This window comes from Hydra vulgaris, chromosome 06 (genome assembly GCF_038396675.1).
Source record: "Hydra vulgaris chromosome 06, alternate assembly HydraT2T_AEP".
NCBI classification, from domain to species: Eukaryota; Metazoa; Cnidaria; class Hydrozoa; order Anthoathecata; family Hydridae; genus Hydra; species Hydra vulgaris.
The window spans coordinates 49,215,001-49,330,000 of record NC_088925.1 but is presented as its reverse complement, the minus strand read 5'-3'; the positions used below and the strand labels follow the sequence as shown (position 1 = coordinate 49,330,000).

The 115,000-nt window shown below is 27.7% G+C and overlaps 2 protein-coding genes and 2 long non-coding RNA genes across 7 annotated transcripts; 1 reads left to right on the top strand and 3 right to left on the bottom strand.

The window, feature by feature from the left end:
- Positions 1-14,726: 14,726 nt before the first annotated feature.
- LOC136081937 (polyubiquitin-B-like) lies at positions 14,727-88,890 on the top strand. Of its 4 annotated transcripts, XM_065800376.1 has the most exons (6): positions 14,771-14,871; positions 27,134-27,167; positions 30,401-30,421; positions 44,649-44,876; positions 84,357-85,150; positions 88,274-88,890. In XM_065800376.1, the coding sequence occupies exons 4-6, from the start codon at positions 44,657-44,659 to the stop codon at positions 88,322-88,324; spliced, it is 1,065 nt and encodes a 354-aa protein (XP_065656448.1). In that variant the 5' UTR covers positions 14,771-14,871; positions 27,134-27,167; positions 30,401-30,421; positions 44,649-44,656; the 3' UTR covers positions 88,325-88,890. The 4 variants fall into 4 exon arrangements, with proteins under 4 accessions (XP_065656449.1, XP_065656450.1, XP_065656447.1 ...); XM_065800377.1 differs by lacking the exon at positions 27,134-27,167 and having other exon boundaries at positions 14,727-14,785; XM_065800378.1 differs by lacking the exon at positions 27,134-27,167 and having other exon boundaries at positions 14,758-14,871; positions 84,390-85,150.
- Positions 19,734-20,431, bottom strand: LOC136081060 (uncharacterized). The gene is made up of 3 exons (XR_010638852.1): positions 20,317-20,431; positions 20,163-20,242; positions 19,734-20,061 (listed from the first exon to the last, which is right to left on the bottom strand). It is a non-coding gene; the product is annotated as an uncharacterized LOC136081060 (long non-coding RNA).
- LOC136081061 (uncharacterized) lies at positions 20,522-21,933 on the bottom strand. The gene is made up of 4 exons (XR_010638853.1): positions 21,751-21,933; positions 21,337-21,420; positions 20,992-21,147; positions 20,522-20,795 (listed from the first exon to the last, which is right to left on the bottom strand). It is a non-coding gene; the product is annotated as an uncharacterized LOC136081061 (long non-coding RNA).
- On the bottom strand, positions 23,591-24,745 carry LOC136081466 (uncharacterized). The gene has a single exon (XM_065798780.1). The coding sequence runs from the start codon at positions 24,743-24,745 to the stop codon at positions 23,591-23,593; it is 1,155 nt and encodes a 384-aa protein (XP_065654852.1).
- Positions 88,891-115,000: the final 26,110 nt, after the last annotated feature.

Genomic DNA, 115,000 nt, shown 5'->3' with positions numbered 1-115,000 from the left:
GGAGAATAGTGATGTTAGTAGTACATATTTGAGCCATGCAAAAAAACTCTTGGAGTACTTTGTGTCAAACGCTCATGAACATTTTGGTGACACATTTTGTGTCTACAATGTTCACCGTCTTCTGCAAATAACAGACGATGTTGAACATTTTAAAAGTAGTTTAGGCGAGATTTCTTGCTTCCAGTTTGAGAATTTTTTGCAACAATTAAAAAGATTAGTACGAGGTAAACAAAACCCTTTAGTATAACTTGCAAAACGCTTAAGTGAGCATAAATCAGATGATCCACGTAAAGCAAAATTAGTAACTAAACTTGGTGTTTCCAAGAATGCTTGTTTCATGACGAAATATTTTGTTGTTTTTGTTGAAAAACATTTGACCAAATGATCAATTAGTTTGTGACATCTATTAAAAAAAGCATTTAAACAGTTTATTTGACAACTTTGTAGAATCTAAGATACTCAATATATACTATATCAAAAACCATAATTGTAGTCCAGTAATGCAAAAAATTGACATGCATGACTTATTTAGAAAATGTGTGTGTATTCCATTTAAAAATAACAAAGTTGTAATATCTTTATTAAATAATGTGATTTTTTAAAATTGCGTATTTTTTGTTGCTATATATGTATTTATTGAAGCTTTTTCCATTTTTTAACTACGAAGCTTATTCCTAGGATCATATATGTTTTTTAAAAACAATTCAATATATACAAGAGTTACAATTCTGCTTTGATACATTGTACTGAATAAATAGTAAGTTTAATTGTTATGACTTAAGTGCTATTTAATTTATAATTATCTAAAATTGTAGGTTGTACAGTACCATTGCAATTAAAAAAGATGGTGTTGCCACAAAGACAGTAGTACCTACTCACTGGATTAATGCAAACAAAGGTATAGTATGCTATCCCCCTCGAGGAAAAAAAACTGTGGGTGTTTACTTATCTGAGTGGGCTAGTCCAGAACCTGGCTGGCAAGAGTTTATATTATTAGAATATATTTTGGAGTGTGGAAGTTATGAAACATGTCAAGCAATGTTAAACTTTCAAACTGAAGATGAAAATGATGATTGCCCTGGTATGTATACATATCAATTCATTTGTATTGATTTCTTTAAAAACTGTTTACATTATATTTTGTCAGATGTTATACTGTTATATAATTTGTGAAAAGTTAATATTTTCAGAAACTTGCTTATGTAGTTTCTTTATGTAATTTCTTTGTTCAGCAAGGTTATTTTTTCACAGTTGTAGGCTTGTGATAAGGTTTTAAAAAAAATAATTAGTAGTTGCTCCTGGACCTTGAAGAAATTAGTATAGTAAAAAGAAAAAAGTTATAAAATGAGACCAATATAATTTATGATATTAATGTGTATAGAGCTTTAATATGTTTGGTATTCAATTCGTGCGTTCTGGGATTATTTTGTTTTTGATTAACAACAAAAGCATTATAAAGGTTATCAGTTCAAAACGTAGCTTTATAAACTTAATAGACTTAATAAACTCAAATAATCGCTTAACCACAAATTCGTTCAACAATTTTACAGTTTATCTTTTAGTTTGTTGTCAAGACTTCTTGCGTTAAAAAGATAAACTGTAAAATTGTTGAACGATCTTTTTTGATTTTATAGTTTCAAATATGCTTAACTCAAAGGAATGAGTTCCTAGTCCAAATTTACATGCTTTAAAGTGCACACCATCTGGTTCTTCATCACCAATTCAATTGGATGTGCCACTTATATTTCCATAGAAAAAAAGTAAAGTGGACTGTGTAATACAGCCAAGATTAAATTAAGATTTCCAACAATCATTGGATTTAGATTCGTACCACTTTAACAAAAATCCAATATCTTTCAAGATAAGTGATGGTAGTGTTTCATTTAAGGAAATGACAAATAAACGTAAGTTTTTGCATGATGTTAAGGTCTGTGATGATCTTTATTTCTCTTATCAAATAATCTTTGTCTGATTTTAAAATTTTATCTCTAGTTATATAAATGTTTTTTCCTGTTGGATGCAATACAAATAAAGAATTTGTATTTAGAGTTTCAGTATGCCATGCTATTGAAACTAGATTTGTTGCAGCAAAATCAGCTTAAAATTATGGAGCGATTGGACAACATGGAAACACAGCCAAAAAATGGTGCTAATGATGTGGGTGCCATAATTATAATCCCACACAGAGATATTAGGTGTTTTAATGAAGAAGAGGAAATTCTCAGAGCAAGTTCTAGTGCTATGAAAAACAAGGTAAAAACATTAAACTTTTCAGGAGTATATTCTATATACTATTAAAACAGGTGATGACCACAAATAACATACAACGTAATTGTATGTTATTTGTGGTCAACTCTAATAAAGAAGGAATCTATTATGCTCCTTCTGATGATTTAAGTAATGTTTCTTGTAACGTTAGAATATTGTGTTTGTGAAAATATAAAGTTGCAGTATAATTTTTTACGGTATTAGATTTTTGAACTTATTAGATTTAAACAATTTTTTAGATCACTCAAATCAAAGCCATTGGTGGTGCAACAGCATGCAAAATTGTCAAAAATGTTTTAAACCAGTTAATGGTGCCACAAGTCCAAAACTTATTTAGTTAACATGGATTAAAAAGCAAGCTTAAATTTACAGCTACGCAAAATTACAAGTGTATTAGAGGTTAGGCAATTATTGTGTTGTGCATTCCTAAGTTGAATAAAAAAAAAAGTTTATTTTATATTTACATAAAAAAATAAAAAATTGTTTATATGAAAACCATTTCTGTCTTCAGAAGACTAACAATTGCAATTTACTTTTTTGCTTGTTTAGAAGGCTTAGTATCCGAAAGAACCGGGTATGATGCCGCAATTATCGAAGCTCTTGTTGGCGATTTATTGAAGCGGGCGTTGCCGAAAGTAAAAATAGTAAACAATGTTGACGTTCATGAAGAGGAAGCAACAAAAAATTGCTGCTTTGTATATCCATGGATGTCTATAGACGTCCAAAATGGACGGACGAATGCCGTTTCATTTAGTCGTCTATTGAACGTCTTATGGACGTCCAAAACGGATTTCCGTTCGTCTACTTTTAGTCGTCCGTGGACGTCTATAGACGTCCAAAACGGACGGACGAGTGCCGTTTCATTTAGTCGTCCATAGGACGTCTCATGGACGTTGAAAATGGACGTCTGTTTGTCCAATTTTTGACGTCCATCGACGTCATATGGACGTCCGCGTGCCCGCTGGGGAAGGACATGAAGCAGATTGTACTGTGTTACATGTTGCCAGTAGCAGGATAACCTGACTGAGTTATGGTCGCTTGTACTAAATGGACACTCAACAGAAATATTACTTAATAGAGAATTGATATTTGAAAGAACAGGATCAAGAATACTATTTTCTCCAGTAAATATTGGTGCATACTAAAACTATTTACTAAAGTTAAAAAAAGATGATGGCATTTCTCATTTGGCGAAACGTAGTTAACCCAATCAATTTTCAATCTCCATCCAATCAAGTTGAAATCTCCAACAATGACAAATTGAGGAACAGATTCACAAAGAATGCTAACTATCAAAATCATTGATTCAAGACAGATATAATCATTAAGAGAATAGGACGGTGGATGGTAACAAGTAATTAAGCGGAGTTTACTAGCCCCAAAAATTAAATCAACACAAATGATGTCAATATCTAGGTCAGTTTGAGTAATACTTACTATTGCAGGTTTAACGCCATTTCTGCAGTATATAGCTACACCACCGTCAATTTGTATCCTTACAATAAATGGAGTAATTTTTTGGACAGACCATGGAGTTCGGGAGTTTATCATTGAAAAAAGTTTCACTAACACAAAATAAGGCAAGTTTATTTGACTCAAAGTGTACAAAAATATCGTTAAGTTTGTTGTCAAGACTTCTTGCGTTAAAAAGATAAACTGTAAAATTGTTGAACGAATTTGTGGTTAAGCGATTATTTGAGTTTATTAAGTCTATTAAGTTTATAAAGCTACGTTTTGAACTGATAACCTTTATAATGCTTTTGTTGTTAACAGCAATAATACGTTGTTTACTAATGCTTGAGGCATGATTTTTTTGCAATCACTTCGGAATAACTAAAGAAGTTAATGAGCTGTGACTGAAATCTTTTTGGTTTTTGTAATTATAAAATGATTGCTATTTGTTAATTTTTATGGCTTTTTTGTTTCGTATGCCATAATAAAAAAGTAGGGGTTCCGAATTATCTGAATTTTTTTGTTTGCACTCCTTCGTAATAACTTTGCTTTATATTGTTCAGCAATAGTTATATAGAGATTGATTAACGCTTTATTAAACTCGGTTGAATTGTTTAATTTTTTTGCAGCTTTTAGAATAGAATTTCTATCATTTCGGTTGTTTAGAACAATAACAAAAGATGATTCCTTGTCGGATTTTGATTTAAATTTTATTATTTGTTTAACTTCGATCTTTGCATTAATAGAGTTCATCGTACGGAGAATAGAACTTTTATCTTCTTCTCTAGCGCTTGATAAATCGGCTTCTTTAGAGGATTCGATACCAAACACTGCAACGTTACTTTCCCGTTTTTCTCTTTCTTTTGCCTCGGCAACAACAGCATTCATTAAATGAAGTTGTTCAGTTGACCTTTTCGGTAGGATATTTCTACTAACAACACTAGCCCACGATATAGACGTGGAAACTTTTGCTTTCTCTAGAACATTTAGTCTCTCGGTGAACAGTAACTTGCAATTTTTCAATTCGTCGATTGTTTTGATTAGTGATTTTATTAATTTATCTTGATCAGCTTTATATAGATTAAACTCAATTGATTGGACATTTACCACGTTTGTAATTAATATTTAAATAAATTTTATTTTTACTCGAACTTTTAATAAACTTCTTATTTGTAATAAAGCACGTCCGTTCACCACGCGTTTGAGTGTGATTTTAAAACACGTCCGCTCACCCTGGGAAACACCAAAGGTTATATTTAATAGATTGGATGGGTCAGTTAAATTACTATAAACAAACTGTTTACGGTTGCTTAAATAACTTTTAAGTAACAGTAAAACATTTCCTTTAATTCCATAATTATATATAATTTTAATTCTGATGTAACAGAGGATCATTTATTTTGTAGCTATTTCAATATAAAATATTCGTTCTTCATCTTTAATGAAAGTATTATAAATTATAAAAATTTAATTATACACAACCAAAAGTTTCTTTAAATTCGCAACCACCTCATAAGATCCAACGAATTGAACCGGTTCCAGTGGTATCTTCTTAGGATAGCTCTGATTCAGAATCTGATGCATATAATGAATTAGGTTTTGAAGTAAGCAATAGTGACAAAGATAATATTGAACAAAAAGAAGTTGATTTTTGAATGAAATGTGAAATTTCTACAATTTAGAATTTTTATCTTATAAACTCTTGCGTGCTATACAAGGGGTGTCGGAGTGGGGTTGTAGTGTTGGGTGGAGAGGAGAGGTAATTTAAGTTCAAATTCAATAAACTTGGGGTTGGGGGAGATGTCCTAATAAAAGGGTTAGTGGGAATTTTTTGCAGAACTCGAATCAAGCAATTTAATTTTAGTGTGGCATTATGCAAATGCAATCAAAAAAAATTTAATGGCTCCGGAATAGAGTGCAGGGCTTTGCTAAAATTTGATTTTTAATAAACACTTTACCTAACTATTCTAACTAGGTTGTAACGGCTGGCATTTGACCTTTGTAAAAGATCAAATACTGTAACCTAGGGCCTTATTTGCTGGTTTTGCATCAAAGCATCTAAATTTTTTTATTTATTGTCTTATGATGAGGAAAATACAAGAGAACTTGGATGGCCACACCGTAATATACAAACATTCTGTTTCACCTACATGTTTTTTTTAAGGAACTACTAATTTAAAATAATAATAAAGATTTTTTTTAGTGTATGTATTGATGTGAAAGTGCAGTTAAAAACGGCTGATTAATTAAATGCGCTAGTGGTGTAGCGGTAGAGCGATCGCATCATCAACAATTTGTTCTGAGTTCAATGACGCTACGGCTTCATTTGGCTTGTGTTTAGAGTTAAAGAGTTGAGGAGGGTTGTATAAAAACTAAATTAAGAACTAATAAATAAAAGTAAGTAGACTGCTTGAATGTGGTAGCACCCTTATTGTAGGGAAGATGAATATATAAACAACAAAAACACAGGCTGTATATATCGTTTTCAACCCCCGAAATTATTTAGACAACATTTATGTGCTTGAAGCTGATTAGCTTTATTGGTCAGGTTGGAAACGGGGAGGAATCAACTCAAGAAATACATATTTCTATGTGGATGTATGCTTTGATAAGACATAATGGTTTCTTAGATGTTAGTATGTTTTTAAAAAAAAATTTTATCTTTGAAAAAAAAATTTTTAACGGAAAATTTACCCATTCCTATTGAAAATTTACCGCTAAATTTTCCCGGTAAATTTTAAATCAAAATTTTCAGAAAAACTAACATCATTTAAGTTAGAATGGACGACATTAAATAATGCTAACCGTCGCACAGTGGCTCAAAATCCTTAAAAGTGGCAAAAAAGGAAAAAAAATTTCAGTCTTTAGTTTCTAAATACAAATAACTTTTAATGATGGTAAGGCCAGATGCATAACAATTTAAAACTTTTTTTGAAGCCATTGCAAGGTTGTCTATTAATTTGAAGCACTTTATTAATGCTTTTTTTATAACGAAAAAAAACCGGAAATGTTCGATAAAATAGTCAGTTTTACAAATTTATTCTATGGAGACATGGTAGTTACAATGTTAGTATTTTTTATTAATTTACTTAAATTGTGTCAATTCACAATGTAAATAAAAGATTTTTTTCTAAAGATTATTAGGTGTAAGCTATTACTCAGCATAAAGAAAAATATTAGTAAAAAAATTTTACTAATATTTAGTAACACATTATTTGTGGTACAAGAACAAAAATGTTTCACATAACTCCACACTGATTTTAGTGTTTTAAAGTACTGTCTGCAGTATATTATTTAATAGAATAAAATTTACCTGCTCCAAATTGCTCCAATCCAAAACAGAGTTTTTATCATTTACTTCTACCACGAAATAGTTTTAAAGACCTTTTTTTATTTAAGTCATTTCTTCAGTCAGTTTCTTCAAAATTATTTATTTGAAAATGTATTGGGGGAGGAGGGGGGGGAAGACAAATGCACCTGCTGCCCTCCAGGTTGCTACAGGCCTGTATGCATATATATATATATATATATATATATATATATATATATATATATATATATGTATATATATATATATATATATATATATATATATATATATATATATATATATATATATATATATACATATATATATATATAGTGCGGTAGTGGTGTAGTGGTAAAGCGCTCGCTTCATAAGCGAGAGGTTCCGAGTTCGATTCCCACCACGTCCCTGGTAGTACCGCGCTCAACTTGTTTCTCCGCGCAGCGGCCTTGTTCGTTAAGGCTCGTGTTTCGGAGCTATAGAGTTGAGAAAGGGTTATAACCACTAAACATGTAGCCTCCATATCTGTAGTGGCCTTCTCGGCCTTGAGGAGGTGGATAACAATATATATATATACATATATATATATATATATATATATATATATATATATATATATATATATATATATATATATATATATGTACAAATATATATACATATAGTACAAATAGTTCATAAATAAAATAGTTTATATATATAGTACAAATAGCTTCAATTGTGTTCTACAAAATAGAGTGCTCAATGTTCTTAAAAAAACAAGGCTAATATAAGTTAATAAAAAATCACTTATCAAATTTTTTTTATTCATGATGATTAAAATATGAGATAAAAAATTTGATAAGTAATTTTTTACTAATTCATATATATATATATATATATATATATATATATATATATATATATATATATATATATATATATATATATATATATATATATATATATGTATATATATATATATATATATATATATATATTTATATATATATATATATATATATATATATATATATATATATATATATATATATATATATATATATATATATATATATATATATATATATATATATATATATATAAACACTTATCTAACTCTTATCTTCGACTTGAAGTTTCACCATTGCTGGATCATCAGGAAGAGTTACTAAATTTCAAAAAAAATTCAATTTATTGAAAAAAATATTTTACTGGAAGTTATAAACTATTATAAAAAATTTTTAATTACTATATTTTTTTGTTAACGGGAAGTTACAGAAAGTAATTATGAAATAATTTTATTTGGAATGGGGATAGTTTAATTTGGTCATTTGTTTTTATAATTTATTTTCGTGCCTACATTTAGAAATTAATTCAGATTTTTTATTTAATAAATTTTCTTGATTTAAATGAGTAATTATTTCAAATTTTTCTTGCAAACATAGCATACATTTTTTGGAAATGTTATTATAGGCAGGGGCAGATTTTAGAATATTATTTATTTCATTTACACTTTGCCGATAAAAAAAATTTACAGTCGTAACTAATAAAAAAATAATTACATGACCGGGGCTAGAAGAAAACAAATTTTGTCTTATCATTAAGCCCCAAAAAATGCGTCATTACTGGACAAAATATAGTTTGACAATAAAATATAGTTTCAATGTATCTATCTCTGATATATATTATAAAAGAAAATTTAAATATATCGCATATCGTTAAAAATTTATAGTTTTTAAAAAAATAAGATATAACAATTGCTTTGTAAAATAAAAGAAACAAAGTTTATTAAAATATTAAATGACAAAAATAACATTTAAGAATTGGTTTGAAAAATAAGAAGATATGATTTTATATAAAAAACATTTTATTGGTAGAGCATTTTATAGTTTAACTTATTTAATTATATTTATAATACTTTTCATTGCCAATTAAGTAAAAGCAAATAAACAGTATAAAAAAAAAAAAAGTAAAAGATTAATAAATAACGCAAAAATAAAAAATAAATTTCTCAAAAAGAAGGTTAACATTTAAAACTATATATAAAACTATATATAAAAATAGACCATTGTAAATTTAACCTCTCACATTTAACCTCTCAGAAAGTTCCTATAAGCCCTACAAAAAACCTAATGACGAATTATTGTATATTAATGTAAATTCGAACCATCCCCCTCAAATTCTAAAACAAATTCCAATTTCAATTAACAATAGGCTAAACCAAAACTCTTCTAATGAAAATATTTTTAACTCCTCTAAACGCGTTTATGAAGATGCCCTTAAAAAAAGTGGCTTTCAAAATTTCGAGCTAAAATTTGAAAAGAAAATTGCAAAAAAGCGTAATAGAAATAGAAACATAATTTGGTTCAACCCCCCGAACAGCAAAAATGTTTCAACAAATATTGGTAAAATTTTTCTAAATTTAGTAGACAAACATTTTCCTCCCTCTAATAAATTACATAAGATTTTTAACAGAAATACCATTAAAGTAAGTTATAGTTGTACAAAAAATTTAGAAAGAATTATAAAAGGCCACAACTACGCGTTAATTAATAAAAATGAACATATAAAAGAAAAAAACACTGATTATTGTAATTGTAAACAAAAAATAGATTGCCCTCTAAATGAAAAATGCCTTTCAAAAATTGTAATTTACAAGTGCGTTGTTTCCTCACAAAACAACCCTGATAAACAATATATTGGCTTAACCGAGGGGGAATGGAAAAAATGTTATGCCAAACACAAACAATCGTTTAAACACAAAAAATATTCAAAAGAGACTATGCTGTCAAAATATATTTGGGATTTAAAAGAAAAAAATAAAAATTTTAATTTACAATGGTCTATTCTAAAATCTGCCCCTGCCTATAATTACATGTCCAAAAAATGTATGCTATGTTTGCAAGAAATTTTAATAAGCACAATACCTTTAATAATGGATGAACAGTTAATAGAAGAAGTAAAAAATGCAGCAAATGAACATGATGCTGATGACGAGGAAGATAATAACGATGATGATAATGCAATTGATCCAGTTTGTCCAAATGTTACTAATATATGGGAAGCATTGCTTGTTTTTTATGAATCTGTGCTCGTCAGTCTTAGTGGTCAAGATTTTTAAAAAAAAGCTCAATGCAATCACTTATATTCGATAGATGAGTAAAGCTACATTTTTAGAAGTGTTCCAAGGCTAAAAAGTTTCAAAAAAACGGTTAGTAGTTGTTTTTATAAAAAAGGAAGGCTAATATTATTTTGTATAAACATTTCAAATCTTCAAAATTTAGCTTTAGAAAGTTTTCTAAACCTAGCCTATAGAATGTGTTCAAGAAAAAAATAGCAAAAAATTAAATTTGTTTATACATACCTGTATCAAAAATTGTTTTTGATGCTCATTTTTTGTCATTTTTTCATTGTATTCCTCAATCAACTTCACTCTTTCTGCAATATCATTTGTACATTTTAAGGTTGAAATGATATTTTTTCCTGTGCGATAATCCTCTCTGTTTTCCCAATTTCAGCGGATCGTCCTGAAGAAATTCAACACAAATACCGAATCGTTTAAATAACTGAAGTGAATTGGCGGACAATAATTCAGTTGGTAGATCTTTTTGAACAAAATTTTGGACATCTCGGATTTGCAACGATAGTTTTTTCTCAATGACTTCTGTCTCTCCATTTTCTTCTTCTTTTTCATTCACAGTCTCTATGTTTTTACTTGCACATTCCATAATTTTTTGAGCCATTCTAATTTTTTCAACTCTCTCAATTCTATCGTCAAATATTGCCATGGCAGCACACTCTTCACTTAGATACCATAAATGGTTTAAAAATTTTGGTTATTGCAATGGTTGCAATGTTTTCATTAATATTTTTAAGATTAACCAATTTTCTCAAAAAATATATATCATTTAGGGGAGCTACTGTAGTATTCGTTGCTGAAAACCAGGCCTCTACATAACAGTATACAACAAAAACGCAAATTTCTGCATTCAGTTTTGAATTATCCTTTCTCATTTTTATTTGATCGCGAAATAAAAAAAGTTTTAAACAATAATTCGCTTTAGACATCCATCTCGCTAAATGATATGCACTGGGGGCCCTACAACTTACATTTGTTTTATCTCCCAAAAAAATGAGCGTCAATTGCAAAAACTCTTTGTAGTCATCACGTGGTTGCTCTTCTGCAAGTTTTTGTTTCACAAAATAAATAATTTTGGGCGCTACATCTTTCAGTGCATTATAAACGGCTTCATCGTTGGTAAAATCTAAAAATTTCATTTTATCAATATACTTCCAGTTTTCTTTCAGTGCTTTGAATTGAGTAATTTCAGGGCCGGATGCTACAATTGCTTTTGTCCTCGTGAATACACCAGCCAAAACGACCTCAAATATATGGTGTCGGCATGGAAGCCACAAAATATCTCGCCCTAACCTTTGTTGAAGCAGAACTGCAGCTCCTTTTATACGTCCAGTGTTTGATGCTGTAGTATCAAAACAAAATGCTTGAATTTTTTCGGTTAAATTCATCAGTGATATGGAACACAGCAGAGCAAACTTCCGATCCTCCTGATGATGCAATTCCAGGTACTCCTAATAATTGTTCAAAATCTAAACCAACCGCGATCACAGGAAGCCGATCAATTTTCTCATTTTTTGTGATATCAGGCAATAATTTGGAATCCCAATGCACTTCAATAAAATTTGAATCATTTCCTACCGATTTTATTGATGAATATTTTATTTTCCGCAAAATCTCTCTATTTCTTTTGATAGACGATCTATTGAGAACAAACTCGGTGATATCTATATTAAGAGCTTCAAGGACGGCAGAAATAATAAGCATTGCATCCCTGTCACTCACTTTACATTTGTCCAAGGCAGCGGCCAGGCGAGGTGTCATTAACGTCTTTCATCCTCTCTTGTTTGAAGACGGACCCTGTTCAGATTCCGATATTAAATATGTGTCATCTTCACTGTTGTCTTGATTTATCACTTTTTTTTGTGAATCTTCGTTTTCTTTATCTTCCATTTCAAAATATGCAATCGAGCAACTAGAATTTTACAACAAATCTTCTTTTCTTTTCAACTCTGCAGCTGTGCGTTCTTCTTTCCGCTTTTCCTTACGTAATAATTTGATATCTACTCCCAACATACAACCTACTCTACCTTTCTCTCTTTGCCTAATTAAAAATTCTCTATCTTCGGCGATTTTAATCTCATTTAACGCATTTAAGGTGGCAATATCGAAAAGGTTGTCTAAATCTTCTTTAAAATCATTTTCTTTTTCTCTTTGCCGTTCAGTATCTCTATTTATAGATTTTTTTAAATTTCTGACATTATCGTACAAAGATTTTAATTTCAAAATACAGTTTGAACGGTTTTGAGCTGGGACTCTTGCTTTTTTCCAAAAAACGACCACTTCATCAATAACTAAAGCACTGCTGTCATTAAGATTTAAATTTACAACCCTCATGTTATAAAAAAGTACACTCAAAACATCTCGTTTACATGGTAATTTACTACCGCAGATTTAATTTTTCATCACTCCAAATAGATAAATATTTTTCAGAAAAGTGGACATTTTAGCACTTTTATCAATTTCTTATATAGCACGTCTTTTCTTATGCACTTCATGTACGAAACTAAAACGAGTGTAGCATTGAACAAATAATATGTAAAAACAAAATTGACTCGTAGAGACTTGTAGTTGCGCTTGCAGCGAATTCAGAATGCATTTGGTGGTTAGTTGCGCATAGCATCGTCATAGCATGATAGACAGTCAGATGCATGAAACTTTAAGGCCAATGCGGCACGTGTTAATATTATCGGATTGAGCTGAAATTTTGTATTTTTAATGTTTTGGTGTAACTGAACAAAATTACAAATAATTTTGAAAAAATATGAACTTTCGAAAATAAGGACGACCCTAATATATATATATATATATATATATATATATATATATATATATATATATATATATATATATATATATATATATATATATATATATGGATTTTCAAAATACTTTTAGCTATTAAGCTATAATGAAAATGGCAATAAGATTGTTAAACTATTGATAATTTTTGTGTGTTATGTTATAGATAAAATATAAAACATGAAAAGAATTGAACTTCTTCAAAAAGTTAAAGAGTCATTTATGGTGACAGCAATTATAAAGTATAAATTGGATTTGACTATGTTTGATGGAAAGGTTGTTAATGCACTGACAAGTACTACTTCTTCTCAAAGCTGTAATGTATGTTCAGCAAAGCCAACAGAGATGAATGACATGAAATTGATCAGATTTAAATCTGTCGATATAGATTTTTTGGCCTTTCACCTCTTCACTGTTGGATAAGATGCTTTGAGTACATTCTTCACCTTGGATGTTAGGTCATTCTATGCTAAAACCTCTGAGCAGAAAGAATCAGTTAAAGAAAGAAAAGCATTTATCCAAAAGAAGTTTAGGGAAGAACTAAGTCATATTGTTGACATGCCAAAACAAGGTTTTGGAAACACTAATGATGGTAATACTGCTAGAAGAGCCTTTGGGGAATCGAATACCTTCTCTGAGATAACTGGTGTAGTTGTTGACATCATTTAGACTTGATACAATTTTGAAAGCAGTTTGTTCAGGATATGATTTAGATCCAAGCTCTTTTCAAAGTTATTGTAATGATACAACAGATAAAATTTTTTCTGATTATAATTGGTATGTTATTCCTCCAAGCGTTCACAAACTTTTGGAACATGGTTTACAGATTTCCAATGCATTAGAACTTCCCATTGGAGTTTATTCAGAAGAATTACTAAAGGCTCTTAACAAAGAGATTCAAAATGCAAAATTAAACCATTCATGCAAAATTTCATAAATATAAAGATAAATGTTATAAAAAACCAATTTAACTATCTTGTGATTAGGGGTGATCCAGTTATATCGAGCATTCAATTCACTCACTACAGATGTGAAAATGGGAAATTGCTTCCAATAGAGGTTCTTTCTCTTCTTAAACAGTCGTGATTCTTTTGTGAAATTTTTTATTTAAAGTTAAATTTGCCATCAAAAATTAAACTTTTCTATGAATTAAAATTTAAAATATTTATAATAGTAATGCTCAGAGTATAACTATTATATACTCTTTGTTGGTGTCTGAATTTTTTGCTTTTTAATGCTAATTCTTTTAATCATTGTTTTTATCAAAAAAAGCGGGCAACAATTGATTACATAAATTTGAAAAAATTAAGTTTTCTAAAATTAAAATTTTAAATAGTTATTATAACAATGCTTGAGCATTCTATTATATACTCTTTGTTGATGACTGAACTATTATTATTACTTTATTTATTGAAAATTTTTTTGTTGATGACTGAATTATTATTAGTATTTTTTTTATTGAAAACTTTTTCAATCGTTATTTTTAGCAAAAGGGGTCCGGTAATAATTATGACTTAAATTTGGATGGTAGTGTACCAAGTGATCACGCCTGATTACAAGTTGGAGTGAGTTAAAAATAAATTATGCATTATGCGAACTATTACTTGATACGAGAAGTAAAACTGAAAAAAAAATGTGCTTGCGCGTGTAAAATTTCTAACGCACGTGTTTTTTAGATATGCGCACGTTTGCTGGTTGTTGTGCGTAAAAATAACTTAAAATCACATAATTGACTTATAAACTAACAAAAAAAACAATAAAGATTTATTTAATACGTATTAAAATGCGATGGTTATATATTTTGAGTCACTGTGCGTTGACGACATACCTTAGAAAAAGTACGTATTTGTTTAAGTTGCTTAATTTTTTAAATAATTAAATATTCGCTTTACATTACTAGATGGATTTCTACTTCAATTAAAATGTGAGATTACTTATTTAAATCTTTTTTTATTTATAATACCTTAATAAGTTTTGTTTGAACAAACAATAAATAATAATAAATTAATAAATTTTGGCATTTGAAAATTGGCAAATCATTATAATGCAGGAATAAAAACTTTTTTCCTAATATTATTATGTTTATACTTTGTGATAATAATATTATATCTCTAAATATTTTTAAGCATATCTTAAAAGGCCTTACATTTTGCTGATCCTCTTGTTTTTATCACTGCACGATGGTCATTTGCATACTATAAATCAGTTCATTATAGTTTATGTTCATTATATTATGAAATAAGTCAACCAAAAAATTTATGCCTTAAAACGCCTAATGTTTCAAAAGGATTTTTAGTTAAAAATTCCATTAGGACTTTTGTATTGTATATGTAACTGTTGTAGTTTTTCTGAATTACTCATGGAGTGTGTAATTCAGAAAAAGTCAAGCATCTTCCTTAAGTCACATTTGGTTGGTTATCAGTTAAAAAGTTAACTGCAGATTATAGATAAAATAATGAAGCAAGACTAATATAAATTTTTTTAAAGGTAGGAGTTATTTCTAGACATCAAGAGGAACATATCTATCCCAGATGATACACCACAGTAAAAATTTCGTTTAAAAATTATTGTCTACTTACAAAAAATCCGCTTTTGGGTTGGCAAAGAAGTTCCCAAAATTTAAACCCTATTAGTCGTTAAAAAATAATTTACACCATAAAATGTCAAAAACAAGATCAATTTAATAAAAAAAAATTATTTTACTATAATCCACATTTAAAAGAAACAACATTAAATTATATTCAATTTTGTTTTTTATTATATAGTATGCAAATTATCTTTGTGCATTATTAATAGAAAAAAGAAAAAATTAACAAAATTTTTTTTTTCTGAAATTAGCAATAAGAACATCTCTAACCACTTAAACATACATGATAAGCAACACAATAATGAAAAACAGTAAAATCTATGGAAAAAAATTTAACAGAAGAAAAAATTGTTTTTGTAAAAATTAAAGTTTTAAACAGATTTACCTGTTAGTTTCAAAGCTTAGGTTTTTGATATACATTTTTACTTTAACAACATTAGTTTTTTTGTCAGAAAACCAGGAAGTCCCCAATGGGCTTCAGCTTTAAATCTTTTTTTTCTGGTTTGGAATCCAAGAGCTCTGTCAGTAGTGTTAAGTGTTGTATAATCAGCAATGATAAAGATATTTATGAGATTTTATGATTTGGAACCTAAAAGTCATAATTTTGTTTCCAAAAGTAGCCTGTTTATGTTTTTGGAGCTCCTGGATACCTGGATTAAATTTTGACCAATCACAGATTGTATAAAAAAATCACAATCCTGAAAATTTCAGCTTGATTGACTGAACTGCTTTAAAGTTATGATTAAATCATTACTGGCCAAAGTTGAAAAAGGTTGAATATCTGGAGCTTACAGAAGATTGTTTTGATTTTTGACAGACCAAAACTTTTTAAATAAATTATTTGATTACTATAAAAATTGAAATTTTAATAGTAAAAGTTTTTTAACCAAATAATCAATTTTTGCTGACATTTTTGAATGATTGAATTAAACAGTTTTGAGTAATTTTTTTTTATAGCCACTAAAAAATGCAATATTAGAAAATTTTTTGGAAACTTTAATGTGATGTTACCTAAAGAAAGGCAGTACTAATTTTGTGTTACTATAATGTACTTAAGGTAACCAGTGGTAAAAAGCAAAATTATGCGTTAAAAGTTATATTAACACAAAGCCTGGTAAAATATCACTTTTTTTGAAAAGTTTGATAAATTATCTATTAATTATGAAACTTTTTACAGTGGAGATTCTATATATAGTGTATCACTATAAAAAAAAACTTTAAAAACCTATTTTCTATCTTACGACATGACTGTAGCCCAATGAGTAAGGTGTATATTTTTAATTTTTCCCTGAATAAATCAGTTTTTCCTTAAGTGATATAATCAGCGTCTTAATTCAATTTATTTAATATTATTTTGGAATATGTATTTAGTTTTGTGCATATAATAATATTAGAATGATATAATTTACACATGGTTATAATTTAAGTGTAAAACACTTCAATTGCATTAAAAGCATATATTAAACTCTAAATCTAAAGTTATACCTGTAAAAAAAACTCTTTATTGGAAATATCTCTACTCAAATATGTAAGTAAATGCGACAAATTAGAATGTGTAAGTAAAAAGGTAAAAAACTTGATACAATTATGACAAAATTAGTAGCATCAGCATTGAATGTAGACCTAAAATATATAGCATCAGAAAAAATAAAAAAAGTGTATAAGCTGTAATGATTTAGACAAACTTTTTGATGCAAAAAATAAAAAATAAAAAAAGAAAGAAAAAGTTACTTTCATAAATTCCTGATAGTTACTCAATTAAAAAAACTTCCAAAAGTTTTTAGTTGAAGAACATCTTGTTAAGAAAGCCCGAAAGTGGACAGCAGGAGAAGTGACTCAGTTTTTGTATGTTCTTATCATCAAAATGCTAATTTGATGTGCGCTGCTATACTTAAAAGCCTTTCATCTGATCTGTTCAAAGTTCATTTGATATATTACAAAGATTTGATGAAAGTGTGTGTTTATAATATAGATATTTGAGACTGCATGTTTCATATATTTATTGACTGCTCTGGTAAAGTATGTTTGAAAACTTACTTGGAAAACGTGTTTGAAAAGAATGATTTTGATTTTAACAATCAGATTACATACAAACAAAGGTTATTAACTGACCAAAATACTACCAAACTGCAATAGTCTTAGACTAAGCAAGCACTATTAAGTTTACCCAAACTCTAAGTGAAACTTTGTATAATCTTTGTCACATCTACTTAATCAAAGAAGCACAATCTTCCTACTTATCAGAGGCAAAAATATTAACACACCTGTTTTATTCTTATGGATTTTGCAGAGAGCTTTTGTTTTCTTGTGCAAGATGCTGTACAAAAGTACTTTACTGAAAAGCCAATTGAGCTACCTAACATCCATTTGCTGTTTATTACTTTATCAAAGAAGCACAATCTTTCTACTTATCAGAGGCAAAAAGATCAACACACCTGTTTTATTCTTATGGATTAAAGAACCTTCCTACTTCAGAGGCAAAAGATCAACTTAAATATGAATGCGAATTGACCATCTTCGCCAAAAAAAAAAAGTGTTCATTGTTTTGTCACAAAGTTACTCTGTATGTTAAAAATAAAATAGTTGAGTGATTCTGCTGTGTTACTTTACAAAAATTACAAATATCTATTAAACTTAATGTACCACCTTGAAGGTCACAATATAAATGCTAGGCATCACTTGTTTACTATGTCTCATGGCAAAAGTCCATGTAATGGAAAAGGAGCAACTATATGAAAAGCAGCAAAAGTGAGTCTGCAAGCAGCAATTTTAAATCAGATTCTCACACCTCACAAACTGTTTACATTGATGTTAGAAGGTGATAACATTTTTTATCAAGTAATGATATTATTAACCAGGAAACTTATTTTACTTTATTTATTAGTGCGGTAGTGGTGTAATGGTAAAGCGCTCGCTTTATAAGCGAGAGGTTCCGAGTTCGATCCCCACCACGTCCCTGGTAGTACCGCGCTCAACTTGTTCTCCGTGCAGCGGCCTTGTTCTTCTAGGTTCGTGTTTCGGAGTTATAGAGTTGAGAGAGGGTTATAACCACTATTAGGCAGCCTTCTCATCTGTAGTGGCCGTCTTGGCCTTGAGGAAGTCAATAACAAAAACAAAAAAAAACAAAAAAATATTTTAACCTCCAGAAACAATATGAAGAAATGAGTACAGTCCCAAGTAGCTCAGTTATATACCAGTTAGAGAAGAATTTTTCTAATGAAGAATCTCTAGCAATACTGTCTATGATAACCTGTTTGCTAAAAAATATCAACATCGTACCAAAAGTTCTTTCAAATTTTAATCCCAGTAAATACATTACATGCTTTTACAATGATAAATTATATAAAAAGTAAACATAGGGTGTGTGCTTGAGATTTGTAATGAAAACCAAGATTTTAATATGAAGTTCATGCATAGAATCAAATTGAATTTGAAATGGACTAATGATATCAGTTTTTGTCCTAATACACTAAATTTGAAATGGACAAATAATGTCAGTTAATGAAGCCAGGTTTTGTCCTTTTGACAAGGTAGTATGTCGAAATATTTCATAACTTCAACTGTTTACGCTATTTTCTATACCTGCAATGTAAATGTAATTTATTACATTTTTCAAAAAAAGTATTATTTTAACAGGCTGATGTTAGTGGTTAAGAAAATTTTAACACATAATTTTCATTTTTACTACAAGTTGTTAATCTTAATACACACTAAAGAAATAAAAAAGATGGTGAAAATTTGAATCAAATCTGAGGTGCACACTAAAAAAAAAAGGTAGAATTTTCTACCCGTAGAGGTACTTCGTATATCCGACCCTATGGGTAGAAAAATATACCATAACTTTTCGGGTTTTAAAATCTACCCTTAACAAGGGTATAATAATCCACCCAAGATTTAAAATCTACCCTAGATTTAGGGTAGAATTTTCTACCCGTAGAGGTACTTCGTATATCCGACCCTATGGGTAGAAAAGTATACCTTAACTTTTTGGGTGTTAAAATATACCCTTAAAATATACAAGGGTATAATAATCCACCCAAGATTTAAAAATCTACCCAATTAGGGCAGAAATATAAATATTTATCACGCGAATTTACATTGCAGCTTTAGTTTAATTGTGGAACCTGTCAAAGTATGTCTAGTTTAAAGTATTATATGGAAATTTTAATTAATTTACTCGTGTTTATTGAGATACAAATTATTTTTTTTAAGTTATATTTTTATAGAAATTATCTATTATTACAAAAGTTTGTTCAAAATTCTTTGACTAAATGGTGTTGTAATGTAGCTAGAAACGCCACAAAAATGGCTTGCAACAAAATCTAATGTTTTTTTAAGTTTTGCGTCAAATGCAATTTCGTACACCCAGTAGGCTGCAACTAAACTTGTAAGCGCACTAAATACTGTCTTGGATTTTGCTATTACTATGCCGTCGAGCATTACGTTTATTTCGGCATCTTCAACGTTAAAAACATTTGCTTCGCCTGCACATCTGATGGTTATTGATGGAGTGGAAACTTGTGGATTCTGTAATTACAAAAATGTATAAATTATTAAAGTAATAATTTAATGAATAATTATTCATAATAAAATCGTTAGTAATAAAGACTACAAACTTGATATACAACCTTATTTAAAGAAAAGAAGCGATCGATGTCTTCACCAAATACAACTGGTAAAAGAAGCAAAGAAGCCGATATTCTCTGACCTGATATTATATATGTATACGATAACATGTGCAAAAAAATAGTCTATACTACAAAGAATATATTTATTATATACCTTCAATATCAACATTTGATGATGCACCAATACCATTTATCAAAATATTGACGGTTTGCAAAAACAATGTTTTTTTTATTATATATATATATATATATATATATATATATATATATATATATATATATATATATATATATATATATATATATATAATGATAATAACATTAATTGCAATAATTATAATAATTAGGAATTATGCAAAAGGAATGTCAAAAATGAAGAAGTAAACAATAAATGTTTATAGTTTGTTTATTGAAAAACACAAAAACAACCTCAATTTCCATTGTTAAACAAGGAAACCTTTGCAATATGACTTGTGTAGTATTGGTTTTGATAAAAATTCTTCTTGATACATAGGTACGGCTCATTCTATCAGATATAATAGTCGTGACAGGATAATGTTTACTGTGCTCCTTTAACATTAATATTACATGTTGCTCTACACTTGAAGAATCTTCTAAAGAGTCATTTGAAACCTGCAACATAAATCCGAATATGAAAATTTTTACAAAAAAATAATTACAAATTTTATCAAAATAGTACTTGGATATTACCTTCCATTAAAAATTAGCTATTAAAGTTATTTATTGCAATAAATAAAGATATATAAAATAAAGTCAGTCAAATTTGAGTTGGCACAATGCTGGTTTAAAATTAAATAAATTGCAGTACCTCTAGTCATGTTATCTTTACTGGTTGATTATCATTAATCAGCTGGCTGTGTATCCTTTTGGATGCAAACTTGTTATGAGCTATAACAGACTCATCATTAGAATATTTTGCACGCTCCGATTTAAATTTAGTTCTTAGACTATCCAACCATGTTACCTAAAATAGAGAACTTATATACATATAAATCTTTATATGTATATAAATTTATGAATTTATATTCATATAAATCATAAAGTTTGCATAGAAAGTAAATATTATACAGTTTTACACCATACATATATGTAAACATTTTTAGAGATAACCTAACAAGATTTAGATTTTATAAGAATTTATTTAAATACTCACATATAACTTCAATGATTTGCCTTTCATAACTATGACACTGTCACATAGATTTGGATATGTTCGTACATCACAGATGATGGGTAGCTAAATAATAAATATATTATTTATTGGTAATTTAATCCCTTCAAAACTTTGTATTTTAAATATATTGTTAAATCTCTAATTATATGCCTCAGTAACTATAAATAAATTGAATATATGTGTTAACAGTTTCAAAACAGTTCAATTCATTCATTCTGTACAGAAGGAATTTACTTCTGTTAACACAATTACACACTATTCTGTGAGATGCGTTCTTGAAAAAACTAACGCCTGTAAAAGTTCTACCTGGGCCAACAAAGAACAATGATGTTAAAATAATGACAATAATGACGATGATTTAACTACATAATAAAAGAAAATTTAAAAACTTACAGATCATATTGTATAAGATCTTCAAATAATATTCTCACAAGAGAATGCTCTGCAAATGGCTCTAATGAAGCCTTGTCCTTTGCTTTTTGTAGGGCTACAGAAATATGTTGGGGAAGAACGGGCATGCTATACACAAAAGGAAACACACGCAATGTTTTCTCGTTCGTTGTTGATTTAATATCAAGCAATTATTAGACATAACTGCACAAGGTTGGGGCGCAAATTCAGAATTAGTAAAAAAATCTAAAACAATTTACTAAATATAATATGCTTAATTTAAAAATAGTAATAATTACCAACTATAATGAAGAAATGACTAAATAACTTAGAACATAGGTATACAATGAAATGTTTAAAATTCATAGCAAGCTCATAAAATTATCAACCTATTGAATTTGAACTCCCTTGTTGCTCAGACCTTGAAGTGACAGGTATTTCATGTGTCCAAAGTTGTTCAGTCCCTGAACAATTAAAATTTCATTTACACAATGCAATAGCACCTCATCGTCGTCTATTTCTGTGCCATCAGAATTTAAAACTATCACAAGAGGGTTGATCAAGTTGAACTTTCTTTGTGCTGTAAAGAAAAAACAATATTTATATTATTACATAAATCAATAAAATTGCATAATCTTTATTAAATATAACGGTATAGTAAATATAAAAACAACCTTTTGTCTTTAAACTCAACAAATTATCAGCAACAAAATTTTTTTCTGAACTATGTCGCTTGTCCAAACTTTGAAGTTATACATTTTTAAGAAATAACTAAAATAAATAAAAAGTAAATAACTTTAATCTAAATTATTAATATGTATGATTTAAAGACTGATGAAATTAATACTCTCCGTATAACAACAACATCAACAACAGATAATCATTTTCATTTACAATCATTACAATAAATAAGATATTTAAAATATATATAAGATATTTTTGCAAATGTTAAAAAAACATAAACACCCAAACAAAAATTAACATAGTAATAGTCTTGGGAGTTAGTGGGGTAGGTTGGGAATGAATGTTGAATTAAATAGTTGGGTTGAATTTTAAATATGTATTTATATTTAATATTGTAAAGTATTTTAACTTTTAACCACACTGTTGCGCAAAAATATCATATTTTCACCATTTACGTTATATGAACTAAGTGGCTGATAATTAATAGTAGCTCCTGGTGTATAAACAATCCATTCATCAATCTTTTCAGTAATGTAAGCATCAAGATGTGGATTATAAGTCAAAGAATAATGGAGAATACAACATATAACCCTTAGGCCATGCAAATATAAAATGAATTCAATTTCGGCAAACAGTGGAACGCATTCTTCATCAATTACATTATAGACAACAAAGGTTTTTATACGTGATAACGTTCCATTACATTGCAAGCGATTGACAGACAGTATATTCTTTTGATTACTACTTATCTCAATTTCATACATTTGTTTAATTTTTATGCAAAGACTGGTTGGAAAAATTGAATAGGGAAGAAATTGCTGTAAACCGAGAATAACTGGAGAGCTCTGAATCCATTCATTTGCTGGTGACAAAAGAGCACACTTAGCCATCTGGTGTCTCTCAGCAAGAGTTTTAATAATGTTTCTAAAATTTTTCACACGATGAGCAATTTGTTTAAAATATTGATGTTTTGCTTCAAATCTTAGGCACCAAAGTAATCTAAGAGGACCAAATTGGGAAATCATTCGTGGATAATGAACAAGAAAATGTATCTTGGGTGTAAATGATTTTGGGTTTAATCGTGCTAATAACTCATGGTGCCTAGCAATAAGGTGGGTGAGTACAGGAATCCACTCTATATCAATAACTGGTTAAAGAATTATTTGGCATATTTTTCTGCATAACAAATGTAGCAATCAATATTCGTTTTCATAAGGTCCAATTTTCCGATATATAACGAAAGATGATAAAATAATGACCACCTCTCCACAGCCTTTCCACTGATATGCTTGTTACTTGATACTAAATTAAGTGGAACTTTTGAAGGCAATGGTTTATTACAGCGTTCAGTAATCCCATATTTAAAATTTTTTAGTATATTTCTGAGCTCACAGATTGTCAAAAACTTATCTTTAACAAGGCCTTTTATAACAACTTTAAAATTAACACTCATCAGTCCTTCCAATATGTCATGTAATATGTCCTGGGGCATGGAATCAATTGGGTGAAAATAATTTAAGATAGAAAATGGGCATTCTTTTTTAACTCCATACACAGGCATCAGAGTTGGATCAATTAACACAGAGTTAACATGATAATCATGACTGGTTTTAGTTCTTAAAATACATTGACTTTCAGTTTTAATATTACGAATGTTAATATGTGGTACCATGCAATTTTGACAAATACGGCCAGACGAGAAACATGCAGAGAACCCACCAATTGTATGTGCAGACAAATTATCACCAGATAATGTAACAATGGAGCCTTTAAGATTGTGTGTTATACCTTCAACATTAATGTTAATACCTTCGATTTGAAGTATCATTAAATCATTCAACAAAGGTTGTAGAATTAGTGCGTAGCCGTGTTCTTTAATTATACTATACTTTGAAATCAGTGCTAAATGAATGTGGTTCAATGATGACCAATATTTACTCTCAATATTGCCAACAATAAAGTAAAAAACACTTATTTTATGAGTTCTTTCTCGACTTCCTAGCGGGTTGCATATTTCAAGTTCATCACTATAGAAATGTAGTCTGATGAAAGAGTCACAGCAAAAATGTTTTATTCGTGACTGCCATAGCAAACCATCGGGATAGTCATGTCGATAATCACTAACCTGTTTTTTATGCTGAAAACTACTCCAAACATCTTCACGTTTTAGATAACTTTTCAAAGTTGCCAATAAAGGAACATAGTGAAATTTAGTATTAGCTTGATTTTTATTTTCTAACGTAACAATAAATCTATTGTCAATTGGTGAGATATTATATTCAATTGGAGGAACATAGTCAAGGTTTAACTTCATATATGATTCCATTAGATGGTCGGTGGATGTTGATTTTGAAATACGTTCATAGAAAGAATCTTCTTCAAGAATTTGTCTATACACATAATCTAGTTTCCGATCAATTCCACAATGTTTAAGTTAACCCGATTTATTGAAGAAATACTGCTTTGATACAAGTCAAACAATGTTTGAACTTGCTCGAAAATTTGCTTTGTTACTGATTTTGGAAGCATAAATTTTTCTCTACAATATAGTTTAGTGTGACACAATTGTCTAGAGAAGCATTCACTAAAATCCATAAAATCACGCATTAAGGACACGTCAATATTTAAAAACAGATTTTCTTCACACTCCCTGGCATCATATTCCTCTGTTTTCTGACTGTCCAATATTTCGGAGTCTGTATTTTTGAGTGAAGATTCATCAACAGCTATTTTATGGCACTTATTAATGTGCCATTTAAAAGTATTAGCTGTTTTATACAAGTACTTACATTCACCAATGCCACACTCTAAATTCATGAATTTATCTTCAGAATGCGAAAGAAGCATATGATTAACTAGATCACGACATGAGAAAAAGTGTTTTCGACAATAAATGACTTTACACATATATATAGACATCTGAATTATTTTTTGACTAAAATTACAAAATAATTAAAGTATGTATATATATATATATATATATATATATATATATATATATATATATATATATATATATATATATATATATATATTGAACCCAGTTTTAAGCCAAAACGTCAGTTAAAAAAATGTACATTTTCTGTTTATGTAAACACATTGAGTTTAATATCAAAACTATAGCGGTTATAATATTACATACATCAAAACATTATAGTGATAACATGCCAAATAAAAAAGTTTTTTCATAAAATGTTTAAAAAAAAGAATATTTAGTGGTTTAAATAAAAAAGAGAGATACAATAAAAATATTACTTGAAAAAGAGTATAATAATTTAAAAAAGAGTACGTATGGTCACCCTAATATATATAATATATAGCATACTAAGAATATCCTCATCCACATATCCTCGCCACCTAAGAATCCTACCATTTTGTCGTGCTTTTTTGCTTTGCAAGGGTAGAAAATGTTAAGGTAGATATTTTCTCTAGCCGAGGTAGAATTTTCTACCTTAGTTTGCTAATAAAAGGTTTGCCGTTTATTTTTAGATTTGCGTTTAGGGTGTTTTTTCAAAACCCTATTACAAAGTAGCGAAATTCATACCCTAGGGCAAAAAAATCTACCTCAATTTCAATATTAGGATTAAGCAGCGGTAAATATACCTTAGGGTATATAAAAACACCCCGTTTTACCTTTATTTCTTAGTGTGTGGTACTCTGGGGCTCTTTTTAAAAACTAGGTAATTTCATAACCAAGTAGGTTATAAGAAAATAGCACTATAAGCCAAAGTCTTATGAATCTCTTAGTACTAAATTGCTTTTCAATTAGAAACTTATTTTATTAGAAGTTCGAAGAATATTTCCTAGTTCTTCACCAACATATAACATTAACAAGACAGAAAATAAAAATGAACCATTAATTATGATCGAGAACAGGTTTAAATGAGTGTTTAATTTGAACTGCAATCAAATGAAGTTCCATTTGAATGACAATAGAATTTCTCTCAAAATTTCCTTTAGCAAAAAGTTTTAATCTCAAAACCAATCGAATAGAAACAATAAAAATATGACTGATTTGGTAACTATTTGTTTTAACCTATTGCTCTTAAGTCCATAATACAAGGTGGGGTGGGGGGGGAGGGCAAGGGTTTGAATAGAAAGTGTGGAGGCAAAAACTTAGTCCAGATCTAATAAATAGGGCGGGAGGGGGAAGGGAGGTTAATAAATGGGTTTGTGGTAATTTTTTTATGTAACAATGTAAGTATTTTTTATAATAAATTTTAGTTAATAAATCCAAACTCATCTTTTTTACAAAACACGCATAAAATATTTAAATCTAGCATGGCTTGCGGTCAAATGCGCATTTTCTAACAGCTGTTTTATAATAATTTTAATAGGATTTAATATGCTCATATAAGTTTTTTACTTTGGCAAGTAATAAATTAAAAGCTCATTTCCGACAAATCGATATTTACTTGGTTGACTATTTTAAAGCTTGCTTGCACTGAAAGTTTTTGTTTTTTCAGTAATTTTCATTGATTTTTTAATTTTTATTTTTGATAACTAGTAAAAATTGATAAACGGGAGAGTCATAATAAGCTTGGGGTGCAGAAAAAATTTTTCCAAAAATTATTAAATGTCCCGCCCTTTTATTAAAGACTCGCGAGTAATTCTGTTGTTTTATAGTTTCAACATTTTAGTTTTAATTATTTTTTTAACAGTTTTAGTAACATTTTTATAACTCTATTTTCATTTTTTTTAGATATACATACATGATTTAACTACCTCAAATGTCAGTAAGTTGTTATAAATGTAACGCACTAAAAAGAACAAAACAGATCTAAAAAACAGCATTAAATAAATTTTTTTTAATGAGGCAAAATTTTGTCATTTTAAACTCAACTTGAATCAAAATATGCAATTAAAATGGTAAGTCCCAATGTGAAAATAATGTTGAAAAAAATATGAATGAGCCACAACTTCAAAACATCAATAACTAGAAGGAGAATGTAGATGGTGCAACAAGCTTCGTAGCGTAAATGTTAAGGATATTATATCTAGCAATGTTTCGGGTATTAATAATAATTTACAAATAAAGAGTGGTATGGGAAAGTAAGGAGCACTAAGCCGCTTAACATATTTTTGCATATAAAACTTTTTCAAGTTCAGAAGTAATAATTTTTTTTAGTAATATTTACTTTTTAGATCAGTTAGCTAAGTAATGACAGTCATTGAAGGAGCTTTAAATTTGGTTACAATATCTTATTTTTTAATTTCACTTATGTCGTTAATATCTGGAAAAAAAAAAAGTAGTTAAAAGACGGGGTTGTATTTTCTGACATTAAAATTTCGCTAACAAAATTTATCAATTTAGTTTTACTTTTAAATCAAATTAAAACAAAATCCCTATTATTCAGATCCTCCTTACAGACCTCTTCAATATCTTCCAAATTATCACTCAAATCGTTATCAGAATCGTCATGAAGGGATGAAACGACACTTTCGCTGTTGTAGTGTATTGAATTTAATAGTCTATAATTAGTTCTAAGCCAACATAGAAGGTTTATTCTTCATATAATAATATCTAAACTAAAAATATGCAAACAGGTTAGTTTTAGCATACACATAATAAAACACAACAAGGATAATAATACTAACTAGCAGAAAGCAACCCGTAATACGGGTTACGGTCGGTCTGCTTCTTAATTTATCGTGGCTGTTTTCCACAATTTAAAATTGCGAAACCTTAAGTAATACCCTGTAAGAAAAACGCCTTCAAATTAAAAAATTAAACCATCTGTAAAATTAAAATAAATTAATTTACCAATTATTTAACGTTATTTAAGTAATTTACAACTGACATAGGTAATATCAGTGTATGGCAGAACCATTTTCCTAGACATTACTAAGTTCAATACAATACGTTTTTAGTTACTGACACAAAATATTAACACTTCATCATACCTTAAATTGACGAAAGATTAAAGCTAAATTCTTGTTATATTTTTTATAACATGAACTTTAATTAATAAGATTAATATGAAGAGAACGTAAATTATTTATGAGTTATTATTTTTTTGGTATCCCCTTGATACATGTTTCTTTAAAAAAGGAAATTGTCTTTAAAACCATAAATGCACACAACTAAATAAATTTATTATAAATAATTAAGCAATTGAGTACAAATACGTTTCAAACAAAAAAAAGTCGATTTACAATCAACCATGTGTATAACAAATTGTAAAAAATATATAAACTTTGATCTTTTATATTGCATTAATGCGTCATATGACAAACCTAAAATAAAAATTTTAACAGATAAGTAGACATAAAAGAAAAACAAAACAAAAAAACAACAACTGGAATACAATTTACCTGCTTTTCGGTAGCCTGTTGTCATACTTAAACTGCTGTCATAATGCAACTTGTCGATGTTGTTTTATGACGTTATTTCACGTTGGCTTTTAGTAAACTTTAGTTAAATTTAAAAGACATTACAATAGATTTAAATAATTTTAACTAAAAAGCAAAAAAACAAATGCTTCAAAAAGCCAAACTAAAAACATTAAAGATAAAAAATCAAAAAGATATAAATAAATTGCATTTATATAGCTAAACAGTCTTGGTTTATGGTAAATTTTAAAAGCAGTGTTTTCAATAAATTAAACTACCAATTAATTATTTTTAACAAATAGAATGTAGCATCATATTATGATGATTGGGTAGTGAATCAATTTAACTATATTTAAGTTTAATTGGTGAAAAATAAATAAAATTTCAATTAAAAAAGACAAAAACAAACCAAATATACAACAGTATATTATAAAAAATTACAAATTAAAAAAAAAAATACAAAATTAAAAAAAAAAAAATAAGTCACCGAAGAAAAAACCTGGTATGGATGAGCCCTCCATTTGAAGGATGGCTCATCCATACCGCTATTACTTTGCCACTTATTGAAGAACCTCTCCGAGGGAGGCCCTGGGTGTTGGGAGCGATATCTTTGATATTCCTCAAATGTTAACAACTCTAAAATTACAAATAGAAGGATATAATAAAATTTAAAAATATTTACAATTTTTTTTAATCAAAATATAAAGCATAACCTCACCAGTTTCACAGGATGAAGAGGATGCTAAAAATAAAGCTTAAGTACTTGAAGTTTTAAAATTCCAGTTACAGTACAAATAAACAAATTCCTATTAACAATTATCTAATAGCAAAAACACTGACTTATTTCAGTCTTCAATTCTGTGTCAAAACAATAAAAGCACTTAAATGTATAGACGTTAAAATATCTACTTAACTTTTTAAAAATAAATTCACTAAACTAATGTAACTAATACCTTTACTAGCTCTCTCTTGATCAACTAAAGAAAATAAATTTTAGTTAAACTAACTTGATGTAAAATATTAAGCTGTCTTACTGAGAATTTTAAATTTCTTCTCTATTATTGACAATATAATTTTAAGTTTTACCTAAGTTTTTGGGCTAATTGTTTAAAATTATAAAAACCTACTGTTTTACTTTTAAGTCAACAACAATATTTTAAAAAACATTTTAGTTACTTTATAAAAAAATAAAAATCCTTTTAAACATACTACTTCTCTCTTCATTGTTGTCAACTAAACAGAAAAAGAAACAAAACAACTGACAGTAAATTTTTACTTTCTTAGTAGGTTATTAAATAGATCAAGGATCTATAATCTGCTCTAACAGTCTACAACCTTATCATTAAACTATAACTATTTTCTACAACCAGGCGTAATTTAACATAGATATATTTTCTAAGTAATTGTTAAAAATATTAAAAAATTAGATAAGTGTTTATACTAATATATATATATATATATATAAATATAAATATATATATATATATATATATATATATATATATATATATATATATATATATATATATATATATATATATATATATATATACATATATATATATATATATACATATATGTATAAATTGTTGGTTAAGTTTCTTTTTTAATTTTTACTTTTTTTTTTTTTTTTTAGTTCTCCTTCAAACGCGATTTGGTAAGTTAGGCATACTGTTTTTAATTTAGTTTGTAATTTAGTATAAACCATAAATACTTTAATAAAATCAAACTTACTTATTACTTCATTACTATCTACAAAAATTAGGACGCTGTTATAATGTTTTGAAAGTGTTTTACCTAAAAAAAACTACCAAAAGAAAGTTATTCAGTTTCAGGATAATGAGGTCGATGAAGCTAAATGAAAATGATATTTATTGCTTGTTTTTTTATTAAATAAAAAACAAACCCCAAAATGACAAAAGTTATTAAAGTACATTATATAAACATAGAACAAATGTAGTGATAGTGGATTTAATCCAAAAATAGAAAGAACCTTTAGAAAAAAGCTTACTGCTTTTAAATCTACAAAAATTTCCAACTTACATTTTTTTATCTACATTTATCTATAATAAAACATGAATTAATGAGTTACCATTATTTAAAGTTGATCCAAAAGCAACTAAAATAAATTATCAAATAAAAAGTTTATTTATATAATCTTGACGATAATGTTGAAATAAACAATATTTATTGCTTGAAAACTTAAGTAACAAATGTAATTCAAGTATATTAAAACAAATGTACTAAGTTACCTGTTGTGGCTGGTGCAATTGAAGTTGTAACTAAATAAAAAAATATTAAATAAAAAAGCTATTTTATCTATCTTATCTTTTTTATCCTGATGATTATGTTTAAATAAACAATATTTACTGATTCTTTTTAAAATAAAATAAAAGACATTGCTATTTGCTGTAAAATAAAATAAAAGACATTACTATTTGCACCAACTGATGATGCTACCACACCTAAATGACAAAATTTATTAAGACATATAAAACATATTCAATGCTTTAAAAGAATATTCAAAAGAAGTTTTTAAATCTACAAAATCTAAGTCCTTATTGAGTTCTACCTGTCTGTCTAAAAATAAAAAAATTGAGATAAAATTATATACAATAAAATCGCTAATGCTACATTCGTACTCAAATAAAATCCAAATGATAAAACTTACTTTTAGTCGCTGTCAGCATGCCTGTCTAAAAAATTATTTTTATTCTCATTAATCCTAATCTATAATCTATAAATAAACTTACTAATATAAACCATAAATAAACTTGAACTAATATAAACTATAAATAAACTTACTAATATAAACTATAAATAAACTACTATATACTATATAAACTAATATAAACAATAAATAAACTAATATAATTATGTTACTAATATAAACTATAAGTAAACTACAATACACTATATACTTACTAAAAAGGCTTTCAGCTCCTTTTAACTGCTCTGAAAAATGAAAAATACTTGCTTAAAATGATTTAAAAAGACTGAAGACAAAACTGAAACACTTTACGAAAAAAGAAACATTGTACTAAAAAAAATTTTTTTACCAGTCATTATAGTTTTAACTTCTTCTAAAAAAAAAGTGGAGTAAAGAGACGCTTTTAGAAAAGTCTAGAAAGAGCTATTAAAAAAGAAAGTGAAACGACACTAACTCTATTAAATTACATATTTAGAAGATTAGATAAATTACAGTATTCCTGTTTAGATAGTACTAAAAAAACTATTTTACCAGACATTTTATTTCTAACTTCTTCTAAAAAATGAAAACAGGCTATAAAAATTAGAAAAATAAAAATAACCAACAACAAACAAACGATTATTTAAATTTTTGTTTTAAACAATGAACAACATCAACTCTTCTTGAGAATAAAAGTACATCATCTCTAGTTCGCTAGCTGACTTTACTCGAAAGACCGCATGGAAAATGTAACCGCGCATAACAAAAGTCTAGAAACTACTAAAAAACTAAGAAATAGTGTATTTTACAGAATGCAGAACCGTAAGTAACAATACAAACAATAGGCAAAATGGGTAACTCTGCGCACTAATATTCATTAGCGTACTCATATTTAGATAAGAATCAGCTCATTCTACCATACTAAATAAAACAAAATAAATAAGTTCAAATATTTTTAATATAGTCATTTAAATATTTAGGAGGATTCTGAGATCTTACTGAACAACGAGGGACTGATTCTTAAATGGAAATTCCATTAGGACTTGTTGGAGAGAGAATAGAAAAGTTTTGAGATCTTTTAGGATTGAGAGGCTCAGGTGAAGGAATTGTATCAGGTTCATTAGAGTTATCTTTGTAGTTAGTATTTCCGTCATTATCACTGATTATATCAGCCATTTGTGCAAGATGTCTTGTGACAACAGTGGTCTTACATCCATCAGGCATTCTTGCATGAGAATATTTACTATTAGCCTCTAAAAGCTTAACCTCTTCAACCGGAGGTTCTTATTTGCTGTGTTAAATATGCCTTTATAGCAATACAGGACCCAAATTAATTAACCATGTAAAGACGGACATCAAGTAAAATATGTTCACAGTTCATGGTAGGTAATTTTTTTTGATTTGAGGGCAAGCAAAATTCCTTTCCAAATTATGCGATTGCATCATTCACACTGACCATAACCTTGAGGATTATAAGGAGTAGTTTTACTCAGTTTGGCACCTCCAGAATTAAGAAAATTGTGGAGCTCTAATGAAATTTAGCAAGTGCCTCGATCCTAATGTATATAAGCTGCGATGTCAAATAAAGTGAAAAGTTGAATTAAACATCTAATTACGGTTGAAGTAGTGATATCATGACAAAGAATTACAAATGGAAATCTTGAAAACTCATCAACAACTATTAAAAAATATTTGTTGCTAGATGAAGATAGAATAGGTTTTTTAAAACCTATGCTTAGTTGCTCAAAAAGGTTGAGTAGATTTTATTAAGATGTGGTTAAAATTGCTTACATAGTATTTACGTTCTAATTCAGCACAAATTTGACACAAAAAAAATGTTTTTTTTTTTTGCATCATCAATTGAAAAAGGCAGATTTTATGATTTTATAAAATGATAAATTTTGGTGAATCCGGGGTGGCAAAGAGATTTATGTAGTTCCTTAACAGAGGGTCTGTTTATATTCATAGAGCAACAAAATTTAGAGAGGTCATCAGCAACAAAATTGTAACGTCCAGGGCAATAGACTATATTGCAGCTGTGCAAAAAAGTTCATCCTCCATCTAAGAATCGTGTCATTCCTAATTTTTCCACTTTTGATATTGTCAAATATGAAAGAGACAGAGCACTGGTTGATGACTAGAGTAAAATGCTGACCAACAAGGCAGTGTTTCCATTTTACAAAGTGGTCTGACAATAGCATAAGCTTTCTTCTCAACAAAAGAATTTTTTTCTTCAGTTGGTGAAAGTTTAGGAGAAAAGTATGCAACTGGTCTTCCAGCCTGATTAAGGGAAGCAGCTATAGCAAAATCCGAGGCATCTGTTTCCACCTCAAATGGTATACTTTCATCAATAGCTTGTAGAGCTGCTCAGAGAATAACTTTTTCATTTAATTGAAACGTTTAATAGCTTCAGCTCACAGTGGAAAGGTTGAAGTTAGGTATAAAGGATGAATTTTATCAGAAAAATGTTTGATATATTAGGAATAATATGAAAACATACCAAAGACTTGACGGAAAGAAGCACTATCAGTGGGATCAGGCATTTTAATTAATGGCTTTAAGCAATCTGGATCAGGTGAAAAAGAGCCACTTTATTTATTAAAACATAGGAAGGTTATAAACGTAGTAGACAATATAGACTTTTCTTCATTAAATGTAAACATTGCTTTAAGAAATTTTCTAAATAAATCATATTTATTTTTAAATGTACGTCATACAAGCAAGTAATCATGTCTTCTAATTTTTTTTCTTGAATAGCATTTAGCGTTAGTGAAGCCAAAAGGAATTCTTTCAAATTGAAAAGGATGTCTATTCGACTCAAAGGCAGTATCATACTTGTCACTTTGTAGGAGAGGTATTTGGTGACAATCACTTCTTAAATCAAATGTGCTAAATAATGAATATTTTGCAACAGAGTTAACTAATTCACTGACATTAGGTAAAGGGTAAGCATCAAGTATTGTAAACCGATTTATTGTTTGTGAGTAATCAATAACCATGCGTTTATGTCTTTCATTCCTGGTAACATCTATTTGTGAACGCCAAGCAGAGTTACTTGGTTCAATTATTTCTAGTTCCAAATGTTTTTGGAACTAGAAATAATTGAACCAAGATTGTCCTCTGAGTTATATTGTCTAGAAGGTGAAGCGATCGGTCTACATTCTTGAAAGGAAAAAGAGTGCTAGCTTTTATTGTAATATTATTTAGAGAACAAGTTTTTGAATAATCTTTTTTACCACGGCAAATGATATGAAGACTAGTGTAATTGTAGCAAATCTCTACTAAGTATGATTTTTTCGCAAGAGCTGGGTATTACCAAAAAGTAAATATTAGAGAATTTCATCGCAAATAAAGTGAAGTTAGTTAAATCTTTACCTATAGCTTGAAAAGATAAGGAAGGATTAGCGATAGAGACTATTTTATTAGAAGGGAGTATATTATGTTTTAAAGTGTCACATAATAATTTGCTTATAAATGTTTCAGAGTTTTCAGTGTCAAGAAGCGCTCTTACCTTGGCCTTAGTAATAAATATATAAACATTTGAATTGAGTGAGTTGATAGAAGAGCAAGTAATCCAGGCTAAACTTAATGCATGGAAGTTAGCAGCAGCACACATTACAGAGTTCTTTGATGATTTGCATACTTTCTTGAAATGTCCTTTTGTGCGACAATTGTTACATTCTGCGTCTCTGGCAGGACATACTTTTTGAGGGTGATGTTTACGTCCAGAGAAACAACAAAGTCCACTAGGCTTAGTTGAAACTAATAAACATTCCGTATGTTTATTAGTTATAGCAACATTACTATACTCTGTATGTGAGTTTTTTTAGTTATTTCTTTGAGCGTTTTCCAATATACAAGCTTGATTATAGGCCTCAGTAAGTTTAAGAGTAGAGTTTTTTAGTAGTCGTTGCGTTTTGTGTTTTGCAAATATGAAAGTACTTAGACCACTAATAAATGAATCACGAATGTATTCTTCACAATGTTCTGAATCAGAAACCTGTTTAAAGTTGCAATTTTTACTGATTGTACGTAAGGCCTACAAAAATTGATCAATAAATTCTCTGGATGACAGTTTACGTAAAGCTAACTTATGTCAGGAAATCAATTCAATTTTAGATTTTACAAATAAGTTTTCTAGGGTTTCTATAGCGCCATCAAATGATTCAATATCAGCAATATAATTGAATACGAAAGTAGATAATTAGTTAATGAGGACATCTATTTTATCTTCTGCTTACATAGTTTTCATAAAGTTTATAAAAGTTCTAAACCAGTGATACTATTCTTTAGAAACGGATGCAGAGTTGGGATTGCTGTCAAATTGTTCCAGTCTTAGATATTTATCTATTTAAATATGAAGAATGGAATTGTAGTGTAGGGATGTTTATAGCCTATAATTAATTCTGAGCCAACATAGAAGGCTTTATTCTTTATAGAATAATATATAAACTAAAATATACAAACAGGTTAGTTATAACACACACTTAATAAAACTCAACCAGGATAAGAAGAATAAGAATGTTATTTTGGTTTGATGCTTAGAATTATTTTGTTTTTGATAACGACTGCGGGATGGTGTGATTGGCAAAATTTCATCATTTTCAGCTAGACGAGTTTTACTTTCTTGTACAGTTTCGTTAGGTAAGGGTGAGTCAGTAATTGCATTTGAAGCAAAACCTGCATCAGTAAAAACCAAGCGGTTTAATAACCAATTGTCAGTGTTTTTGAAACTACTTAAAATTTTTTACTTGTAAAAGCTTTTATATAAGCACAATGTGTTAGTTCAGGAATATTTCTGACAGATTTTGTTTTCCCAGGACTAGACACCATCTAGTCATTACATGCAATTGTACAAAATCTTTTAAAATGCCCATATATTCGAATATTTAATGGCTGGATTCGATGAGTTGTATGGGGAGCGAGACTTAGTAGCACAATTCCACTTTCTCTGCAGCATTTAATACTAGTAAGGCTAACATGTGACTCGTGACTGTCAAGTAATAACAAAATTGAATCGTGAGGAGAGCAGCGCGTATGTTTAACTATATGTTTTAATACAGAAGGAAATAACTCGGCAGTCATCCAGCCAGATTTGTTTCCCAGAGCTAATCTTAATACTAGAGCACTAGAGCATCAGCTCTAAAGTCCTTTACATTTCTAATCCTGGAGAAGACATAAACAGGAGGCAGACTTTGTCCAGATGCACTAATAATTCCCACAAAGGTGACTAATTTTCCTCTTTAAGCTGAGGCAGCTTGTGAGATTTTTTTCCAGTAGTGGAAACAAATTTCAGTAGTTTTGCTACGGTTGTCACGCCAGTCTCATCAAGATTAAATTTTTTATCTGGTGCAAGTGTGTATTGTTCCAGTACCTTACTAAGGTTTTTGAAAAAATGATCCACTTTAAATTTATTAAAACTGGTGCTTCTACTCAAGCTTGTACTTTTTGGCTTTCTAAGATAACATGTTGGGTAACTTGCCATAAACTCTTGTCGCCTCTTTGTCGCATACTCATAGGTCAACTTTTCAATATTAACATATTTAACTCCAAAAATTAATTCAGAGCATCTTTTAATATAAGCTTCTAGCTTATTTTTCTGTTCTGTAATTAATACTTGTCTATTGGTATACTTGTTTGCATATCTTGGCGATATCTTGACATATTAGATTCGGCAACTTGGCCTGTTTAAATTGAAAATTTAAATTGAAAAGAGTAGATGTTGTTGGTTAGAGCAATCAACTAAAACTAATAAAGATTTTTATTATAAAAGAAATTCTCAATGAAGACGTTTCAGTGACACATTTTTTTTCTATTAAAATGAAAAATGGTACTTTTATATTATAACTCATCATTTAAAATATTCTGCTTGTGTTGTAATATTTTTTCATCAATGAAGATAAGCTTAACATCAAGTGGATTTTCTGATTATGCTAACAGTAATATGATTATCTGAACTGGATATAATTCGGACCCACTTACAATATTCAATATACTTACTAATAGCAATGGGTTCTATCTAGTAGCTATAATAATAGTCAGGTTATCTACCCATTTCTAACGCAAAGAGAAAACTGTTCAATTAACATGAACCTAAATAATAAACCAAATCTAAGTTCTATGAAAACAACCGTTCTAAATTTTGATCATTTTAAGTTTTGAAAACAATCAGTAACATGTTACTTGAGTAAGAGGAATTGTTTAAAAAACATGTATACTTCAAATAATTCATTATACTCTAAAGAAAACATGTTGAATTCATAAATAAGATTTGTTATGCATAATAAACGTCAGTTACGTTTTTTTTTACACTTTTTATTATTGTTTTCCTGAGAGTATTCAAAATCTTTAAAGTCTGAATCTTTTTACAAATTGCTTTGGTTTTGAATATTAGAGGCCATAATTTCATAAAAAATACTAATTGTTTTCCTAATTTACGTTTATCGATAAGAGGTAAAAGTTCACAACTTTTATCAATAGCTTCAAACGCATTCCATTTTTTGCAATTTCTTTAAACCTTCTTGGATCAAATAGTTCAAGTTCACAATAAAGTTCTTTATTGCCTGAAAAACTACATTCTAAGCAAGCAATAAAATTATCCATGACGGTGTGAAATGTTTTATTTTTATAAAAAATTTCGGGATTATATTCATCTCCTATGTTTTGGTTAGTACTTGAATTTTCTCCATAATGTTTGGAATAGCTTTTCTTCTCTTTTCAGGAAGTTCTAATTCTGAATCAATGTCTTGATTCTAGATCGATAAAGTATCTGAATACTGGATTGTTAAACAATGCATCGAAAGAATGTAAATAAAATTAAAACAGCTAAATTCAAAACTTAAATTTTGTTTGGTTATTGTTATTTGCTATTGTGCAACAATAACAATAATCACCCAGCTAGCATTTGACCCAAAAAAAATGTTTTTTGAATGTCTTTTGAATGTTCGGAAAGTCTTTTTAACGTTCAAAAGATGTTTACGATTAATGATTAATATTTCATTATACAGCCTATTAACTTTTTCTCATGTAAAATTTAAAGGCAACTTAAGGAACATAATCGTAAAGTAAATAACTTTGTAAATAGTTTTATGCTATTTTATATATTACTTTTTATATAACAAATTGTAAATCGTTAATTTTAAATTGTAAATCGTTAATTTTTGTTCTATTAATCGTGTTCGATGCATTGAACAGCTAATTGCATTAGATGTATCGAACACGATGAGTTGTTTAATCCATCGAACATGATTGATCGACTCATTGTTAAACGATACATCGTCCCTCCCTAGTAAAAATCTCTTGTTTTCTTTTAAAGACTTTATTGTTCCATTAATTTTTCTTCATGCTTAAATATAATCCAGATCAGATGTTTTTAGGTAATCAGATAGATCAGTAGTAAACTTAAATGTTTGCAAAAACATCATTGCTGTTAATACTGTTTCATAACAGGTAAGTTGACCTAGTAAATTTTGAGCCGTACTTCTTACGCTGTTTGAAAAGTCATTAGTAACAAAAATATCACAAAGTGCAAGTACAATTTGCACATATACAAATTGTTTTCAGTCATCATTCTTAGTTCTTTCATTCCACTTATCTGTAAGACCAAATATCTTAATAACAGCATGATTTTTAGACCGCCATCGAGTTTTACAAATATTTATCAAATGTGACGGACAACTGGGATTATTCTGATTTTCAAAAACAATGAGTCTTTTATAAGATTCTTTGAAAAAATCAAATAATTCTTGAAGAAGTCCAAGTAAAGAAATAACTGTAACTGAACAAGAAATAGTTTGTTGTAAGACTAGAATTAACACATGAATGTAGCACCAAGTATGAATATGCCTTGGGAGCACTTCCTTAAGCTTTTCTTGAACTTCTTTTTATTGGCCATTCAAATTAGAAGCATCATCATAAACATCTGGAATACAATTATTTAAGCTAATATTCATAAAATTTAAAGTTAGTTTTAGTAAATCAAATAAATCCTCCCCTGAAGATGAAATCACGTTGTTTAAAGCTACAACTCGTTCCACAACTTCAACTATAGACCTGTTGCCTTCAGTTCTGTCACTAATATACCGCAAAACAAAAACACATTGATCATGGGTAGATATATCCATAGTTGTATCCATAGTAATTGAATAAATACCAGCTGAATTTTCTTCTTCAGATATTTTTAATAATAATAATTTACAAATAATTTGAATAATGTTTGTTGTTTGAATTAAGTTGTAGGACTTAAAAAAGTAAACAAATTTCCTCTATCCTCTTTTATCGATATCTAATTATTACAATAGTAGGCCACTCTTACATTGACTTTTTTGTGTACTAATTTTAAACTCTTGTCTTAATATTGTTGTTTTAATATATATAAGTATATAACATTAATTAGGTTCACTACACCAAATCTAAAATAATTTTAACATTACAAACTATTTTCAGTTTATTTAAATTATTATTTTAATAACTTTATTACTAAAGAAATGTAGTATTTAAAAATTAAAAAAAAAAGCGATTATGAAATTACTAAATTTAACTGGAACTACAGGTATCTATTTGATTGGAGGCCCATGTCTTATAATTTTTAAGAGGACCTACTGGGATTTTTCCAATATCCCAGTGCACCAGTACCCACCTGTCAACAAATTTATGTTTATTTTTAAATGAAAAAATAATTTTCCATATTATTTTACAAAATTCTTATACTATTTATTTCTCAAAACATTCATAACACAACATTATCGTCTTAGCTAATTGTTTAAATTGTGAGAAAGCAAACGTTAGACAATAATGTTAAAACAACAACAACTAGTTTTTTTCTTTTTTTTTTTTTTCAGTGTGGTAAGAATTGTTTATGGGTATGGTTTTTTAATGAATTAAATTATCAAAAATTTTTAACATAATTTTTAAGTAAAAATTATTTCATAATGCAGTGAAAATGTACAACAATTAAGTACTGCCTAATGTTTTCTACGTAAACTTTTTCAAAAGACTGTTAAATAATCTAATTTAAAGCATCAATAAAAATAACAGTTCACTGAACGGTCTTCTTGTGATACTCAAACTAAATCAAAGAAGAAACAAAGATTGTGTTGATAAATCACCAGAATCTAGTTTACCATTACCAAATCGAAGTGTGCATAATCTCAAGACATTGGGAGACTATTGTTGGTAACAGACCATAAAAAATAAAGCAAATTCAAAAAATGACAGTATTGAATAATTACCAAGTAAAGAAATTGAACCAACAGTTAGAAAATGACCGGGGTTGATATCTGGCCGGGGATGGGTTTGATAAAATGTAGCCAGGGCCGCGGTTTGTATTCAGGGCTGCATAAATATTTATACATCTTAAAATATATTTTTTTATTCAAATTTCATCTTATATTTTGTATACATATGCATATATAAACATTATTATGATTAATGTGATCATGATGATGATAATGATGATCATCATGATCATTATCTTTATCACCATCATCATCATCACCACCATCATCATCATCATCATCATCATCATCATCATCATCATCATCATCATCATCATCATCATCATCATCATCATCATCATCATCATCATCATCATCATCATCATCATCATCATCATCATCATCATCATCAACATCATCATCATGACCATGATCATCATCAACATAAAAAAGGAAGGCTAAAGCCTTATAATGATAATGATGATCATCATCAGGCTTTAGCCTTCCTCTTTTATGCTGTTTCTCTAATATAAACAATCTAGATCATTTTATTTTCTTAACCAAAGCTCATTCATATAATATGATAGGCACTCTCTTCAAGTTTTCTTACTTCAACCACCACCATTTTCTACTGTAAAAGAAAATGGTGTAATCAGGTATATGGTATCAGCATGTAGAAAGGTAGCAGACCTTTCTACATGTTGATACCTAAATTACTTTAATCTTTTCTAAATAACGTTGTTTGATGCAATGTTTTTTCTTATCTGTCCAAGGTTATGCCTCCTTTTCTTATCTTGCTAGAGTCACGCCACACATCCATCTGATCATATTCTCTTTCGGCAAATACTACACCATACAAATAATAAATTTTATTGAACAATGAAAGGATATTGTTTGCCAGCATCTAAATATATAGCAAACATATATATTTATATCCATAATATGTACTCAAAAAGTACATTTTGGAAGCTTTTATTCCTTCTGGAATAAAAGTTCGGAAGCTTTTATTACTTCTTTTTAATTTTAAGTCAGGTCTAATTCTACTCCACATTTTTCACCTTCTTGAGCACTTGCTTTATTAAACAATCATTTTTTTAATATTTTTTACAATAACATTCCTCTTAAGAACAAATGTCCTTTTATTATTGCAAAAAGTTCATTTAAAAAAGTCCTGTCTGATGTTAAGCTCTGTTATTCTCAGTTTACTAAATCTTGTATCTTACCTCAGATGTTAGGTTCTGGAGACTTTTGGTTAATCTTTAACAGTGTCATTAACTAAAGTAAGTCTAATATTTAATCGAAAGTTCATGTTTTTAATCTTTTTACTTCTCCCCAGAATAAAACAGAGTTATTTGCAAAGAAATCTTATTCTAATTTGACTCTTGAATGTAATGGCCATACTCTTCCTGACAGTTAAACAGATTAACCCATTGTGAAGCATCCAAATCACTCTGGCCTCCAATGTTAAAGTTAATTCTTAGCTAAACACTTCTACAGTTTGTGCTCCAGAATAGATTTCCATCATAGCCTTAAAAAAGTATTCTCCAGAACTCTCTTCAATTTTGCCGAACTTTTAAAAAGTGCTAAATTTTTAATTAAATTTAAAAAAATTTAAAACTCTAGAAAACTCTTTGACCTCTACAATTATCCTACGATTAGTTTTCACTCTTATGAGTTTCTTTAAATAAAGACTTTGCTGCTATTAAATTATTTCTTTTTAACTGAAGTACTAAAGTAACTCTTAAAGGCTTACCCTCTTTTTTATTTCAAGTAACTTGAAAGGTACCACAAGGTTCTATCTGTGCTCCTGTATTATTTCTTATCTACAATAACGATGAAATCTAAAGTGGCTCTATATGTTGATGACTCAACTTTATACTCTTGTCTTGATTAAAAATCTTCACTTTTTAATTTCTTAGAGCAAGCAGCCGATTTTAATTCTGATCTCTCTTCTGTAACAGCCTAAGGCTTGCAGTGGCTTGTGAATTCAAGTTCTGGACTTAAAATCCACATTTTTTGTTACACAACAAAACTCATTTATTTACTGCAAAAAAATGTTGCAATGTTATTGGCATTCCTATATTGACAAATAACAACCCTTTTACACTTACACAAAGTCTAAAAGCACATTGTAAATGCGATTGTTGTAAGGTTGCATTTCTTTCTTTTAACTACAAATACAATTTTTATTCAATAAGTTGCATCCATTCACTATATCTGTCTCTTCATGCTAACAAAAACTTTTATTAATCCATTTTTTTTCCTTCAACATCAAAAAAACTTATAACTCTCACCTATTCTCATGTTTTCCTTTCTTATGCAACTTACAGCTTTTTAAATCCTAAGTTATACGTTTCCTAGTATTTTAACTTATTCTCTATTTTAAAGTAACTCTTAACTTAATAGTGGTTGCTTGCAATCTAGTTGGAAATAAATTAGAGTCTAAAAATATATAAATGTATGTATTTAAGTAATTTAGTATTTAATAAATAGTAAATATAAGCATAAAATTATAATATATTATGTTACAAATTCTTTTCTAGCCCTGGCTTTCAACCCCTGCTAAATCTTATAATTTTGATGGAGCCTGGGCTGGGTTTGCAAAAAGTCTCAATTTTGTGGCAGGGCCGGGGCCCCGATGACTTAATACCAACAGTTGGAAAAATTATTCCAATTGAATGCTATGATGATATTGATAAGCATTATCTTGCTTGTTTCTGAAATCGATGATAAGTATAACTCAAATGGAAGGTGAAGGTAAATTTAAACAATCTTTAAACAGTATTGTTATAATAAATTAATCAATATAGTAAATAATTCATTGCAAGGGCCATTTGAATCTTTTATAATTCATTAAATCAATTTTTTTTAATTTTATTTTTGATAATAAAAATTTAAAAACTGTTAATACAATTAATATCAATACTAGTTGTACAAATCTGATGTAACACTAAAAAAGTAACATTGAAGAGTTAGAATTTAAAAATGAACTTTTTGTTTTAAGATATATTTTAGAAGGTAATAGAAGTCATTTTAGAAAACAATTTAGATGAATTATATTGGTTGCTTATTGTGAATGATCATTTTTGTAACTAAAATTAATTATGAATTATCTACATTCGACAATGTCACAGAAAAGACTTTCAGGATTAGCAGTAATGTCAATAGAAAGTGATATTAATTCCAATGACTTAATTGATGAATTTGCGAGCGAAAGGGCTAGAAAAATAGATTTATAATTAATTTTTATAATTTTTAAAGATAAAGCTTAATAAAAATGAGTTCAACAAAGTTAAAACAAAAAATTTTCAGGGGCCCTAAAAGTTACAGCACAGCTCTGCAGAAAATGCATCAGTGTATCAAGCAGTCAGCTGTTTTACCTATTTTTAACTAACAAAACAACTCATACAAAATTTGTTAAAATGTTTCTTTAGAAAAAGCCTCTAAATACAAAATAAAGTTAGGACCTATAAGTCTATCACAACCATTTTTAGAAATATTTCTTTTGATAAAACAATTTTTATGACCCATAGCATAGAAAAATTTTAATTCCACTCTAGTTTTGGTAATATATATTTTTAGATATCTTTTCCATATTGTTAGCAAATGCAGAAGTCAAAGTAGGTGTCAGACATCGCCATCCTTTGGACCATTCTTGAGACCTCCAAAAGAGCAACAAATCATTGTTCATTTTTACTAAAAAAAATGAACAATGATTTGTTGCCCTCCTCAAACAGGTTTTAAAAACTATCCGGGGGCTGCTGATGTCTGCCACTTACTTCGACCTCTAAGTAAATATAAAATCGATAAATTTAATGTTATCTAATTCTTTGCTTTTATATTTATAAAACTTCACTATTAAATGTTTTTTTAAAAAGTAATTTTAATGGAAAAATATTAAGTCATTTCAATAATTATAGTTTTAATTACACTCCTCATATTTTAGTATTTAGTTTATCCTTCATTTGTTCTTTGAATAGGGTAAAGGATGCATGTATTTGTGAAAAGTAGCGAAACTCAAATTACACTAGAGGTTGAGGATGTTGATACAATAAAAAAAGTGAAGAAAAAAATTGCACATCAGAAAAATCTTGACGCAGACAAGTTCTGCTTATATTATATCTTTAAATTGTTAAAAGATAAAAAAACTGTCAGCTACTACAATATTCGAAATCAATCTACCATTCATCTTATCCATCGATTTAGAGGTATTTAAGTGTAAATAAGTATGTGTAATATATGTATTTAAGTTTGTATTTGCAGTTTGTTATATAAGTTAAGTTTGTCTTTGTAATTTATTTTCTGTTTCTTTTTTAGCTTAGTATTTGTTTTTTACGACTTCCATAAGCCACAATAAGAACAATCTTTTGTGGAAAACTAAACATTGTGTATATATATTTTCAAACTAGTAGTTTTAGTTAAATTAGTTGAATTAATTTTACTCTGTTTTAAACAAAATATTCAGATCTTAAATAGTTATATTATTTTTGATTGAATTAAAAATACATTTATAAGCTAATATTTTTTTATGTATACATTTAGCAAAACCAAGGTAAAATTTAGTTTAAAATTTTATGCTCTATTTACACTAAAAGTTGTAATAGATGCACTTTCTTTGTAGTAAACTTACGGCCAAAGTGAGGCTTACTGTAATAACTTAATTGTGTGAGGCAAAGGTTAAAAAGGTAACTCCTGAACAGTCAAATTATATAAATTGTAAATATATTAATATTAAATTGCACTACTCGGAGCCTTTGCTAATTATTTAGTTATTTTGATAATAAGTTTGCTAGAGCAGCAAAACAGTTAGCATGTCAAATTTCAGAGTCCAAGCAATAAAGAGTCATAATGAAGGTAAAAGTAGTGATGTATCGATTATTCAGCATCGGCATCGGCTTAATCTTCCTCTTTTTGCACAATCGGTATCGGCCTTTTTTTTAAATTAATATACCGATTTTCCAACCGATGGCATTTTAATATTTCTATCCTGCATTATGATAATAATTAAATAATAAATAAACTAAACTTTATGCATTACTTAGAATTTTTTTGAGTAATTGTTTATTTTGATTTTGTTTACAGGCAATATTGTTTATTCTTAAGATGGTGTTTTTAAGCTTTAATTTTACAGCTGAATGTAGTTATACTTTTATTACCATTTTGTTTTCAGAAGAGTTTTATTTTGTGTTGTTTAATTGTTATACTTAAAAGTAACCTATTTAAGAATTTTTATCTATATGTGTTCAAGTATAGCCGACTATATTTATATAGTTTTATTTTTTATTTATTTCCATTCACCTCCCTAAGGCCATGAAGGCCAATTTAGTGAAAGACAAAGTTTGGCAGTTTAATTTTTCCCATAAATTTGTTTCATCGGTGTATCTGAGAAAGTTTTTGAGATTATCAGATTTTTTCTTTTTAACCACTTTATTTAAGTCATCCTCGAAGGCCAACACTGTTCTTTATTTCCATTAACTTCTGGGGTACCTCAAGGTTTTATCCTTGGTCTTATTTTGTTTCTTATCTACAGTTATGATCTTCCTGACAACCTTACATCTAAAGTAGCTCTTTTTGCTGATGACTCAACTTTATACTCCCGTCTTGACAAAAAGACTTCTTTTTTCGATTGCTTAGAACAGGCAGCTGATCGTGAATCTGATCTCACTTCTGTAAAAGATTGAGGCTCAGTGTCTCGTAAATTTTAACTTCTAAAAAACTCAGTTATCAAATCTCAGTCTCTTTATTGTGCTCACCATTTTATTTCTCTTGATTCCATTCTCTACCTCTACAAATCTCTTAGTCATACTTGTATGGAATACTGTTGCTATATTTAGCCTGGTTCCTTTAACGATGCTCTTTCTCTTCTAGACAAGGTCTAAAAACACATTGTAAACATAGTTGGACCCAGAGGTGCATTGTAAACATTGATCGAAGCAAAGGAGCATTGATGAAAGGAAAAGAGCTTTCATATCTAGTTCCATCAACCAAAACTCATTCTTGCTTGACTGTCATTTATCAAAGTTTTATTCTTTTAATTTGTCTGTCTATGCATGCTCCAAAAACTTTTATTTGTCTAGTTTTTTCCCCGCTCTTTAACCTTTTGGAACTCTCTCCCATCTTTATGTTTTCCTGACTTATACAACCTTCAACATTTAAAGTTTTCTGTCAACCGTTTCCTTGCTTTATAACTCTTGTCTTTTTTTCTAGTAACTCCCAACTTAATAGTGGTTGCTTGCAACCTTGTTGGGAGTAAGTCAGAATAAAATAAAAAATGCTTATGATAGTACCATTTTATTTTTAAAGTTAAAATAAAAAGAGTTCCTCTAAAATTGTATTAATTATTTGAAAGTTTTCTTTTCATAGTAAAAAAAACTTAAAAATCTATACATTAATAACTGGGTTTTTCTAATATCTTTTAAAAGTATGCCTTGATTCTAATTTAGGCCCAAGTATTTGTTTACCAGTACTGATTCCATGTAAAAGATTACGCGATTTTAAGTTATTGAGTTAGTATTTGGTTTTATATTTTCAAAATTTTAGTAATTAGTTAATTTATTGGTATCAGCATCGGTATAATAATTTTCCCATCCATCAACATCGGTGTTGGCATCGTACAAAAAAGTGCTATCGGTACATCACTAGTAAAAAGCACCAAATAAATAGTTTTGCTAGATATAGAAGTCACTTTAACAAACCTGTTTTAAAAAATTCCACAGTTACACCAATGCTCCACTGACCTACCACTGACTTAAAATAACGTAGGGTAGCTATCTGTGGCAGCCAAACCTACTTATTTTACAAAAGCTAGAAATTTCTTAGTGCATGGTTTCAACACAAGTAGAAACAAGGCTATGTATTTTAGATCATGGTGGGGTAAAAGTTTTTAAAATATCCGGCATAAATTTATCAAATTATGAAGTGTAATTTTCTTATAAATTTTTTTAAGGTAGTATTAGAAATCACGTCATCCATCACCAGACACTTAACATGGTGGCAACCCTTTATACATATAACTATATGCATAAAGGTAATATAACAAAATTCTAAAATAATAAAAATCAAACTCAACTAAAAGAAAACTCAAAATCTAAGAGATAATTGTTTCAACTACATTTATAGTTATATTAGAAATAAGAAACTTTGGTCTTTTCTAATGATTTTATATTATACAAAGCGCTTTTAACTTAAAGTAAAAAGTTACTTCTTGTGAATAATCAAGGAATATTATATTTTTTTTTATTAATAAGTATGTATTTTTTATAATAAATAAATTCGATATTTCAATTTAACTTCTAGTTAAATGTTTTCATAATACTCAAACAAGGCTGCATGAGAGTGCGTGTGTCTCTTGTAAAGGCTTACAGCGATAACAGTTTTACAAAATAATTTTAAAAAACAATGACCACCTTGAAAATTGAAAAGAAAAGTTTTGAAAAGTTTTAGAGAGAAAGACAAAAAAAAAAATTAAAAATTTAAGATAAATAGATTTTATCTTCAAACCTAAATCTTCAGCTAACGTATGAACACTCCAATGCTCCAATCTCTACTGAGTAATCAAAAAACTAGAACTAGGAACTAATTTTCTTTCTGCTTAAACAACCCACTATCCTTTAGTACACATAATATAGTGGCAATGCCATATTTACTATTATCTGTGCAGTTAATAAAATATATGTAAATAAGTATTGATATTTAAATTTGATACAACAGTATCATCATTAGAAATATATTGATTTGTAAAAAAAAGTAATAACAAATTAATATCGTTTTCTGACGAAACGTTAAAAGTGTCAATTAGTTTTAAAACTACAACAAAAACATTTCCTCAAACGCAAGGATATTATTTTACCTGGTGAATATGCTGACAATGGTCAGCATATTCACCAGGTAAAATATTTTTTCATGAGTCCTGTAAATGATTTATAACAATCACAGATTGTTATAAATTATTTACAGGACTCATGAAAAAATAATTACCTTTAAACCTCAAAGTTCTTAAAAGTCTTTTGAAACAGTCAAAATAAAAAACCAGATTAATATTGTTTAAAAGATTAATTGCATCTGGTTTCTGTTTTTGCAATGGATTAAGATTATAATAAACTAACTCTTTATTAATATTTTAAGTTATTACTTTAATTATAATTTTATACTAGCAGAAAGCAAGATGGGTTATGGTCGGTCGGTTACATAATTAATTGTTAAATTATAGTGGATTTTTTTTGTTTAGTTTTACAGTTCAATTTATAGTTCGATTTTACTGACTTTTTAAACGACCCTCAAACTGTTTTCAACGATTTAATTTAAAGTTGCAAAACCTCATGGACTTTTAATAAACAGGAGATTGTCATGTGAGTTTTTTGAAGACAGTTTTTAAAACAGCCGTCATCTTGGTTAACCCAAAAAATTTCACGGAACTTAAAACTTTACTAAAAACTTTATCAAAACCGAGTCAAAAGGTTAAACTAAATGATCGAATTATTCGTCAGTTTATTTGGCAGCTTATACTATCTTATAAAGAATTATCTGCTAACTGATTGCCTTTTAGTTTATTCTAATAACATTCAGAATACTGAAATAGACATTCATATAGCTGTATTTTAACACTGTTCTAAAAGATATTGTAATTCAGATAGCATAAAAGATTCTTGAGAAAATAAAATAAAATGTTTGTGAGCTTTTACCTTTTTTTAAAAAATTAAAAATAAATGTGTATTTACATGTGTGTATGTGTAGACATAGAACTGTTTTTTTGACTTATAGAGAGTTGACAGTTGCACAAAAAATTTGTAATTTTTACAGGTCAGAAAAATGACTAAGAAATTAATTTCAGCCTAATATTATGTTTGTTTTTACGTTTACATTTAATTTTGTTAACTTTTAATAAAAAAATCACAAAAGTTTTTTTTTATTCCATAAGATGTTCACACTGTGTAAAACAATCAGTTAGCAAACAATTCTTTATAGTATAATACAACCTTGGAAATAACTTGCAAATTATTCAATCATTTGTATCAATGTTTTGACTTAATTTCAGCAAAGTTTCCTACTAAAAATATAAAGTTCCGAGCTAAACATAACAATATTTTGAGTTTCTATTCAGTTTATATTGGGGCTACATTAAAAATCATGGCTTTTACAAAAGAATACAGTTATCTGGCCGCAAAATGTACACGTAATTATATTTATATCTTTTTATAACCATTTTTTACTTTTTCCCGTTAATTATGACTGTAAAGATCACTTAACTTATTAGAAAATACCATGTTGAATATGAATGCCTTTGATCATTTTAATATGAGTGTAGTTGATTAATGTAAATGTTTATAATCAGCGTGACCAGCAATTGTTATGTTCATTTTCCATGACTTTTCCCTGACTCTTACAAAAATTCCCTGACTTTCCCATAAAAAATTTATCAAAACTTTAACATACAAATAGCAACAAAAAATTTCACACAGCCCTTTACTTTTACCCAAAAACATAAACTTGTTTCAAAGGTGCTCTCATTAGTTCTTAAATAATGATGTTGTTATGAGTCTTTACAAATAAATATTTTTACTATCTTCAATAATAAAATTAAGTTTATAGAGAAGCATTACATTATTACTTACAGATTAAAAATTTAAATACATTATAAATGAAGGTATTAGTTTTAATTTGTCCATTTTCTGGTTTAAAAATCTTTTCATAACCATAGTACTTTTTTTACTGCACTGAGCTCATTTTGTTCCAACACAAATGTAAAGTTTTTAAATTAACTATTCTTTTTACTTTTTTATATCATTTGCTTCCAACTTTCCTACCATTTTCTGTTAATTTGTTGCTACATCTTATAACAATTGGCAACATTAGGTGTCTCTAACCACTGCTAACTGCATTTTTTATGTAACTAATTGTTTTAATCATTTTATAAAAAGAAGAAAAAATTTTATATAAAAGATATGCAATATAAAAGGTAAATGGACAGAAATGCAAAATACACTTATTAAGTGTAGATGAGAGTGGTGTACCTCGGAGGTATTTTCAAACTTTTGCAAATACTTGCAATATGTTCTGTAATAATATATTTTCATTAACTTTATGATATTATTTACTCTAGAATTTTTTATTAAACATCCAGACATATTTCTTCATCCCTTTTTTTAAGTTTAAAAAACAGCTTACATTACAGCCAAGGTTCACCACCAGTGATGTACCTTGAGGTATTATTGTTTTAACAGATTAAGTACTCAACATGGTTGAAGTTTGATATAATGTTTACTTATAGGATAATTGGATTTCACATCAGAGATAATATTATTATATCTAGTTAGATTTATATAAACTATATTTTAATTAATACTTATGTTGAAATTATATATTATTATAAATTTAAACTAATTTAGGCTTAGAAGTATTAAAAACTTGCAAAAGAACTGTTTATTAAGAAAAGAGTAATAACAAATATCTACATTAAAGTTTAGTAATAATAAGTATTTCACTTTGATTTAGCATTTGTCTACTCTACATTCAGGTTCTCAAAGTTGATGCCAAATGAGTTTTTTCAGCTGTCGTGCTAAACCTCGTTTAATAGAGGAATATGGCAACTAAAAGACCATGTCTAATATATCCAACTCATACACAGTTTTATTATCTCTTTGATAATTCGAGAAATATGTCAAAGATAACATAACAATTTGAAAAAAATAATTACAATATAACAAAGAAATACACACATCATATTATACTAAAGAAACTCTTAAAAAAAACAAACAAAAAAAATTATAATAAACTTTAACAACATATTACATTAAAAAAATACTTTCATAACAAATAATAATCAAAATAGTATTAACAAAATTATTGAAGTTTGTACCTTGGTGCTACCACCAAGGTACACAACATTAGCTACCTCCAAGGTACACCACTACCATATTTTTTACAAAACCGCTACCGTATATTTACAGGTTAGGAGTTAAGCAGTTTTATGAATGCATAAATGCAGCTGAAAACATGTTTTACAATTTTTGCTAATCAGTTTTAAAACAAAGTTTATATCTACAGTTGTAGAAAAAAAAGAATGTGTTCTATAAAAATTACTATTAAAAAAATCTAATATTTAAAAAAGTGAATTTTTTAAATATTTGAGAAAAAAAATTTATTTTTTTGAATAATTGAATTTATTATGAAATGGCATTGGTGAAGTTTACAGTTTTAGTTTTATGTATAATTTATATTGCTTTTAGTTCTTAGTTACAAATGCTGTATGCTAGAAGGTTAATAACATAACAGCATGGTAAGCAGCAATCATGTCTTCCTACAATTTTATATTCTTAATTTTTTGTAGCTATATAGCATTTTTTACAAATGCTGCATGAACTATTAACTGAGTACTGTGAGTACACTAAACTCAGGGGTTCCTTCTAGAATTATACTATATTTAAATGCTATTGTTGCATAAATTATTTAATTAAAGTATTCTAAAGTGTCACTTATACTGGTAAAAAAAACCCAGGTTTAAATTATAGTTATTTAAAACAACTTTAAAAACAAATAAAAAGTAATTAATCATTTCTTATAATTTAAAGGATAATCACTCTATACAGTTAAAGATACACATGTATGTAAGAATACAATTGTTTAAAAAAAATGTATTTATTAAATATTTAACATAGAAATATTCAAAAAATTACCTATTTTTTGAAATATCTCCTTAAGTAAAATATATATATATATATATATATATATATATATATATATATATATATATATATATATATATGTATATATATGTATATATATATATATATATATATATATATATATATATATATATATATATATATGTATATATATATATATATATATATATATATATATATATATATATATATATATATATATATATATATACTGTTTACCTCCTGTTAAGTATTATGGTTGCATATTATAGTTTGCTAACTTTTTTATGTTAATGAACTGTATATAGCAGTTAAATAATTTTATAAATTCGTCGTTGAGTAGCATAATAGATTGATTATATGACTAGCATAATAGATTGATTATATGATTGTGTGCATTTAACAAGGCTTTTTGGTTTATATTTCTTGACATGCATATAATTATCTCATTAGCCTTAAAGAGATTAGCTGGTATTAAAATGATCTTGTCTAGTCTAAGAACTGGTTTTATGGGATATTTGGTAGCAATTAAATCTGTTTAAGATATATTTCTCGACTGAGTAGAAAAAGAAGGTTCGCCATAAAATTATTTAACATATAAGCTCAGTCGAATACATCTAACAAGCCCTTTATTGGAGCTGTGAGATCTGCAAGAATGTTTAACAGCAATATCAATTGCCAACAATTCAAAGCCACATATAAACAACTCTTGATGCGACGTACCATTTAACGTTCAAATGGAAACTGCAGCATCAGAGATAAAACTCATATTTAAAGTTTTAGACAGTTCTTTTGCTGACTCCAATACTAAAATATCTGGCGAAATTGAATTAATAAGAAAATATTTGTTGAAAAAAACAAAACAAGTAATAGTGACCACAATTATGCAGATATTCCAAGTTGCAGCAATCTATTTGAATAGAAAAAAGCTTTGATCTCATATTATGCTGGATATGTAGCTAAAATGACATCAATAAACAATTATCTCCATTAAATTTCAGAATGCATTAGTACTTCCTTTTCATTTTAAATAAAATAGCTTTTTAAAACTCTGAGATAAGAGATTTGATTAAACCAACCATAAGTATTATTATCATATGCAAAGAAACTAAACGGTGTTTCCAAAGATTGCTTGCTTCAATAGATGGCTACCTTCCAATTGAAATAGGAATTTAAAATGCAATTGCAAGTGCATTTTAAGATCAGTGGATTTCTCTATAATACTCTCGATATTAGCTCCTCCTATATTTGACTCAGCTATAAGTAATAACCATTTATTTTATTTGGTTCAGCTCGTTTTAGAAAACTATGGAAAAATATGCCTTTATAACCTTGGATAAAAGCAAACTGCTAAATTAACTGGAGAAAAAGCTTCGGAAGCAATTGATAAAACTTGTTTTATTTAAAAATCTACATTGCTTTTTTATTAATGACTTATAAAAACAAATATATAAATATATATATACATTTTAAATGTTTATATATATATATGTATATATATATATATATATATATATATATATATATATATATATATATATATATTGGTTATACGAAGTTGACCATATTTATTGCTTATATACCAGTAGTTAATATATACCAGTTATACGAAGTTGACCATATTTATTGCTTATCAAATAGTTTAACCTTTCAGTCACAAGCCCGAAAAAGCAATTTTTGTTAATCTTTTTATAAAGTTTATGGGAAAAAGTGTTCGGAGTTACTCTACGTTCGTGGGGTAATTCCGAACACACCGGGGGGCAATCACAAACACTGTTGTGTAATAACAAATAAAATGCTAATTGTAATAACTGCTAAAATTATACAGTTATATTAATAACAACAAAAAAAGGAGTGGTTTTATATCCGAGGAAGCTACAACAGAATGTTACTCATTAAAAAAGTTGCATAAAATTATCAGAAAAAGTTAAAATCAAATTATAGTGAACAACAATCGCAGCTTTATTACACTACTGTACGTCTGGAACTCAGCATGGGATCCCCTCTTAGCAGGTAAAAAGAATTTGTCAAATTTATTTTTCTATAGTGCTGTTTTGACCATCTTCGGCATTACCCCGCGTATCTATATATATATATATATATATATATATATATATATATATATATATATATATATATATATATGTGTGTGTGTGTGTATATATATATAGATAGATAGAGAGAGAGAGAGAGAGAGAGAGATGAGATGAGATGAGATGAGATGAGATGAGAAGTATATCACACTAAATTATTCTTTTGAATAGAGCAGGTTTGCCACTAAATCAGGGAAAGTCAGGGGACTTAGATATGATAGGGGAAAATCAGGGGAAAAAGAAAGATATAGTTAAAAGTCAGGGAAATTTAGGGAATATTTTTAATTTTCTCCTATTTTATTTTAATGTTTTAAAATGTTTTACAGTAAATAATATTCCTTTTTTAGGTTACTAATTAAATTAACATGTAGCTCTAAAGAATGTTTAAATATATTTTTAGTTTTAATACTTGATGATTATAAAAAAAGTTAACTTTCGTTCTGGTCATTTATTTCCAGGATAAACCAAACAAAAAAATTTATATAAAACATTTTACAGAAGTTTAAGTGGAACCATTATAAATATTTGAAATTAATTTATTAGGTGATTTTTTGTAAAGAAATAGCTGCAACAAAGTTTTTATAGTTTGTCAACCTATTTTAATAAAGAATGGTTGAGCGATTTATTGTTTGAAAATGGCTGGTAAAAAATCAGCCAAATGCAAAAGTGCCATGTTCAAATATTTTATAATTATATTAAACTTATCAAATATGGGTCGGAGGGCTGTAACAAGTCACATGGAGGGGAAAAAGCATGTTCAAAAGTCAAAGCCAGTATCTTGCTACCTCAAGCCTGTGCAGTCTACATCCAAAAAGCAAGCAGTTTTTTTAGTAGTTCAATCTGATAATACTTGTGTGGAAATCTATTCTGTTTTGCATGCTGTACAAAGCAATTTCTCATTGAACTTGTGTTATGACAATGGTCTACTGTATCAAAAAATGTTCCCTGATAGCACAACTGCTAAATCCTATGAGATAGGTAAAACAAAACTTGCTTTTGTTATTAATCTTGGTCTTGGATCCTATTTTCATAGACTTTTAACAGAACATATTTAGAAATCTCCTTTTTATACTGTTTTGTTTGATTAAACCTGAATGATTGTTTTCAAAATTGTCAATTGGATCTAAATATTCGATTTCGGAACAGCGATCTATATTGTGTTGAATCCAGGTACTCTGACTCTCATTTTTTAGGCCACCCTACTGCAAAAAATTTACTTGAAAGTATGATAAAACCTTTGGCTGTGATTAATAGCAAAAATCTGTAACAACTGTGTATGTATGGCCCAAGTATGATTTGTTTACTTGATCTTATTGAAAAGCAGCGTGACCAAAAAGAATTACCTAAACATCATAACATTGGGAGACTTTAAAACCGGTTTTCAATCTGCAATCTTTCCATCTAATTGGAACAAAGGTAGCTCAATGTAAGCTTCATACAATCTTTTTTTTTTAAAATGGTAGAGTTTTGGGAAGTTCTTCCTTAAAGTAAGCAAACAAAATGTAAGAGTTATGAGACTGTCTTAGAGGGAACTAAAGATGAATTAACTTTTAAAAAGTTGATCTTTTTTGATTAGATTGCTAGCTTGTTGTAGAAAAGTAGTAACACATCAGATAGATGCCCCGATGATTCCATTTCTCTTTGAAGATTTTTTTTCAACTACTCAATTCCTTATGAGTTTAATAGTCAAACAAGATGATTTAAGCAGTATCGTCAATGTGAGGGAATTTCTGCAAGTTTATTTCGCTAAAATAAAGAATTTTCTACCCTTAAAATCAATCACACCTGAGTTTGCTTTAGAACATAACATTATGGAATTGAGGAATAATAATGTGTTGTCTCAAGATGTGATCAATAGATATATGAAAGATTGTCGGCTTATTACCATTGAAATTCTTAAAAAAATATTTTAAAGAAGTCAAAATACTTCTTACTAACAGAAGGTAACCCGTTATACGGGTTATTAGTAATTAAATCATTAATAACAATTTAATTTTTATTTATTTTCTCTAATCAAATATAAACTTATTAATACATTTTTTTAGTTCTTCTTACTATTTTCTTTTTTGGCTTCTTAATTAAACAAAACTGTTAGCTTCATTAAAGATACGGTTAACCATTTACTCCGCAACGTTAGAACATTAAATGAGCAAATCGCATCAAAATCGTTACGTTAAAATATGACTTGATTATATGCATAGATCATCCAAGTCTTATTTTAAAATTGCAAAAATGGTTTAGGTAAAATATCCGGAATATATCTTTCCTTTTTTTCGTCTAAATTTTGCTTTTTCTTCTAATTTTTTTTTTCTTTATTTTATTAAGAGTGATGAGTGAAAAGCTTAAAAAACAAATATTCACAAAAATTATACCTAAGCTTGTATGTATAGAAATTGTTTTGGATATCCGGAAAAGCTATAAGTTGAAAAATATATCCGCAGTTCCGGAAATGGCCCTTTGATACATATGGTAGGAGCCGTATACATCCCTGTATACGACTTCTGTCATATTAAAGCTCCCTATATACATCCTTGTATACGGCTCCTATCATATTAATTACTTTAGCTATCTTTTTTTTTTAATAATCCAGCTGAAATTAAAATATAATAAAAATACAGTAAACGAATTTGTCGATTTACTTTATGGGTATATATATATATATATATATATATATATATATATATATATATATATATATATATATATATATATATATATATATATATATATATATATTTCAGCATTCATCCAATCCAACTTTATGCTAATGCAGAAAATATTAAGCAAAAAATGTCCGGAATATATTTTGCCTTGCGTTTGTCTTAACTTTGCGTTAAAATTATTAGCTTTATTTGAAACTTTTTATTAATTTTTGTATCAGTCAAGTTAATAAAAAAAGCAATTGCTTTTACTCGACATTTTTGAAGTAATTGTTACGCTTTACGTGAATACAAATTTGAGCAAAATCGATAGATGTATTCACATAAAGGTGAGCAATTAGTCTAAAACGGCCTAATCAGCTGAAAAGGGTATTAAAAAGATGTTAAAACCATATAAAGCAGTTGTAAAAATTATATATTTAAAATTGTTTACTTTTAAAAAAAAAAAATTTGTTGACATGATAAATAGTTAAGTATGTAACAAAAATATTTAAAAAAAATCTATATAAAGCATATTTTTCTTAATAAACAATTAACGTGGAAGGCACTTTTCACAATCAGTTATTATAGCTGCCATCTACAGGACCGAGAAGTCAAGCACAGCCTATTGTAAAGATAACCATATTAAAACAATTAAAAGTAATAATTACCGATAGCGACGACGATTAAACATATATTAAAAAAACTACGTGATTCCATATTAGTAAGAAGTTATAAAAAATTTAGTAAAAATTAAGAAAAAACAAAATAAAAAGATTTTTAAAAACTACTTAATTTTGTGAGCACTTTAGCTATGGTGTTCATTTTTGAAACCAATATCTTTATCTTTGATGAAAAGCCAACTCGTTTAATTAATCTTATTCAAAGAGCAAAAGTATTAATAACACTAAGGATGAAAAAAATGGAGGAGATATAAACAATTGTGCTATAGTAACATCAAATGCTATATTGGCATTTAGTGAATGATTAAAAGCAGTTAGAAAAACTACCTGTAATAATTTTTAACGATAGACACCACGGGAAGGTAAGCCAAGGTGTCTATCAACACAAACCATTACAACAATTACGCAAAGCACTAGCAAATAGCTTAAGATATTTGAATGATGAAGTTACACTAAATATTAACAGACGTGTTTTATTTTTAAATATTTATACATTTAAAACTTTTGAACTTTTTTGTTTTATTGTAAAAGTTTGCCTTACGTAACTTATTAATGATCCCTAACACCTTTTCGCACTAAATGCTGTCTCACACCTCTGCTAACTAAACCTCTTGGGTGGCAAAGTTAGAAATCTTGTTTATCGAAACTTTACTTTTTTTTCTTTTTTAATTAGATTTTTAGTTATAAAGAACAGCTGACTACCATAACGGTCTAACTCTACACACACTGCAAGTCACGACACTTGCATGGCTAGTTTAACGGCTTAGCTTAAAACACACACGCTTGGCTAGTTTAACAACCTAACTCTACACATTTGGCTATGAATTATAAAACTAATAACTTCGAAATTCAAAAGCAGTTATAACAGTAAGCAAAATGGCAAAAACTGGTTGCATTTTCTACATTTTTTTATTAAAAAAAATTAGGTGTTTAATATAAAAACAATAATCATTTATAAATTAAGTATATTTGTAAATAAAACATTTTTGAAAATCATTTATTAAATCATTCAAAATTTATGTTAATTTGTTAATGCAACTTATGGAATTTTATATGGAATTTTGGAATGTTTAAACAAATATTTAAACAAAAAAAAGTACAATTGATAAATAAAAAGTACAATTCATAATTAAAAGTACAATTTATAACTAAAAGTCATTACATACATCATTGTGCTTGCAAACTATGAACATTTAGAAACCTAAAGACTATAAATTAAGAACATTAGAAAATATAACATTAGTGTAACATTTTTCACTGACCATACCTTGAATGGGATGTTTATCAGTTTTGAAAAACAAACTATTAAATGCTCTAGTTCTTGAACAGGCAGCATATAGTTGCCCATGAGAGAAACACGGTTTTTTTTAGATATACATCAACTCTGTCAAATGTTTGACTTTGACTTTTATTAATTTTCATTGAATATGCCAATCAGGAAGATAGGAAACTGACGACGTTTCATAACAAAGGGTAATTTAAAATTTGGTTCCAAAAATGGTTCCAACCAAATTCGAGGAACAAATACCCGCTTACCACCAGAAGCACCTGTCAAAACCTCTGCATCAATATAATAATTTTGAAGAGCACAAACTTTCAATCGAGTGCCATTGCATTACCCAGCTTTGAGATTTAAATTTCTAAGTAGCATAATTACACAACCAATTTTTAATTTTAAACAATGAGGAGACGTACCTAAAGGAGTTAAGCTGTTCAAAAACTTTACAGGAAAGTTATTTCTTTCATCAAGTCATCAGTCCTTATTTGATCAGCACTTAAATTAATTTTGACCTTACCCGGTAGACGTTCAAGCACTTCTTCATTGATTAATAATGAACAATCTCACCAACAATAGAGACATTTTCTATAATAATCCGCTGATGAGATATTTCAATGCATCTTTAAAAGGATTCTCTTCTTTGACAGGTATTGTTCCACTACCAAGTAATAGCCATTGGGAAAATTCTCCTTCCCCATCATATGCTCTCATATTTTCAGTTAATGCAAATTTCCACACCCATTGCCACTGTAAAGAACATTTTATACACGATTCTACAATTTCAGCTGGTTGTCTTCTTTTCACAACAGTCAGTATTTGCTTTATGTCACCGCCAAAAAGAATGACCTCTCCTCCAAACGGAAAGTTGTTGTTGCAAACATCTTTTAAAAACCTATCAATTGCATTTAAGGCATGTTTAGGTATCATGGATGTTTCATCAAGTAAAAACAAAGTAACTTGTCTTAAAAAATGTCCATGTATAGAGTTAGGGGTTACATTGTATGTGCTGTTATTCAATATTCGAACAGGAAGTTTGATAAAAACAAACAATGTAGATCCATTTGTAAGAAGAGTTGCTGCTATGCCAATCCATGTTGCTGTAGCAGGTTTAAAACCCCTACTTATAGTTTCTGCAATTAAATAATTATACGTAAACGTTTTTCCACTACCAGTTGGGCCATCCATGAAAAGCAATTTAGAATGTTGATTTTCTACACTTCGTTGCTCATTCAGTGCAGCAAGAATAGCATTATATACATTTAATTGATTGACATTAAGCAACAGTCTCATTCGATTGGCTTCGTCAATAGATTGTAAAACATTTTCATTAAAATGTTTTAGATTTAAACCTATAAACTCATCAATAACATTATTGTAATCAGCCAGCGTTTTATCACATTGATTAATAACCTTTTCAATTTGATAAAGAGTAGCTTGTTCAGCTATTAGAAGTGGGACTGAGCGGTAAATAAAATTTTACATCATTAAAGCTTTGTATGTATTCCAGAGATGTAAAGGATTGTCGAGTTCACAAAAGGTCAAAATATTTAAAAACAACTGTCTAATTTGCTTTGGCATACGTGTTAAAACTGCCTCAGAAAGAGTATTCTGCCATTCAATGTCATCTTGCAGCAAACCTTTCAAAACACATCACGAAACGTTTCAAGCACAATACCATTAACAGCACGCACATTCTCCCAAGATGTTGCTCTTTTTGCTTGCAAAAGTAACAGTCTAAGAAAAAATAATTCTACGGTTGGATTAACTTTATACATTCTTACTATCACTTTATTACCACTCCTTTTGTCTAACCTTCCATTTACAAAGTTTATCATCAAAAACTAAGTGATAAGGAATGTCTACATATGAATAACATAGGGCTTCTTCTTTTTCAGAATTTAACTTAAACCATGCCGTAAGATGTGTATCGCGTTGAGCAGCACGATGTAAAGCCACTTATTCTGCTCCTTCTCTAAAATACACTGATTCTCAGGAAGATGAACTTAAGGCGGATAATAGTGTGTGACATTTAACTAATAGGATACTCTATTATTCGCCACAATGCTTCAGACGCACTAACATAACAACAATCTAAAGTGTTTACTTCGTCATGATTAATTTGTTCGTTTATTACAGTACTTGCGGAGTCATGCCCTTTGTATAAGCATTTGTACAAATATTTAACAGCCTTAACAGACATGCAAGCTTCAGCATTAATATGGGCTTGATATTTCATTGATAACCAAGGAGTGTAAGGTACAACCCAACGGTTATCTACATTATCTGCCTTTGATATTGATAACCAAGTCATTGTCATTACGCATGTAACGCGGATAACCATTATGAACTGCTACTGTGTTGGCATTAAATACTTTAGGATATTTTTTGCCACATACTCCATCTATCATGCAGGGTAAATTTAGATTCAATATACCACATGGACCATGAATCATGCAAGTTTTAATAATGTCATAAAGTTGAGGATTTACAATCGGATTTGGAATTTCAGCAGATATTAAATCATTGATATTCTATGCTGTCTCAAGCTTATTATCATTTGCAAAATGAAGTTAAATATGATCATGTGACAAACCACGTTTTTGAAATTCGATTACCTGAACATGGGTTACAACTTTCCCTCATACACCGTGTTTAAAAATATCATTAAGGTGATTAATTAATTTGAGTTTGAATACTCGAGTAATTAAGTCAGGTTTATCATTTGAAGTCAGAAATGGATATAAATTTTCAGTTATCTCGCGCCATTTCGGATTGCAATTAAAAGTAATGAAAAGATCTGGTTTACCGCATTTTTTAGTAATAGCCATTGCATCTTTAAAGTTTTCTTTTAAAGCTCTACGACTTTTTACATAAGTTGATGGAAAAACCACTACACGCCTGGTCTAACGTTATGATTAGTTCCAAGGTTACTTATATGTTCATGTGAGGCATCATACTGCTCGCTACTCAGTTTGTTTTGGTTATTTCTGATGAAAGCAAGGCCTTCAATTTTGATATATGCATCAACAGCATATTGCTGAAACAGTTTCTTGCCATAAAAGATTGAAGAAAAAAATTGTGAACTAAAAGTCTACATATGTAATAATGAGATAAAGTAACATGATTTCTAACCAATGTAGCATGTTCAGGGTTGTGAACCAATTGATTATGCCGACCAGCATCACCTCTTGGAAAAAATAGAGGATAAACCAAAGGATTTAAGTAAGCAGACATACTTGATATAGTTTTAAAAGGATGACCTCTTGGGTGAATAACAACTTTCCTGAAAGCAAGTGGTGCACCATCTTCACCAACAAATGCAACTGCAACTTCATTATGCGAAGAGAGGTTATAGCGACGTTTATCTTGCTCTTCAAGTAAAGACATTTTTACAACTGAGAATAAACGACCCACTATAGCTGCTTGACAAATTTCTTCATCTTCTACTTCACCCATGTTTTTAAATGCAAGAGCAAATGGGTTTTCTTCACTTACTTTAGTTTGCAAATGAAACATTAAATCACGTAAGCAAAGATCATTGCCATGTTGTTGCATTCTAAAGTTTACTGCTGCAAATGGGTCATAGATATACAGTTGATAATATGTTGGAGGAATATTTTGATCTGGCTGAAGATTACCTATACGATGAAAAACTTGACCACATATTCTAAAGTATGGTGGCCTACAATTCAAAGGTTGAACCACATTAGCTGTAAATGAAGCAAAAGAAAGACAGGCATTATAATTTCTAATATATTTTAAAAAATTCGTATTAGAATTATGATCTATATAATTCCTTGTAAATAAATCTTAAAAAGCTTGCGAAAATGGTGAAAGAAGAGGTAAAGTTATCTTTCTATTATCGCAACCTAGAAAATGGCTTTCATCAGGAAATTTTTTAGCACCACAATGCTGACAGATCTGGTTCATTTCTACTAAATAATTATTATCTGGAATAATATTACCTTTTGCTATACAATGCATTCTACCTTGTCTCATAGTATTTTGTACATTATTCTCATTAGGATTCAAATGATTTTTATCTTGCCTAGCTCTATTTCTCTCATTTTGACAACAATTAAATTCATTTCGTCTAGCTCTATTTCTATCATTTTGACGACAATTAATTTCATCTTGTCTAGCTCCATTTCTCTCATTTTGATGACGATTATTTTCAAGTTGCCTAGTAGCATTTATACTAATGACTTCTTCAAGCCCATCATCATCCATTTCAGTTTCACTATTATGAAACATAATACCAGCAGTATTACTACTGTAGTCACAAATGAATGTTAAAGAAGCTTAGGAATTGCAATTTTTTCTATTAAGTTACTATAACTCTAAAATGAACAAAAGGAAAAAATCAAGTAACTTTTATAAATTACTGTTCCTTTAAAAAAAATTTAAAAAGAAAACTAAATAATTAAAGACAATTTTAAACTATATAAAAATATATACCATTTTAAATTTAATGATAAAAAAAATAACAAAAACCTACAGCTTAAAAACTAAGAGAAGTAATTGTAATTTTGATAAATAAAAATATACTCTTTTAAATAAAACTAAAATTTTATTTATTTATTACTAACCCATATTACAGGTTGCTTACTGCTAGTAAAAAAGAATTACAAAATTTTAAATTTTATTTTGTTTCTTATCTATAAAACAATTTAATTCAACTATTTAAAAGTGCTATAAAATCAATGCAAATGTAAAGCTAAAAATATAAATGTAATTACTTTAGAAGTGAAATAAACCTCTAAAACTTAATTCATTAATTTAACGACTGGTAAAAAGATTTGCCAAAACAAAAGAGTTTACAAAAAAATCAAAAACTAATAAATGAAAAGTAAACCAATTTTATTAAAATTTTCACGATTTTAAAACGATCTTAAGATGTTTATAAAAAAAAGATGTTTAAAAAAATTTCGGTCAGTACATTTCAATCTAAAGTAAAAAAAACAAAGAGACAATTTAATAACAAATGTAACAATTTTTAATATATATATATTTAAATACCTTTTTAATGAGAAGCATAACACTTTAAACTAAGAAAAACAGAAAAGCATAATCTTTTTTTTTCTTTCAACTTCTTACATAAGTTTTTTTTTTCTATATCTTTTTCTAAGTAGAAATATAGCTACAGAGAAGTACAGAGTAGTTTACAGAGAAGTACAGAGAGTACAAATATAGTACAGAGAAGTGTAAAAGATGCTGAAATGTAAACGTATAACTTTTTTATGTTAAATAAATTAATGAAGTTCCAACTAAAATTAAAACTGTATACTATACTTACCCTAATCAGTATCAGTTTGACTGTTTAAAAAAATGTCGTTAATATTAACCCTTCTAAAACAACATATTAACCAACAAAAAAAACAATAAAGTGTATTGAAGTTACTAAAAAGCACTTCAGTTCTTTACAATTGCTCTAAAAAATAATGTAAAACTTGCATAGCTAGTTGTTTGAAATTCTGTGCAACAATGAAAAAAACTGTTTACAGTTTTACAAAATCACTACTAACGATAGTTAATAAGTGCAAACAGAACAATATTTAGTCTAATGAGATCGAAAAAAAAGAATATGAAACATATATACAAAAGCACAATAAACACAAAGTTTTTGTTCCAAATATAAAAATGCATGTTTATCTAATCTCAACAAAAACCGAACTAAAACCGAAGAAAATTAAAGTTTATTAAAAATCAAATTATGTTTTCATAAATTCTGCTTATAAAAAAATAAAAAAAATAAAATCAATTTTAACTTGAAAAACCAGAAAATCAAACAAAATCATAGGATGTATATATATATATATATATATATATATATATATATATATATATATATATATATATATATATATATATATATATATATATATATATATATATATATCATCCGTCAGAAAAAACGATTGTGATTAAGGTCAGCAAAAAAGCGCCAACCTCGTTTCTATGGTTTATGATAACTTCTTTGCGTCAATTATTATTATCAAACTCAAACAGTTCGATGAGGTCGCTAATATGCCGATCTCATTTTTCCTAATGTCGAGGGCTGATATAAAATAGATACTGTTAAAGAAAACAAAAATTATTTACAAAATAAATAAAACAACATCAAAAAAATATATATATTCAAGTGTTGTGCGTGTGTGTATCTCAATCATTTATAATCAAGTTTTTACTTCATTAAAGCAGCAAATATTATTGTAAATAAGAATTTAGAATTACCCTGAGGTGCTTTAGCTTGTATACCTAAACATAATAAGCATATATCTACAGATTCTTCTTCCTTGCTAAAAGATAAATAAAAGCAATTAGATTAAGCATAATAAAGTTTCACCTTTTGAACCATTGGCCGTTGACAATTCATCTATATATATAAAAAAAAACAACAACTAATAAATGAACATTTGAATTTTTTATTATTATTTTCAAAATTTGTGTTTCAAAATTTTAAGTTGAGACAGGGTTGCAACCGCAATTATAGTACCCGCCTCAACTGTAACAGCCTTTTTAGCTTTGAGAAGATGAATTAACAAAAAACACAATAAAGAACATATGATATACTTTTGTTACCAGTCTGTTGCCTTAGATCTGATATAGAAAAAATACTTTTTATTTATTATTTAAAAAAAAGAAAAAGTTAAATCTGAATATTAGTAAATCTTACTTGATACTTCATTGATATCTAAAAAAATTAAAATACCAATATAAAGGTATGGATACTACTACTATTAAATTACATTAATATTACTAAAATTTTATGAAAGCAACTAGTTGCATCAGTCCAGAATCAGTCGTATCAAAAAAAAAGCTGATCTTCTTCAACAAATGAAATCTGTACTTCAGCTAATTTTTTTCTGCTTACATATCTCTTCAAATGAATGTGATCTTGCTTTCTCACAATTCTCAAGTTTATTAAAAAAAAATTCATCTAATCTTTTACCAGCATTTAAAAACTTTTACTCTGGAAATCGTTTAGACCAACTTTATTTTGAAACCATTGAAGTTGGTATAAAATACAAAACTTTGTCAAAAGTATTGATACTCATTTTTACGTTGACGGTCTAACATGAGTTGAGAGGGGCTTCAGGATAAACAGTAATATGCTTAATGAAAACTTAAAAGAAAAGTCACTTGTCTTTTGTTGAACTATTACGGATTTCATGGTATCAAACAAATTCAAGGCTCGTCAAGTAGAAATCAACAAAGAAATGATAAAGGCTGTTTGCAATGCCTAATTGAAATATAATGTCTATCTAGAAGAAAATAGAAAGTTGCAAACAAACGAAAAAGAAAAAATGTGGCAGTGCTATTAAACCAAGAAATATCAGGTATTGAGGAGCTGAAAAAAGGCTTGCGTGAAGTATGTAAAACATACAATAAGGAGTTTGTTACATTCACTAAAGCAGCTGGCAATCGGATATGTCCCAAATGAAACTTCTTCTTACAAAAGGAAATGATCGCAAGCGAAGGTGTGAGGCAAATGGAATAGAAATAAAAAAAAATGAAGTCAATAAGAAATAACTGTTTTTAACTTTGAATGTTTACGATTTTTTAACATTGAAAACGTTTGATCATTTTAAAGTATTACATTGAGTTTTTATTAGTGTTCTCAGCAGGGCTATCTCGAACGGGTGGTGTAGGGGGTGTTACACTCCTTCCTTCAAAGCTGTCATATAAGCATTTGAGTTGGCACATTGAGCAAATTTTGAAGTATAGCTGGCAAATTGCAAATATTGAGGACCTCTTTTTTTTTTTCTGTCTCTTGTCGGCAAAAATTTAACATATTTTTCATAATGGTATGTGAGTACGAAGTACTTGATTACTTATTTTTTAGTCTTACATGTTATTGGTTTTTGATTTAAAACAAGAATACAGAAATTACTTGTATATGGAAAGGCATATTTTGACGTTGCAGATTTTCCTTGTATATGAATAGTGAATGAGCAGAATTTTATTCCAGAATTGTTGCAACCCTGTGGCAACCCTGTAGTAGTTTTATCATTTTCTCTCTTGCGCGGAGATTTTCATTCAATATAGAGCGCTTTGGAAATTTTAAAATTTTTGAAATTTAAATGCTTTAAAACGTGGAAGCCAGTATTATTTTAAAGTTAAATTTAGTTTGGTTTACTTTGTGAATAAAAGTACATCACAGTAAATTTACCTATAAGCTAAATCAATACAAATAGTAAAGTTACTACTATTAAGTTATTAGAGTTAAGTTACTCAACTATTAAATTTACTTAATATACTCAAAGACTCGCAAAAGTTATCAATACAAATGTTTATATTTATATCTTATATATTGTTAACACATAATAAGCTTCTAACTAAGAATCGATTTAATAAGAAATCTCAAACAGAATATAACCTTGTTACCTGTTACACCTTGATCTAAAGCACGTAGTTGACTATCGTTTCTACTTGTGTTGGAAGCATGCACTGAGAAATTTTTAGCTTTTAAAAAACAATAAAAAACCGAAACTTCATAAAAGTTCAAAAATAATAATCATACTTTATAAAAACGTCTCTAAAAAAAATCGATTTTTTCATGTTAAAAAACAGTTTTTACGCAGTAAAATGTAAACCAATAATCTTAATACGATATTATTTTTAATTTTTTAACTTTAATTAAATTTCGTTTCTTTTAAGACGCAACATGACATACATTAGAAAAAAAATTTTCCTATAATATTATGGAAAAAATGTCTGATGTTTTAGGGTAAAAATGGGGCATTTCCTGTTAAGAATATTAGTTTTTTACAATTTCTTCTGGCTTCATAATAACTCTTTAAAAATGAATATCTTGGAGGCACTATTTTTTATCCAATTTTGTAGGTGTGTATGATCATTTTAGGCCTAACTTTACAAGAGACTATTAGGACATTTTGAGGTGTTGTTTTTTAAGTTTTTTAAGTTACAATATTGACCTGGTTTCTCAAAAAATACCCGGTTTTTACGTAATATTTAACTATATAGTTAGTTATCGACAGCAAAAAAATATTTAATTAGGGATGCTTTTCCTATTATGTTGTGCATAGTTATGCACGTATGTGGGTTCAGAAAGCTTTTTGTTATTGCATTTATAAATAAAAATTACTATTTTTTTTTAATTTTTATCTTAAAATTATGTTATAAAAATAAAATTTTTATCAATTAACTAAACATAAGTTTATGACTTGACATAATAACATAGCACTTGTCAAAGAATATTTGACAATTTGTCTTTAGTATTGACTGAAATTTTTTGTCTGTGATTTGAAAAAAAAAATTGAAAGTATCAAACATTGCTTTAGTTCCTCATCTTGGCACATTTGTGCTACGTCGCATTTGTGTTATGTCACATTTGTGTAACGTCTACATTAGTTTAATGTCTTGGATAAGCTTTACTCCTCTCTCAGCACAATCATTTACATCAATTAACTTTGCTATGAATTTTTTTAGAACTCGATATACTGAAAAATTATTTCAATCTGCACAATAAAATATGCAAGCATTTTTAAACATTTTAAATGTCAAAAAAGTTTAACAAATTAAATCAATTAAGAGAAATATTTACTCTGAGCTAACTTGCATCCATTCTGTTTCTACTGCAGATAGATTTTGCTGTTGAATTAGAATCCATCTTTGAGGTCCAACCATTTGCCATAACTCTGGAATTTTTGTTATGTTGATGTTTGGAAAAGGTAGTTTTCTCAATGTTAATCTTGAAGGTATAGGGTATAAAAATAGTTTTTTGGCAATTTTTTCTTTTGTGTTATTGTTTAGCACTTCATCGGGAATAGAAAGTACAACATTTCGTTATGTAAGAAACCATAAATGATTTTTAAAACTTTTAATTGCTGCAGTTGAAATTGTTCCTTATTGCACATAAATCAAGGCAAGGATAAGAGGCTGCCAATGGTACTTTCAGAAACCATCTTGCATGAAATAGCCTAGTAAACTCAGCAACTTGATGAACTGTTGCTATTTCTTCTGCACTAATTATATCAAGTTGTCGCAAATGAAATGTAAGCAGTTCTATTGTCATGTAGTACATTGTTTCTGATAGAAATCTTGCATGATGAAAAGCTATAGGCTTACGAAACTTTAAATTTGCCAGTTTATCTCTTTCTAGCCAAACCAGAACAAGCTTATCTAAATGCTTGTAGTCACCTCAAGGAAAATTTTCTGTGAACATTCAAGATAAACTTTAGTTTCAAAAGTCTTTTACAAAAATGTAGTTCAAATTTCTTAATATGAATTTATTTAATTTAGAAAAATTAATTTAGAAATATATATACCTCTACCTTTTCTTCTAAAAATGTTTCTTTTTGCTTGCTCCATTTAAACCTGTTAAGGTTGTTCAAGTTTATGTCCAGCTTTATGGTTTCCCAGACATTTTGAATTTTTTTTAAAAGATTATCAACTGGTCCATCTGAGACTATCCCAGAAACTTTAAGTGCTGCATGCTAGATAATGACAAATGAGATAATAAAAAATCTATTTGAACAGACTAGAACAAAAATATTTTATAAATAAATAATAAATAGTTTAGTATACCATAATATGGAGCTCAAATAAATGATGTCTGCAAGCAAACCATAGTAACAGTCTGCACATCCATTTTTCCATCAACACATATGCACCCTGCATCCAGCCTAAATTTGATTCATTTATTTAAATATAAAAAAATTAAAAAGTATAATGAAAATTATAAAAACACCAAAATACAAAAGTTTTAGCTAATATACTATCAAGTGCACAAGTTTTTCTCACCTGTATTTGAAGATGTAGTGTCAAAACATACACAATGTATTAAATCCCAGAGATTCCAAGATTCTAGTATTTCCTTAATAGCTTTGATTTGCGTTATTCCACGGCTATATGTCATAGAAAGAACTCCAATAAGTTGTTCTTTATCAATAATAGGACTTGAAATCACTAACGCTAACCTGTTATGCGCTAAACTATCAACATTTCTATTTTCACCATAAAAATATTCTTTTAAAATTTTTGTATCGAACTAAACACAAACTAGTTTTCCTTGAACTATTTCAATTAAATCTTCTATTATTTTTAAACCATTATCACTAATTGCATTATTGAAATGAAGCTATGTTAACGACAATAGCTAACTCCCATGGGGAAATTTACAATAAAATATATCACTGAGTCTATATTGTAATTTTTATTTTCTTGCTTTAATTAGCTTGCCATACAAATATTGCAAAACTTGCTGTCTAGTAGGTAATTGAAATGATGATAATATGTAATAGAATATCGTATCATCCTAGAATATCATATCCCCCATAAAAAATTGAAAACGCAGACAATCTTTAAAGTTATAGCCTTTAGAAGTGCACGTAAGCCGTCCGAAATAAAAGTGTCGATAAAAAGCAAGAGCAGGATCGAATTTATACATTAGATGATATTGTTTAAAGTAACAAATTGATGTTATATCTTATATTATACTAAGTTTTGCATCGGATCCTATTTTTATTCATGGGGGATATGATATTCTAAGTATATATTTTTAAGTTTTACATTGGATACGGTTGTTATACATGGAGGATATGATATTCTATTTTTTATACATTTATACATTTCATCATTTATATATTGATAAATATACTATCTACATAATATTTTTAATGGTTTTTTTGTATTCTTCTATTCATCAGCAATCTAAACCTAGCATAAATTTTTTTTGTTAGTTATAATGTTTTTTGTTAAAGATTTTTATTTTATATTTAATTAAGTAAATAGAAAAATCGCACTGCACTTAACAAAAAGCAATATTTCATGAATTTGATTATAAAATTACTTGATAAGAAGAAATATTTGAGCAAGCTAAGAAATTGTTTTTTTCCTTCAATTAACCAATGTTTCCTTCAATTAACCAATGTTTCCTTCAATTAACCAATGTTTCCTTCAATTAACCAATGTTTCCTTCAATTAACCAATGTTTCCTTCAATTAACCAATGCAAATTTATTTGCTAAATACAAAGAGTATCATTATGAAGTTTTTAAGTTTGATAATATAAAATTAATAGTTTTATCCATGTCTAACTTTTGATTTTGATTTCTTTTCGGTCCTTTTTTATTTCCACATAAACGACATTGTTCATTTTGCCAACTTCTGTGACCCATATTTCTTCTAATCCTATATTTAAATTTGTAATATTTACATCTATTGAAATTTTAATATATTCCTATCTTTTCATTAGTGTTACTCTTTTTAAGCCTCATTTATCAATCAGTAACTCGTTTCCCATACTCTTGAACTTCTCCAATCAAAAGTCTGTGGTCACTTTTTATTCGTTAATAAAGTTTTCCGCAAACTAAAAAATAATTTTAAATACTCTTTTTTAAATTAATTTAAAATATAAAACTTCAAAAAGTAAAAATATGATTTTATACTCTCATCGTTTTGCCTTAAAATTATTTAGTTATTTAACTTTATATTATTCATGTTTTAGGAATAAACTTGCACAGATCGCCCACATGAAATCTTCCTTAAGTTTCTTTTCTCAATATTTTTTTTATTTTACTCTTATTTCAAAATTTTTAATACGCCTTATGACAAAAGACCCCGCATGATATGCTGTCAGTTTGTATTGCATGTGGTGCTGTCAGTAATATGAATTTCACCAAAATACCATATCTTTGAACCAAGTAGTAACTAGAATTTTTATAAACAAACAAATTATTTTATGAAAATGGAATACAAATCAAAATGTATCAATAATAATTGACAGTATTTGAACATCATACTTTCATTTTGTTTCTTCTTTCTTTAAAGAAGTTTTGAGTTCATCACGAGGTTTGATGTAATAAATTCTTTTCTCAATTGGTTTGATAACCTGCAACAGAATATTAGGTATAAATTGGAATCAAAGATGTGCAACAGTGAAATTTGCAATACATTCTATGTTAATGCAATAAAATAATTTCATAACTTAAAATTATATATTTCGATTCTGTCTATTAATGACTACAACTACGAGTATAAAAAGTATCCACACCTAAAAATTTTTTAAATTCATACAGAAAAATTTTTTTAAATAATATAATAGAATTGTACATATGGTCAGTGTCCAATGAGGATTTGCAACAACGCAGCATATTAAAAGATCAATTTTAAATAGCTTGTTCTAAAATTAAACTCATTTTTTATTATTATATTCCTTATTCAATTTGTTTAATTACTAAAGTAGTGTAATTCAATATCCACCACCCAAAACCATTGCAGTTAAAGAGGGTGCTAACTTTCTAAGTCAGATTTGTGGTGAAACAAATTTAGTGCATAGAAACAAAATAAGGGAAGTCTTTTTTGACAGGCACTACTACTGCCTATTGGAATATATAAATTGGATATATACAGTGCTCGAAGTGAAGAAAAAAAAGTAACGGGATGGTATTCGGTAAATTAAAAATACCATCCCGCCTAATCATTATTATAATATAATAATGATTAGGCGGGATGGTATTTTTAATTTACCAAATACCATATATCTATATATTATATATATATTTATAAAAAGGTGGCGGGATGGTTTATACTTTATTAAAAGGGTACGGAATGGCATCACGCCCCACTTCGAGCTCTTTATATATATATATATATATATATATATATATATATATATATATATATATATATATATATATATATATATATATATATATATATATATATATATATATGTATATATATATATATATATATATATATATATATATATGTATATATATATATATATATTTATATATATATATATATATATATATATACATATATATATACATATATATATATATATATATATATATATATATATATATATATATATATATATATATATATATATATATATATATATATATATATATATATATATATATATATATATATATATATATATATATATATATATATATATATATATATATATATATATATATATATATATATATATATATATATATATATATATATATATTTGAAAACCGCTTTTTGTCTTTGCATTAAGTTGGTTTGAAGTCTTCCAGCGAAAGTAACCCAATTGGTGCCAAAACTTCGATTTGCTTCTGCTAAAAATAAAAATTATAATATATTAAAATATGAAATAAAAGATAATAATTTTATAATTCCAAATATTTTACTTAATATGTAACAGCTATGAATGTATACTATGCAGTAGTGGTGTTGTGGTTATGCGCTTACTTTGCCAGTGAGCGGTTTATAGTTCGTTCTCCATCACGTCCCTGCTAGTACCACACTCATCTTGTTTCTCCTTGCAGCGGCCTTGTTCGTTAAGGTTCGTGAATAAAATAAGAAATAATAATAAAATAAAAAATTAAAAAATATGAGTACCCTTCTCGACTGTAGAGTAGTAGAGACTGTTTTTTTTTTTTTTCAAATAATTAAAAGTTCTCTTAAAGTAAGACTTTTTTGTCATACCTAAGTTCGGTCACCATGTAACTTCGGTCATTTAAGAAAAAATATCAAAAAGGCATGCAAAACTCAAATTTTACAAACTTTTTTTTCTCAAATAAAACTTTAAATTAGTTCGTAAATAAGAATCTATAAAAAAAAAAAAAAATGTTTATATGCAACCTGTTGAAATAATTCTTTAGCAAAACAATAATTTGAAAAATGGTTGCTATTAAAATCTAAAATAAGCAAATTATTAAAACAAATGATCAAATTTAATCTTGGTATGGTTAAAAATCGCCAAATTAATTATATTTACAAAAAAAATTATTTGTTTTTGAAAATTAACTATTTTTGTAATAAAAGTTAATAATATTTTGAAATTTCACTAACTTTTATAAAAAAAAATTTGGTCATTCGGTCACTCTAACTTCTTTCATTTACGGATAAACAACGAAGGTGACAATTAGTTGTAATATTGTGAAATATTGATAAATGTTATACAAAATTTTGACATTTTTATAATGGATACACACCATGGTATTTTATTTGAATAAAAAATTTGTTCATAATTTCAAAATCAACTGGCAGTTCTTTGAGTTATTAAATATCAAGCTTGGGACATTTTTATATGGATATAAAATTACAGCTCAAAGACAATTATGGATGCGTTGCGAATCCTGTGACGATTGATTGTGTGGATCTTGTTGTTCAACTATGATCAATGATATGTGGAAGAATTGCTAAGAAACATTCGAAGTCTTTCTTTTAAAAATAGATCAGATATAAAATTTAAAAACTGAAAAACAAGGTAATTATTCCATGTAGTCATTAAAAAATGGTTAAAATTTTTTATGACAATAACCATTTTCAAAATTCACATTTTTTCGCTTTTTATTTTTTGTGTGTATATATATATATATATTATATATATATATATATATATATATATATATATATATATATATATATATATAGTTATTATATATTCACTTTTACTTTTACCCAATTTAGTTATGATATTATGTATTAAACGATATCTTACTTTATCTTTTATATATTTTACTTAAATATATATAAAGTTTTATATATTCACTCTTACTTTTACCCAATCTATTTATGATATTATGTATGAAACGATATCTTACTTTACTTTTTATACATTTTTTGTAAACATTTATTTAATTTTTCTTTTGTATTATATATTCTTGAAACAACTTTGTAAAAATTATAAATTATAACACGGTGCTCGGCGATAAGGCAAATCAATGCTTTCTTCTTGCTCCGGCCGTTAGCTTAATTGTAAATTTATGGAAACTGTTATATTTATTAAACGGCAAAATGTAATGTTAAAATAAAAAAAGAAAAGTATATGATATATACGTTATTAGTATTTACATAGTGGCCGAACTTACGAGATGGTATTAAAAGTTCGCTCAAAGTAGATGTTTTCATTTTAAATCAAATATTGAGTACAAGTTTTATTTTTCATTTTTTTATTTTTACAATATCAATTGTCAATATAAATTTCCGTATGTTTCAGAAAAGAAAATTGAAATTTTTTTATTTATGCGTGATAAATAAATGTTCAAAGCTAAAGTGACCGAACTTAGGCGATTTTACGGTATATCAAAAAACAAAAAATTGATCTGAAATGAAGTTATATTTTTTTCCAACTATTTCAACTTTATTCCTAATAGAACTTAAAGAAAACTTATAGAATCCTTATAGGGGGGAGGGGGGAGTATTTGCACTTATTAATCAATTGTGTGCTTTTGCTAAAGCACACAATTGATTTAATAAGTGCAAGTACTTTATGCAAAGTATTTTTATTTTTTTTATTTCAGTTTACAAAGTCAGTCGTTATACAATAAAATAAACTATTAAAATACTTTTACAAATATATAAATATTGCAGACTAACAATATAAACTAGGTTTCCGAAAGAAGATCACAAGGATCTTGTCATCGGGACCTTATAAAATATAATGAAATATATAGTTTTTGCATCTTTATTAATATTTTTTTATTTACAATAATTGTGAAGTGCAAGGTATTATGAAGAATACATATATACTAATCTTTTACACGAGTTAAACTGTAAATAGTATAAACTAACAAAATATTGTAAACAATATAAAATACTTAACGTAAGAAAAAATAAGAAAAAAAAAAAAGAAGTTCACAAGTTAAGTTAAAATAACAAGAAATTAAATTTTTTTAAGTGATTAGTAATATTGTAAAATGTTATCTTGAGAAAGAATAAAATTTTTTGCTTTGTTTTTAAAAAGATGAAGAGAATTAGTTAGATCAAAATCAGAATTTGGCAAAACAAGTTTATTCCACAGGTGTGGCGCTCGATAGGCAAGACAGAATTAATTAAAATTTGTGTGACAAAAAAGTTTTTCTAAAAAATTTATATTTCTAAGTTCGTATTTGTTGGTTGGTTTTAAATTGAAGAGATCTTCAAAGACTGGAGGAGATTGTTTTTCCACATATAAACAAAACATAAAATTTTCAAGACGTTGAGTTTATATTTATTTAAAATTCTCATTTTAATAAAGTAAGATTTACAATGAGAAAAACGATCAGCAAAGTTAATTATGCGAATTGCCCGTTTCTGACAGCGATAAAGACGTTGTAGTTTACTTTTTTCAGTACTTCTCCAGGCAATATTTGCATAGTTTAAGTAACAATGAATAAATGAGAAATAGAGTTGTCTTAAATTTATTTTATTGAGATAATTTTGAGCTTTGTATAAAACTCCAATGTTTTTAGAGACTTTAGAGCATATATAATTAATGTGTTGATTCCAGGTAATGTTCTCATCGAGATAAACACCTAGAAATTTGGTGACGGGATCTCTTTTAATTTCAGTATTGTCAATAAAGATTTGAGGCAAGTTTGAGGAAAAAACTAAAGACACCGAAAAAACTAAAAGTGTCCATTTAGTTTTTTCGGTATTTAGTGTTAGTTTATTAGATTTAAACCAGTGGGATAAATGTTCAAGTTCTTTATTTGCTGTAGCAAAAAGTTCTTAATATCACTCTTAGAGACAAATAAATTAGTATCATCTGCGAACATGATGCTCATCAGATTATATCGTTTACATAGATTAAAAAAAGGAGTGGTCCAAGGATTGAACCTTGTGGAACCCCGCATGTTACATTTAAACAATTGTTTTGATAGCTGTCATTACTAATAACAAATTTTTTCTATTCGATAAGTAACTTTTGAACCACTTTAACACTTGTTTATTTATTCCATAGTATTTCAGTTTTTCAAGTAAAATGTGATGGTTGACCGTATCGAAGGCTTTCGATTGGTCAATAAAAATACCTAAAGTATATTTTGATTGTTCAAAAGATTTTGGGATTTCATTGAGTATTTGCACTTATTAAATCAATTGTGTGCTTTAACAAAAATTATTGTTCTCGTTGTTGTTTTTTTTAAATGGCAGTAAATGGTGGAAAAAATTTTACATTTTACATTCAATTTTTTAAATTTCTTAAAAATTCAAAAATGTTTTTTACATAAAATTTACTTTTTCTCGATTGTTTGCTAATAGCCTCAGATATATGTATGCAACTTCCTCACTTAGACAGTCTTGGACGGTATCTGGTTGTGAGTAATCGTATACCTTTCAACCACCCAAATTCGGATAAATACAAATTACAGCTTTTATTGGTGTTATCTCACCAAGAGAGTCTGTCAGCTTATTACCAAATTACAATTATAATAAAATATGAATACAACTTTAAACAACCAATTTTTTTAATTTACATAATAGTTATTAGTATAATAATCAGGGTGGCCAGCAACCTGAAAAACCTTGAAAAGTCTGGGAAATTCTAAACTAAGATAAAAAGTCAGGGAATATGTTATGTTTTTCAAAAGTCATGGAAAAGTCAGGGAATTTTAATGGATTCATTAACAAAAATATATACTTTTTTGCATATTAGAAATATATTTGTTGCCTTTTTATTGGTAAATTTGTATTCCTTATATCAGTAAGTCAAGGAATTTTCATTGTAATCAAGGAAAAGTCAAAGAAAATTGAATCAAAAATTGCCTGGCTACCCTGATTAGGTTGTTCCACTTTTAACCTGACCAAACAATTTTTGAATGCACCCTATCTCAATCATTCTTATTTGGTCCCAGAACACACCAAAAAAAATTTTAGGTCTCCAAGTCAAGGATTTCCAGTACAAGGTATTTTCATATCCAAGGTTGCATTGAATTTTTTGCCCCCTCCCCCTCCTCCTATCTTAATGTCCTTGATTTATGATTAAACTGTAGAAAATTGTCTGTTAAAATTTTTCAGCTATTTTTGTTCAGAAAAAAAAATCTTTCATTTAACAGTTTACACTAACACACATTGGTCATTTAAAGACAAATAGAGTCAAAAATCACATAAAATTTACATAAACTCACTTTTTTCATGCCTTTTAAAACCTGTTTTTGGTTTTTTTGCACAAATTGCATGGTATCCTGGAGAAAACCTTCGTCATGAATTTCAGCCACAAAATCCTACACAAGTTTGATTGTGGCGCTCAGCCTGCTAGATTCTCCATTTGATGTTGAAAATGTCTGCAGGAATCATTTTCAAAGTTGTCCTTTTATCCATGTGTGTATTGCTTCCGTAGTAATACCTAGGAATGTGAAGAGCAGCCAGGACTCCTTAGTGATAAAGTCGGACAAAACTGACATGAGAACTACATGAGTTGGAGGGTGAGGTTGTTTCCTTTCAAAATCATCAGGTTGCAGACAATTGAAACCTTGCAGCTTCTGAGTAGCTAGTCCAGCTCTTTTCTTTAGTTCTAAAACGAACTATGACGGAACAAGCTTGCATGGAGCAGCTTTCCTAGGAGACCGTACTTGGATATATATATATAGCATATTGCTTATCATTTCATTAGCTAGTTTAAAGCATCCAAATCATGTAATGGAGCCTGAGCCGCCAGAGGAGACTTTAGAAAGTGCGCTCCATAAAATGTGACAATAAAGTCAGTTGATAGTTCAAGCATTTCATTCTCACTTTTATTCAATTTTAAATTAATCTTTAAAGTCAGCTGTATTGTAAGCAAGTATAGACAACCAGTCATGAACTTAATGATGGGCACCTGGTTGTTTGAACTGGAAACCAGGTACATGGCCACCAAGAAAAATAACTATTAGCTCACAAAGAACTTTATAATCTCCTCTTTGAAAACAATCTTATTTTAGGGTTGTTATGCAGAAGTTCTTAGTATCTTATACCCTTCTATGAAAATCAGTACCTATCGTATATTCCTCTCTTCCATAATGGAAAAAAAGCAACTTATCGACATTATTTGCCTCTTATTTCTAGCCAATTATTTTGAATGTATTTATATGTTGCACGTGATGGAGATTTTGTTAAACCTTGAATATAATTCATTGCATGGGAAATATACCTTTCAGATATATGGTGCTTTGATAGATAAATTTTGAAAAGATACAAAATGTACAAATTTTGCCAAAGTTTTGTGCATCAAAATTTTAAATTTTTTTATCAAAATATTTAATTACCTGCATAACAGCCATAATACAGGTCTTTTAAGGACATTACACACCAGGAGCTTAATTTTACCTTGTATTTTTCAGTATAAAAGGCTGTTGTATCTGCACTATAATCAATGATCTGATCAGTGAGCTCATAATACTCTAATATATTCTGAACAGCTATAGTTTGATCCTGCCCTCTAGGTGACTCAATTTCTAGAACTCCTAGCTAGAAATCTAAGGGTTCATTGACCTGGGAGGATGATATACTGAGAGCTTGCCTCTTACAGTTTTAGACATTTTTTTGTCAGTTCGATAGTGTTTGACCAGTTTCGCATCAAAATAAATGATGACCATTGAGCTCCGAATTTTGTCCAGATACTTCTCTTACTTTTCTACGTTCATTTTCAATCATAATCTTTTTTTTTCTATGTAGATAACTCTTTGAAACAGGAACTGTATTAAGATTAACACCACCAAGCTTTAAAAGTAAGGACAGAAGGGAAGTTTCAGCTTGAACACTGACCTTGTACCTAGTCAAGAAAGGAACCCACTTGTCAAGAACATCATTTATTGAAAGCTCCATCAAAACTCTATCTTCACTGATTTTTTTTTTTGGCATGGCTCAAATTCATTGTCGGTACCAGTAGCACTCGTAGCACTTGAACATAATTTTATTTCAAAATCTTTTTTATCTTCCTATACCCTCTATGGCATTTTTCTTTGACATTTTTTTTTTTTTTTATTGTGTTTTTTTCTACGCATACTTTTTATCCTATCTAACATTCGCTTTTCCCCGTCAATGATTTTTTCTAAATAAGATTTATCTTTCCCAGTGTCAAACTTAACCATTTCACCTTTGAATGCTCTCTTCAGAAACTCAATATCTTCTACCTTTTCTTGCTTGTCTCTATTTTCGTCATCTCTCATAAGTTTTAAAATGTTTATTTTATAAGCAGGAAGAGCACAGTTTGCTTCTTTTTTCAAACTCTCTGTTTTTTTTTATATTGCTCTTCTTTGATCTTGTTTATTTCTATAAGGCTTCTAAGACTACACAGTTTCTTCTAGCGTTCATAAGATTTCTCAAGCTTCTTTTTCACCACTTGTTATGTAACCCAAAATCTTGACCCAAACCCACCTTTGTCCCAAAGACTTAACAGCTCTCTCAAAATGCATACTACAGTAAATTCTTCCCTGTTTCTTTTCCTACACTCCCCTCCAATGCAAAGCATAGGTCTTTACATTGTCTTTTGAGCACAGGATACTTTTGCATTTTGATTAATCTTACTTGACCTGAGCCAATATATTTAACGACAAACTTCTACCAGTGTGGGTAGTCTATGCGAAATTCAATAGGAAAGAAAAATTCTTTGCAAAGTTGTTTCAAAGGTTTTTTACCTAAAAAAGCTTTTTTAATTCATTATTTAAATTAAATCTTAAAATAATACCTGTTTGGTGCAAATATATGTAGTGGATACTATAGTATCTAGATTGTTCTTTTACATCTATTAGTTTTCTGTGGAAATAAACTTATGTTGCAGGTTGTACCTGAGGATCCTGGTTGACAATCCCTGTTAGTCCTTGGTGATGTATATCTTATTGGAGGAGTATTTCTGCAACGTGTATTTATCAAACAGCACTATTCGTTACTCTTTCTAACAGTACTTCGACCATTTTTATTCCTTGAAGATATACGAGGAAACCCATCATGATCATCGGCCATTTCATATTTTAAGAAATTTTTTTTATCTGAAAAGTATAATTAAAGGGTCAAATAATACTTTATATAAAAGCAATTATTTGAATAAAGCATTAATGCCGCTAAAAAACTGATAAAATATTGCAAAAATAACATATTTGAATCAAGACTATTTTACTTAATTCATTCAAGACATTGTATTTCAATTTTTGAATAAAAATCTCATTTTATCTCTTAAACAAGTTTAATTTACATTTTTAATTTGCATTTGTTTATTTCTTATACTTTATTTTAAAGATTTTATGATAAAACTTACTTCATTAGAATATATAAAATAGTAATGCATATAATAATGATTCCTACAGACATTTTCAACATCAAACGGAGAATCTAACAGTGGTAAATGACAGGGCTGAGCGCCACATCAAACTTGCGTAGAATTTTATGGCTGAAAGTCATGACGATGGTTTTCTACAGGTTATCATGCAATTCGTGGAAAAAAAACAAAAATAGGTTGGAAAAGACATGAAAAAAAGTGATTTTATGTAAATTTTATGTGATTTTTGACTTTATTTGTCTTTAAATAACCAATGTGTGTTAGTAATAACTGAAAGTTAATACTAACACACAGTGATTATGAATTTGAATGAAAGATATTTTTTTCAGAAGAAAAATAACTGAAATATGGACAATTTTCTACTGTTCTATCATAAATCAGGGACATCAAGAAAGAATGGAGGGCGGGCAAAAAATTCAATCCGACTTCGCATATGAAAATACCTTGTACTGAAACCCCTTGACTTGAAATTCTAAAATCTTTTTTGGTGTGTCCTGGGACCAAATAAGGATGATTGAAATGCGATGCATTCAAAAAATTTTTAGTCAGGTTAAAAACGGGACACCCTTAATCTGTTAATAATTTAGGATACTCACATATATACTATATCATTATTTGTTAGAGGTTAGCAAAATAAAATTTTTCCAAATCGTTTATTCAGCACAAAACCCTCTGGTTTCTTGGGTACGCATCCTAATACTACATACCACTAATATCTTCAATCAGGCAGCTGTTTTTTGTAAACGCATCTAAAAATTAGGAAAATAGTTTTTAATTACATCTGAGTAATTATTTAAATATAACTACTGTTTTTATACCTTTAAATTGTTTATTAATGGTAATATAAAAAAGCATTTGCTCTCTGCAAGTGAGCTTTGTCAGCATCCGTTTATAAAAAAACTCATCTTTAATGCCATTAAAATTGCATTGTGGAGAACCATGCAAAGCACAAATGTGTAGAAACAATGATGTAAAACGTTTTTAAAAAAAAGCATCGATAAAAAAGGTATGAATAATATACCTTTATATATGAATAATATACCTTTGTTATATTCCACTACTAAGCTTTGCTATCTTCCACTACTATTTTTGTATTATGTTTTTCTAAAAAGTAAACAAGTTCTTACTTTCATTTTCTTAAATATTAACAAATCAATATTTAAAAAAAATTAAAAGTTCCAACGAACTGTACGAGCTGTAAAAAAAGTTACCATTTACTATTTACGGTAAAATATGAGTATTTATGTTTATCGTTACGTTAAACAATTGTAGTGTGTCAAAATTAAGAAAAAATTTGAATTTTCTATTTGAAAAATATTTGATACAATATACTTTTTCCCAAACTGAATTAATTTAAGTATCTTTACCTTTAGTTAGTCTGAAATTGCCGCATTTCTTAACAAAGGATACATAATATGAACCAATAAACCTTGGCTTAAAAGCAGCTCCTTTACTTCTTTTACCTCGTTTATCCAGATGTAAAACTTTATTACCTATAATGATACCTTCTTCATTTACTTTTGTACTTCTCCCAACTCTCTCGTCATAATATTTTTTCTGCTTTGCTTGAGCTTTTTCTATGTTCTAAAAGAAATGTAGTGGTGCGCTAATAAAATTTTCTAAAAAAAGTGTAGGATTAAAAGCTTGTAGCTGTTACCTTTGAAACGAAAATATTTTAATTATCAAATGTATCTTGGTAATCAAATGTGTTAAACTTTCAATGTTATTTTTATTTTTCTCCACTTCATTTTTAGCTTCTTCATCTTTGGCGGCAAATATATCCATGCCCTGAACAATAATATTATTTTATATAAATACACTTAATGTAAAAATAAAATTAGTTAATTTCATTGTACAAAATGGTATTTACTTTTTTATACTCACAACTGCAAACAGGTAGGGTAGAGCGGGACCTATCGGGACAGTGGGGCATAAAAAGACAGTTATGCCTGAAGCTTTATATCTCAGCTAATTCCTTTTTTTTTCAAATTTTTTTTTGATAAAACCTTTTAAATTACTGTGGTTTATTATTGTAAAAAAAATTTAATTTTACAAATACCAAAATGCATTAAAGTACCAAAATGCATCTGAAAGATTGCGAAAAACAAAATTTGCATATTTTCTTAAGCGATATAACGACAAAAGATTTATCTTGAACTATTGCTAATTTGCTTTATTTATAAAAAGTTTATATTTTTTAGACAGTATTTTTTATCCTCTTTAAGAATCTGGATTGAAAGAAGTATTTGGAATAGAACTTTTTGAATATTAATAATTTCAGTCAAATGACTTTTGTGAGGCATATAAGGACAACAAATTATTTATATAATTGACTATATTACAATCATTTCGTGATGCTGTTTACAGTTTGATGATTTTATTTTTAATCTAAAATATCATTTTCCTTGTTTCGAAAAGCAATATTAGTATTAAATTCAAAGAAATTCTTATTTTTATAACTTAACTTCGATTATTAATAGTGTTTTATGTAAACAAAGATGGTAAGAAATTATATAAGAAAGACCAACAATCCAAATTGGGATGAAATGCAGTTTAACTGTGAGTAAAAAGGAACTTAGAACTAGAAAAGCTGCTGATACATGTGGCATATTTACGTTTGCTCTACATTGGCATATTGCTAATTGGTCAGCTCATCAAAAATGTTTACAAATAGTTTCAGCATATTTATTGTGTGATTTATGTGATCCACAAAATTTTTTGTTTAATTTCAAATTTAGTAGTAGCTACCAATTTAAAAATATATAGGTTAGAGTAGAGCGGAGGTATTTTATAATAAAACACCAAAAATTATTTTTTATTCTAGCTGTTACTTGCTTTTTGTGATATATGGGTGTAGGGCGTGTAGTTTCTATAGATTCGTTACTTTTTTGAGAGCCTAATGTCTGAACATATTAAGACGATAGATAGCCTTCATTTTTCATCGTTTTTAAAGCTTTACAATTGACGAATAATTGCTGCTTTTTAACTGTCCCGTTTTGCCCCACCGATAGTCTAGAGTTTCATTACTTTGATTGTTATAACTTATTTTTAAATTCTTTTGTTTTTTCATTTACTTATATTGATGAATTTTAGGAACTTAAAAAAAAACAGAATTAACTGTGATTAGTTTATCCGCAACTAGCATTTCTTTCTTAAGTGTCCCTATATGCCCTATTCTAACCTAATACTCAGGAAAAAACCTGAAAAATTTGAGTGGTAATCATGTACACAAATAATTGGGAAACATAATTTAAAAAATAATGTTAAATCCTAAAAGATGATTTCCAATAAATACTTTAAAAAGTTTTTAATATATGTTTCTATTTAAAGACATAATATTCGTTTAGTTACACCATCCAATCAGATTTCAATATTTTCAGGCAGCCAGTTGACGAATGTACGCAACATTTTAACCCAAAGTCCTGCCATTCAATTAGGAGCAAGAATGCAAATATATGTGCAAATCCTCGCTGGTAAAACCATCACGTTAGAAGTTGAACTTGGAGATACAATTAAAAACGTAAAAGCTAAAATTCAAGACAAAGAAGGTATCCCACCATATCAACAGTGTTTAGCTTTTGCTGGTGAGCAGTTAAAAGATGGAAGAACTCTCAACGACTACAGTGTTCAAAAAGAATCTACCCTTCATCTTGTTCTTCGGTTAGGAGGAACTATGCTAATATATGTGCAAATCCTCGCTGGTAAAACCATCACGTTAGAAGTTGAACTTGGAGATACAATTGCAAACGTAAAAGCTAAAGTTCAAGACAAAGAAGGTATCCCACCAGATCAACAGAGTTTATTTTTTGCTGGTGAGCAGTTAGACGATGGAAGAATTCTCAACGACTACAATGTTCAAAAAGAATCTACCCTTTATCTTGTTCTTCAGTTAAGAGGAGCTATGCTAATATATGTGCAAATCCTCGCTGGTAAAACCATCACGTTAGAAGTTGAACTTGATGATACAATTGAAAACGTAAAAGCTAAAATTCAAGACAAAGAAGGTATCCCACCAGATCAACATTGTTTAATTTTTGCTGGTGAGCAGTTAAAAGATGGAAGAACTCTCAGTAGCTACAATATTGATAGCGAATCTACTTTACTTTTTCAATCGAATAAGATATCAATAGAATCCAATAGGGTATGGATATACAGTTTTACTAACTTTTAGGCATTAGTTGCACTAATAATCTTTAAGTTGCCCTTGACTTAAGTTAAAAACTCTGATTGACGCATCTACTAGTTAGATATTTATCTTTTCACAGTTCTGGTATGAACTAGTCAATAAATTTATTTGCACTTTTTGTTGTGAAATCATTTTAAATTGTGTTATGTATTATTAAATTTGGTTTAAGGTATTTTTGTGTGAATGTTTTTTTTCACCTTTCTTATTTTCTTTATCAGGTTTTTAATTAGATTTGTTGTTAGGTGCTTTTGTTTTAAAAAATGATTAAAAGATTTTTTGATTTTATCATTTGAATGTGGACATTTGAATTGTAGATTTTTTTTTAAGGATCATCAGAGCTATGAACTATTAGAACTATTAGAACTATTAGAGCTATTGATTTTTTATTTTTGCTCTTGTTGATTTAAAGAGATCTTTTTTGTTTTTGAAATGAGCTCTGGTCATATTTACAATTCATGACGGCTGCTAGGTGAACCATGATTACTAATAGAAATTAGGAAAAAAAAAAGAAGTTTATGGATTTTTGTTGACTGAGCTGCTATAAAACTGAAAACCTTTTAAGTTTTCCCAGCAAAGTTTCTACTTACAAAGTTGAAGTTATCATATATTCGTCTCAGAAAACTTAAAAAAGCAATTATAAAAGATTTTATTTTAGAACTTCATAAAATAATTGTTTTTACTATGAAACTTTATGTTTAGCTTATGTTCAGATAATTAACCTAATTTTAAAGTGTTTCAATTGCTTTAAAGTTTAAACTTGCTGGATTAAACTTTTCCATCTATATTCAGTTTTTTAATATATTCTACTATTCGAAACTGATTTTAGGCTTTATTTTTGCTGAATGGTATCTTTATCTTCGTGTGCTAAAACAATAATATTGTTTACAGACCTGAACAATATTATTTTACCACAGGTATGAGTTTAATCAATATTTAATATATCTACATATGTATATATATATATATATATATATATATATATATATATATATATATATATATATATATATATATATATATATATATATATATATATATATACATACACACATATATATTTGTCTAGAGTAGATGATTTTTAAACATATCTTACTCCACATTTTTACTTCAGACAAAGTTTTTGTTTCCATTTAATAATAATCTTCAAAATACTTTGATAGTCATTAGTACATTTTGCTTTCATTACTTTTAACAGAGATTAAATAAAATACTAATGATACACTTGGTACAATGGAAACACTTGAGTACATTTTTTAGAATTTTATTTTTTATTTTTGCGTATAACTATTTTTAACAATGAATTCACAAAAAATCGGAACTGTGAAAAGACGCTCTAATATAAAAAAATACTTAATTGCTGAAAAAAAATATATTGTTAAGATATCACTTCAATATTCTAACAAGACTCCAGTATACCCAGCAAATGCTCTAATGCAGTATTTCAGTGGACCTATTTAGGGAATTTGTGCAATCCATAGTAGTTTTGCTCATTGGTTAATTAAGGTAGCAGATTCCCTTAAAATAGAGTTGTTTAATTTTTTGTTATGGAACATTTACTACAATTAAATTTAATTTTAAATTAATTAAGTTTCTTTTTTTTATTTATAAAATTAACAAAAAAAGTAATTAAGGACTAGTTACACATTTAAGCTGCCATTTTAACAAAGTTTCGAACATGATTGTAAAAGTTTTACAAATGCTAGAAACTCCGAATTTTCAGTGTACATTTAAAGTACTATTAACTGGGGTTTCTACCACGTATGTGAAAAATGCATAACTATTTTTTAAGTTACTCAATTTTTTTCAAAAAGTAGTAAAATGAAGTACCCAAAAAGATAAAAAAATATACTTAAAATAAAAGTTGAACTTTCATTGTTGTTCAAACCCCAGACAACACAACAAGGAACATTTCCTGAAAATTTCAAATCAAAATCTTTATTAGAAGTTGAGAAAACGTGTTTTATGTGTTGCAATGTATTTGAAAAATAAAACGCTAGAAAAACGCTTATAATGATTGTTATTATTCTAAAAATCACAAGCAAAATAAGATGCCTCTTCTTCCTATTTTTTGTCAACAAACCTTACTTTCATAACATTTACTAACTTTAGTTGGTATAAGGTATCAACAGAAGAAACTTATTTGTTGATACCTGCTGTGAAAGTCTTTTTTGTCTTCTATTCATTATCAAAAAAACTTCCTAGCACTTGAAAAACTTGCAATCGGTAATGAGGCTGCAGTTTTTTTCTTTTCTTTTTTTGATGTGTAATAACTGTTTTTAAATTTACATTTACATTTTCTAGTTGTGCAACAAGTTATTTTTTATTTAAAAGATGCAAACAAACTTCAAATGAAAATAGCTTTTAAGCAAACAAGCTAACATGATACTAATAAGCCAAAAGATGTGGTGTTATTAGTAAACTTTGAGCTATGACACTTAAATTAAATTTTATTTGAGCACTGATAAAATATTAGGCTAACAGGATATTTTTAGAGCTTAGTTTTTTCTAAAAACTTGACTATAAAGCTAAAAAACCAATGAACAAATTCGTTGCTATGGTGGTTGCTAGGGAAGTCTGAAAAACTATGGTGCACTAAATTATGATTATTTAAGAAACTAAATTAGTTTACAACAAACTGTTTTTACACAACTAATCTCTGTAAAGTTCATCATTAAAATTGACTAAAAAAATTTTCGATATTGTTTTGATTTTTATGGGGATCCGCTATCTTAATGGACCAATAATGGCAGAGGCTAGCCGATTACTAGCTGCTGACTAGCCGTTTTATCACATACTGAAAAGTTGTTGACTTGCTACTTTTTGTTGATGCCACTAATTGTGCACTTAGTAATTAATAAGCAAAATTAAATTGGACTGATCAAAACGTCTATACCCAGTGGGCACAGGACCTAAATAAGACGTCTTTTGATTGTTTAAAAGACGTCCAAAACATTCAAAAGACATTTAAAAGACGTCTTTTTTACGTCCTGTGCCCACTGGGTACAGGTCTACCGCAAGTCCAATACAAAAATGTTTGGGTGGTTTGCATTTATAGTTAACAAATTGAAATGTGTTTAGGTAATCAGTTCCATTAACAACTTTTTATCGCTGGAAAGGATTAGAAGATAGAACATCAGAGAACAAAAAGGTTCAAAAATAATCCACTATTCATCTTTACAACCAATTTTAACAAAATACGTTGCAATGTATATATGAAAATGCAATGCATATATGAAAAAAAATGTATGCAAGTATATATGAAAACTCTGACTGACTGAAAAACCATCACTTAAGAAATTTGTTTTGATAATGCAAAACGCAATGTGAAGACGAAAGAACAAAACAATGAAGGCCTCACCAACGAAAAACGTTTTCTTGCCATTAAAGAGTTAAAGTGGCAATTTCTTTTCTTGAACTTTGATTAGTAGCTGAAAAATATTTGTATTTGTGTATTTAACTTTTAGAATATGAATATGTATTTAACTTCGTAAGAGTGTGTACTTAACTTCGTAAGAATGTGTATTTTACTTCGTACGATTGTGTATTTAACTTTGTAACAACATGTACTTAACTTTTCGTAGTAATGTAACAACTTGTACTTATCTTTTAGTAAATAATGTAATAATTTGCACTTAACTTTTAGTGTATGAATGTGAATTTAACTTCGTAAGAATGTTTATTTAACTTCGCAAAAATGGGTAACTATTTTTGTAAGAATGTGTAATAACCTTCCTAAGAATGTGCAATTAACATCGCATTTGTAATATGATTTAGGCTATTATTTGTAATTTATTTTGTGTGCTAATATAAAGCCTATTATTTGGTGTTTAAAATAGCTTCGATAAGACACGATATAATTAATCTTATGTATTAAGCTACAAATGTTTGTTGTATTATTGCCTGGATATGTTTGCTAACAATTATTTCAACAAAAATGATCTTACCCAACTATAACTTGATAGTTGAACATTGTTTAAGAACTTTAAATTGAAAATAGAGTATTAAAGACTTCCTTGTATGTTGGAAATAAAATATTTATATAACTTTAAACCTTTTTATATCTTAGTTTACAAGAGTTATACAGGATTTATTAAATATTAGGTTTCGAAAAAGTTGTATGAGCAGATATACGCCGATAAATTATGCGCATGCATTCGCATAGTTATCCGCATAGCTTTTTTTCAACTTCAAATCATAAAAATCCGTTAAATTGTTTCGATTAGACGGACAGACAAAAAACGAATCATAATTCTAGTTTTCATGAAATTTTTAATTATTGTGCTTTTGAAACAAAAAAAATCATTAGTTTTGAGAGTAGAAATAAAAGTTAATAAATTTCAATTCCACTATAAAATCTTTTTAATTAAAACACTTTTATAAATAATAACTTTAACTTATTAATTATAAAAGTGTTTTAAACAAAGAAATAAATAAAACAATGAAGAAGTGAAAAATTTATAGGCAAATTAAACGTTTTTCCTCAAACAGCAAGACAATGGAAAACTTTAAAATAAGTAAATATTTGCAAAATTTCGATACAGTATAGAGAACTGGAACTTGCATTGCCTGCCAAAAAATAATTCAACGGGCAATAGATTGCATCACAGCACATAAACGAGCATCATTTCCAAACGCTAGTGAAGATGAGAAACGTTTGTTTTCAAAACAAAAAGCCGAATCATCAATCAACTTCAAAAACGACATTTTAATCTCAGCTGAAACATACTAATGTAAAAAATCCTGAATAATCAAAATATGAAATCGATATGAAGTTAGCAAACTTCTTTATCCGAGCTGGAACATCTCTTCGTTTTGTTGAATCTGAAGCTTATAAGGCCTTGATTAAAGCACTTAATTCATTGTATGCATCATTATTACCGTGCCACATTGGGCCAGAATATTTAATCTTTGAGACAAAATTAATTACTACTTTAATATTAGTAATGTATTTACCAAATTTAGCTAGAGTACCAAAATGAGGTCTGCGCTTCTTATAAAAGTGATAACTTTTATATTTAGTTGCAATGGATACCTAGTTTTGCATAGCAACAATCTGTTTCTGGTAGTTAGAGATTTTTCATTTGTGCTACGTACACTATATTTGACATGTGTATTAGGGTGTAGTGACAAAACTTTTTTTCAAAATTGAAAGTTTAAATATTACTTTCAGATGTCCATAAACATTTTAAGATATTTTATAAATTTTTTTTTTCATATCTTCAAAATAAATTACCAAAATGAAGGTTTAAATATTTTATAATGATTAAATTAAATAAAGTTACTATTTTTGGTCGGAAGATAAATAAACGAAAACATTGCATAAAAAACAAAATACAGATTTAGGTAAATTATATTAATAACGCTTATTTTTTAACTACTAAATTAATTAATTGTAAAATATTATACTTTTAAAACAATATTTTACAATAAATATTTCCATTATAAAAACAATAAATATTTTCATAAAATTACAAAAACATTTATCTCTACTTTTAATGATCTCTAAAGTTATTTTTTATAAATTATCCGTTGTTTACCTTTAAAATTATCTTTTTTAAGATTCCGATGTGCAAAGGTTAAATAGTTATTTTAAGTAAAATTACAAATAAGTTTAGGGATAAAAATAATTAAATTTAATAAATAAATCATATACGTATATATATATATATATATATATATATATATATATATATATATATATATATATATATATATATATATATATATATATATATATATATATATATATATATATATATATATATAGTTTTTATAGATTATTACATGTTATGAGTAAAAAAAAAGGACACGCAGTAATTCTATCCCAGGCAGCATAAAAGTTAAAGAATTCATTGGTATTGGTGCTGATTTGTTACCCTCTGAATTACCAACCCTCACAAATGTTTTACAATTACTGTTGTTAGAAATGGAGTCCTTAAAGACCAATCTTCAGTATTTGTCAAAAAAATTATTCACGAAGCTGCCAAAATATCATCTTCTAAAGTTAGCTAAGTCTATTACTTTAAGAAAAGTTTTATATAATATATTTTTTTTGTACTCCTTCATTATTATAGCTATTCTAAATATATATATTTTTTATTTAGATTGTTGCACAGTATAAAAAAGTGAATACTAATATTCAAATTCAACCTAATCATTCTATAGTTCAACAAATTGAAAAAGAGAGAAAAAGAATAACTTAAACTGTTTGGGAAAGAGTGATAAATACTCAAAAGGATAAGTTACATAACGAAATTGACGCGTTATTTGATATTCTTTGTTGCAAACATGATATTAAATGCAAGGAAGATCCAACTTGTTCTGACCCAAAATGTTCTCATTGTGCTATTCTTTCAATCTGTAATTGTCTATTAAGTTTAAAAATTCCTGAAATAGAGCTGAAGTTTATCAGAGCCCAGAGATTGAAAATTGGAATGAAAAGAGAATGAAAAGTGTGTACCAAATACATTGTAGAGATAAAAAAGAACATACTCGTCTAGCTAAGCAATGCAAAAGAAAAGAAAAAACTTTAATGTTTAAAAAATTAGAAGTGAAGAAAGTAGACTTAAGTAATAGCGAGTATTTTAATGAAGAAATGTAGGTAGATGTGTTTTAGAAGCAAATGAATCTTCTAACTAGTTTATGGACACCAAAAATGGCGACGGAATAAAGCAATCTGTCATCAATACAAATCACCTTCCTCTTCTTGCTCAAGCAGTTTTAAGATATGGAGCAAGTAATAAAGAAGCTGCTGCTATTTCTTCTGCAGTTCTTATAGATCTTGGGATTGTTAATGAAAAAGATAATAAACTGGTTATTGACCATCACAAAATTCATAGGGAAAAAAAAAGTTATGGAAAAGCTCCCGACGGTAGATTTACAGCTGTATCAGTCAGAAGAAATTAAAGCATTATTTTTTGACGGTAGAAACAATGTAACTCTTTTTAATAATCAAGATAAAACAACATTAAAATAATATTCTAAAACAATAAAAATGAACGTCTACAGTGTCACTAGTGAATCAGGTGGAAAATATGTATTCCATTTCTCTCCTCTCAAGCCTGGAGTAGGCAAAAACTCTGCGTTAATGATAGTCAAACCTATAGCAGATTGGTGTAAAAAATTTGATATAAACTTACAGTATATTGGAGGAGACTCTACAGCTACTAACACTGGAAGATTAGGTGGGGCTATAAAAAGAATAGAGGATCTTTTAAATAAAAAGTTAACATGGATTATATGTATGCTGCATACAAATAACCTTCGGCTTAGGCATCTTATTAAGGAACTGGATGGTAAAACAACTTCTAGTAATTGGTTCAGCGGAGACGTGGGTAAACTATTTAGTTGTGCTTCATTACTTCCAGTAGTTCAGGCATTTCCATTAACTATTAACGATTAATCAGGCAATAACCATTGGTAAAAAACCAATTGAATTACTCAAGATATGATCGACGATCTTTCCACTGATCAGCTCTATGGGTATAAAATGATTTTCGCTATACGTTCAGGTAACATACCTATAGATCTTATAAAGATGGAGTGTGGTCCTGTCAATCACAGCAAATGGTTGACCACTGCAAATAGACTGATGCAAGTTTGGGTATTAGTTCATGGACTGTCTGGGCAAAACTTATTTACTTTAAGTCGTTTAGTTGAGTATATTGTTTTTGTTTACTATCCAATGTGGTTTGATAACTTAAAGTAAACGAAGTTTGGGCAAAACTTATTTACTTTAAGTCGTTTAGTTGAGTATATTGTTTTTGTTTACTATCCAATGTGGTGAGTTGGTCTTATTATTAGGGTCCAAGACATGTTTTAGACACCTTAAGTAAAAATGCAAAACCAGGTTACCAGGGATCTTGTTAAAAGATATGTCATATCAGCAGCCTAGTTTTCTCACAGTGAAGCTGTTTTAGCCGCTTTGCTTTGCAGTTCTATAGTGGAAGATAGGGTTTTTGCAGTGGATCGTATTATACAGATCAGAAGAGGTTTCAACAAAGGAGAAAAATCTGTCCGAGAAATGACTCATTCTTCGTATTTAAACATAGATAGAAAAAATCTCACTGAGTTATGTTCTTGGACTCATAATGCATATGAGCCAATTCAAACATTTAGCTTTACAACTGAGACAACAGTTGATTTTAAGGTAAATCCTATGATTGTTGTCTCCATACCATGCCACACACAAAGTGTTGAGTGGGTTGTTAAACAAACAACAAAAGCTTGTGCTGCTGTCTATGTAGATGATTTAAGAGATGGTTTTATTTGAGCAGGTTGCCATCACCGTAAACTCTTACCTAAAAACAATACCAAAAATAACCTAAAACAGATGATGATATAATTTTTATATTTTGAAAATGAGTATGTATATTTCTTAACTAATTCAATCTTCACGAATTTATACTTTAAATAATATTAAACGGGGTCTATAATCCATAAAAGTCTCGATTTGCTGGTCTAATCTTCGTATAGCTTTCTTATTTTTTGAAAGGGTCAAGCCAAAATTTTTGATATTTTATTCCCGCTATAAATGTGACAAATAAGGATAGTAAACAAAAAACATAGCTATCTAGGTTTGGTCTTAAAACTCAATCCCCCTCCTTTCCCGCCACCGCCCCTGATTCTTTAAAAAATCTCTAATAAACTAATTTAAAATTTTTTTTTTCCAATTATTATTTTGAAATGGATAAAAATGTAAAAGCAGTTTTTGAATTTTAACAAAAATATGTTTTGTTTAATAGTTATGACTATTTATTGTTAATAACTTCCCCCTTTTACCCCATTTTAGTAATTTATTTTGAAGTTATGGAAAAAAAAAATTTATAGTATCTTAAAATGTCTATAAGCATCTGAAAATAATATTTAAACTTTCAATTTCAAAAAAAAGTTTTTTCACTACACCCTAATCTGTATTATATATAAGATCTTTGCTTCTTACAAAAGTGATTTTTTTAAATTTGGTTACTATGGTTACTTTATTTTGCAGAGCGAAATTATGTGGTTTATGAACTATGGTTTATTGATTTTGCATAGCAAAACTAATTAAGCGTAGCAATATATTTAATTAAAGTTTATATTAATTAAACTATCAGTTTTGTTACAGATGAATTTATTACTTGTTTCCAAACAGCCCTAAATGCAAAAAACGTATACAACATAGAATAAAACAAAACAAACAAAACTCATAACTTATTGATATATCAGGACAACATAAAAGTTTTAAAACTCAATAAAAAATATTTATTTTTTATTGCTGTTTTCCTTAAACGGATGAGAAAGAAATGGATCAGAAGTGCACAATATTCAATTTTTTATATCTTTATTGCATTTTGATTGACTTATTTTCATGCATGGTCTTGGCGATAACCCTTAAAATCATTGTTACAAGCCTCTTGAGTTTCCTCTGACATAAGACCAATAAAAAAAATCATTTTTTCCACTAAATGTATTGATGTTTTAATATTTTATGCAGACTTTGAGGCATGTTGTACCAGGAGTAACATTTAACAAAATAGCTGGTCATTTTAAAACATTAATACTGAAATATTAAAATCTAGTTCAAAACCACTGGAAATTCAACAATAATCTTACAACACATAATCTTTCAATTAGCACTATATCAATTCCTGTATTTCACTAAATACGTCTTCATTTAAAAAAGCTCTCCTTAGCGTTCCCACTGCCACCTGCTCTTAATTGATCTATAATCAATCAAAGAAGCTTTTTCCAAGAACCTTTTCTGAATTAAACTCTCTTTCTCATAACTAAATTCTTGGCTTCAAAATATCTTACCTGCCAAAATTTAATTTTTTTTATATGCAATATCTAATTAGCATTCAACGCATCTTATCCAAGTGTGCAAGCTTAAAAAACCTTACTGGAGAGCATGAATGGAATGCTTTTTTTAACAACATTTTCAATTTCATTCATTTCTGATTGGCTGTGTATATTAAAACATTACTGACTAGAGTCAGTTGCATTGGATAAGGCGGTGCGTACCCTTTCATCAATCATGATTATGATATGGTTTGTAACAGGTATTTTTCACCCTACGAAAAAAATGATGGATGAAAGCAAATTTGCAGTTTCGTTTTTAAGTTTACTTTCTTTATTAATCAACACAGATTTAGTTAAAGAATTTACATTTAAATATATATAAGAGCTGCTATATGATAATTTTTGTTTACTAATCTTTGACTAATTGAACCATTAAGTTTGTAATAATGCGTTGCTTTATCAAACGGAAGACTGTTCATTCATTGAGAACTGATACATTTGTATATTTCAAGTTTAATTATTCCTGATACAGTTGTATATTTCAAAAAATTTCATCATACAGCTAAAAAAAAGTAAACAGTATTACGCGAAAAAAAATAAGTAGGGTAGATTAGGGTAATATGAGCACCTTGATAATATGAGCATACTTAAAGGTTTCTTAGATGTAAGCAGTAAAGTTAAAGTTGCTATGCATTTTTGAATTGACTTTATATGGTGATTACAGAATTCGGTACAATTAGCGTAACTCTATACGGAGTAATTAGCGGTATCATCTAATTAAAACGCAGTTAAATTTTTTGCGTTGTTAAAATAATATCATCACGCATGAATAAATCTGTGGCGCGAACTTTTAGTGCTAAAATAATGAAATTCATTTTTTCATAAAGAAAAAAATGTAAGCTGAAAATCCAATTCATTTTTGTTTAAAAAACAATTCCTAAAACTATCTAGTTTTGACTTTATTTAAGATGCCATTTTTGCGTAATATGAGCATGCTCAAAGTGATTTTTATTAAAATTACCTAATTTAAAGTCCTAAAAAAGCAGTGGTTTTAATTGGCTTTTTGAATAAAAATAAAATATAGTAAAAGTTTTAATATTTTAACAATAATAAATATTTTTTTGTAACTTTAATTTAAAAAAATTAGATTTTTATCATTCAAAGGTGCGAGTTGATAAAACAGAAAAAATAACAAACTAACATTTTTTTTTCTTGCGGAAACCATAGTAGTATTGTTTCAACAAAAAAAGGCTAAAAATTTGATCTTTTAATGATAAGTTTTGTTAACAACGAAGCATTATATTCCAAAAATTAGTTCTAATTGTCAGGTTGCTGGGTTTTTTTTGAGCTAATTTAAAGTGCTAATATTAACAAGTGGTCTGGATAATATGAGGATTTTTGTTACTTTTTTAGAACCTCTGTGTTTTTAAAAAAAATTTCGGGTGCTCAAATATCTAAGTGGATAATGAGAAGGGATCTCTAAATATTGTTTATTGCAAAAATTTTGCATCCAGCTTAGTTATTTTTGAAATTATTACAATTTTTTGCTTAAGGTGCTCATATTACCTTAATATTCTCTAATAGTTTAAATAAAAAGTAACCCTAACTTAAGTGAAAACCTTAATGTTAGTTTTTTCATACGAGTTGAAGTGCGGTTGAGCTATAACAGATTGCCAGTTCTCAAATTTAAGAAAAAACATATTTTTATCATCCTCGTTTTATTAAAATTAACAGAATTCATCAACAAATTTTTTGGCATTTTTAATTTACATCAATACTAAATATTAAAACATCCTCAAAGTGAAAATTCTACAAAATGTTTTCAGCTTTTGAGCTTGACAGTGCTCAAAGTTGCATGAAGTGGCAGCAAAAACTCTTTTTATCTCGCAGTAAACATATTTTTCATTTTTTGTATATATTTATAAATGGGTTCGATTGAGTTCCAAAAAGTACTAGATTATATCTATACCTCTCTGATAATTGTAATAAAGATTTTTTACACATTATTTTAAACAATAGAAAAAAAAGGTAATTTTCATTTACATTTTGTTATTATTGCAAGAAAATAAAAAACTATAAATGTATTTCAAAATTTACTAAAATAAGCGCAAAGAATAAAATTAATTTTAAATTTATGAAGAAATAAAGTTGAACATATTTTTTATCAAATTTTAGTTGGTTTGAATATCTATAAAAGATCCCTTTCTAATTTGTAACTGTAAAACTCAGTTTTTGGGTTATAAAAAAATAATATCCATTTTAGAAAGGCCATGATATTTACTATACACGTATCTAAAAAATTTTAGATACGTGTATAGTAAATTTTTACTATACACGTATCTAAAATTTTTACATTTTAGAAAGGCCATGATATTTACTATACACGTATCTAAAAAAAAATTACTGTTTAAAAACATCACTATTTTGACTTTTATAACAATCGTCAAACTGTGCGATTAAAGTCAACTGTGTCACTATGTGCTCGCGAAAACGCTGTCAGGTTCGCTTTTTGATAAAAAGTACGCGCCGCTAAGTTAGAAGAAGTTCTCGAATCATCGGGAAATTAAACGCTCGTCAGTGATGGTTAAACAAATATTGGTTGCGATTTGAAGTAAATTTTTGTATTAAGACACCAAATCCAAAACCTTTTTTTTACTTCATTCGATACATCGGGCATAACTCAAAACGCTGCAGCTATCATAAAAATAATCGAGACTCTCGGCCAACAAAAGTTAGAAGCATTATTACAGACAATGCTCCAGTTATGAAAGCTGCCTAGAAATTTTCTAAGTTTGACAATATTTAATAAATTTATTATGCCATTTATCCGTAAAGTTTTTATGTGCATCTTATGCATATAATGCGCATAACTTTTGCATAAATTATGCCCATTATATGCATAAGATGCGCATAAGTTACGAGCCCTAATAAAATTATAGAATAATTTTAAACAGTAGTAACATATATTATTTACAATTTTTTGTCTTATAAATTTTTTTTTTAAATGGTTATTTTTTCACTTGTTATTGGATAATTGTCATTTCGCGTCTAATCAAATAAGAATTTTCCCACATAATGCAGTTGTTACCGGTTTTTTACTAGTATTATTTATTATTATAGTTGTGTCGGGATAGCTTATTATAAGCATTATTATGAACGTTAAAATATCAAACAATATACTACTTTACGGAGCAAAACTCTTATCAAAAAAAATTGAAAATTTATCAACTTTTCTGTTAATATATATTACTCTTCATATATGTCTTCTGTTCCCAAAAGTTTTCAAATAGTCGTGTCTGAGGCACATTTGGGGGATTAGATTCTTCATCAACGTAATAGACATTGGTCCATTCAATTTAGAGAATCCGCAGTGGGCCAGGTGGTGGACAAAACATAAAAAATAAATATTTATTATATTCAAAATCATATTTTAAAACATATTTGTAATACTCTAATCTAAAGTTTTGAAAATTGTTTTGAGTATAAAAGTATCTTTTAAGCCACAAAAATTAGTTGCGGTCTCATGTTTAATGAAAAACTTTTTTTTTAAAAAAGCGTAAAATTTTTTTTTATATGCATAGCTATAATAAACAGTAACTTTTAAAATCTTATAAACCTACGGAATTAGTTTATATATTTAAAATACTACTTTTATATTGTACAAAAAGAGACATATAATTTAGGGAACCTACAAGAACCTATATTAAATACTTGAACTAGTAAATGTAATATGTATTCAACCAATTTGAACTAAATACATTGCCCCTAACTTCCCCTTTTTGGTTTCTTTAACGTTTTAAAACAATGACTTGTACCTTATGTTATTTGCTTGAAATCAACTTTTATTTCTTGTAAACAAAAATGCATGCTATTTTGTTTGTTATTTAATTCAATACAAGTTGCCCTGCTTACTTAACAACTTTATTGTTATTTTGTTTAGTAATAAAGTAAAAATTAGTGACATTTACGGACTTTTACAAAAAAATAAACTAGTTGCTAATGATATACCATTCTTTTCATTGAAATTAACTGTTCTAGTTTCTGCAGATATTAAATTGAGGATTCTCAGTGAAAAACTTGATAAAATTATACTGTAAAAAGTTAATAACTGCAAACAATGATAATAATACTCATTTTGAGAGAATGTAGATTGGCTAGTTCAAGGTTTCAATACACCTACGATACATTAAATGCTACATCATCACTTAATGAAGATGGGAAACCATGTCGCTCTTTTGAAAAAGCTTGTAGCAGAACAAAAAGAATAAGCCTAAGAATGTTAGTAATATTTTATTTTGCCATAAATTTCTTCATGCAGTAAAATTAAAACTAAGAAGTGAGTTTAAGTACAAAACTGGCACAAAAATTTCTGAAATTAAAAAAAAAACGATTAAACCTGCTTAGATATATTCACCTGATGAAACTCTATCATCAACTATTAATAGTGAAATATCAAAATCATCATACAAGCTTCTAAGAAACGGCGCTAAAAAAAAGGCTTACACATATCCTTTATATAATGGTATAAAATCTTCTTAAAATCTTAAAAGTTAAATGCTATTCCAATAACATTCAAATAGATGGCTAGTCAGTACAAATATAGCTAAAAGATCTTTTAAAACGCGCTCTTAAAAAGCTATGTGATATACAAACTACTGCGTAAATCACAATGCTAAGGAATAAACTAAACTAACGTTTACATAAAAGGCTGGTTTTGATGGTGCTACAGGGTATAGTATTTACAAATAGGTACGTTAAAATAAAAATAGTGTCGTATGAAGAGTGCGTGTTGATAATTTGTATAGTACCTTTAGAACTCAGTAGACTTTATAATAATAAAAACGTTGTAATATCATTCACCCAGAATCTGCGGCCAATATATTAAAAATAAAAACAATACATTATTATATATAGAGATGAAAAATAATCTACAGACTTATTTAAAACGTTGTGAACATGTAATAATATCAATAATAGAGTTTGAAATCTATTTACTTAATTATATTTTTTATTTATTCCTATATATTTATTTATGTATTTCAAATCGATTATAATAACATCGATAATAGAGTTTTAAAACTAGTGATAAATTTTTTCCGCAGTAAGTGCGCATTTTTATTTTTAAAGTTTGTTGCGTCAATATTTTTTTTAAGCTTATTCCACCAGAAGAGTATGTTATTCAGTTTCACGATTTTAAAAAGTTTTATGATTTGAAATTGAAAAATTTTAAATCCGCCTTTTTAAAGTTTTATAAAGTTTGTTGAATAGTTTTTGTATTGGCAACTATTTAACTAAAAATTGTAATAAAAGTAAAAGATGATAGATCAATGTTAAAAAAGTGTTTCCCGTAAGAAGCCATCGCCCTAGTGCCTGATGGTGTTATCGCGCGTTGGGTCTTAACGCCAATTCGCCCTCGCTATTAAAAAAAAATGTTTAGGTAAAAAAAATTTTATTAAAAAATAAGGTTACAATAAAATGGTTACAATCTTTTGTCTTGTCTGAATATAGGGTAATTCTCTTTCACAAAGTTTTCAAAAGTCATTTGTGGGTGTAATTGTTTGCCGATACTAAAATAATGGCGATAAATATCGAGTTCTTCTAGAAAGGTTTTATTGTATTTTCGAGCGTATTTGAGGATAAATAGTGCTTCTTCACGTGACAATAAGAATGCGTGTTCAATTAGACATCCACAATTTTCACACATTGTATTAGTTAGCTAAAAAAATTACAATAAATATAAAAAATATTACAATTTATTAATAGCAAATTCTATTTTTACAGATTCGTTGATTAACATGTTTGGAGGAAGTTTTTTAATAATGTATTGAGGGTCTTCTTCTTCCTCATTAAAACAAGCTAAAAAATTTAGTCCTTTTATGCTTTTTTTTTGCGATTTTGTTTTTTTTATAGGTAGTTTAATTTCAAATGGTTCTTCAACGCAGATCCATGTTTCTTCCATTTATATATTTTTTGATTAGTTTCTAAAAAAAGAAATAAAAATGTAATACAATGTAATATAAATAATTAAAAATATGATATAAAAGTTTTAGTCATAAAATTAAAAAAATACAAGATTTAGATAAAAAATAATATATTCTAAGTAAAAAAATACAAAAAAGTTATTTTTTGCTTTGAAGTTGACAAGCCTAACATTGACCACATTGTTTAACACAAAAATATCTCTCGTTTAATAAAACGATTCTAAAACTTTCTTAGCCTTGTCTCCTTTAATTTGAAAAAATATAGATTCATTTCTATAAAAAGAAGAAAAAAATAACATAAGAAAAAAGAGTATTTTTTATTAAAAAAATTATAAAAAATAAATATATCTCTTATTCTGTTTCTTAATCTTTTGTTTTTTTTTGTTGTTTTTGCATAACCACTTTTAATTATTTTATTAATTTTTATAACTTTTGCAATAAATATAAAATAATATCGTTTACATGAATAAAATTTGAATTAACAACAAAATAAAATTGTCTTAAAATCCATTCCATATAATTTTTTAATAAATCGTAAAATTGTTCATATTGAGTATTGTTTAAAAACTCATGATAATAATGAGATTTTAATATTTAAAATGAAAGATATAAAAAAGTTTGTTGACTAAAATAAAAATCTAAATTTTGTCGAAATATAAAACCAGTAAATATATTTGGTGAATAAATTGAGTCGGGATTAAAAATGAGTTTAGTATCGAAATAACGTATGGATATAATTTTTCCAAGTTTTTTATTAAGTAAGGCGACTTCTTTACGATTTCTGTAAAATGCCAATTTTCTTTTACACAAGTCCTTTAACGATAGCACTTTTTCATTTTTAAATAATAATGTCGTTTGTGAGCAAAACCATATTGTTTTTTATAATTAAAATCGTATTAGTAAAATCTTTTTCTTTCTCCTTTTTTCTTTCTCGCTTACATTTTACTATTAGTTGGTTGTTTTTACTATAAATATAAAATAATATTGTTTACATGTATAAATTTTTGAGCTATAACAAAATTATGTTGATTTAAAGCCCAATCTAAATAATTTTTTAACAAATTGTAAAATTGATCGTATTGAGTATTGTTTAAAACTTCGTGATGATAATGAGATTTTTATATTTCAAATGAAAGAAATAAAAAACTTTGTTGAGCAATATAAAAATCTAAATTATCGCGATATATAAAGCTACAATACGCGCAATTGTTTGGTTTAATCGAGTCAAGATAAATAATGAATTTTGTATCGAAATAACGTATAGGCATTACAGTTGCAAGTTTTTCTTGAAACAAAGCCTTTTCTTTATGAATTCTGTAAAACGCCACATTTCTTTTACATAAATCTTTCAATAATAGCATTTTTTTCGTGTTTAAATAAAAATCTCGTTTGTAAGCAAAACCAGACTGTTTTTTCATAATAAAAATCGTATTCGTCAAATCTTTCTTCTCTTTCTCCTTTCTTCTTTTTTGCCTGCATTTTATTATTAGTTAGCTAAAAAAATTAAAAAAATTGATTTACAATATTATTATGAATAAAGCAGTTGTTCTTGATATATTAATATTGTTCCTTTGCCCATTTTATATATTGTAACATTAAACAATAAAACTTTTTCATTAAATGTGTTTCTAATCGAATTTTTGGAAAAGCCATATTCGAAATTTCTGTAAAAAGTAAATGAAACAATCTGTGTAGATAACGTCTATGAAGATGAAAAAATAATAAATGTTTTTTTTCTTCCAAAAAAACAATGTTTTTACGATAGATTTAAAATAACAACCTAATGTAATCTCCATCTTTCGATTAAGTCTCTAGAAGTTTGGTTTTATCAAATTTAGATATGATTTTATTTTGTAATTGTTCAAATTCGTATATTATTCTTTGATGAGGCAAGGTTCTTTTGCATAAATCTTCCAAGATTAATTTGCATTGTGTTTCTTTAAATGTGTAATCCAATCGAAAAACGTCGTAATGAAAAATATAATAAGAAAATTGTCGTTTTTTTATGCTAAACCAAATAAGTGTTTTGTTTTCAAATTTTTCTATACGATAATAACTATTCTGAAAATAATCAAAACAACGTTGTTTTTAATTGCTGATTTTACGTCGTTTATTTTTTGAAGGTTTATTATTAATATTATAATTATTATGTATTTCACCGATAAGAAAAGTTTACAAGTTTATGCAATACAAATATATAAATACATGGCTGGACCAGAAGAAGACAAGTTCTGTCGTATCACCAAGCCCCTTTAAATAAAAATGTCAATAATAAATTTACAAAACAAAGTAACTCGTTAAATAAACGTTAAATAAAACGTTGCGTTAAAATAAAATAACGATAAATAAAAACTAAAAAACATTTTACGCTATATTACAGTGTAATATATCCAAAAGTATACGAAGATTTTTTAATTAATTATTTTAATTAAATTACTTTTTTCCTAACTGGTTTTAGATTTATAAACCTTTTCAATTTAAATCATAAAATAACAGATAATACACGAACAACAAACAATCAAACAAACAAAAAAAAAACATTTTTTAAAAGCATTTTTGGTATCATAATGTGTCTTTTATATATGTAAAGTTTATTATATCAGAAAAAAACAACGTCATAATGTACAAATTGAACTGTATATAGAATATATATTTAAACCATATTTATAAAGAAATAGACAAACGTGATTACTCCTAATCAAAGGCTTCAGAAAAATTTTAATTCGCATGTTCCATAGTTTAGGACCACTGTTAGCAATTGAGAACTTAGTAACAGAGTAATAGGTTTTAGGTTGAACATAATTGTTTTCTGTAAATCGTGTTGGGTATAGATGATATATTTTTTCCAAAAAAGAGTTGAATAAAATAGGTGCTATTTTTTTATTAACTTTGAACATAAAAATAAGAATTTGATAAAGATTTAGTTGAAATGCGTTGAGAATAATAAATTTAATGAATAGAGGTTTAGAGTGTGAGAAACGATTTACATTTCCAATAGTTCTTAAAGCATGATTTTGTTTAATTAATAGTTTAAATATTTTAGTTACGTTAGTGCTACACCAGGCAACGTTTGCATAACTTAGGTAGCTATGAATAAATGAAAAATAAATGTATTTTAAACAGGTTTGATTTAATAACTGCTTAGCTTTGTAAAGTAGACCAATATTTTTCGAAATTTTATTTTGAATTATATTTATCTGCTCCTTCCCACTCACATTTTCATCAATAACAACACCAAGAAATATCAATGAATGCTCTCTTATTACACAAGAGTTATTTACAATTAAAATTGAATGATTTAATGGGATGAGATTTTTTTCATGAAGACGATGGAAGAAAGTATATTTTTGTTTTTTTTATGTTTATGGATAATTTATTTGCTATAAACCATTTACTTAGTTTTGCAAGCTGTTTGTTTTCTGTTTCAAATAAAGAATTAATATCCTTATCAGAATAAAATAAGTTGTTGTCGTCTGCAAATAGGATTGAATTTAAGATACTTAAAAATTTATTTAAGTCATTAATATAAATGAGGAAGAAAAGGGGCCTAAAATTGATCCTTGTGGGATGCCGCAGGAAATTGTCGCTAAATCCGTTTTACTATCATTAAACGAGATGTACTGCTTCCTGTTTGCTAGATAACTTTTAAACCATGCTAAGTTAAAACTTATGATACCATAATTTTTAAGTTTGTGCAGGAGAATATTATGATCCACCGTATCAAAAGCCTTACTTAGATCAATAAAGACGCCTAAAGTATATTTGTTTCAACAGAAGTTTGAAATATTTCGTGTACTAGATGAATGATTGCATGATTGGTTGAATGGCCAGATTTGAACCCAAATTGTTAATCGTAAAGATTTTTATTAATAGTTAAAAAAGAAAACAGTCTGTTATACATAACACGTTCTAAAGTCTTGGAAAAGCAGGTAAGAATTGAGATTGGTCTGTAGTTTGAGACATCAGAAGGTTTATATACCAATTCGTTAAAAGAACAAATTTCTAAATCAATTAGTCTACTCACATTACCCCAGTTGCTTCTCATTTTTTATTTAGTAATCTAAAAAAGAATAGTAGTAATAAAAAATAACAAATCAAAAATAAAAAAATACTAGCGAATATAATCGGGTTCTTCGGCTATTTCGGGTGCTTCAGGTGGTTCTGGTAGGGGATTATAAAAATTTTAAAGTTCTTTTTGTTTAGCATGGACAACTTCACTTGGATAAAGTTCATTCGATGGTGAATAAAGAGGTGGTAAATTTTTAGTTTCTTTTAAATTCATACTTTCTTCTAAGTAGGCAAACGAGGCATTTTGTTGTTAAATTTGTTAAATATATCTTTTCGTCCAATTGCTTCACACATTTTAAGTAAAAACTGCAATTTACTCTCCAAACTTTCATAAATTTTTCCATTATGATCTTCTATAATGTTATTTTTTTTATACTCCATAACACCTATTGTGTTTTTTAATTTTTCTTTGATTCCAAATGGAACTCTCAACATGAACCTAATACTTCTTACGTTGTATGAAGTTACCTCGTCAGTTATTTGTCTGAAAGTCTCTGCTGAATTTATTTTTATTAGTTAATCTAAAAAATAATTTTTTTAAAAAATGTATAAAATCATTACATAAAAAAGCTTATAAAAAAAGGTTAAATAAAATTAACAAAATACTACTTTTTTTACAGAAAATATTTTATTGTATAGAAATCGTAATAAATAAGTTATTGTTAATAATAAATTGTTTAAGTTCTTCTTGTGAAAAGAAATTTGAGAAACCAACAGCAATATTATATTCTTCACTAGGTTTATCAAAAGAACCCGCATTTAAAGATTGAATACAATTTTCACTCGCGATAGTGCGAACAAAATATTTCTCATTATTACTTAAACTGCAAATCACTTTTTTGGTGAAAGGCCATTTTAAAGCATCATCAAGTTGACCTCGAATTATTTGGAAATAGATTACTACATTGTTTACATTTGTACTCCAAGTATAAATTTTCATGCAATAATGATATCCTTCTAATGAGTAAACGGGTTGTGAATAAAAAACTTCATCTGATAGCAGTCTTAAATCCATTTGATCGAGTTTGATAGTTTGTGTTTCTTTAAAGATGTGTTGTATTACATTTTTTTCTTTGTTAAACTGTTGAGATTTTTTTTCAATTCTAAGAATTCAGTGCTGTTTTCTTCTGCAATTTGATTCAGTTTTGTCATTTTATTATTGAGATTTTGAATTTCTTCTTGACTTGCTTAAATCAACATGTTATCATAAACGAGATTTTTTAAATCTATCATTTCTTTGTTTACTTCTTGAAGTGTTTGATGTAGTTTGGTATTCTCTTCTTTCAGTTTTTTAATTTCTTGATCGTCTTCTCTTTGTTTTATCAAAATTTCTTTACTATCGGCAATTTGGCGGGCAAGAATTTCTTGATGATTTTTCATACTACCCAATATATGGTTAATAGAAAGATTTAAATAATTTAAATGTTTCTTTTCATCTTAGATAATTTGCTCGATATATTTATTTTGCTGTTCTTTATAATATTGGAAACATATTACAGATTGTTCGTACTAGTCTTTATTATTCACGCCAGTATTACAAAAAAAGCATATTTTTTGAATGTCTTCTAGAATTCATAATCGCATTTATGATTTAATAAATCTTTAACTTTTTTCTTACATATAAAACATTCATGATCAAATTTGTCTGTAGAGTATTATAGTTAGTGATCCATGAGTTGTTCCATAGTAAACTCTGCTTCGCAAAACCAACATGGGTATACGTTGTCGGCCATTTTTTTATTAGTTGCTAAAAAAAACATTTATTTATATAAATAGCAATAAAACAAACTAGTCTTTTTTTACTAAAATAGACAAAAAAGATTTATCATACAAAAAAAATGACAATCATTACAAACATAAAAATTATTAGAAAAAAATGTCCATTTCGATATCGAAAACAACGTAATCATTCATATTTTCATTAAATGATAAAGTTTCTAGTCGTTCTTCTATTAGCAAATCTTCTAATACATCGCCAAGTTCAAGAAACATAACTTCGTAATTGTCATTATTATTTGACATTATGTTAGTTTGCTAAAAATAAAAATAATATATATACAAAAAAAATTAAATTTCAGGTAAATCGTCCATTTTATTTATAATATCTTTTACATATTGGTCTATATCTATTTCATCGAACATTTCCATAATGTCTATATCTATGTTTTTTAGTTCTTCTTCTATTATTTGTTTTTTTAAATCTTTTATATAATCACCTACCACTGTTTCATTTTCTTTTTCAAGCAGTGCTTCAAGCATTTCTTCTGTGTATTTTTCAAAATCTTCTTCTGTCATTACGAATTCTTTTTCGTTTTGGGTAATTTTGTTTTCAAAATCTTCTGTCATTTCTTCTTCGTTTGGGATGGAAAAAAATTGTGCATACAAATGCTAAATTCGTATAGAAATTCACCATAGCTATTAAAAAATATATAAAAATAATTAAAAAAAGTATTTATGATAAAAAAATATAAAGAAAAAAATTATTTTTACCAACCATAATCTTTAGTAAATTATTCTTTATATTTCACAAACTTTAGTAAATGCCTTCATATTTTTTGTTATGTTTAATATACTTATTAGCTGAAAAAAACAATTTACACAAAAATATACAAAAAAAAGTTTATTGTAAAATAAAGTTTTCCAAGATTTTCATGCTTTCTCTTATATCGTTTAAATTCTCTTGTTTTGTTTCTTTTGTAGTAATATCTATTAACCAAGCCCATAATGCGTCATATAAAGCTTTTATTACGTTTATGCGTTTATTTCTAAATAATGTTCTTGGTACAGAAGAGTTAATACGCAATACATTCTTTCTTCTGCTGTTTAATAATCTTGTCGAACAACTTGTATATCACGCTTTTTATAATCAAGATATTCGGCTAGTGTTTCCCATTGACTTTTCAAACGTCCTGTAATTTTAAGTTTGATTTGTGTATTATTCATTTTTATACTGAAAAAATAATATTACAAAAATCATTTATTATAATTAATTTATTATAAATAGTTTACGTTGCTATTTAACTTTTAACTTTTTTGAACTTTAAGGCATTTCTTAAAATTTCCTCCTTATCTTTAAAGTCCAATAATTTCAGAACAATTGTTCTGTTCTCTTTTACACCTTTATTACCAGCTCTATGTGCTCTTTCAATTTTTACATTTTCTACACCCAAGTACTCATTAAATATTTCTTTTACTTTTTGTTTGCCTTCCAGCCAGGATTCATTATCATCTTCTTTAATTCCGTCAACTCTTAGATTGTTCCTTCTTGTTCTATTTTCAATTTCTCTTAGCTTACTGTAATTTTTTTTGAGGTCAGTGTTGTTATTTTGTATTTCATTATGGTTAGATTTATTTTTTTATGAAAAAATCTAACAAATTTATAATTTTTTTCAATAAGTTCCTTATGAAAATTTAGACTAATCTTTATTTCTTCAACTTCTGCTGCTAGTGTTGATATTTTTTTAGCGTTCTCTAAAATATTTTTTTCTACTTTCTCTAATCATTCGTTTAAGATTTTGGTATTTGAACTAACGATACTTATAAAGTTGCTTTCTTGTTTGATTTAAGACATTGAGACAAGTTAAAAAAAAGTTCTTCATTATTAACATCATTTTGCCAGTTTGTTAAAACAAAAGATAAATGTTTTATTGCTGTTTTTAATTTGTGTGTCGTAATATGAATAAAGTTGAAATTTGTTTAATTTTATCAAAGATTTTATGTAATTATTGTCGATTTTTTTAATGCGATTTTTTCTAAACTTTCAATAAATTGCCAATTGTTTCCATTCACGTTGGAGTTGTTTGCTAGTATTCTAAATATGAATACGCTAATGAATATTAGTGCGCATAGTTTCGCCTATTGTTCGTATTGTTATTAACGGTTCTGTATTCTGTAAAATACACTATTTCTTAGTTTTTAAAAAGTTTCTAGACTTTTTTTATGCGCGGTTACAATTTCCATCAGGTCTTTTGAGTAAAGTCAGCTTGCGAATTAATGATGATGTACTTTTATTCTCAAGAAGATTTGATGTTGTTTATTGTTTAAAACAAAAATTTAAATAATCGTTTGTTTGTTGTTGGTTGTTTTTATTTTTCTAATTTTTATAACCTGTTTTCATTTTTTAGAAGAAGTTAGAAATAAAATGTCTGGTAAAAAAGTTTTTTTAGTACTATCTAAACAGGAATACTGTAATTTATCTAATCTTCGAAATATGAATACTGTAATTTAATAGAGTTAGTGTCGTTTCACTTTCTTTTTTAATAAAGAACTTTCTAGACTTTTCCAAAAGCGTCTCTTTACTCCACGCGGTCTTTCAAGCAATGTCTTCCACCCGATTAGAGCTGATAAATTTTTAGTTAGCAGTGGAACTGATGTTGTTCATTGTTTAAAAACGAAAATTTGTTTGTTGTTTGTTGTTTTTATTTTTATTTATTTTTTTTAGAAATTAAAACTAAAATGACTAGTAAAAAATTTTTTTTTAGTACAATGTTTCTTTTTTAGTAAAGTGTTTCAGTTTGTCTTCAGTCTTTTTAAATCATTTTAAGCAAGTATTTTTCATTTTTTAGAGCTGTTAAAAGAAACTGAAAGCCTTTTTAGTAAGTTTATAGTGTATTGTAGTTTACTTATAGTTTATATTAGTAACATAGTTATATTAGTTCAAGTTTATTTATGGTTTATATTAGTACGTTTATTTATAGATTAGAGATTAAGATTAATGAGAATAAAAATAATTTTTTAGACAGGTATGCTGACAGCGACTTAAGTAAGTTTTATCATTAGGGTTTTATTTGAGTACGAATGCAGCATTAACAATTTTATTGTATATAATTTTATCGCAATTTTTATTTTTAGACAGACAGGAAGAACTCAGAAAGGACTTAGATTTTGTAGATTTAAAAACTTCTTTTGAATATTCTTTTAAAGCATTGAATATGTTTTATATGTCTTAATAAATTTTATCATTTAGGTGTGTTAGCATCATCAGATGGTGCAAATAGTAATGTCTTTTTTTCTATTTTACAGCAAATAGTAGTGTCTTTTATTTTATTTTAAAAAGAGTCAGTAAATATTGTTTATTTAAACATAATCATCAGGATAAAAAAGATAAGATAGATAAAATAGCTTTTTTATTAATATTTTTTTATTTAGTTACAACTTCAATTGCACCAGCCACAACAGGTAACTTAGCACATTTATTTTAATATAATTGACTTACATTTGTTACTTAAGTTTTCAAGCAATTAATATTGTTTATTTCAACATTATCGGCAATATTATATAAATAAACTTTTTATTTGATAATTTGTTTTAGTTGCTTTTGGATCAACTTTAAATATTGGTAACTAATTAATTCATATTTCATTATAGATAAATGTAGATAAAAAATGTAAGTAGGAAATTTTTGTAGATTTAAAAGCAGTAAGCTTTTTTCTAAAGGTTCTTTCTATTTTTGGATTAAATCCACTATCACTACATTTGTTCTATGTTTATATAATGTACGTTAATAATTTTTGGTCTTATTTGGGATTGGTTTTTATTTAATAAAAAAGCAAGCAATAAATATCATTTTCATTTAGCTTCATCGACCTCATTATCCTGTAACTGAATAACTTTCTTTTTGTAGTGTTTTTTTGGTAAAACACTATCAAAACATTATAACAGCGTCCTACTTTTTGTATATAGTAATGAAGTTATAAGTAATTTTGATTTTATCAAAATACTAATAGATTATACTAAACTACAAACTAAATTAAGAACAGTATGCCTTTGTTTTTGTCTTTTTTAATTGAAATTTTTATTTATTTTTCACTAATTAAACTTTTATATAGTTAAATTGATTCACTACTCAATCATCATAATATGATACTACATTCTATTTGTTAAAAATAATTAATTGGTAGTTTGATTTATTAAAAACACTGCTTTTAAAATTTAATATAAGCCTAGACTATTTAGCTATATAAATGCAATTTATTTATATTTTTTTATTTTTTATCTTTAATGTTTTTACTTTGGCTCCTTGAAGCATTTGTTTTTTGCTTTTTAATTAAAAATATTTAAATCTATTGTAATGTCTTTTAAATTTAACTAAAGTTTACTAAAAGCCAACGTGAAATAACGTCATAAAACAACATCGACAAGTTGCATTATGACAGCAGTTCAGTATGACAACAGGCTACCGAAAAGCAAGTAAATTGTATTCCAGTTGTTTTTTTTGTTTTGTTTTGTTTTTCTTTAATGTTTTCTGATTTGTTAAAATTTGTATTTTAGGTTTGTCATATGACGCATTAATGCAATATAAAAGATCAAAGTTTACATATTTTTTACAATTTGTTATACACATGTTTGATTGTAAATCTACTTTTTTTGTTTGAAACGTATTTGTACTCAATTGCTTAATTATTTATAATAAATTTATCTAGTTATGTGCATATATCGTTGAAAAAGACAATTTTGTTTTTGAAAGAAACATGTATCAAAGGCTACCAAAAAATAATAACTCATAAATAATTTACGTTCACTTCATATTTATCTTATTAATTAAAGTTCGTGTTATAAAAAATATAACAAGAATTTAGCTTTAATCTTTCGTCAATTTAAGATATGATGAAGTGTTATTATTATCAGTAACTAAAAATGTATTGTATTGAACTTATTAATGTTTAGGAAAATGGTTCTGCCATACACTGATATTACCTATGTCAGTTCTAAATTACTTAGACAACGTGATATAGTTGGTAAATTAATTTATTTGAATTTTACAGATGGTTTAATTCTTTAATTTGAAGCCGTTTTTCTTACAGGGTATTACTTAAGGTTTCGCAATTTTAAATTGTGGAAAACAGCCACAATAAATTATGTAACTGACCGACCTTAAACCGTATTACAGTTTGCTTGCTTCTAATTTTTATTACTTTCCTTATCAGTTTTTTCTATTATATATTTAAAAAAGTGAATATAAAATTCATGTATATAAAATAGAATATAAACAAAAGAATATATAAAAAAAAAGACTATTAAAAATTTTTTTTTTTTAAATATTTACAAATTGTTACCATATTTTGGTTTGGGATCCGGACTTTCTAAAAACTTGAGAGAGAGTATCAAAAAAGTTCACACTTTTTTGTAAATAAGTAACTACTAAGTTAAACTTACGTGGGAATTAGTATCAGTGAGAAGGTCCTACTTCTCTATTTTGATTTACAAAATTTTCGCAAAATGTTTTAAAGTTTGCTAGTCTTTGTATTTCTAAATCTATAAGAAGCAAATATACTATTGCAAAAAGTATTTTTTACTTTTTAATGGTTAAAGCATAATTAAAATTACTTTTTTTGGGGTTATACGCAAAGAATTGGTTAATAAAGCGTTTTTTTCTATCTTGAATGATAAAAAAGCAATCTGAGAAACTTTTGTTGAAGATTTCGTATTTTATTTTATTGATAGTTATATATCTCATTTTTTACTAAAAAATAATTTGAAGTTGGGTAATTTATATATAAATACCATATTCTTTTGTAATAAATAAAAAATAATAATAAAGTTTAAATAAAAAAAAACATTTTTTAAATCAATGTCTAAAATAAGGTTTACTCCTAGATCATTAAATACTGTATATATGGCACGTACAAAAACAACAGTTCCTAGAACAAAAAAAACAGTTCAAACACAAACTGGTACAAAACAAATTTCAACATCGACACAGACTGCAAGCGAGTATTAACCGAGCAATTGTAAAAAAATATTATCTTGTTTACGAAGAAAAATTGCAGATATAAAGTAATAAACTAAATCGTAAACTTGGAAGAGTCGGTAAAATAATAAAACGCTGGGTTCATACTGCCGAATCATATGTCGATTTTAAACATCAAATAAAAGAAGCAAACATAAGTCGAAAAAATAAAAACAAATAATGTATTTTAAATATAAAAAAGTTTTTAATTTAAAAAAAAAACTCTATTTAAATTTCAATCTACGGAGTGTGTTTCTTATTTTTTTTGTTGTTGTTTAATCTTTTTTTTCTTTTTAAAAAAAATATAAAAACTCTTAAAAAAACACGACTTTTTATTTAGAAAAAATAAATTTAAAAATATAACTTACTTTTTCTTCGTTATGTTTTTCGTTGTTAGAAACTATATTAAAATCTATTTGGTTGTTCGTTTCTTGTATGCCGTCGGTTATTGCGTTGTTGTGTGTTTCAAATAATCTTTGTAACATTTCTTTGTCGTCTTCGATTACTATGCCTTCTTTTTCGCTCGAAGTTTTATTAGCATTGGATATTTCTTCTTCTATTACTAACACTTCTTCGCTCGTAAAGTCGAAAGAGCTAAATTCTGATGATTCCATCTCGATTATTTCAATACCACGTTTCACTAAGCGCGTTCTCGCCATTTGATTTTGTTAGTAAAAAAACACGCTTTCTATGTAAAAAATTTAATCTTTACAGATTAGTTTGAACAAAAGAGTAAGTAATGTAACTTGTTTAATGAAAAGAAAACGCTGTATCATGCTAGTTAAATTTAGAAAGTTTTAATAAAGCTTTTATGTATAAGATTAAAGAGATTGAAAAACGTTGTAAACAACTTTTCAAAAACTCTGCCAAGAAAAAAACTCCGCGAGTGATGTCAAGAAAGTTATTTGTAAACAACGTTGGGTAGCAATACTCGGCGAGTGATGTCTAGAAAGTTATATGTAAACAACGTTGGGTAGAAATACTCGGCGAGTGATGTCTGAGTGTGTAAGAACGAGTGAGCGTTCGAGTGTGTGTGAGTTAGCAGGCTAAGGAAATCAGGCAGGATTAAGTAAGTTAAGTAAGGACTAAGTAAGTAAGATAAAAAACGGCCGTAAAAAATAATACACTATAAGAAAAACATAAGTAAGTAGGCATAATAAGAGAAAATACAGACATAATAAGTAAGGTAGTGCCAGGGTGACACCATGTTTTTTATCTTGCAAAAATAAGATATAAAAAAACCAAGTCAAAAAAAAATACAAGTCAAAAAAATTATAGTCAAAAAATGGCCGCAGACGACATTGACTTTTCGCGCATGATTGTAAGACGGAATCTATTTTCAAAACCTACATTTCATAAAAGTAATTTAAGACCAAAATATTTATCTAAATTACCCAAATATACAGTGGATGGAAAATATCCTTTTCATTGAGATGCTTTTTTTGAATTCTTTGATAGGACCTCTTTTGATGAAAACGAGTTAACAGATCCTAATAATACGGAATTAAGATCTATAAGACTAGAAGAAATAACAAAAACTTGAAAAAAATAAAGCGTTAAGTTTGTAGAAAAGCACTGATGTTTTATCGAAAAATAAAAAGCAAGTGTATAAATAATAAACAAAATCGAGAAATGAATCGAGTGGGGAAACCGATATATCGTTTTGTTTTAACAAAAGTTGACCGTAATAAACAAAGAAACGAAATACTTTTAAAAAAATGAGACTTAGAAGACATAGGAGACATAGGGCTAAAATATATATTTTTATTCGTGGAAAACACTCGGCTTACCCTAGACCTCATCATCCTTTAATTGGTAAAGGTAAAAGACGTATACTTAGAAAACGTGGCAAAGGTTTTTTTGGTAGCATATTAGGAGGTATACGCATACTTGGCGATGTTTTTAAACTGTATTTTAAGCGAACTAAAAAATAAGTATAAATATAAATTGTGTTAAAGTTTTATTTTAAAAATGAGTTCGCTGCAAGTGTGTAAACATATACATAGAAGAACACATATTATAAAGTACTGCAAGAGATGCTTTATCAAAACGTTTTATCAGCATGTAAAAGATAACTTGAATGATTACCTTGTTTTGCTAGCAAATGTGAAAAAGACGAATTGAACACAGTTAAAAATTTAAGAACGGACACTAGCAATTATGGTGATTATTTTTTTAACGTTGGAATATAAAGATGGAACAGCCGAAGTTATCAATGGTGATAAGAAAACGGACATACAAAAATAT

Coding starts and splice junctions, on each gene's coding strand:
- LOC136081466 (XM_065798780.1), bottom strand. CDS start 24,745: ATGAAGTTAAACCTTGACTATGTTCCTCCAATTGAATATAATATCTCA.
- LOC136081937 (XM_065800377.1), top strand. CDS start 44,657: ATGCATGTATTTGTGAAAAGTAGCGAAACTCAAATTACACTAGAGGTT. Junction 44,877..84,356: donor TCTTATCCATCGATTTAGAG/GTATTTAAGTGT, acceptor ATATTCGTTTAG/TTACACCATCCAATCAGATT. Junction 85,151..88,273: donor TATCAATAGAATCCAATAGG/GTATGGATATAC, acceptor AAATGTGTTTAG/GTAATCAGTTCCATTAACAA.